This window comes from Amblyomma maculatum, chromosome 11 (assembly GCF_055883805.1).
Source record: "Amblyomma maculatum isolate TAMU_Amacu chromosome 11, ASM5588380v1, whole genome shotgun sequence".
In the NCBI taxonomy this organism is placed as follows: Eukaryota; Metazoa; Arthropoda; class Arachnida; order Ixodida; family Ixodidae; genus Amblyomma; species Amblyomma maculatum.
The window spans coordinates 30,817,148-30,928,910 of record NC_139354.1 but is presented as its reverse complement, the minus strand read 5'-3'; the positions used below and the strand labels follow the sequence as shown (position 1 = coordinate 30,928,910).

At 43.7% G+C, this 111,763-nt stretch overlaps 2 protein-coding genes across 3 annotated transcripts; both read left to right on the top strand.

The window, feature by feature from the left end:
• The first annotated feature begins 1,067 nt into the window (after positions 1 to 1,067).
• Positions 1,068 to 37,366, top strand: LOC146173359 (venom metalloproteinase antarease-like TserMP_B). 2 transcript variants are annotated; one of them, XM_084585633.1, is made up of 11 exons: positions 1,068 to 1,176; positions 1,795 to 1,845; positions 8,513 to 8,649; positions 10,060 to 10,131; positions 10,621 to 10,742; positions 18,865 to 18,911; positions 20,235 to 20,343; positions 23,036 to 23,203; positions 29,189 to 29,324; positions 33,527 to 33,652; positions 37,149 to 37,365. In XM_084585633.1, the coding sequence occupies exons 1-11, from the start codon at positions 1,071 to 1,073 to the stop codon at positions 37,188 to 37,190; spliced, it is 1,116 nt and encodes a 371-aa protein (XP_084441759.1). In that variant the 5' UTR covers positions 1,068 to 1,070; the 3' UTR covers positions 37,191 to 37,365. The 2 variants fall into 2 exon arrangements, with proteins under 2 accessions (XP_084441759.1, XP_084441760.1); XM_084585634.1 differs by lacking the exon at positions 10,060 to 10,131 and having other exon boundaries at positions 37,149 to 37,366.
• Positions 37,367 to 51,919: 14,553 nt separating this feature from the next.
• On the top strand, positions 51,920 to 61,480 carry LOC146173358 (uncharacterized). The gene is made up of 4 exons (XM_084585693.1): positions 51,920 to 52,074; positions 56,763 to 56,836; positions 60,020 to 60,100; positions 61,286 to 61,480. Exons 1-4 carry the CDS (start codon positions 51,947 to 51,949, stop codon positions 61,420 to 61,422), a joined length of 420 nt encoding a protein of 139 aa, XP_084441819.1. The 5' UTR covers positions 51,920 to 51,946; the 3' UTR covers positions 61,423 to 61,480.
• Positions 61,481 to 111,763: the final 50,283 nt, after the last annotated feature.

The following is a 111,763-nucleotide window of genomic DNA, read 5'->3' as shown; positions in this document are numbered from 1 at the left end:
AAATGTTGACCACCTGGGGTTCTGTAACGTGCACTGACATCGCACAACACGCGGGCGACTTGCTTTTCGCCTCCATCGAAAAGCGACCATTGCGGCCAAGATTCGATCCCGCATTCTTGTGCGCGGAACTCTAGCGCCCTAACCACTGCATCACCGCAGTGGTGTCGATGCATTATTATGCATATTTTGTATCGAATGCAAAAGAATCGAATCGATTATTAAGTAAACTTCACCCCTGTCAGAACAATAAAGGGCGATAAAGGTTATGAAATTTAACATTAATCTTTTAAATCAGAGCCTAGGTGCCATTAATTTAATTCTGTTAACTCGCTATATCGCTCTTATCCTGGGAAACGGGGACCGTGCTTTCAAGCAGCTGTAAGATAGTCAATATGTTTTAGGTTCTCTATTCCTAAACCTCCCTTACGTACGTTAGCAGGAAATTTCTTGTATCATCACGAAATGGTGTGATATATAGTACAGTTTTAATGATACCATTATAAACTGAAATATTAATACTATAGATAAAATATATGACAACAAAAATAATAGTAATATGCAATGCAACACAGGTGCAGAAATATTTCGGAGATTGTTATTGTACGAAGCGTTAGATTTCAATCAGATGAACCCCAAAATTAAAGCGCTGCGCTCCACAGCGACTGCCATAACCTTGAGTCTGGCCACCAATAAGCTATTATAGTTTTGGAATATACTATATATCGCGCGACCAGAGTAAGCAACATCGATCTCAAGTAACAAAAAAAAAATATTTCACTTTCCTGCGCTATAGAGAAAATATTTCACTTTTCTGCGCTATAGAGGCCCATGAGTCTAGAAATTCTCATGTCAAGAGAAAGGCCTGTCCATGTCACTAAGATATTTCCCTGTCATTTATTTTTTCACCAGAAAAAGCAAGCAAGGCAGCCGGTATGGCGGCAGGAGGCAGTACAGGTAGTGTTTTAACATGTCTCTTTTCTTCACTGATGACTCGTTTTCATTGGCAGCGGAAGTGTGCTTGAAATTATTAAGAAATTGCTGCTTGGAGAGCGGAAAATGAAGAAATTCTAATGGGAAGAGAAATGTCTTCGTATATCGATAAGCTGTTTCCTTCTTGTTTTGTATCAACGGGAACAGGAAGCCAGACAGGTGGCACGGCTGCTGGAAGCAGTACAGGTAATGATTCTACATGACTCTCTTTCACTTGCATGTTACCCTTTCTAAATGCTTGCGGAACTGTGCTTAAAATTATTAAGACATTACTATTTCATCATCATCATCATCATCATCATCATCATCATCATCACCACCACCACCACCATCGTAATCCCCATTTTCGTTGCGAGATACATGTACAGTCGCGAGCGAAAGTGGCATACTCCACGCGCTGCGAGAAAACTGCCCGCCAGATTTTTCCAACAGAGAGGCAGTTATTTCTGGGACATGCATAAGGTACCCTTCTTGATATATTGCCATCTTATCCAAACAGTCTTGTCTGGCTCATCTTGTTATACAGAAAAAATGCCATCGTTGTAGTTAGCATGGAGTAAAACACTTTTGCTCACGGGTGTACATGAAATTATCACTTAGTACAAAAGAAGGTTCCGAAATATGCACTGTCCGGATGCCCTCAAAAGACAAAATGAATAAAATTCGCGGGTAACTTACTAGCCAGTTATTAAGAGAACAATATACAGGCAAATCGGGTAAAATGGAGGACGATGGTAGAAAAAATTGTAATGTGAAGAGAAATACCTGCACATATTATTAAGCTGTTCCCTTCCTGTTTTGTAGCACCGGAAAAAGGAATCGAGGCAGCGGGCACGGCGGCCGTAAGCAGTACAGGTAGTACACGACTCTTTCCTCCATTTGCATGTTACTCGTTTTTATTGTCGGCTGAAGTGTGCTTGAAATATTAACTGTAGTGAACTCTGCGAAAATATTATGAAGACGAAGATGAACCAGGCGAGGATATCACGATCACAAGGAGAAGAACGACGAAGTGCCGCTGCGCTGCTCGAGCTCGCTTGTGGAGGCCTAGACTGGCTGTGCTCTTGTGTGGTTCTCTGTGAAACTTGGAGAGGGCTATTACCCCTTTTAAAGGACAGTAAACACCCCCTTTCACTTGGTGGAGGTCAGGATTTCCTGCCGCCCTGGAGCTTCGCAGCCGTACACTACCGACAACAGCCATGACCGATGCTACCACTCCTAGTCCAACCGCCTCCTCGTCCCCCGTCTTCTGCGCTGGAGCTTTGCGCCAACGGGACCCTCCAATCTTCAGTGGAACCGGCGACCACGACGTGGAAGATTGGCTATCATCATATGAGCGGGTCAGTACGCACAACAAATGGGACGACGGTCTCAAATTAAATAACGTGATATTCTACCTAACGGACGTTGCGAACCTGTGGTTCCGCAACCACGAGGCCGATATCTCCTCGTGGTCTGCTTTCAAGACCACTTTTTCCGATATCTTCGGCAGGCCTGCAGTGCGCAAGCTGCGCGCTGAGCAACGCTTGCGCCGCCGTGCACAGCTACCCGGCGAAAATTTTACGAGCTATATTGAAGATGTTGTAGACCTGTGCAAGCGCGTGGACGCTTCAATGACAGAACATGCCAAGACTGGTCATATTTTACAAGGAATCGACGATGACGCGTGCCAGATGATTCTAGCCAGAAACCCAGCAACCGTGGTCGACGTCATCAGTGCATGCCAAAACTTTGAGGAATTACGCAAGCGCCGTCAAATCACTCGTTCTTCGCTTTCACACCAGGAGCCTCTTGCAGCTTTAACAGCTGACGCAGAACAGTCCCCCTTGCTGCAACAAATCAAGCAGTTCGTTCGAGAAGAAGTTGCCCGTCAACTGTCCCTCGTTCCCCATCGTACTGACGCTTCCTCTCCTTTGGCGCCAAAGTTGCAGCAAGTCATCCGCGACCAAGTCGCAGAAGCACTTCCCACGTTCCCGGAAGCTCCTGCTGTTGCTCCCTTGACATACGTCGGAGCACCACTACAATATAGCCAACCATCTGTCCCAGCCCCTTTGACCTACGCGGCAGTGGCTGCGCGGCCTCCGCCTGAGCCGTTACCACCCGTGCAGCCTGTCCTACGCCATGCACCGCTTCCTCAAACGGCTCCGCTTCATCCTGCGACTCCGCGCTATTACAACCCGTGGCGCACTTCTGACAATCGCCCAATTTGTTACTACTGTGGTTGCCCTGGACACGTGGCCCGTCGGTGCCGTCACCGCATGGCTGCGCGTCCCGAGCCTGCGTCTTCGGAGTACTCCCCACAGCTGCTTCGTTCTGCACCGTCTTCGCCTGCATACGCCGCCGAACAGCGTTCGTACACGACCCAACGTTCTCCTTCTCCACGTCGCAGGTCACTGTCACCAATGCGCCGGCGACCACCCCCTGCTGATGAGGGAAACTAAGTTCCGCGGTTCATGAGGCGAGAACTGCGTGCTCTGCGAAAAGCTCAAGGCCTCATATTTTGCCCACGAACGTTATAGCAATCTCTATCGATGGTCTGTCTTTACATGCGCTGGTCGATACAGGTGCTGCAGTGTCTGTGATTCATGAGCGATTTTGCCGACGATTACGAAAAGTTACAACGCCATTTAACGGTTTGTCGCTCCGCACTGCCAGCGAAGAGAGGATTGCACCTTTAGCAGCATGTACAGCGCGTGTCGTCATTGAAGGTCTTTTGTACAGTGTAGAGTTCGTAGTTTTGTCGTCTTGTTCTCACGATGTGATCCTTGGATGGGACTTCTTGTCCAAAAATAACGCCGTGATCGATTGCGCCCGAGCTGAAGTGGAATTTTCTGCACTGTGCGACGTACTGCACGACGACAACCGTTCAGTGTGTCCTCAAAAGCTCGCCATCGCTGAAGATGTCGACGTAGCTCCAGAAGCTTGTGCCCTTGTGCCTCTTTCGTGTCCTGCCGTGTCAGCCGTTACTGTTCTATTTACGCCGTCTGCATCCTTCATCTACCGCAAGCACCTGCCGCTGCCGTCTGCTGTTCTCGATGTTCACCGTGGCTTCACGAAGCTACTCATCTACAATCCGTCTCCGCGCCCGATTACTTTACTACGTGGGGAATCTCCCGGTTCTATTGAACCAGCCCACCTTCTCTCTGACCTGGATGCCTCCGAGACCAACCGTGGTAACTACATCGATGCTCTGCAGTCCGATCCGACGCCTGATTCGTTGCCAGAAGACTTCTTCCGAACCGCCATCGATGACGCCCTTCCTTCCACCTACCGGACGCAGCTTGTGGCCCTTTTACAGACGTTTCGCTCCGCGTTCGACGCCGCCCACACTCCTCTCGGCCGCACTTCAACAGTCGCGCATCACATTCAGACCGGCTCTAACACGCCTTTTCGACAGCGCCCCTATCGTGTGTCAGCGGCAGAGCGTCGCGTGATCAATGAGCAAGTTGAGGACATGCTAAAACGTGGTGTGATCCGTCCATCTCAAAGCCCCTGGTCTTCACCAGTGGTACTAGTAAAGAAGAAAGATGGCGCAGTTCGCTTTTGTGTTGACTACCGGCGCCTGAACAAAATTACCCACAAGGACAATTACCCCCTGCCGCGTATAGACGACGCTCTTGATTGCCTCCAAGGTGCCGAGTACTTTTCCTCTCTTGATTTACGTTCCGGTTACTGGCAAGTACCAATGGCCGCCTGTGACAGAGAGAAGACCGCATTTGTGACCCCGGATGGCCTCTATGAATTTAATGTAATGCCCTTCGGTTTGTGCAACGCGCCCGCCACATTCGAGAGGATGATGGATAACATCTTGCGGAAGTTCAAGTGGCACATCTGCCTCTGCTACCTGGACGACATTGTTGTCTTTTCCACCGACTTCGCCACGCACCTAGAGCGCTTGCGGCAAGTTTTGGTTTGTCTTACTGACGCCGGCCTACAACTAAATCTTAAGAAGTGTCACTTCGGTGCCCGGGAGTTGACCATTTTGGGGCACATCGTCTCTAAGGAAGGTGTTCGCCCTGATCCGGCCAAGCTGCGCGCAGTGGCGGAGTTTCCTAAGCCGGTCTCGCTCAAGCAACTTCGAAGCTTCATTGGTCTATGCTCCTATTTTCGGCGCTTCGTGCGGAATTTCGCTTCTATAATTGCACCCCTTACGAAGCTACTCGGGGGAAACAGTGACTTAACTGCGTGGTCGGTCGAGTGCGACGAAGCGTTCACCACATTGCGCCGTCTTTTGACTTCGCCACCAATCCTTCGCCACTACGACCCCACAGCACCTACCGAGGTCCATACTGATGCGAGTGGCGTTGGCCTCGGAGCGGTATTGGCTCAACGGAAAAATGGCTTTCAAGAATACGTCGTCGCGTACGCGAGTCGCGTCCTCTCCAAAGCTGAATGCAACTACTCAGTTACGGAGAAGGAGTGTTTGGCCATTGTGTGGGCACTAACCAAATTCCGACCCTACCTGTATGGTCGCCAGTTTGACGTCGTCACGGACCACCACGCGTTATGTTGGCTGTCCTCTCTTAAAGACCCGTCCGGCCGCCTCGCACGATGGGCTCTCCGCCTTCAGGAATTTGACATCCGCGTTATATATCGATCTGGCCGTAAACACATGGACGCCGACGCTCTGTCTCGTTCTCCCCTAACCATCGCACCTATTTGCTCCTCGGCGGCTGATCCCGTCCTCTCGTCTCTAACACTCGCTGATATGCCTGCGGAGCAGCGAAAAGACCCGTGGCTCGCATCTCTTATCGACATCGTGTCCGCTTCTCCAAACGCTGCGCCTTCTCGGACTTTACGCCGTCAAGCACCACACTTTGCCCTACGAGACGGTCTTCTCTACCGCCGCAATTATATGCCTGATGGTCGACGGTGGCTTCTCGTCATTCCCCGCCATTTACGACAAGAAATTTGCGCCTCTTTCCATGCCGACCCTCAGTGTGCCCATCCTGGTGTAGTGAAGACGTTTCAAAGAATCTCTCAACGCTACTATTGGCGCGGCATGTACGGTTATATTCGCAAATACGTCCGCTCCTGCATCGCCTGTCAGCGCCGCAAGTCACCAACACCTCGTGCTTCTGGCCCCTTACAACCACTTCCATGCCCGGCCCGCCCTTTTGACCGCGTTGGCGTTGACCTTTACGGGCCACTTCCCTGCACGGTCTCTGGGAACCGGTGGATTATCGTCGGCATTGACCACCTCACCCGGTATGCCGAGACCGCCGCTTTACCCGCCGCTACTGCCCGTGAAGTTGCCCTATTCTTACTACATCATTTTGTTCTTCGCCACGGCGCGCCGCGAGAGCTGCTGAGTGACCGAGGACGCGTCTTCCTTTCCAACGTCGTTGAAGCTCTACTGGCCGAATGTCGCATCATACATCGGACCACAACAGCCTACCACCCTCAAACTAACGGGCTGACGGAGCGCTTCAATCGTACTCTTGGAGATATGCTCACAATGTACGTTGCCGCTGATCAGACCAACTGGGACGCTGTTCTTCCTTTCGTGACGTACGCATACAATACCGCCACGCAGTCAACCACTGGATTTAGCCCTTTCTTCCTGCTTTATGGGCATGAGGCATCGTCCACGATGGACACTATTTTACCATATCGTCCTGACTCCTCCGAGTGGACACTCCTTTCAGACGTTGCCAAACATGCGGAAGAATGCCGCCAGTTAGCCCGCAGTTTAACATCGGAATCGCAAGGCCGCCAAAAGTATCGTCACGACAAAGATCAGACGCCACACGTTTTCCCTACAGGATCCCTTGTTTGGCTCTGGGTTCCTGCCACCCCTCCGGGATTGTCATCAAAATTTCGAACCGAGTACCACGGCCCCTACCGCATTGTTCGCCAAACCTCCCCTGTGAATTACATCGTGGAGCCACTCACTCCCTCTTCAGACATGCGTCATCGCGGCCGCGAAACTGTGCACGTGAGCCGCCTCAAAACATACTACGATCCGCTCCTCTTGCCCTCACCCTAAGTCGCCAGGATGGCTCCTCTTCGCTCCGGGGGAAATTGTAGTGAACTCTGCGAAAATATTATGAAGACGAAGATGAACCAGGCGAGGATATCACGATCACAAGGAGAAGAACGACGAAGTGCCGCTGCGCTGCTCGAGCTCGCTTGTGGAGGCCTAGACTGGCTGTGCTCTTGTGTGGTTCTCTGTGAAACTTGGAGAGGGCTATTACCCCTTTTAAAGGACAGTAAACACCCCCTTTCATAACAAATTAATATTTGGAGGATGGAGCCAGAAAAAACCGTAATATGAAGAGAAAGGCATGTAAACGCTAGAGGTTAGGGCGGTGTTGTATATTAAGAGCACCTTGCGCACCAGCTCGTCGTCGCGCAATGCTGCGATGCCAGTTCCTACATCTTTTATGACTCGCCGCGGTGCGTCGATACTTAAGCAGCTTGACAGCTGGACCCAAGAACGCGGAACCGAATCCCGACCCTTGCGGCTGCTTTTCGATGGAGGCGGAAAGCAATGGTAAAACCGCAAAATATCTGTCAAAATCGGGGCGGCGTTTTCTTTCCAGCATCGCAGGCGGCTTGTCACGTGGAAATAGAGCAAGGCCGTCTGAATTCTTCAGCTAAAATCGTGTTGCCACCAGAAGCGAAACGAACGAAGACCGCGGAGAGCGCAGCTCGCTAGGAAGCCACGCGCACCATCATGCGTCAGAACAATTTGACTCAGTCGCATCTTCACATATGCTTCTCCTCCGTCACCTTTCCTGCATATAATTAATTAGTAACTCAAAAATAGAACGATTGACGGTATTACGGTATGCTAAGCAGTCACGTACTTCTCAAGCGTTGTCGAATATGTGCCGTCTTTGCCAAAAGTAACCAGGCTGCACGGTTTGCTCTTTAGCCCCGTAGTTGAGCGTTTATAGGACATGCCAAATTATTAATCACCTGTACGGAAATAAATGTCCTTATTAGTATATGTAAAGACCATTTTTTGCCTTTTGGAATAGATCAAGGGCTTCAAACACGGCTGAGAAGCGAACTCTGCAGCCTGGTTACTTTTGGCAAAGACGATACCTTTTTGTGAGGACCGCAAAATGACAAGATGATTAGGTTTGGTTTGGTTTGGTTTGTGGGGTTTAACGTCCCAAAGCGACTCAAGCTATGAGAGACGCCGTAGTGGAGGACTCCGGAAATTTCGACCACCTGGGGTTCTTTAACGTGCACTGACATCGCACAGCACACGGACGCCTTTCTTTTCGTCTCCATCGAAAAGCTGCCGCCGAAGCCGGGATTCGATCCCGCGTCCTTGGGAACAGTAGTCGAGCGCCGTAACCACTGCGCCACACCGGTGGGGTTACAAGATGATTAAAAAAATGATTAAAAAAATGTTTAGCTCAACTGTCTGCGCTGGTATAATGTGAAAGTTGGGAGGTGACCTGACATTGGTAGCTGTCTTGGAAGCTAGCGCAATATACGCCTAATTCAGGCTCATGTATTAGATGTATCGTTCTCTTTCTAAAGTCTACCTTTCTTTCTCTTTCAGACCAAACAGGGAATAAAAGTAATGACCAGCCCGAAACGTTCCGTGTCGAAATCTGCTTCCTTGTAACCGACGAGTACCGCGGAGCGTTCAACACGATAGAGGAGCTGATCATCTATGTTGCCATTTTGGTGAATGCGGTAAGAGAGATGTAATCTATTGTAGAGGCGTATTTGTTAGTTACAACTTAAGGCTTCAGCTTTCAGGAATAAGAAACAAAAATTGGCTCTCAGCGACAAGAAAAGAAAGGGAAAATGTAATTTCAATTGGTTTGGCAGTCATAAAATACACGCATTTTTGGCCGTTTCAGAACTGGGCTTTCAGGAAGCACAGGAAAAGCGGTTTGAGTTTAAAGTGTAACAAGAAAACACTTATGAAATCCATGCTAAGGCTCAGAAGGAAATCTGTCAAGATTTTTCAAATTTTGGCAACTGCGCACTAAATTTGTCCCGAGGCTCGACTCTGGACCACCGTGTTGCCGCAGTATTCATGTGTTAACCTAAATAACCTTAATATTTGACATTAAAAGAGAAATTGATAACAAATCTTATTGCCATTTGGAGCCAATTTTCATAATTTCTCGAATGATGAAGATGCGACGACGTACGGGCCTGTATAGCGTGCAACTAAGTTGAACAAGAACACACTTATAGCCCGTTCACACTTGCGATTCGCAGCGGTCGCGCGACCTTTTTGGTCGAAAAGCGACAGTTGCAAATGATCGCATCGGTCGAAAAGCGACTGCCGCGGGCCGTTCGGGCACTGCTCGATTTCCAGTCGCGCGACTACTAGTCGAAAACCATTTCACCAATCAGCGAGATCCCGGAGTACTCGAACAAGCACTTTCTCAATGCAATTAAAGAATACCCCTACCTTTTCAACAAACGGTACCCGGAATACAAAGGCAGGGAGATAGGATATGGCCTGGGAGGAGATTGGAAAGATATTCGAACTATCCGGTAAGTACCATGAACTTTTGAGAAATGGGTTTTTCACGCAGGTGCAACATTTTATATTGACACCACGGTGATTGACACCGTCTATTCATCGTCGGCGTTCTCCTGGTAACATGAGAGCGCGGCATGCGTACCGGCTCGCCTGAAAAAGCTGAAGTGTCTGGCAAGCGGCAGCTACCGACGTTCACTGTTATCGCCCAGCAGCTCTCCTACTCCCAACTCGTTCGGAAGGCGACTGTCGCAAGTGTGAACACGGTAGTGGCGAGCTCCTCTCCTCTGGTCGCAAGTGTGAATAAGGGCTTAGTGTTTCATATTTTGGCATTTTTCATTGAACTTTGTTACCACTCTTCGGCTTCTATGCTTCGAGATGCAAAATTATTAATTAGCGGTCTTCTTATCTCAGCTTCGCCGTAAGATAAGCCTATTTCACTTTGAAGAAACCTGAGCATGCACATTTGTGCGCCAGCATTTTAGGAACAGGACATGACATTTTGATTGCACTTTGGAATATGAAGTGGAGGTTGAAAATTTCTTCCATTGAAATAGATCGCCAAAAGAGAGGTGCTTATGCCCTCTTTTTTTTATCGTCACCAGGTCAAGCTTAGATATCTTGATACGAAGGATCCAAGGATAAGATTTCAATTCAATGGTATCGATATGCTTAAGGTAAGTATGTACGCTATTTACGTTCTCACTATTTACGGTGAACTGACATAAGCTATTTAGCATGGGTTCTAGAACGTATTTCTTGTTTATGGTGCCGCATCCGATATGCACCTCACACGTTATCTGATCTAAATTTCCTGGCTATACCAGGCTCTGCTTTCCCATGGATCGGTACTCGATATGTGAGATTAACTAGGAAGAAAAAAGATGTGTTTGTAACGTTGACGCTGCTAAGAAATATATTGTCTTTTGTTAAGCCCGCCGCTTATATTCCTAAACTTTATTTAAGCATGTTCAACTGGCGAATTTTTTTCTGATAGGCTAAGAAACATTTTTTTAAAAGTGAAATATCAGGCAGTTTTACGAAACTTTTTTTGACAGCACAACATTGTCTTATGTTTTATTTTTTCCCTGCTCATTTTGTGCCAGTCCTATTATCTCTTCTTGCCAACTTGTAGTGACTTCTGTGACGCATGCTGTTTATTTCAGGAGTCTGAATTCGTCGTCTACTACGGAAATGACGTCGACGCCACTGAAACTCTCATCAACCTTGTAAGAAAGATAAAAGCTGGTCAATACGGTAGCTGTGATGCAGTTTTTGTTCTCACAAGGTAACGAAACTTGAGACAGCGAGCGAAGCGTCTGAACGCATTTGTCGCATTCTCATCTCAATGTGCTGATGCTTACAGATGCCCCTGAAATATATTTCACCCTTTCGTGTTCTTCAATCAAGTCAAAATAGTGTTCGTGATCTGGAAAACACTTTTTAGTTTCAGTGTAATCCGGCTCATTTCCACGGTTCAATCAACACTTAATCCGATTGAGACTTGATCAAAGTCGTCAAATGGGAAGGTGACAAGGGAATTAAATCCGCGGTTTCTGGGTTAGATACGAGTCAGACGTGTATACTGTCGTGTCTTGCGAGGGGAAACGACACTGGAGCCGAGGTGCAACAAGAACTCGGGTTTATTGTCATCCGGCCGTCAGACCGCACGTCCCGCTGGTCGACGACTGCCCGTGCAAAACCAACACGCATGTGCTTATATCGAGATACAGACAGGCAAGGGGGCGGTGCCCAAATACCGGCACGTGGCCGTGAGTTGGCCGTTTGCTTATCGTGATACAAATACTACATTCCCCCTGCCCTAGACGATGCATGCTCTCATTACACATGGTTGACATTTATAACAAACGGTTAGTTTTTATACAGAAATAAGAGAAACAAGTGGACGGTTCAAACTCTAGTTCCAAAAGTTGGTTGACATAATCACGGCACTGATGTGTACCGATCCGGCGGACGTCCTTCCCTTGTCGGATACCGATGTCGTGTTGAGGCTTCGTAGCCCCTGTCGCCAGGAGAAGACCCCGAGTCGTGATCGTTGTCTTCGGAACCGAGGGCTTCCGTCGATACTCCGCCTCCTGCGGCAAACGCCCCTGGATCTTCCTCAACTGTGCCCGCTGCTTGTTTCGGCGGCTGCATAGCACTTTGTTCATCAGTGCCCGTCGATGACCCCGATGGTTGCCACGGCTGACAGGAGTCCTCACCATGGGCGCCACAACCGTGGTCTGCAGACGTTGCCTCCGGGTCTGCCTGCCTTGTGCGTATGTGGTCCTGATGCCTCTTCCACTCCATGACCCCACGTGGTGTTGTCACCTGTAGTACCTAAGACACTGGCCCCGAGCGTGACGTCACCGTTGCCTCTAACCATCTTGGACCTACTCTAGAATTCCTCACAAACACTTTGACCCCAGCGAAAAAACTTCTCGGAAGTTCTCTTCGACTGCCAGTTTGTCGAAATTGCTTTTGCTCGACCACTGAACGAGTACTAGGCTTAAGTAAATCGAGTCGTGTTCTGAGAGGTCGCCCGATCAAAAGCGAAGCCGGAGATTGCTGGGTGGTTGCGTGAGGTGTATTCCGGTACGCTAGAAGGAAACTGGCTAGTCGCTCATCAATGGGCCGGGCTCTGTTGTCCTTTCGCAGGGCTTCTTTAACTGTTCGTACAAATCTTTCAGCCAAACCGTTACTTGACGCGTGATATGGCGCGGACCGTACATGTTTTATTCCGTTCATCTTGAGGAATAACTGAAATTCTTCGCTGCAAAACTCGGCCCGTTGTCTGACACGATGACCTCGGGCAATCCAAAACGGCTGAAGAGGTCACGCAGCTTACCGATGGTAGCTTCTGCCGAGGTCGACGGCATCAGGAAAACCTCCGGCCACTTTGAATGAGCGTCTACCGCCACCAAAAAGTTGCGCTGAAGAAACGGGCCAGCAAAATCCAAGTGGAGTCGGGCCCATGGCCTCGTAGGCCAAGCCCACGGATGAAGGGGAGCTTGGGTAGGCAGTGCTCGTTGCTGCTGGCGGGCCGCACACGTTTTCACGGTGCTCTCCAAGTCGGCGTCAATTCCTGGCCACCAGACGTAGCTCCGGGCCACTTCCTTCATTCGCACTACTCCAGGATGCCCCTCGTGCAGCTCGTCCAGGACTGTCTTCTGTAAATAAGGGGGAACCACAATGCGCATTCCCCAAAATAAACATCCTTGGTTAACCGACAACTCCAGTCTTTTTGAAACGAATGGTTTCATCTCATCAGCCACTCGCTCGGGCCATTGACCCGTTACCGCGTGAAGAACCTGCCGTAAGGTAGGGTCACGTGATGTTTCCCGCGCAATGTCCGAGCTTGTTATCGGGAAAGTCTCCCACCGAAGTGCGTAGCAGGCGGTTACTTCGTCGTCCTCTTCCTTCTCGCCACTCCCGGGCAGCGGTAGACGTGACAGACAGTCTGCCTCTACGTTGCTTTCCCCTGAACGATATACTATATCGTAACGGTAGGCAGACAGCGTAATTGCCCACCTCTGCAAACGAGCCGCGGCAATGCTTGGTATTCCTGCTTTGGGACCGAGTATCGTCTGTAAAGGCTTGTGATCAGTTACCAAGCTGAACTCTCTACCGTAAATATAGTAATGGAACTTCTTAATTCCGAAGACTAAGGCGAGCGCTTCTCTCTCTAACTGGCTGTAGTTCCGTTCACTCGGCGATAATGTGCGTGATGCAAACACGATCGGCCGCCTGGAACCATCTTGTTCCACTTTCGATAATACTGCACCCAGTCCATAAGATGAGGCATCGCACACTACCTGAAGCTGAGCTTCCAGATCGTAATGTGTCAGCACCGGCGTTTTTATTAGCAGCCTTTTTATCTTTTTGAATGCTATGTCGCACTGTTCACTCCAGACCCACGGCACATTCTTGCGCATAAGCTGATTCAGTGGGAAGATGACTGTTGATAACTCTGGCAAAAATTTTCCGTAGTATGTCACCATGCCCGTAAACGTTCTCAGCTGTTTCTTATCGGCTGGGACGGGGGCTTCTAATACGGCCTTTACCTTCTCTGGTGATGCTGCAATTCCTTGTTTACTGACCACGTGACCCAGAAACTGCAATTCTGGTTTCAAAAATTCACACTTCTCGGCCTTAATCCGCACTCCTCTTTCGTGCAACCTGTTCAGTAACGCATCCAGGTTCACTAGGTGCTCCTTTTCGTTCCGGCCCGTGACGAGAATATCATCTAGGTAGCATATCACACCTTTCAATCCTTTTAACATGTTGTCCATTATCTTTTGAAAAATCGCAGGCGCGCACGCCACCCCGAAGGCTAAGCGATTTACTGCATACAGTCCTTCGTGCGTGTTGAGGGTGGTACTCGCGCGAAACCTTGTCCATTACCACTTGCTGATACGCTCTACTCAGGTAAATCTTCGAGAACACCTGCCCTCCGGAAAGTGTGGCCAAGATTTCTTCGATCTTGGGCAAGGGGTAGCTGTCAATGTTTAAGCAAGGGTTCAAAGAGGCCTTATAATCTCCGCAGATGCGTACGCTGCCATCTTTTTTTACCACAGGTACAATTGGTGAGGCGAAAGCACTGTTCGAAATGGGCTCGATCACGCCCAGACTAACTAGTTTTTCCAGTTCTTTCTCCACCGCTTCTTTCAGTGCGAACGGAATGCTTCTAGCTTTACAAAACTTTGGATGCTGTTCTGGCTTCAGGGAAAGTTGAGCTTGCTCACCTTGAATTTCGCCGAGTTCGTCATTGAACAACTGCTGATGTCGGTTTAAGACTTGTTTCAAGTCCCGGTGGTCTTGCGCACCCAAGTAATTAACGCTACTCCAATTGAGCCTGAGCTGATATAACCAGTCTCGTCCTATGAGAGCAGGACCCTCCTGGCAGAGAATGTGCAGAGGTAGCTGGAGAGACTGGTGCTGATGCTTCACGTTTACTGTTGCCACTCCTTTCGGGCGCACGCACTCCCCTGTGTACGTACGAAGCAACACCGATGCCGGGCGTAACTTCATCTGTGGGAAGCGTGAGCGAAATAAACTGTACGGCATCACTGACACTGCTGCTCCAGTGTCCAGCTCCATGTCAAACGGCATTCCCTGAATACACAGCGTAAAGCGTATCGGCTCTTGACGTGGTTTCTCGAGCGTTGTTTGCAACAGTGGCTCGATGTCTTCCTCGGTCTCGAACACGCCGAAGCTTTGCCTCCGGAAGTTTCCATTTCGTGCGTCTTGCCCGCTCGCTTTCGAAGGGTGCGAATCAGATTCAAGCTGGGAGCGGCAGACTTTTTGAATATGTCCTACTTGGTGGCATTTAAAGCAAGTCGCTGTTCGGAACCGGCAAGCCCGGTTGCGATGACGCAAGCCACATCGACTGCATGGTGAACCGTTGCGTGCAAGGGACTCTTCTGCAGAAAACTTCTGAAGGTCTTCCTGGGTTGCACTGCTAGATCGGCATTCTGTGACGTTCTTGGAAGCAGCCTCAACGGATAAGGCTATCTCAACCGCCTTTTTTAAAGTCAGAGATGCATCCTCAACAAAAAGCCTCTTCTGGATGCCAGCGCTAGCAATACCACATACAAATCTGTCTCTCAGAGTTTCTTCTAAGTTAGCTCCAAAGTTGCATGTGTCTGCAGATTGCTTGAGGCCTGCCACGAACTGCGCGATGCTCTCCGTTTGTTGTTGCGTTCTTCGGTGAAACCTTGCTCTTTCCGCAATAACCGATGGCTTGGGTGACAGATGCTCTCGTAATGCTTTCTGCAGTTCTGACAAAGACTGACTAGCAGGAGCGTTCGGGGCAATCAAACTCTTCAATAACTTGTACGTCTTCGGACCCACGATACTCAGGAAGGCATCTACTTTGTTCTCGTCTGGAATCTTATTCACTCTAAGGAATGCATTAATCCTTTCTTCGTAAGTTTCCCAATCCGACTGAGATTCATCGAAAGATTCCACTTGCCCAATCGTGACCATCCTGGCTGTTTCCGAGTCGCTCCGTCGTTGTCCTTCTTGTACGCTTGGCTGAATATCCGTCTTCACGGTCCCCGTGGGATCGGTCATCGTTCTGCTTCAGAATCCCATCCTCGTCGCCAAAAAGTTGTCGTGTCTTGCGAGGGGAAACGACACTGGAGCCGAGGTGCAACAAGAACTCGGGTTTATTGTCATCCGGCCGTCAGACCGCGCGTCCCGCTGGTCGACGACTGCCCGTGCAAAACCAACACGCATGTGCTTATATCGATATACAGACAGGCAAGGGGGCGGTGCCCAAATACCGGCACGTGGCCGTGAGTTGGCCGTTTGCTTATCGTGATACAAACACTACATATAGCTTAGGCCATGCAAAAACCTTTGGGCGGCTCGGTTCAAGCGGGGCGTTATATCTCGGTCGAGTGGTCATCTTCATATAATGGCAGCTTACAAGTGTATGTTATATGTTAATACTATAGTTTTGTAGAGCTGCTTTAATTTTTGTCATCATCATTTTGTCGATATTATGAATGCAATGCCCACCTGATATGGTCTCAACTAGAGACTGGCAGTATTGTAAATAAATAAAAAAATTACGGTTAAGTTATAACAGGGACAGAAATGAAGAGAGTAGTGAGTTAGCAAGTAGTAAAGTGCATGCAAGACGGGTATAAGTAAATTGAAAAAGGGGAGCCGTAGATGGGAGCTATTAACGTGGCCGCGTCGTGCCCTTAAAGGTGGAGCTGAAGGAATGTACAAAATATCTGCTGCGAAATACGCTTAACAGAAGAGGGACGCCTCCACGTCACCCGCTCATCTCTTGACGTTAAGTCGTTGAAAAAAGAATGGTGGTTCAGGCAGGTGTCAAGAAAACGGCTTTCTTCAAACAATAGGGAACTGGGAAATGACTGAGTGCCAGTTGAAAGATAGTATGGGGAGAGGCCGTTTAGAGTAGGCTCTAACTGCAGGTATAGACAAGCATGTCTCAAATTCTTTTCTTATGTACTGTGATAGTCAGCACTTCAGCCATCGACATGCACCAGTACGTTGTGCGACGAAGACAAAGAAGAAGTACGCTGGGCTCGCCGTTGCAAGGTCCTCTCCTCACAGCTCTCTATCTGAGCGTCAATAAACGCCCTATTACAATTGGTGGAGGTGCTGGGTATCGATCCCCGTACCTCTCGCATAATAAACGCCCTATTACACTTAGTATATTGCAAAACTAAAACCCATGGAGATAAGCGCTCAAATTTCCCATTACCGGATTTCGTGCTCCTTGGCTAATTGTTTTAATGTGTACAAAGTTGTAATTTGATAATTGTGAGCTGTTTTTTGATCGATCTGTATAAATGTCTGTTTATCGTTTTCTTTACCTAAGCTCAGTGCATGTAACCATTTTCATGTCCACATTTTTTTTAAACCGTATGCTGAGGTGCTGTGTGTATTGAGGGGCTAACATTCGTCAGGTTTCCGTGCCTTTTTGTCAGACTCTTAGACAGACCTGTGTTTGTATCTCGTCGGCTTGAAATAAGCTTTTATTCATGCATTTCATAACTACAAAATATACGCTTGGGCAGTCTGCATAGGTATACGCTTATTGTTAGACGGATATTGAGCGCGATACAAAACCTAATAATAAATGATAAAATAAATAAAATGAACCATATTGCTTTTATTTTGTAAGAGGCAATAATTATACTGCGAGACTGGTTGCCATCATTATCAAAGATGGGCCCAGTTTTAAAATTTTTCTTGAATTCACATTGTGGTTCGATATACTGAATTTTAAATATATGAAAAGTCGTTGCTCTGGTTTTCTCGCAACTGCAAGACTTTAAAGGACTTCGTCCCGTGCGGTAATGTCACCAAAACTGCAATAACTTCTACATTATAAAATGCGAAAATGACGTCTATGCACGGGGGCTTAAGAAATTTCACTGACATTATTTTCTGAATTTGAAATGGCGAAAAGCCAACTCAACAAGGTTAGACACGTGGTTTTTCATTACTGATATTTCGAACGAAACGGACGATAAGAATCTGAAGCTGGGCTCAGTGTTGATGTCGACAGCCTTCAATTTCGCACTATATACACGTTGTTCCTTAAAATAGAAAGTAAGCATGGTCATTAAAAATTTGTTTTGTAAGATGGGGGTTTATTGATCAGATCAGCAGGACTCGATCAGCAGGATTAGGCAGATCAGCGGCGAGCACAGGAACAGCGAACGCCGTCAGGTCCAACACGCGCAGCGATCACGATGCCACTGCCTAGAATGTTCCTCGTGTACTTCTTCCTCTTCACAGTTTATTTATTCCAATAATTAAGCTCTGTCGCATAGGCGATATGGATCCTGTTGTAAAATCTACCTGAGTAGACTGCACGAGCGAATCACTAGTAGCTTTTAAAGTGCAAGCTTTTTACGGTTAACAAAATTCAAGCAGTAAATAAAAACGCCTGCCTCTTTTCAGTTTTGAGTTCCATCACTTGCTTGAAGGCATTAGCTTGGAATTCAAGAAGAGGGCTTTGTCGGGCTGGTTGGTTCATGCTGAACTTAAGAAACTGCTCGAACGGACGGGACGTGTAGAAAGGCGCGACAGGCACATGAGCTTACTAACAACCAAATGGTTTACTGCGACACACGGAGCAATATATAGCAGAGAGCCATGTGTCTGTCTCGCCTTTCTACACGTCCCGTTCGTTTGAGCTGTTTCTTCATTCGGTTCAAATAGCTTGAATTGGTCCCCTAAGGAGGCCAATGAAATTACGACTCGACATATTTAGCTAGTTGAAATAGTTTATTAGAAAGGACGCAACAGGCTATTCTCACCTGCAGCCTGAACACAGTTCCATTGTTATTACGTGCTCAAAACGGCGCAAAATCGCTCCGTTGTTTCGCGTAAAACGATGTACGCATGCGTTGATAATTTTTTTAAAAATTGCATTATCGCTTTGCTACTGCAGTGCGAATTGAAAATGCCATATGCCTAATGACTACCCCTAAAACCTCGAACTTCGCTTTCCACGACCGCGTAGTGTATGCTTGATTTTTCACAAGTTCCACGATAAGCACGGCATCTTGAGGCCAGCGTGCCGTAGTGACCGGCGTAGACATATTTGTGCCAATACAATCTCCGCTCATGCGGAATTCTTAAAGTTACAATACAGCTAACTCTTCCTCTCAAGTAAGATCATAAAATTACATATCAATATTACAAAGAAAATTACGGCTAGCAAATATGGCACTGACTGTGTATGTGTATGATTCAGATAATTATGCTACAGCGGGTAGCTTTGAATACAACGTTATTAGCGAGAAGCACGCAGACATCCAGAAGTCTTAAAATGAAACAAAAAAAAGCATTTAAGGATGCACGGAAAATGAGCAACATCCGAATACTAATTACAGTCATTAATCATGATGTTTCAGCAAATCAATCAAAGTTAAGGAAGGAAGCAGTTACTCCGGTGCACAAGGTTAGTGTCGCATCTTTGTAGACATATACCTGAGTGTAGAGAGCAATATATATGAGATATAGTCAAGTGCAGCAATCATATCTGACATAAGCACTAATGCACATCTTGACTTTGTTGACCCTAATGTACTACATAGACGTAAAATTCGGCAGCTTCAAGCTCTTAAGTGGATGCACAAACCTCAGCGTCTTAAGCGGTCTGACGTAAACTGCACAAGATGAAACATAACTGCTCGCGCACTTTTCCCTTGAGTTAGGGAATACATCCGGCAAGCTCATGCTCATGAGGGATGATGACAATTTGAAGAAAAATAAACAAATAATATGAAGGGAAAGGACTTGAAGTATTTTAATGACGGCGGCGGCTGCCAATTAGTCTTCGAAGAAGTAAAATTTGTGGGAAATAATAAATAAAAACTTCACTTGTTCAACGAGAGACCCAGTACTGCTTCCGTTAATGTTCTTTATTGGAAATTACATAGCCCATGCTGTCTGCAGCCCACTTAACATCCATCTTCGTGTGTCAGGATTTCTTTGCATGAACGTTTTCCTTTAATGAACTTGGCATTTTATATATGCGCACTAACGTCACGATCAAAATGTCTTGTTAACGCCTTAGTTGTTTTGTTATATCTTTGCATATCAAAGGTTTCATTATTTAGTAGTTCTAATAGCATTAATATGGCTTTGTTTTCTTTGACAGTTACATTTTTATGCCGTATTTACTGTTATCAGTTTTCAGAAACGATACGTATTTTTTGCCGTACTTATTGTGCGTTTCTTCCTAGAAATTCTTCTCAGCGCGTGCACATATGTCTATCTCCAATGGTCCATCGATTCTTATTCTCATTTGCATAATTCGTCATTTCATCCCCCGTTAGAAATTTTTACGCTTCTTAGAAAGTTTAAAAAGTTGATATTTGGAGCCATGGCAACGATCGGCACTTGTGGACAAGGCTTTTACTATGTTAATCTTCCTTGTTTATGAAACCTTAATTTGCTTTCCCCTTGGCTTGCCAGGTCAAGCGTAGCAATATTCAGGATTCGTATTGCCTTTCTTTTTATTATCAGCTTAATCATATAGTTAAGAAAAATATGCGGCTACCTATCGGCTTCCAATTCTTTTACTTTTACTTGAACTGATTATCTTCAGAAATAAAATTGCCACTAATGAAATGAAGTGGTGCCTTAGCTCTGTTTGCAGAGAAATTATTTATAATTAATAGCTAGCCAAACACATTCATATAGCGGAGGGCGTTAACTTAAATTTGATTTCCTAGAGGAGCTTTTTGGTGATTGAATTTCCACTTTTTTTTTTCTCTAGGAGCTGCTGTGACAGGCGGCGTTTGCACCGAAAAGAAAGTAGGCATTGTAACAGACATACCGCACGCTTACACTGGTGCACGAACTTTATCTCACGAACTAGCTCACACGTAAGTATTTGATATAGTACTTTAAGGGAGGGCCATAGAATTGCACTCGGGCTACGATGTACTCTGTACTAAAGGGGGCTGTCGGTTGTCTACTACCTGTTGGTCTTGAGAGCATGCACTGTCATCATATCTGAGAATCACTGACATCGGTAAATCAAATGCAGATAAGCCGGCCACATTTGTTTTGCAACCGAGCCCTGTTGACATGAAGCTCCAGCGAGTGGTAGATAAAGAGCAAGTTTCTCCCTTTAAGCTAGTCCCTTGCTTTCTTGGAAAATGTTTGTAAAAGAGTTTTTTAACGTCGTCTCATTTTCTCTCCTCCCTCGATGAAAAATGTGCTTGTGAAGGACAGAAATCTGGTTCATACGGGAAATTACAGTGTGGAACCTGTAGTGCGATATTATTAAGGCACAGGTTCTGGAGAAATTCAGGTGTGCGTAGGCGGCGATTCTGCGGGTGAAAAAGTAATGACAATTCGTCTAGCAGGTTGCAGCTTAGCTTGCAAGTGACCTGGTCGGGTGCTGATCCTTCGGCGGATTGTGTGATGTCATGGGATCACATGCTACGGCAGGAAATTATAATTAGAGCAAACTGAGAAAATAAACTAGGAACCCCTGATACGCAATTGTATGACGCCCCAGGGATGATTAGGTGCGTGCGCACGGTTTGGTTAAAGCAGGGCTCTGTATCTATGTAAGGATGTCTTTTTCATATAGTGGTAGTTCAAGTCGATGTAGTAATCATCAATATGGTTGAGAATATAGAGGAAAAAAATGAAATGACTGGCGTTTGAGAAGTTAGCAAAGCGCATGTAGGGAACGCGGCTCCCCAATAGGAACCGCGGACGGGAGACTCTGAAGCTTTCGCGTCATACCAATGAAGGCGGAAGTTAGGGGTTTCCAAAATACTTTTATTTTCCTTATTAGAGTCCCCTCTTCTCGATGTGCGGAGCTCATCGCTGTATGCCACTGCACCAGCATTCCTGGAGGTGTTTCTTGTCATATACCTGTTGATCACATGACCATAATTAGCATATTCGATACCAGGTCAATGCATTTCTATTATCCTTCTTAAGGCATCCAAGATACGTTCCGCACTCAAATCCTGTACACACATAGGCACAGGTCCTTAATTCAGCTTAGTACATGAAACAGTCGCGCAAAATTATGCGTGCTGCTGTCAACGTCACGTCTCTAATGTATCTTTGCTGTGCGCATACGTGCGCTAAAATGCAGTTCGCGTCTGCAACTCTTGCTATACCTGCGTGTCATCGTTGTAGTCAACACCGAATGAGCGTAAAAATGGATGGAATAATGACAATATAATCTAAAGTGCGTTCAAGAATTCGTAGAACACCATTTTCAAAGCTGTAGGCTGCTTCACAGAACAAGAACTGGTTGCGATGTTTATTGGGTTATATGGGAACAAATACGTGGATTTCGTAGTGCAGGTCAGTTTCCCCATTGGTTCGAGACTGTAGCTTTTCAGAAATAAATGTCGATCACATATGACCCACATATGTTTATACAACGAAATGGACTTTATGCAGGAAATGTATTAAACATACGTTCGTAACATAAACAAGATACAATTGATAATTTCTCGTGGTATTTTTGTTAGAAACAAACGTAAAATATGCGTAGTGATGAATGTAATATCGATAGTTTAATAGCCTATGAAGACACGAGAAAGCGAAGCAGATGCAGAACAGCCTTTGCAATGCATGTCGCGCAAGAGACAAAACGCCCAAGATGCAGCTTCTCAAGCATCTCCTGTCAGAAGGCCACTCCATTAGCAACTCCGACTTTGTGTCGTTCTCTCCAGGTGCGGCTGTATTTATAAACTGGAAGGTCACGGGAATTTCTCCCTTCATTCTTTCTCTACACTATAGAGATAGTTATGAAAAACTCCCACATGCGTGTTCAATAACTTTAAGGTCTATTTTTTTTCAGAGATTCGCGGTCTTCGCGGATTCTGAATCATCATTTGTCCTTTCAGAATGATTGATTCGAGGCTGTTTCAAAGGTACTCTTCCATAGAGCATGATTATTTACTTCGGCGTATTACACATAGCGGAGCTCACAACGCTAAAAAGCATGTTAATAATTGCAGCAATTAAGGCAAGTTGGGGCTTGCTGCCTATATTTTTGTTGTTGTCATGGCATCCTGTGCCGTTAAGGCGGAAATCAGTAGAGACTTGCTTAAGTCACAGTCTTTGTAAAAGCAAGAAACGAGGATTTAAATGATGTAAATGTCTTAATGATGCCGCTGTGGAAATACACCAGTGGCAACACTGAACATGGAGCACGAGAAACTGAAGAGAGAGCAGCTTTAAAAAAACGATGGCACATAACAGTCACTGAAGATACATCATCGGATGCATAGTTTCTCTATGGTTCGAGAGTGTATACCGAGTAAGTATGTGAAAGAAGGAACCCCCAAATAATTCGTGTCTTTGAACTTCGCAAATGGAAACCTACTCGGAAGAAATCACATATATGGAAAAGAAATGGCCCTGTCTTCTAGGAGGGCAGAATTTTTTCGAAGCTGTAGATTTAGGTTTTTGTCTTCTTTGCGAAGTGTGCTATAATGAGTTTAATGTTCAATTGTATTGCAGCCTGACAGTTGTTGATAACTAATTTTTTTTTTTGCAGCGAATTGTACAACATTACGCTGTGGTGTTACTTTTCAGACTAGGAGCAGTTCACGATGGTGCCGGCCCCAACGCAAACATTCCAGGCCATCTCGGAGCAAAGACATGCCGTGCAGATAAGGGCTTCCTGATGGGCCGTGGTTACCTCGGCACGAACAAGTACAAGCTGTCCACGTGCTCTAAAAGACAGATCCAAGCTCTCGTAAAGTAGCGTAGTTTTTTTTCTCTATTTCACGAACCACACTGAAGTTAAATCTTAGCATTCACCGGCGAGACTGTGTATGCTCCCGTCATATTTGTTTGTGCAGAGTGGAATTTAGGCTTAAGGTGTTTCATATTTAAAAGTAAGGCATGACTGGTGTAAGAATAGCATGAGAGCAGCGCTACTTTCAGTATCAGCCTCCAGAGCACAAAGAAACCATTTTCAAGTGAGTCGGCAGCACACGCCGACGGTATTAAAACCACATGTTTCTTTTTGAAGTACGGTACAGTGCTGGTTTCTGAATTAAATATGCTCCTGATGTGTCATGCAAGATGCAGCGCTGTTTCTGCTGGCTTACTGCACAGACTTAATGAAGTGCCAGCTGGGTTCTCGCAGCAATGGCTGGGTCTATACTATTGTACTGCGGCAGAGAACAAATAAATATTACTCTTTTAAGAAGTATTTATATAGTGATTTTTATGTACCATTCATTACAAAAATAACACTGGGAATTAGAATACATTGATCTTAGACACTGTTATAATGAGGTAGCTCGATTTGAAACAAATCGGACTTGCCATCCGATCACTTCGAATTGGTTCCAGTTGGTCTCAGTGGCAACCAAAATGACATGGTTCCGTCCGAAAGAATCTGGGTTTTCTACCGCGGCAGCAGGGATGCACTTTGCCTTCTTTCAGGAGTTTTAGAAGGGTTTGAGATTGTGAGAACCTCATGTTTAGCGATGTGAAACCAAACAAACATGCTGCATTACGCAGACGGAACTGAATACATACGGTATATCACGTAACTTGAGCCACTGTTTTAAGTAAACGATTTAGCGCAGCTTTTTAAGCCAGCGACATATTGGTTCCCGTCATGCGCATTCAGAATTTTTTTCAGATGCCACCTAATTAAAAAAGCATCTAGGTATCATTATGGAAAACATTTATTGTTCCCTTTAGGGCCAATAGCGTTTAAAAAAATGAGAGAGGTTAAATTACAACCGATGCAATTTTGTTTGAAAGAACGTACCTTCCGCGTGGTCTATATTGTTTCCGGCATTTAAAAAAGTCCGCGAAGTATGAAAAACATTAGTTGTGGCTTAGCTTTAGTTAAGCCCTGTAGGTTCCGAAAGTAATAATAGCATCGCTATGCTATAGTTCCGTTGCCATTCTTCTGTTTCGTGAACGCGTCGTTGCCGCCTAGTTGCATTCCTACGTTCTTGACTGCTGACTGAACAGGTCGACAAAGAGTCTTTACTGTCCAAACCATCCATTACATTCCATTCGGAGTCGTCACCAGTTGAGGACGATTCAAGAGAAGCGCGACGCGCTCGTCTAGCTGCATCTTGAGCGCGCCGTCGAGCAAGACGCTGTTCCTGTTCTTCATGCGTCTCTGTAGCCCGCTGTCGTTTCCTGGCTTCATCGAGACGGCGTGACTTTTCTTTCTGTTTATCAGGTTGCATAGCGAGTGCCTCAGCTGAGCAAGCGCGAGCATTTATATACCCATCGTTTTCCTCCTCCTCCTCTCAACTGCGAGAGAAGAGGTGACAGCAGCGCCTCCACTCGGCAGCAGCGCGGCTCCAGCTGCAGCGTGCCGTGCCTACCGACCACCGCCACCCGACGACTCGACTTGGTAGTCCATCTCTCGCAACTGGTATGACGTCACAGTGACGTCATCATCTCATCCGCGGCGCGCCCTGCTTACCGACCGCCGCCCGACGACTCGACTTGGTAGCCTATCTCTCGCAACTGGTATGACGTCAGAGCCATCTGGTGTCATTAAAGGTCAAACGTGCCTACCGACCGTGACTACGCGAAGGGCAGAAAATGGGAGTAGTATTGCATTCGCAATAAGACTAAGCTCCACTTGATTGCGCCCATTTGCTACTGTGCTGCATCACTGCCAAATTTTAACGAGAGATGTAGATCGGCTTGTGTCTCTAAACGTGCACCTGAACCTTCTGATAGCACTATCGAAATTTCATTAGCGCATTCTGCCGCAACAATAAAAACACGTGCCATGATCTGCAGTGAATGAAAATGAGGTGAACGGCGTCCAAGTAAGCAGTACTTGCGAGCTGGCTAGTTGGTTAGATGAATCTGAAGACTTGCGCTCAGCAGGATGAATTGCTACCGTTTCGTTTGAACAGTAGGACAAGAAGATAGACGCGATTTGGCATTATTTTCGTTTTATTTTCCCTTCAGAATTTTTTTTCCGCATTTTTTCTTAATTTCTTCTTACTGTACCGTTATGTCTTCTTTGTCATGTTTTCTTCTTCTTCATACCACAAATAATAGCCAGTTGGAAGTGTGCGCATCATCGGTGGGAACGTCTTGCGGTGATTTCTTGCGTGTGCGTGTGTTTGCGAGTGACTATGCAGCGCCAGAAGTCTTCAGAGGCATCCAGTTCAAGCGGTTATTTCATTGAGCTGTCGTACAGGAAAAAACGAAATAAAGTAAGTAAAAAGAAAGAAAGAAAGTAGGAAAGGTAATGCAGTGAAATTTGTACCATTATGCAGCTCGTAGAACCGAAGGATGGCCTCACCACCTTCATCATGATCATCGTGCGCATTTCGCCGTTCATTGAAAATGCAGTTGGGAGCGGTGGTATAAAACGGTAGCGCTTGAGAGTAGACAAAGGGTTTAAAGCGAAAGTTTTACTACGCGCTTCCGTCGCATGGTCGGCGAGTCTTTCATATGGCCTTGAACGTGCCTACGGCTTTCGCGCCGCCCGCTTCTTCACACGGAGCCGTCGGCGCTGACTGTTTCTTCTACATCACTCACCTGGCAAACTTCAGTCGTAGCGGTATATATCTCCACAAATGTACAACATTGCTCGGCGCAATGCCACGCCGCCTCCAAATGTCCTGCCTACCCTTTCTCGCCACCGTTGTCATATGGCTCGCCTCCTGGAACATTGCCCTTCAAAATGCCCTCCACGCCTTCGCGTCGTGTATATTTATAAGGACAGTTTATTCAAGAGTAATTCCCGCTCTACAACATTATAAATTGCTATAAGTATCCGTAGTTACCGCCTGGAGTGCCAGTTCTGAACTTTGTTGCCGAAAGGTTAATAACTATATATACGCATAACCACCCCTTTAAAAAAGACCTGAACACCTTCTTGTCGTCTAGACCGGCTGTGGTGTTCTTGTGGTTCGCAGACATCCATGGAAGAGTTGCGGTTTCACTTTTTCTTCTTAGGTTTAGCCGTGGTAAATATTTCCTTTCTTTTGTATATATATCAGGTGTATTTTAAAGGGTTACTGTCACGAAGAAGACGCGTTTTTGCAAAAAAACTGAGTCGGTTACTTCTTATCCCTCTGAAACGCGCTTAGCACCAATGTCTAGTGGTAAAATTATAACATTCTTCAGAATATTTGAACAAATCATGAAAAAGAATATGAAAAGGTACTAAAGAGCGCCTCATCACAGGAAACATGTCGTTGGCGAAACTTGGCTAAGTTAGCTGCGGTTCCCCACTTTTTAAATCCTTGGCTGAAGCTACGTGGCGGTAACCTGTATCTCCTCCGAACACAAACCTGCTGCCATTTACATGCCCACTTAATCCTTGGGCCACTGCTAGTGCCATTTATTTATTGATTGTGGTTATTTTGTTGATTGTCGCCAACGTTGATAATCGAAATGACTAAAGCACATCAGCACATAAAGCAGCCAATATATTGTAATAAAACAAAATTAAGTTTCTGTTTTGTTCTAACAGATGGCATATACAGGCCAATAAAGGCAATCATTGGGTTTTATTTGGTCTAATTGAGAAATTTTCATTTGCTTATTAGGAATAACTGAAAGACGCGATATTACTTTTAACTTGGCTCACTGCGATTTCCGCTGGCGGTGGCCACTCTTAGCAAATATACAGTTGTGAATTGCATGATTTTGTTTGCTTATCAACAGATAATTGTGGGTCATCACTTTGAATGGCAGGAGCCAATGAGAAGCTAAATCTAATTATTATGAGCCATATGAAGTTACTCAATTGGCAGACTCAAATTAGTTCCTTAAATCCTTTTGCTGCAATCTCAGGGACTTCGATTGTACGAGTCGGAGACGTTACGGGAAATTGGAGTCTTAAAATCTAATAAAAGAGTTGAAATTTGCAATACCAGCTCATTTTGATCGGAAAAATGGATTGATATGTATAACTGCGGTTTCAAATTTTTGGCCAATGATACAGTTTTACTGAGCTATGCTAGGTATACATTGCAACTGAGAACCGTTGCGTCCTGGACGTATGCGAAGATACAACTGTAAGGTTTTGTTTGTCAAAGAAATCTGTATAACAGATGACTGACAATTGCGTAGCGGCACATCCAAAATTTTTAGTGGTGTCTTTGTATTATTCATCCAGCATGTGTTAATTTTCATGCATTTGTGGAACGGCTAAGACTGGAGATCTCACTAATGTCAAATACAGTGTGTCATATACGCTGCACTCTATTAGTAATGCGATTTTCCTCGTAGAATCTAGACATCATTATATGGTGTTGAGGCGAGGAAAATCGAAGGAAGGTCGAACAAACTTACAATTAGCGTCTCATTAGGAATTAATAACGAGGGTCATCCATTAGTTAAAGGAGCTCGTTGTACATAGAGAAATCAAAATAATGCAAAAAAATATGCGAATATGGAAAGATAAACACCAACAAGCATTAGGACATTCCAAAACACTTAGAAACATAACCCTTCTATGCACAAAAATGTATGGACAATCGTGAAAAACAATACAGTTTAGAAGCCATGATGAACAGTTCGATTTATTACCTGTTCTTAGTTGTGCTGAAATTTATGTTTACTCTTCGTGAGCGGGCGAAAACTATTTGCGAAAGAATTTTCAACTGGAAATTAAAATATTAAGGAGCATTAGAGGTTTCTGGGTAAGCGAATACCGTATTTAACACACTCTAAGTAGTTTTTCGCTTTTCTCAAGAGTGATTGCGACTGTTAAGCTTGAAGACTATGTTTGGCGAGCGGAAAGACAGACTGCAGCATGATTCTGCCTTCTGCAGTTTTCAAGGATTTTATGCAGAGCCCTCGGTACCAAGAAGACGAACAGAGGGGCCAAATAGTGGTCCCGATCTGCCGTGACTGGAATATGATCTTGGTTCTTTAAGACGTTTCTGCCATTAGACGAACGGTTGCATCTATATAGCTCGCTTTAGACAAGCAGCTGATGCTATAGGATTGATTGATAATGTACTACTGATTTTATTGTCAAAATTCAGCTTTCAGAAGAACTAGCGGATGTAGCAGGGCAGGGTTTCTCCCAAGGGGGCGACTCATTATTAAAAATGTTGAAAAAAAAATGCTTACAGTATACCTGACGATCGAACTGTGTACATTTATAGTTACCGCTTCAACCCACGTGAAAGAAATTCCCTTGTGTAACGGCCACTCTCTCATTCTTGACAACCCATAATTTGGTAGAATAGGTTGGCCGAGTGCAACCGCGCTTCGTGGGTGTATAATTTGATAGCGCAGCGCCATCCAAAAGAAGCCGTCTAACGTTGTCAATTGAACGCCAGACTGGGCGCGAAAAGCCGATGACGTATCATTGCGTTTACACTCCTCCAGAACCATTATTGCAAGAAGGCTTCGTCTCTGTAGTGCAATGGTTTCGACTGTTTGGCGACATTATTTACACTTTCAGTATATCATTGTAGTGAAGTGTTCGCCAAGCCCGCGCTAATTTGTCTGAAATGACGAGTTTTTGCACAAGTACGCATACTTGTACTTCTCCTCTAGCCAAAAACGTTAGTTTTGAAATTGGCGATTTTCTTCAAGGTCAACATTTCATGAGCGTATAGAGTGCTGCCCTCGCACTATAGGCACGCAGAAATGGAACTGCGTAATGATTTGTTCGGACACAAGCAGTCTATTTACGAGTGTATGTTATGCAGTATACTCATTTTGTGGGCGTACGCTGTGTTCACCGCGTCACCCTGTTTTCGGGGGTTCTGTCTGCAGGACACTTCCGAAAAATTGTATTGAATTCCAAGCCAATGCAAATTATTCAACCAGCAAGTATCCGGGACAAAGCGTTTCTCTCGCAGAGTTGTGCAAATTAAGACATGGAAACATTGATGGACTTATGCCATACAACGTAAGCGATAAAAAAAAATTGCAGAACCACTTTGCATTTCAGTATGCGCTGCTAAAATAATTTGCCTTTGCCTTTTATGAACATTTCGCTTCTAATTTCTCTGATCCAAGCAGTGACGTACAACTCATACAGTTTACGGCTGTAGCATGTCTTGCACTGCCAAGCAAAAGATTGTCACATCTCTCGTCTGTTCTTATTTTGGCAATAATATATTATATCGCTAACACTTTCATCTTGTATTGTAAAATATAAGGTGGTGTGCATCTTAGAAGCAATTAAAATATTTTAGAACGTTCTTATGGATGATTTCACAATAATGTCTTTCAAGCAGCGACGATCCGCTCCATTTTACTAACCCGGTAATGTGCTTCCCTTTATAGAGAAGAGAAATGTATACTCTTTTACACTGTTCTCTTTCTTCGAAACCGTATTAAAAAAGACAACTGAACCCAAAAGCCTGGGGATGGTCTATCGTCTCAGTGCTTCTTTCTTTTTTGTGAAGAGAGTGTCATAGAATTACAGGGTATCTTGAGGTATCTCTGGTAGTAGTAGTAGTCATTAGTAGTCATTTTAGTCATTACTACTCATTACTAAGTATTTTTAGTCATTTGTATTCAGTTATCGGTACAAGTCGTCGTTTTACATATATTGGGCATTTTAAGTCATTAGTAATCATTAAAAGTCATTAGTAGGCCATTTTAGTAATTACTACTAATTACTAAGCATCTTTAGTCATTTCTAATTAATTGCGTTCCGTTGAACGCATCAGAGTTCATCGGCGTTTTAAAATTGGTTTACAGGAAAGGAAAGACGCAGCATCTGTAATTCGCGAAATCTTGCTGAAACATCTTGCCGACAAATTTCGCCGACGAGAGATTTTCACTATCAGCCTAGAAAGGTTTCACCTTAAAAAGTAAGCCATGAGAAACGATTTATGCTGCGCAATTCATTCATCTTGTTCGAGCCCCAGAGACCATCCCTTCCATCGGCGTGCTTGTGTACGCCGGCGATATAACCGTATGGTGCAGTCACCCAGATACGTCTGTCTATCAGGCGGCCCTCCAGCATGCGCTAAATGTCTTGAAATTTCGCCTCCCTCCTTTGTGTCTAAATCTCTCGCATACTAAGTCATGTTTCATTCGCATTGGAAATAAAGCTGCCTTAGGGAAAGCTCCCACAGTATATTTTATGATAGGTAATTCCCCGATTCCTCAAGCACAAACTGTTCGCGTTCTTGGTCTCCTCAATTCTTCTGTGACTGGCACCCCGTGGCTGACAGCCACCCGTAAAACCGCTCACGCTGCTCTAGGTCTGATTCGTCGTATAGCTATGCGCTCTGGCGGCGCGCGTGCTCACACGGCCAGCCAGCTTGTTCGATCTGTCCTCCAGCCGCGAATAATCTGGCACAATTTCAACGTCTTACCTGCAGATAGTGGGACTCCCTTCAGGCTATCAATCATGAGGCTATGGGTTCCATAGCATGTCTCCCCCGTCTAACACCCATACTCGTGCTTCAGGAATATGCCCAACTAAATATGCTCAGTGAACTCACTGATCAGCGGATGGCAAACAGAGCTCGCAAACAGTGTTTACAATTTCATCATTTAAAGACACTACCTCCATGGTCGTACTGCCAGCTCAAGGACAATTGTCCCACTGCATCCCCGTCGGTATCATACACACATATGCCTGACGGGTACATATTGTATACTGATTGCATCACATACTGCAGAGCGAGGAGTTCCTTCTTTGTATAGTCCCTCTCATCCGCATCTGAACACTCATGTAACATATACCGCGGATACGTGCACCCCTCTGGCACTGGAACTTTGAGCCATTTACAATGCCATTTATTCCCTTCCTCCCGTTCCTACATTCAATGCAGTTCATCTTTACACAGACTCTCTCACTGCCCTTAAACAGCTTAATAACTCAGTTCATTCATCTGGTCTGTGCAAAATACCCATGTCCTGTGCGCATATACTGGATTCGCGGCCATGCTCGCTATTCACATAACATTCAAACGGATGGTATGACGCACATTAAGACATCAGACGACCCACCACCTTCCCCTGTTCCCCCAGATCCGTTCCTGTACCACGTTTTTGATTTACAAGTTTTGCGCCAGCGAACACGCCCGCTCATTCTTCAGTGTTCGCACCATCTCCCCCGTAGTCTTACTCGGCAGGAGGAGGTATTTGTGCAGGATTCGGATAGGGGCGGCTCTGACCCCATCTGCAAGTCATTGGTCGCGTGAAAAAGACCTGCCAGTGACTGACAGGTACCCTCACTGTAGCGCTGCACCTGAGATGTGTGATGTGCGTGTGATGTGTGATGGAACCGCGAATGTGATTATGAGAAGTGGACAATGGATAACCAGTACACCGCCAACCTCTGCGACTACTTCAGTGAAACTGGACATCACTCCTCCTTTTAACTTTCTATTTCCTGCGTTCCATTCCCCCTTTCTAAACTTATGCCTTATGGCAAACGTCTTCAATAAAAAACAAAACAAAAATTCTTGAAATATGGAAATGTAAAGTAAGAAGTATCGATTTTGGTTTTCGGACAGCCAATTACCTTGCCTACTTTGCTCTTCAGTAATCTTCTCGTCTGTCGAAATGTTCGTTGCCTTATCCTGCCCAGTATCTAAGAAATGCATATAAAACCATCGATCATGAGTACTCTGCTTGCTACATGCGTCACGCGGCCGATTGAAGGCCTCATGTATTTTTCTTGCTATCACTGTATTGTTTCTGACTATCTCTCGGGCACAAATTACGCGGGGTATCAAAAAAGGAAGCGAAAAGCCAACTTGTAGCTGTCGCCTGGCGTATTCTCAAACATAGGCACTAAAGAATGAATAGCGCGGACAGTGGCGGAGATTGAAAAGATAGAAACAGAGCGCTGCTTATTTCGTAATTTCATGCAACAACTAGCTGAAGTGTCTACCCCTGAGAATGGTACAGCCCCGCTTCTGGCGCGCACCTGAAGAGGCATCTTGTGTATTTGGCCGCTTCGATTGCCGTTCTTGTAGACAGTATTGACTCTCCTTGGCACTCAGCATCCTGCGGCTCACATCTTCCCACTCGTGAGAGAAAGTGTCAAATATTTTACATTAGCCTCATAGTCTGAGTGTCGCCGCATTCGAAACTAAAAATGCTGGGGTTTAACCTGGCTGAAGGTCAAATCTGCAGGCTGGTAAGCCTTCATAGTTGGGCATGGAAGGACTAGAGCTACCGTTCGTGACAACAAATTGATGAAATTATAAAGTTCGTGTGATTGAATGTTACCCACAAGAACACGGAATCTGTTGGCGCAAAAATGCGCGTAGTGTGCTCTGCTCGCATTCGGGTGTCGGTAGACCCAAATTACCCGAAAGAAGAGACGCGCCCCTCACGTGCTCAGAACAGGCGTGGCAAGCGGCTTCAGCTTAGTGTGTAGTTGGTCAGAGGATAAATGTCGATATGGTGATTTTCGATGTTTCATTAAATACAGTAAACGGCACCGGCTCGGTGCGTGGCTTCTTTTCTGTGCCTGATCGATAGGCTGTAATTTTGCTGTTATGTTACTTGATACGACTGTGACGTGATGTGATGTGACGTGATTTGGCTGTGTTGTGACTATACTGACTTCACCCATCCCTCTCTTATCCACCAGTTTTATATCCACTCACCACCTTGCCACAGTGCAGGGTACCAAACCGGCTCCTTTTACCGGTTAACCTCCCTGCATTTTCTTATCCTCCTTTTCCTTCTTTCCTTCCTTGAAACGAGGTAGTGGTTCGAGAAGTTTGCGCTCATGTTGATATATGTGGCTTTATCTCAGTATATTACTTTAAACTGTTTGCGCTTTTTCACAATTACTGATTGTCGTCGGCTAAGCTCGGGTAAAATTAAGTCAGGCGAGCGCAGAACACGAGGCATCCGACATAGTGCCCCCGTTTGAATGCTGCGGGAGGTCATTCTCAGCGATTGCAAGTATTGGAAGAAGTATATGATGCTTCAAAAATACTGACTGCAAAGGGCTTTTTGGCAGCTTTACTCTCCGGTGGACCATCTCTCTCTCTCTCTTCTTGGAAGTAGTCTGCACGGGGTACTTATTAATAGGGCTCACCTATATTAAAGTAGCCAAATATATTTCGAAGTCTTGTTACTTGTTCTATAAAGTTTGTTTCTTAACTGTGCTTTATTTTTAACCAGGACAGAAATGCACCCTCGCTTCAGTGCCTGTTTAAGTGCTGCTGGCTACGATCTCCAATTGTAGACCGCAAATATAACTGTGCAATATACAACATGCTTGACAAGATGGAGTGTGCCACTGGAAAGGTAAGAAATTTGTGCCTGCAGGGAGTGCTCTGATTTGTTTCTCAACGTTGGGGGCTTTGAAGTTTAGTTTGAGAGCGTTATGGCTGAATTATCACTTATTCTGCTCAGCCGCTTTCAATTCAAATGAACCTTGCTGCAGTACCTCAGTGGTTAGGGTGCTCTTCCACTGAGCCAAAAGACATGGATTAAATAGTGGCCGTCGTGGCCACTTTTAGACAGGGGTGGTACGCAAGGCGAAACTGTACGACGCAATACAAGTGCAGGTTAAAGGCCCCAGTTTGCTGAAGGTAATCGGAGCCTTGCACAGGGTTCCTCATAGCCTGGTTCGTTTTTGGACGTTAAATTACATCAAGCAAACCAATTGCATTAGAATAACAACAATTGAGACGGCACTATGCGCTTAATACTATTGACTGGAATTGTTATCATTGTTAGGGCACATATCACAAACAATACAACCAACATAGTTTATATGTTCTGCTTACTCACGCTGACCCACAGCACCATAGGCGGATACTTATGTCACACTAAAGAAAAATCTGCTTCCAAATTATTTTGTATTCCTGATCGCTTATAAGCACTGATGACGACAGAATGCTCGCGTTTTGACAGGGCGGCGTATGTCACTGCAAGGGCTATCACTAGCAGCACGGCGCGACGCCGATTCGGTCTGACAAAGCCATATATTCATGATACATGCGCCTATATCACACTGCGCCGACGTGAATCCCCGGTGCACCGTTGGCGCCGCTTTGCTCGCAAGATGGTCGTCAGCCAATTGTCCGCCAACTCTAATCTCACACTAGTGAGACTACTTGCGAAACGTCACGTGGCCTCGGTTCTCTCCCGCTCCCGCTTTTGTTATAAGACATTACAGTATCTACGACACACCGAAAGAGAACCGTAATGTGTCGTTTGAGAATATAGTTTTATCTGATATGTTCTTGTTAGTGTGATGTTTGAGAAAGGCAGTAGACGTTTGCCGCTGACTGTAGTCTGAGACCTCGCCTCCCCGTTCTTGGAGATATATTGCTTGACTTGTAGTGCAATAGCTCGTAAAACCTTCGGCTGATATTATAGCGTCAGCCGCGCGACCGGCTATTCTTTCTGCTTTCTTCACTCATTTAATTTGTGATAAATATTAAGGTATGCAACAAATATTCTTTATTTTAGTCACTAAGCTTCGGAAGTGGCGTCCAAAGTAGAGATGTACATATTTTTAAAGACACTAAATATTTTAGAACTCTAAACAACTATCTGAACAGAGGGAAGGCTCATGAGCTTTACGATGCTTTTGCTACAAAACAGCGATCTATATAGTGCGTTTTTTCGTTATACAGTAAAAAATCACTTGCTTGTCAGTTATTCAACACTTGCTTCGTTCATTTGACGTTGTTATTCGCACTTCGAAAATGCGGCAATACTGCGCTCGTTTTTAATTAAACAGTGCACACTTTCTGTTAAAACTTTCGACTTTCCAGTACTTGCGATTATCTTTCTGAAGGGAACTTGTTTCAAATATCGCTGATGTGGATTTAGTGTTTCACTTCCTGACAATTAAATATAGTGGCATATCGCACACTGACTGAAATAGTCTGCCTTGGGCGTTCACCACAGATCCAATGGCCCCGTACCCTTTTCAGCATGTGTTACGTGAACACTCGCTTGAAGACGACAAATATCCGATTCTCTTCAGCAGATATATATATATTTTTTGTTTATAAAGTTGCTGAGCACCATTCTTCGTCGACATGGAGGTGGAATTATCTTTGCGTTTGACGGAGGTCTCTCTCAAAAAAAAAAAAAGAAGAAAAGAAGTCGACAGGACGACGCTGGAATATCCTAGGTCGTCCTATGCACTTTTTCTCCTGGTGAACTCGTCGTTTGTGCAGGTTTTCTCAAGTATCATGCACCAACTTGTCCGACAAGCTACACTACGTCAATACTATGGAGGTTTTAGCTTGGCATTCGATTTCGCGAAAACCACGCGGAGGGCAGACTGATTTGGTCGGTATCCCGGGGCACAAACATATCACACTTCGAAGACATCTGGACGTCTGTCGAGTTGGTGCCGTGGTCAACCTAGTGTGTGAACTTGATTTTCCACATAAACGTGGTCAGCCAACAGTGTTGACCGATCGTAGGTGTCGCACTAGGGTATTTGTTGTCGCGTCTTGCTATTGCCACACCCTCTTAAGCGAGCTAAAAGGCATCCTGTTCACACCTAAGCTTCAATTGGCACTCAGGATCACAGAACCTCATCTAAAAGATAGCAACATGCCACAGCATATCCGTCAAATTTTTGAAGCAGAACCCAAAATCGCAGTAGTTGAAAACGCCGATCATTCCGTTCCTTTTATTTCAAATGTTCGTTTGAAACTCACAAATGGGTGCTGCTTTTGTGAGCAGTATTATTTTCTGTGTACAGTGGCTTTAACGTTATAGCGTAAAGAGTCCCGTTCTGCAGAATACCAGGAGTTGGCGTACACGTCTGTGTTGTGGTTTTCATGGCCTCTGACGGCGTTGTACGCGAAAAATCACAAGCATAGCTCTGGAAGGGGGTAGTTGGAAGGTTATCACATACAGACAATGATTGACTGTCGGGTTGGGAGACATCGCAGAGTCTCATGGCACGGCTCAACTCACAGGAGCAGCCAACTCGGAAGCTCTTTTGAGACGGGGAGGTTGAGGTGGTAATCGAACCTGGAAACCTTGGAACCCGTTTATTGTTGGTCATATGAAATGGTGAGCAAAAGCACGTAGCGAACCAAAGTTTATCGCTGGCTTGGACCAATAAAAAATTAAAGAAGAGGTGTAAAGCCCTCCGCAACAATATATTTCGAATGGTAGCAACTGGAAAAGTAATAGAGGGCACAAAAAGGCAAAAAAGCAGAGGCATGAGAACGCGTGAAAATATAGGGCGAGAAAGCCACCACAAGGGGGTTGATAAGTAAGGACGATGGTCATGTATTATGGAAAGCGACAATGGTGCAAGCAGGTAGCCAGCAGCTCAAACTCACAAAGAGGATTGAACAAAGCAGGAAAAGGAAGACAAAGAAAATGGAGAGATAAAAAATGTCAAAGATAATATATGCCAGTGTGAGTGGGCGGGGTTGAAGGAAAGGAAAGACTTAAAAAAAAGGTAAGAATGCTGTGTAATAGTGAGAGGTGCACAAAAAATTGCGGACACTTAAACTCTGCCTTTAAGAGTATGACGCCATAGAGCAAATGGCCCCAGTCTTTAGCTCTTGTATAGACCAGAATACGATACTCTCGAACCGAGACCGGTTCGCCCGTACTCTCAAACGCAGACGCCCTGCACCAACTCAGTAATCTTTTAATTTCACAAATAAAACATCGTATGCGATCAAAGAAAGGCATGTTATAGATGACTATAGTCCTGTGAAATTTTTAGCTGTGCATAAGGTCATCTTCCCTTCAGAAGCTTTTTTTTTAAATGTGACTTTACTCGTATTTTTTCCCCCGTTGTTTACAGACGTGCAGGAGAGGTATTTGCGCCGCACACCAATGGGCATAAGTGCGACAGTGCTGCAGGATACAGCTTCAATGCATTATAGTCTTTGTCAATGAAAAGCACTTGAACCTTCCACTCACAACTGATGGAGCAAACATCAAGTCCGAGAAGATCCAATTCGTTTTGATATAAAATAAAATGTATAAGACTGAACTATATGTGCTACATAACGGCTTCCCAGCAGCAACATAACCGTGACTTTCATTTACGACTTCCGCCTAACTAGCACGTTAGACATTACAAGATCGCAGTTACGGAAATGGACAGTAATTATAACTATATTCTGTGTGTTTAGTTGCTCATATGGAAGCACGTTTCCCTCTTTGCCCCTTTGTTCGCATTAGGTAGTGATTATGCATAAAAGGAAGCTGGAGTATTTAATATTCAAAGTTGAAATTGTCAGTCTAAAGACTGCGCTTCTCCTTCTCAATGTGTTCTTCTCGAATTTCATGTTTGTTTAATCTCTCGCAGTCTAGCGTCGCGAATACGCGACGAACTGCTGTGGATACTTGCATTGAGCTTGAACTCATGTCTAGCGTCGCGAATACGCGACGAACTGCTGTGGATATTTGCATTGAGTTTGAACTCGTGTCTAGCGTCGCGAATACGCGACGAACTGCTGTGGATATTTGCATTGAGTTTGAACTTGTGTCTAGCGTCGCGAATACGCGACGAACTGCTGTGGATATTTGCATTGGGTTTGAACTTGTGTCTAGCGTCGCGAATACGCGACGAACTGCTGTGGATTCTTGCATTGAGTTTGAACTCGTGTCTAGCGTCGCGAATACGCGACGAACTGCTGTGGATTATTGCATTGAGTGTGAACTCGTGTCTAGCGTCGCGAATACGCGACGAACTGCTGTGGATTATTGCATTGAGTGTGAACTCGTGTCTAGCGTCGCGAATACGCGACGAACTGCTGTGGATTCTTGCATTGAGTTTGAACTCGTGTCTAGCGTCGCGAATACGCGACGAACTGCTGTGGATTATTGCATTGAGTGTGAACTCGTGTCTAGCGTCGCGAATACGCGACGAACTGCTGTGGATTATTGCATTGAGTTTGAACTCGTGTCTAGCGTCGCGAATACGCGACGAACTGCTGTGGATACTTGCATTCAGTTTGAATTCGTCAACCGTTGCCGGCTTCATACATTATTTAAAGCAATCCGGCGATGACATAACAACTAGCTCCATCTAAGGCCTAATAAAAGATGTTCAAAGCATGACTGTGTCCGTGTAATAAATGCTGCGGGATTTTTCTGCTGGCTTTTACCATCTTTCACCACACAGGAGAAATGTGGTAAGCAGGTAAGCTGTAAAATACCCATTTCTGTTTATTTTCTTCCACAGAACAGCTTATCAAATAGAATGACAGATATTTAACTAGGCTAATAATGGGAATATATTGAGAAAACTCAGATATTGATGCCTTTAGGAACGGTGGATTCCTTCCGCAGGCAGCCTGGACGGTTCTTGAGCGCTCTATATGTTTTTTGAGAGCAACGTACACACATCGAATACATTGGAGCCACTGAGGAGTGAAGCACGCATGCGTGGATTTTATCTGCGAGGGATAATCACGTGATTGCTTCCCAAAATTACGTAGTCATTTCGAAGATCGAAGTGAAGTGTCGACTTCGTAGTCGTCAAAGGTTAGATAAGTTAAAGGCGGATAAGAATGAACTACATGTCCACCCTGGAATAAAATGCGGTATACTTCAGTCTGTTATACCTCAGCGTAAATCTAGAGCATCACTTCGTATACATAAACAAAAAGAAATAAGGCTCCTAAGCCAATGTTCCTAAGTTATTCAAAGGGGTAATACTTCGTTGCTTATTCTCCATATTACCACACCTATCAGAAATTTTTATCCGGATAGCTAAAAATATATCAAAAATTTTCAAAGCTTAATCTATTGGTTGAAATTTATATTTCATCTCTTTAACGAGCGGACAGATAACCCTTAGGTCTTCACCATGCTACACGGGAACGAAAATGGCCGTCTTAGACCTTTACAACGGTACGTACACAGCGACAAGTAGTATAGGAAAATAAGCTACGCAGAGATTGTTAAACAGTCTTTTAAACTTCGTTCTGGGCAGGTCTAAACTATGCCAATGTCTGTGCAGTAAACTGTCAGAGGCAAGATTTTCTTTAATCAGTTGGTTGGGTGGACACCGAGATGACGGGCACATAGATGGCCGACCGGAGAGAGTTCAGTACGATTCCTGACTGTGAGCGGAATTGGCTTGCTCGGGACAACATTATGTCAGCAAGTTTTGTCGCCGACCGTAGATCTTGCAGAGTTGAAGAAGGTGCCGATATGGCGAAAACCGGATGACATGATGGAGTTCAACCACAGCTCTTCGTAGCGTCACACAAGTTCCATGTGTACACTTTTCCCCACGTAATAACAGGGCGAAAGCCATGGATGTTCCTTCCACACTAGTTCTCCGGTTTCGAATTTCCGGCGCATTCCTGTTCGAGATATCAGTGGACGACTTTGCGTACTGCTTCTGGAAAGGAAAGTGCGCAACCACGTTGCCTTACATTAACACTAGTGATTAAGTTTCCCTGCTATCTTAAAATTTGGGTGATAGTAAGTACTGATGTCCACAGTATAATAAAAGAAAGTTGAAGTCTAAAAAATTCACGATGACATTGGCGTGATGTAAATGTATTGAGATGGTCAAATTGTGCACAAGACTTCATCACTTGGGGGCGAACAACTTACTCCTTTGAAAAGAAAGTGCTTATAAGTGCACTGTTTCGAAAAAACTGAAGCGTACTTCAAAAGATAAAAATCATAATCCATCTTCGCTGGACACATCTTTGGTTAATGCGCTCTTCCCTAGGAATACCTTTCTGCATGAACAAAAAAAAAATAAAAATAAGAAGAGTTCAACGCTGCTGAACCGAATATGGAGAGAAAGCATTAGCACCGGGAGACCGAGCGTTCTTCTTGTTCTTGTTTTTGTTCTTCATCGTCTTCATCTTCGTGTTCTTCGCGGCCGTTCAAGGTCATTCATGACTGCGGCCACGCACTACGCGACGGGACGAAACCTGGCGTAGTATTACCTTCGCAATAAAAATCAAATATGTTTGGTTTAGCTATTCGCATCTCTACATTGGCTATGAGAGACGCCCTAATGAAGGGTTGTGGTGGTAAATAATTTATTTAGACGGGCAAAATTTTAGATGCACGAGAGTGAGTCAGAACACTGCTTCCGAGCCACGCGTGCAAGCTGATGCTCCGGATTAATTTAAACCCCCTGGTGTTGTTAGAAATCAGTTGATGTTGCAATGGTAAGCTGGTGTCGATTGGGTACCGCTTTTAAAGCGATAACGTAAGAGGGCACGTTACGCAGAAACTCTGACTTCGGCGTACTTTTCGACGTCGGCACTGTGGGCGAAAAATCACACGCATGGAGCTGGCATGGTGGTAGCTTAGTAAGTTGGGTAGATAGCAGCTGACAAGGCCGAACACTGATTCTTCTATAGTTCGTGCGACATAACGAGGCCACATGATATGGGAAAGTTTAGAATAGCTGTCAACACGGGTTCCTCATTTGAAGTGGAAGGTGGAATAATAAGAATCAACCTTCCAGTGCTCTTGGATGCTGAGCCAAGACTACCACTCCTAGGCTGAGGCTCGTTCATACTGCTCGGTTAAAGCAGGCCTTTATATATCAGGTGGTAGCGTACTGTATCACGTCACAACATTAAAGTCGGAGCCTAAGTGTCGCTCACAACTTAACGGAAATATGTGCTAGCGGCTGAAATTCAATCCCGCGACATTCAGCGTGCTAAAATGCAATCCCCAATTAGTCATTGCAATGTGTCAAAGAAGAAGAAAATGCTGACAATACACTCAATGCTACGTGCGATATCAGCATCAAATATCCCTGCTATTTCCCTTTCCTTATGATAGAATCTGCTTTATGTTTGCACTTTAAAACGGTGTCCGTTCGCTCCGTCTTAATTTCCCTATACCGCTTACACTTTCCCCAAAAGGAGGGATGGAGGTGTTGACTTAATTACCACCATTAGAATATTGTTTCTCGAAGACGAAGATGATGCGAAACCAGAGAGCGCCATCAGTCGCAGCAGAGTCAAAATATGGGCACCATGTCAAAATAGAAAAACCACGCATTATTTCATATGCCTCTAAATGGAAGCCACACTAAGACACTTAAAAATCGTGACTGTGTTTTCTTTTTTCTGTGATTTCTTTTTACTACGCTATCCTTAATGGTAGCTACAAAATATGAATCATAATCCACCGTTTCTCACCGCAGCCGTGGCCCCGGGGTAGAGTACCCGCCTCGGTTACGGGAGGTAGTGGGTTCGACTCCCATTGCCGGCCGGACACCCACCGGTTTTCTCAAATGGGTACAAGCCACGGCCCGGCCTGGTGCTCGGCTTACCAGGGCTCGTGGCTTGGAAAAGGAGCCCGCGCCTTCTAAGCCCAACTGTGTGAGCAGTAAGAGACCGTTTTTCGAAATCGTTCATCGTCGTCGTTACGTCGTCCGTCGTTTAAGTCGTCAGTAACGGGGTTCGGTGATTGGTGGGTGCTCACAGCCAATCCCTCCCCACTGCGCGCTTGGCTGATGTGTCCAGTTGGGTGGCACATCGTGGGGCTCCTTTTTTTTCCTTTTTACAAAAAACTGATCACTTCTTTCATGCACAATTATTAAATGATAATCTTTACATCAAGTTCTGCCTATTGCCACAAGCCAGTGCATAAAATGTAAGCGCACGTCAGCTCAGTAGTGTCAATTCTGGCCATTGAGGAAGGAGATACAGCGGCCCGCAAAGGTCATCAACTTCACACATACATTCAGACTTGATTCACAAAGTCTGATGCGCCAAATCTTGCTAAAACATTGGCTTCAGATGAAAACTATCAGCTCTGAAGCTTGGCGACACATCAAGTACCACTTTTTTTGTATCCGTCAACCTGAATCTGAGATCATGACTCCCTCCCAGCCTTCCCAGCCATCTGGAAACACTTTATTACTGACTTCGCCTGAACTGTCGATTTACAAAACAGCTTGCGATAGTGTTTCGTTCAAATGAACAGTCTGCATGACTTCAACTGCGGGTGGATCGAAACTGTGGAACATATCCTGGTTAAGTTCCCTGTGCATGCTGACGAGCGTAGATACTATGAACGTCATGGAGAAACTCTCCTTTAGTGCCGCTACCAATGCATTGTGTTTTAGGCCCTATAGCCCGCCCTAGGCAACAGGGGTATGCAAGGAACGTTTTATTTGTGTTTTTAAGTGACATTGTAGATCTCCACAATCTTCGATTTCACCTTGAATGATAACCTCAGGCGTTTTTGACGCTGCAAACTTTGTCAGCCCACATGTGAGACTACGCATTTCATCATCGCATGTCATAACTTCATGTAGTTAACATAAACGTATAAACAGGGATGCAAAGAGAATGTGTATTTATACTAACTCGCCGAGATATCTACGCCATAACTTTATCCGGGGATGCAGCACAGCATGCATTTAATGGCCGCTGTTTTTCCCTGTGCTTTATTTACTTAATTTTCCACAAATCTCCCGTTTCGTATTTCGCCCCCCAATTCTTTTGCCTACGCAGTGTAGCAGGCCAGCGTATTTTAAACGTCGGCTAAATTCTTAGTTTTTCATTAAACAGTTTCTCTGTATCTCTATCATGTTTTCAAAGCACATGTTGCGATACGTGCCATGGAGAGCGAAACGGCTGAAACGTGGGGGCAAAAGCAGGTTCTCGGCATAGCACCGTAGAGCAAGCGTAGAACCATGATTATTACCAGAATGATTAGTGTGAAATCTTTATTTACCTATCATGAAAAATTAAGTTTAGCTCTTAGGGGCGTAAAGGAGCAGCCACTTACTCGTTTCTCTGCCATCTCAATCAGGCAAAGGGAATATTTCAGAAATAAGTGAAAGAATAAGGAAAGAAAAAGATGCCGTACAGGAAGGTGTCATGTTTGTTGTCGGAGAGACTAACGACAGGGATCAGCTGAAGAGAAGATATGCTGAGGTTTATTTAAGCCAGATCATTGGTTGATGTTTTGATGGTGAGGCTAGCTGCGAAGGCTTGCTGCAGAGGTGGCTACGGACAGATGGCGGGACAGAAAGAGGAGCGGAGTCCACGTAGTGCATATAAATAACACACAATTTTTAACTACATTTGAGGAGGTTGCACAAGGAGTGTGTCAGACTTGAACGGCATGCCTGTTAAGTCGTTTTAGCATTACAGGCATGACCTTTTATATCTAGGATGAATTAATCGAACGCGCTTCACACTTACAAAAGAAAGTGGGATTGCTTACACTATTTCATTTCGTATTTATTTCCGTCATTATTTCCCTCCTTCAGTGAATGTGCGTTATCTTTAGGTTGCATTGAGAGACACTTATGCGCCGCTATTGCCGTTTCACTCGCAAACTACACCAATGAGGAGAAAGAAGTTGCGGGGCCCTACCCTTCAGAGATCGGAATTACGCTGCTGCAGCCCCCATCAAGTTCAGTGGTTGCGCCACCTAGTGGCAAGAAGTCAAAGCACGTGAGCACTGGCACGGCCGCACTTCCCCTCTAGGCGTCATGTCATCCTCATGAATAAAGGTTTATGCATGAATGAATGAATGGCCGCACTGAAAGCAGCATGATTTTCTATAGTAAGCCTGATGGTAAGTTTGGGGAGAAAAGGAAAGCCGTGACGAGCTCTTTTCTCACGACCTGCGCAAGGGGGGTAGCTCCCGAGCGTGGTCATGTGCTCCACGCCAAGACCGTCGCCCCAGGCTGGCTGCTTTCGAAGTACTATATAACTATAGTGACAGTTGCGAAGACGCCTGAAGCACCCCCAACCCCATACACTCCTGCCACGCATTGTACTCAGGTGAAATAATGGACACAGCTTTAAATGATTGTTCAGTTTTTTTAAGGGGGAATGTGATTATCCCCTTCCTTATATTTCCCTTAAAAGGGGGTCAGTTTTCAAGTCCTCACTTATTTGCTTCCGCCATCGTACACCAGAGCACGCAAGGGCAGCAGAGCCGGGTTCACCACTTCCGACCTCCTCGCCATGAACCCAGCCTCCTCATTGCGCTTCTGCTCTGGCAGCGCTGACCGGCGCCCACAGGTGCTCGCGGTCAACTTGGGCTAACACATACGCACTGTCCGACCGGTAGCGATGCTTGCGCATCGTAACTACCAATTTCTGACTGAGAGGTATAGAACGCTCGACCAGACAGCTGGTAAGTCTTCACTTCTATACAGTAAATATTTCTGCCCGAGGTTTTGATCAAAAGTTGTTGCGTCAGTCGCGAAACTACATGCTGTTTCAGCGGAGTGATATGCTGTGAATGTAATGCATATGCAAATTAAAGACTGCGTCTAAAATTGAGGCTGTCCAATGCACTGCCAGTATACCATGGTAGCTCATGCGACCATCATGCAGTTACACTGAGAGGAGCACCCGCGTGCGGAATTGATCGGAATTTTATACCTCATAGATAGAATATATTGCACGTTGATGACGCGGTATTTGTTGAAACCATAAGGACTGAAAAGCGATGACATGGAGGTTGAAATTTATGCGGGTGGAGTGGGGAGCGAGCGCGCGCATTCCATGCGCCGGAACGGCGATAGCAGGCGCGGAGCAGTGAGGAGGTGGCGACCACACCGAGGTGCGGTGGAAGGTGAAATCAGACCCCATTTCGAAGGCCGTAAGAAGGAGCATGCTCTCGCTCGAGACCGGCCGTGGCACTGGGTTGAAAGAGCCTGGCAGAGACCATGCACCGACATTGCCTGCTACTGAATATACAAGATCAGCGCACTGGTTTCTGCATTTATACCACCACCGTCCTATACCATGACGACCACATTGGTATCACATTTTCGACCACTGCCTGCTACCCGGAAGTTTCGCAACTACAATTATTTAGCCACAGTGGTCGCAGTTTCTGATCCGCAACAAAACTTAACAGCCATTGATGAGGCCCCTAAAATCTGCAGCATAAAAATCAACTATAGCACCCCCATCTGCACCGACAGTCAAGATACTATAGAAGCTCTGAAAGCCCATTCTTACAACACCTCAGTGCAACACCGCATCAAAAACCTGGGTGCTACCTGCAGCAGCCTTCCAAAGAACCGTACGAATTCACACTGGGCACCCGGACGTCATGCACAAGGGACTGGGACTATGGACTGTCACGAGACTGCTGGCGCGCAGCTAGAAGAAGGCCGCCGTCATTGCATTGTTGTTAGCTCGTCCAACTCCAAACATCCTTACCGTTCTCCCATGCCCTCATATCGTCTGACTCTGTCATCAAACGCCTCAGCCATGAGTGGAAGTGTTTGTTGGGATACCTTGTCCTCGACAGCACTTCTATTCCTTGTCGCCTCCCGCCCGACCCACCTCTCTCTCGCAAGGTGCGAGCCGGTGCAGTGTACGCACCGCACATCCTGAGTCGACGGCGCCGAATTAGAATCGGCTACCCCAACTGCCCTACTCACTATGTTGATTTGTACCATCTCATCTTGTTATGCCCTAGTAAGGTTAGCCTCCGCGTTCGTTACATCCGTGCCTTCCACTTCCCTAAATACGAAGAGCGGACTGCCCTCTGTACCGACGCCATGCCCAAGCTTTGTTCCTTGGTGGACTTCATTTTGGAGTCCGGCGCCCTCACCCTCACCTAGCTCACCCCAGTCCCCTTTAGTCCTATGGTCATCCTTGGGAATAAAGATTTTTGAATGAGTGATGAACTTTCACATGTAAAGTAGTTTTTTCCGATCCTGTCAGGCTTCAAAACTTCCATAATGACAAAGTGCCTGTCACAAGAATAATTGCAAAAGGAAGCCCGGAGACAAGTTCGTCGAAAATGTGGAATCAGTCCTGCGTATCATACCAATTTCCTGCGGAAAGTCGTGTATTTTTCAATGCGAGTGGGGTGTAAATGACCGCCTATGTCTTCCCATAAGACGAGCCGCGCGGGAGCAGCACTTCCGTGGCGTTGAGCAAGCGTGAGATAAGACATTTGGAGCGAGACGAATGTCTGTAGGCGCGTGAGCATAATCAAATGCTTTTCAGTTAGTTGCTTTTTTCTAGGATAACTTAAGGTTTTTCCGCGGCTGTCGGATATTTAATATAGTTTTCAATCTTTTTTTTTTATTTTTTATTTATGCGATTTTGTGTGTTTATTATCTTTTGTTGTAGAAATACATGTTATTATTTTTTGTGATGTTTGCCTTCCATCCTGGAATAAAGAAGAAGTTGAAGTAAGCGGTATTGGCTTCTCTTTCCTTGGGCCTTTGTTTTACGTCGCGCTGTTACGCCCTGCCACTGTGACTCAGTGTTTAGGGCACGCAACTGTTAAACCCAAAGACCCGTGATCGAATCCCGGCCGCAGCCATCGCGTTTCGGTGGCGGTGAAACGAAACTCCCTTTGTTTGAAAGCACAGCATTGGTCTATAAAAGACTACTTTTATTTGTCTGATGCAAAGGGTGAAAGTCGAATGCAATCAAAGATTACAAGTAAATGTCAAAGGTCAGAGAATAATCGCTGCCAAAGGTCAAATGTGAGAGGTCATTGGTCGAGAATTACAGTTAGCTTGTGATAACCAGTGCGTAATCACGGTAAGTCCCAGGGGGCTCATAGCATAACATGACGTGTTGTTTTTATATTTAAATTCGCTGTTGCTATAATTAGCACCAAGCTCTGTTCAAGGACAAAGCGCATAAAAAAGTAAGTTTAGAATAACCGCTCCATAAAGTACTCTCTTCTCACTAATATTTGCTTGGAAAGTGCGAGTTAAGTTTTTTTATCATACCAGTTGAGAAACTCCTCATCCAGAAGTAACTAGTTTTAGTACTCACTTTTTGAGTGCTTGTGAACAGTGGTTACGTTAGAAGCGGCCAATAAAAGGTCTTTTTGTTTGTTGTCATAGCCATATGAAACTCTTAATTAGCGCTACTGTTGTTACGTCCAAGAATTTTCGGTGCTGTCTCTCTTGAAATGATTTTGCTGTTAACCATTTATCAACAGTCTCTGTGTTTGCCACTTGGACACAGTTTATCGATCGCGGGCAGCGCCGCTACCCGAAACACCCAAATTTAGACCGATCCGAATCACTGTTCTGGATATGAACCCCATAGAAGTTTTCGCAACTGGTGATGTTTAACAGCTATTACTACGAAAAAATGTCGGGTGTTGCTCGCCTGAGCTGTGCATGTTGTTTTAAATGAGTTATTTTTGGAGGCGACAGAGTATCTTGACAAGTGGAATGCTTGTGATGCTTGTGGAGGTGCTGTAAACGTGTAAAAAGCGTATGTTATGAGCTGGCACACCTTAGAAAAAAAAATAAAGGGTTGCACTATAAATTGGTTTTAAAGCTCTATTGAACCTGTTAGGATGGTCACTTAGCTTCACTTGCATTGAGTTGCCTTATAGAGGTAAATAAATAAGTGTTCGATGTGGTTCTGGTTCTGGTTCGACGCTGTCGGCAAAGGACGCATTCTTCTGGGAAAAAAGGCGGTATTCACGTGGGCATAAGTCAAAACACGTTTAAAACTGCCATTCACTTCCTATCCGACTGCTTGTGCAAGGGAAGATGTGTGCCTAATTTGAGGGGATATCCGGCCACTTTAATGTCTCAGTAACGTTCTGTTTACCCTCCAGGAAACAAGGTTAGGGCTAAACATCATGTTCGCAGTGATCTTTAATTCCCCTTAAATCGCAGGATGCGATTCCTGCCGTCGCGACTCACTCAACAAATAGCACCTGTAGTATTTTTGACAAGAATGGAGGTTTAGAATAAATCAGCGACGCTGGTTCTCTCACTGAGGTGCCACTTTCCATTGTGTGATGATTCAGCCGAGCAGAATGGTTTGGTCATGGGCACTTGTATTTTCTGCAAACATTGTGCCGGCATTGTTGTCGTATTCTGCTTATCCCGAACAGCGAAATGACCTTCAACAGTTCCAAGACGCGAGCAAGGTGGGATGTCCAGCATACCGTTAAACTCCGATTTGTAAGAAAGTAGAAAATGGTGTGGGCTGTTTTTTCACTTGCAAAAATATCTTCATTAAAATGCTTGGATTTACTACTGGATCGATTTCCCTTCAAGATAGTTATAAGCTTCCACTAGTGACATATAACTTTATTCCTCTACGTGAGCCTGCAATCATACCTGAGCGATGTTGAGAATTGGTTGTGTGCATTTCGACTCACGTTAAACGTAAACAGGTGCACTCTCCTTATTGTTCGAATAAAGGATGTGTAAGTTTGTTTCTATCCTATCAGCCACAAATGACTCATCAAGTTAGGTTTTTAAAATATTTTGGTCTCTTTTACGACAATAATCGCACAAGGCAGTCTCATACTGACCCTGTCACCAAGAAAGGGGCTGGTACCGAGGGCCTTTTATAGAGGTTAAGCAATCGCCTGTTTGGAATGTGAAGAGATGGGGTTTTAATGGTTCATGCTATCTATGTTCGTCCAAATTTAGAATTCAGATCTGTGATGAGTTTTGGTTCGCGTGCTAACAAAATTGTCTCAATGGTTCTTTTGGAGTGGCAGGCACTTCGGTTGTGCCTTGGGCTTCCGGAATATGTGACCAACCACGTGCTTCACCTTGAAGCCCAAATGCCACCTTTCATTATCTAAATTTGGATATGCAACAGGTCAGACCTACGTAAGGTTACATGACTCACATTTGCACCGCTCTGTTTTTGTTGCGAGCCAAATTCCTTTCTTGGTGTTTATTGGCGTAGATTTTATATCCTCCCAAGTATGCTTGAAAATTTCAATATACTCCTTCATAGCATCCCTTAAGGTCAAAACAGTGGGTGCTCCGTAGAAACTATCTTTGACGGCATTTTCCTGAGAAACGCTAAACATTTATATCCCTGCAATCTAAATGGATAATGAGACGATCATATAAGATGCCTTCCCATTAGCATAACGATAGTAACCGATACCTCTCAATGTGGCAAAATGGCATGTGTCAGAATATATTGTACGCTTCTAGATTTGTGTTTTTCCGTGCGGGTTCTGGATTTCACCTCAAATTTTCGACCGGAGTTTTTGGTGATTGTGCTTAATTGCTCCATGAAAAAGGGGGCCCTTATTTTTCTGCAGTGGCTGTCATTCAGACTATATTAAGCTCGTCTCTTGCTTCGACTGTAAATTTTCTAACCTTAAACACCTTCCTCTCACTGTCCCCTAAACATAGCCTCGTGGACAAGATGTCGGTAACAGGACAGAGCAGCGTGATATTAAATTAAGTTGCTGATTGCTTAGCAAAGCGTCCCTCAGTGGCTTATTGTTACCTTTCCTGTCACCTACAGCGTACATCACTGGAATGAGGATTCGGAGACACACCCTATAAAACATCCAAACTTGATTTCTTATAAAATTTGGTGATTACGTTCATTCTTGGAGCAGGACAGTATTACAGTCAGGAAGGTTTAGGTCTCCTTCTCTAACAAGACTGCGTTACCGTATCCCACTCCTAAATTTCTTTCTGTACAGGTCAAGCTTAGCGCCTTCCCTCGCTTCAGCATTTTACGGTGAACAGACACTATTAGATCCTGTCTTATTGTTTTGTTACCACTTCACCACGTCGAGAAGACGGTTGTTGAAAACGTCATAAGAACAGCTTGATCTCAGCTTAAGTAACCCGATATTATTGTCATTTTGCACCACCATAAATGGACACAGCCACAGGTCTATTCTCACCGCCAACATGCATTTCTTATTGAAAACTGATCACCTGCATTGTTTAATTTTCTAATATTATTTGGTCAGAAATTCTACCGTGTAAGCAGCAGTGTTCATTATGATTTTCCCTTTTTGTTTCAGTGCTTCACTCCTTGATTTCGTTTTTTTGTCTCCTTTCAATGACGTTCTTTTTTTACATGTAAATATACATCTAAACCTCTCTCTGCACTGAAATTCTTGGCCGAAATCTCTATGTTGATATGGACCACCTGTTATTAGGTCAACAATAACAAAAATTTGGAGGACGCTTAAGCTTCGCCTTCAAGAGTGGAACGCGATAGCGTTATTGCACCTCGTCGAGAAAACTTACTAAACGCAAGGGTATTGGGGCATCCTCGCACCGGTACCCGCGCGCCCCGAAGGGGAGAAGCGGGTGAGCGAAGATAGTGATCTAAAGAAAGGAAAGACGCTTGATTCTACAACTTGTGAGGGTGCACGGCGAAACGTCAGGGGCGAGTGGCGCGCCACGTGTCGGGGCAGCGCCGCACATTGCGAGGAGGGGTTCTTCTGTGTTTGCCGCAAGATGGCTCTGCATGTGCGCAGAGCGCAGAAGAAATGTAGCGGAAACGTACTTCGCTACTCGTGTAACTGCGACTTCTGTAAGTAACATGCTCATAATTACCGATATACACTGCAGTATAACGTTCTACGGCATGTTTCTAAGGCAACACCGCATTCACTAGAAGCGCTTTTGTACCGCTTTCAAGCATCGAACTCGTGGCTGAGCTAGAACCAAAGCCAGGAAATAAAGAAAAAAAAAAAGAACTCGTGGCTGAGTGGTAGCGTCTCTATCTCACACTCCGGAGACCCTGGTTCGATTCCCACCCAGCCCATCTTGGAACTTGCTTTTTATTTATGAAGTGCATGCTTATTTAGAAGTGCATGCCGGGATTTATCGCTCACTGGACGCCGACGACACAGGCTTTTCTGCGACACGAGCTCCTTAACGCTACCGCGTTAAAACGAAACACGCAATAGCTGGCGACCTAAAATGTCCAGTTGCTGGACATTACACAAGGACACCACCCTTACAAAAATGCTCGTCAACAGTCTTTGGAATTTGTATTAGCACCTTATTGACTCTATCAATATTGTACGTACTTTTAATCTGTATGAACATGTGTAAATATGAAGTTCATACACGGTTACTTTTGTGTATTTAGATCAGTTCATATAAAGTTAGTACATAGCAAGTTGTTAGGTGAATATACTTCTCTGTATATACGCCTGTCAATATACAGCAGGGGCGTAGCCAGGGCTCTGTTTCGAGGTCAAAACACCTTCCGAAAGTTTTTGAACTCCCTTTTTCGGCCTTTTTTGCCTTAAATAAAGGAGTGGTGATAACCAGGCAGCGCATGGTAAGGCCTAGCCAGGAAGGAATAATGCGTGACTGCAAATTGTACATCTTTGCCGATAACGACAAAAAATATCACTTGCTACCCTTTCGTGCCATACACCTCACTTTTCGCTTGGTAATTCCTCGAAATGAGCATCAGGAAAACTTACATACGCTGTCGGCTTAGGTACAAATGCTGTACAAATGCCATCGAAAGGGGGGCCCTCACGGAATATCTTACGGGACCAAAATGAAGAAAGGTAATGGCAAAAGCAAAACTTAGCGTGGCAAAGGCGTTCCTTGGATCCTTTCTGCTGAGCTCGCATTCTAGAATAAGAATTCCGTATAGACACATAGCGGAGGAAGGACAGGAACAGCTCCAGATTCCTGGCCAGAATGCGGGCTCAATGCGAAGGACTGAGCAACAACCCCGCGATCTCGCGAGGTATTTCCACGGCGTTGAATCGTGTACCAGGTCAATGGTCTTGAACTTGCTCCGGAACGCAAGGGTTGTAAACTGAGATCTCACAAGCACTGTTATATTTTATACCTACCACCTAGATGAGGTCTGGTTAATCATTGTATTTTTACCTTTTTGTCCGCAGTGCTTTCCTGATGTTGGAAAGTGGTATTTGATGTACAGAAACTACTACTCGGACCAGATTTTTGGTGGGGCGGCAAAATGTGTGACTTTCGAGCGATACGGTGTTTACAACAACTTCAGCACACCTGTCACATTTTCTTGGGAGAAGCAAGGATCAACGTGAGTTGCTTTTAAGTTTCAGTATGGTAATGAGGGAGTAATTACAGGACGAATTACGGATTAGGACCAATTTTTCTTTAACTACGACGTTTCTGAGAAAGCTGTACAGCTTTCATTTTTAGGCGTATATGACTGCACTTAGGTGATTGTCAATCAGTAATTACTCCCTCATTACAAATCTACTAAGTAGTATTGAATACATTTTGAGGTTAAATCAATTTAGTTCGATAGAACGAACTGTGTTTGAAGATTAGGTTCGTATATCGGTTTCAAAACTTGCCCGATGTTGCAGAGAATGTTTTAAGGATGCGATGCTGCCATGGATATAATGTATGTGGACGGCAATTTTTGATCTGAAATTTGTAAGGTTTACACAGCGTTTAAAACGTTACTAAAGAGTAAAACACTTCGCCATCATATTACAAAAGATTGTAAGCTCGTGAGAAAGCTTTGGCGTTTTTTTGATGATTGGCACATAACATTTTGAAAGCTTCGTATGGAATGTAAACCCAATGTGTTTGACTCTCCTAAATAGATAGATTTTAAAGCACCTTGAACATTTCGAAAACAGAAGTGTTTAATGTGAAACATGAATCAAAATGGCGATTTTCGGCGGTAAAATTGATTAGCCTTATACTGCTATGACAGGTTTTAATTAAGTGTTTGCATACTTCGTTCTGAAAATTGGATTCTTATAACAATAAATAACAATTTTTAGGACGTCACTGAGTATTCGTCAATTAGCATTTAATAAAACTACATAATAAAGTCCGGATGATGCTCTGAGTGTTCTGATCAAATGTAAACATATAGCAGCAAAAGCTGTAACTGTCGATCTTTGTCGACTGGGATAGTCACAGATTTGAACGCGAGCTCGTCCGCCATGTGCGCTGCACTTCTCTTTAGCCGCGTTACAGCGACGCACCGGGGCAGCACCAGGGAACAGAGCTTGCAGCGCTTGCCACAGTCTTTGCTGTGAGTCCGTTCACCTTGCTAGGTACGGAACTCATGCATGAATTTTTTTTAGCAAAGAACTTTAATGCAATAACCAAATATGTACAAACATTGTTTGGACCGATAGCTCAGAAGGTTAGTGGCCGGTCCAAATACAAATATTACTCTCAGGTTCGGCCACAGAGAATCAAGGTTTGAAAGGAACAATAATGATATAAACACAACATTACTCTTACAGTTGCATACATCTGCAAAACTACAAAACAAAGTGCAAGTAAAATTATACCCGTGTCACGCGGGCACTGTAGAGGCATTTGAATAAAAAGACACCTTCCCAAAAAGAGTTTCATCCGCAGACACACGACAGTGTTCAATCGCCTTTCCAGAAGCGGTCTTTTCCGTAAGTGGAGATCGTCGATCTCTTTTACGGCTGAAAAGGAGTAGCCTTCAGCTTAGTGGACACCAGTGATTATCTTTTAATAAATAAAGGAAGCAAAATTGAATTTTCGTGTCACGTTTATACATTACAGAGTTTTACGCTTCACAGAAGGTTAACTAGGCACAATAACGTAGTTTTTCAACAGCACTCTCGTAACCAGTTCGAAGATATCACGTGGTGACGCTAACCGCCGATACCTATGCGCACCACCTTCCTTAGTTTAACGTTTGCGAACATACTGTAGCTAAATTTACTCTAAACAACGTGTAATAACACACGTGTTTGATTTATATATTTCGATACGTCGGTTTGTTCTGAGTGGTTTTGTGTCAAGATCTAGTGCAACGCTTTCGATAGCGTCCTCGGCAGGAAACGCTAAAAAGAGATCGCCAGCGTCGTGTGTCTGCTACGCAACTCCTTTTGAATAAAAGTCTTTCAACTCGCTAAAAGACCGCTTAGATGAAGTGGTTGTTGCTTGCTCGTGTGACACGGGTATAAAATGCCCACATAATTAGGGGTCAGATAAAATCGATAAGCATGAAGTACTACAACGAGAAAAACAAGAGAGTAAGAAAGAATATGGTTACAAAATACAATAAAGTGCTTGTGAAGTATAGGACACTCACAAAAATTATTGCGCACATGTAATGGCATAAGCGCAATAATAAATACCAGTGTAAATTATGTTTCCAAAAACTACGTAACAAATGTGAATTTCACTAGGCAAGAAATTCAGGCAGAATTTGATTCGACTGGTAAACAGTTTGCAGGTCAATTTAAAATTTCTGCCGGCTTTTATATCGATCGGCAATTCCTTTCATATTTTAACACCATTGAACTCCGTAAGTCTCTCCCCATATACATTTCTACGTTTGGGGAGGTTAAAATATACAGTTAGATGATTGCCTAGTATTACGCAATGGCTGGACAAATAGGCTTAATGGAAGGGAGGAGTTAGTGCTGATTATATTGTTCATAACAAGCGAAACTTTGTAGTTGCGCAAGGTTAGGTACGATAGTACATTGTTGGCAACAAAGATGTTGCTTCTGGATTGATCAAAATTACTAGTAGTTATTGCATTCAATGCCCGCTTTTGAAGACGATGCAACGGTGACAAATATGTTCTATATGTCTGACCCCAAGATTCACAGCAGTAACTGATATGCGAATGGAAAAACGAGAAGTAGAGGGAACGTAGTATATTGTAGGGAAAATAATATCTCGCCATAATGAGCGTGTGGCACGCAAAGGCTAATTTTTTGCATATATTCTGAATTTGTTCTTTCCGGTGTAAATGGCAATCAAATATAACCCCTAAATATATAAAAGAAGAAACTGGTTCTATTTAACGAGTTACCTAGAGTAAGTGTAAATGTATTGTTAATAGTGTTGTGTTTGGAGTGAAAAATGACGTACTTAGTTTTGGCAATGTTCAGCGTTAAGCGATTGTTGAGGATCCAAGAGGACAGCAATGTCAGTTCATTCATTATGGTTATTTTAACTACAAGAGCGGTGTCGTCTGCGTACAATACTACTTTACAAAAGGGAAGCACTTGCGGGAGATCATTTACATAAAGTGAGAATAACACGGGACCCCAAACAGAACCCTGTGGCACGCCACAAGTTACATCGTTGACATCTGATATAAAATCATTAATAAGTACCCTTTGCTTCCAGTTAGATAAATAGCAGTGAAAATTTTTAGCGAGTTATCGACAAAACCGTAACTTTCCAATTTCTGCGTCAATATAGGATGACATACTGTGTCAAATGCCTTTTGAATATGTAAAAAACAGCAACGGCTATTTTGTCCTGATGCAGGGCGGAATTAATAGCTTGTGATACAGTTAATACTGCTGTAAAAGTCGACCTATTCTCGACAAATCAAATTTTAAATAATATTTAGCATAACTGTTTATTTCTACCCGTTGTTCACTAGTTTATTCTTTTCCGGAACTAGGGTGCAAATTTGGGCGTTATGTTGAAGCTCAAAATTGCTTAAGAGCTTAAGTTTCTGACAGTGCTCAAAATTCTGATTTGCCCGATTTGAAGTGTTTGGGCAAACAGAATGAGTGTGAAATAGTAGGTCTTGATTAATGCAGCAGCTACAAATTGCAAAGAAGGCAAAAATTGCCCGGCGTTGGTTGCGGCTTTGTTTAGGCCTATAACAAAACACCAGCAAGGATTAGAAACTGGCTAGAATGGAGTACTGCCCGAAGCAACATCTGCAATAATAAACAGTAGTTACTATAAAACACCGGCTATAATGACACATTGCTTAGAACAAATTGATTATGGTATGTCATTGACAAGTGATGATGATTCGACAATATTGATGACACTGGCTTAGTGAAGTTACAAGTACTGGTAGTGGTCGTTATCATCTGGCGCGGGCTCTAGGTCACAAAACTATGAAACAAAGGCGCACATAGCAAAGAATACTACTGAGCTTTCTAAGAGTCAGGCAAATCGATCACCCATTAATATCTTTGTAGTGTGCAATAAATACTTAGTTTTTACCGCTAATATATACAAACGACCTCGAAATTAATGGTTAAGCAAAGAAACTGTTTATTAATTAATTTGTTTTCTTTCTTCTCACCTACACCAATAGTTGTTACGGTAACTATGTTCAATACCTCTGTGTTAGTGATACTGTTGCCTACTTAGGATTTTACTCCGCAAAATCATTATGTCACGATTAGAACGGCCTTTGAAATTGCTCAGCAACTTTTGTGAGCCTTGTGGCGCGTACCTTTTTCCTTTTTTAAGTAAATCTCCGGAGCCGGTGGTCTTTAACCTGAGTAAACTTTTCATATTGTAATGCTATGGAACCCTCAAACAGTGTTGTTTGAGTGTTCCTGCGTTGGTACATCTCTTTTAAATATTTTTTTCGTCGGGATTTATATGTGAATGAAATTTTAACAAAATATTTGGTGTTAAGAATACACATTGAAATAAGCACAAGACATTCACTATTTCCTGTGGGATTCGCACGTTTGTACGCCGATTGATGTAGTCTCCTTCAGCGTGCTTTTTCGGGTAAAAAAATAGATAAAACTAGTGTTTATTATCTTTCTGGGGTGTGAGATTTCAGTGGAACTTGGCATTATGCAAAAAATGATTGGCTGTTATTGAAAACATTTTCATGAAAAGGACAAACATATATTACTTTCCTTGAGGCATCAGTCGAGTTATATTTAGTTCCAGTACAACCTATATCCAAACAATTCATAAGGCAGTGAACTGAGACTAGAATTGACCTTCTAACTTTGTGTTTCTGACCTCTTTAAGGAGTGGCCAGTTTACTATGTCATCTTCACCATGCTACACGGGCAGAAACGTGGCTGCCTTCGAACCATACAACTGTAAGTATGCTAAAGTCTGCGTGCAGTCCAATAAAAACAATTAAATAAAGCCAATTCTGAACGACTTGCAGGAATAACGAATGACTTTAAAGACATAAATTGCTTTCGGAAGCCGGGATAAAAAAAACATCTCTGAGATATTCTTTTTTGGGGCATGGTTGCCGTAAAACTTGGAACCAAATGCCGGAATGGGCATTTTTATGGTGTTGAAATATGTTAAAAGTTAGGTGGAAAGAACACGCATAATACGGGAAGATCGACAAGGGCAAATTTACAAACGTACTATCAGTGGAATGTGCATTCCAGATCTTTCATGAAAAATATGTTAGTTTTCTCGCCCTAGTGATACATCAAGGACACTTACTGCAATCTCGCAACTTGGTTAGCACCAGTTGACCGGCCAAAATGTGCACCACATATCTGCAATAATTTTTATACTGCTAAGTTTCCTCATAGAGAATGCCGATTGTTGCACAATAAAGGCTAAACATCGAATTTTATAATTAAGGAATGCATTTTCATCTCACTTATTTGCAACTGCAATCAGAATACGTAAATTGGACTTCTTATTCAGGCACAAAATTTCACTGATCCTTTTGAGCCTAGCTGATAATGTATTAACCCCCAGTTATGATTGTTAAATCTCGGACACTGAATGTGAACTTGAGTGCCTCTTCATGTCTCCATGTTCACATCCTGATTGGCGCATTTTCTGGTTGAGTATTTCCACGACATGATGTCACTTCAACACATAAGTTACCGATGCTTAATTATTAACCACGGTAGTGAAAAAGGTAGATGGATGGCACTAGGAAGTTTAGGGGCGGTCTTTGCTGGAACTGTACGAGGTTGTTAAATGGAGGTTCACAAGAAGGCATCTACTCTGCAGTCAATGGGGTTAGGCTCACGCTGATGATAACCCCAGTTCAGAAAGATTCTTTGCATAGGACAATGCGACACGCGGTTTCACATTTCAAGTTACTAAACCTGATGTGGTGAAGTTTGTCAGTGCAAATATGTCCTACGAACACTTGTTTTCTTGAAAGGTAAGAAACCTTGCCAACTGGTAAAAAATTTGTATTCTAATTTAGTCGGGTAGGCCTAACGTGAGATATGGTGCGAAACGAATGGTAACTCAGGTCAGAATAAGCATACCGGGCGAATCTCGTAAACACACACACACACACACACACACACACACACACACACACACACACACACACACACACACACACACACACACACACACACACACACACACACACACACACACACACACACACACACACACACACACACACACACACACACACACACACACACACACACACACACACACACACACACACACACACACACACACACACACACACACACACACACACACACACACACACACACACACACACACACACACACACACACACACACACACACACACACACACACACACACACACACACACACACACACACACGCACACACACACACACACACACACACGCGCACACGCACACGCGCACACGCGCACACGCGCACACGCACACACGCACACACGCACACACACACACACACACACACACACACACACACACACACACACACACACACACACACACACACACACACACACACACACACACACACACACACACACACACACACACACACACACACACACACACACACACACACACACACACACACACACACACACACACACACACACACATTTTTACTAGCATGTATTTTGCACCTGTAACCAGAATTTCTCTTACTTGCGAAAAAGGAGGTGGAGCACTAAGATCCTCCACCCCCGAGGCATTCTGATTTGTGGACTTCATGAAGTGCCCATTTGAGGGTAGTCTAAACATACGGGCAGTCACAACATGCTTGGGCATGATATGGATAGTCGCTGCCGAATTAGCGGTGGTAGACGGGTCGCCTATGTATTATCTATTACTGATCGCACAGAAGAAATTGAATATGTACGCCCTCTCTTGGCCGTCGTGTGTGGCCTACCATGCAGATGAATACGTTAGTAAAGGAGGCCATTTCGGCATGAAAAAACCGCGCGGCGGTGATGGCCTTGGCACCGCTGATGTTAATTTGTTGCAGCATTTTCGTTGTTGAAACAAAAGATCTCTTGAAGGAGTTTTGATCTCATTTGCAGTAATCAACGTGAGGTACACGTTCAAACTGATATTTAGGCTTAAAGAATTGAACCTTAAAGCTGACTTTGCGTGCTCAGAGCGACGTTGTTCGATCCAAACGGCGGATTGAACTTGAATAGTATCACAGGGCTGGCTTTCCGGCATCACTTCGTTCCCTGGTGCCCTCTGCCGGCGTTCATGGAATATTCCAGCAATCACCCGCCTCACCAAAATGTAATCATAACGCCGTTCAGCCCTCGCAATAAAACAGCCACTCTTTGATTGTGCAATCTTACCAGCATTAAGGGTGCACATACGCAGTTTGTATGATCGCGACCTTACAACAGGTTCTTCGTAGCCGTACCCCGGTTCTTGTTTCGTGAGGACAATCGGCCTTCGTTGTAACGCTCTTTAGCGGTAGTAGTCTAGAAGTCTTAATAGTTTGTATATGGGCAGCTACAATGGCTCTACAAATACAGACAATCTTTTATATATAAGATTTTATGAACTTGATATAGGGAATGTTGTAAATTCTTCCCTGTGATGTTTTCATAAACTCTAGCTGATTTGATAGTCGCAGTGCATATGTCCTTAAAAAGGACCCTGAAGGCTACTCGAGATGGGGAAAAACAAAATTTGAACAACCTTTCAACCATTGCAGTGTACACAAACTGCAGAGTACGTACAGGTGAAAATGTTACTTCGGAAAGCGATTGATAGATGTTCCTAAATTGTGATTTGCAACTGGATAATTACGCTCACGAGCACTGGCCCATTTAGCAGAGTGAGGAGAGCAAAGTTCGCGATGATTTCTGCGCGATTTGACCTGATTGTGGGTTTAGCGTTCACAGCTGTGTTTCGTCGCTCCAAGTTTTTCTTGGAAATTGAAATTTTTGAATCACCGGTTCTTTTTGAGTAATAAAGATGATTCCTTGTTTTTAAGTGAAATTTTTTAAATATTTATTAGCGTTTCGTTATTCGTACTGGAAGAACACTGCCGAACGTTTACTTTTTTGTTTCTCTTTTTTAGCTAGTTACCCGGAAGAAAGTATCCACATAATTTACACTGACTGTGAATGCTACATTGCCCGACATGATTATGCTGACAACGGTGAGTGAATGCCGCCTACGCTTTGTATCTGTGCACGCATACCCCCCAAACGTTCAAATGTTATGCTATGGCTGGTTGCGAGTTTGCGAGTTTTGGATGATACTATAGAGACCAAATACATGCAGCATTTGAATGTTTATTTCGTCCCACCAAGCGACTGGAGCAGGGGAGGAACTGCGTCAAATAATATCAGTTGGTAATCACCGCAAATCATTGTTTGCCTTTCATCAACGTTTTCGTGCCATCTGCAGCTAGTTCTATCAAATATAAACCGACTCATCCAAATAACATTATTCTCCTCTTTGATGTACTAATTTTTGCATAAAAAAAAAAAGACTTACAAGGCACCTTTAGTCAGCTACAACTCAAGCCTTCGGTGACCGTCACACAGAATGCGTTCGTCACAAGTAGCATTTGGTGAAAGCATTTCCTGTTGTTCAATCAAAAAGCTAAACGCTGGTTGAAATTGAGAGGTCATCAAGTTTTATGCCTGTTGTTTGCTTGCTTGTAGCAGTCAAACATTTATTTGGTGTAATGATTTTCCAGCTCAGTAAGGCTGGAATAGCCTATTGTTACGAAATGTACTTTTTTAAAATTGTTTATGACAATAGCAAAAATTATACCAGCAGAGGTGATAACACCAATCAGTTTTCATGCGGTGGCTAGCGTGAAGTCGGGGGTGCTGTGCATTCAGTAGATCAACAGTAATGTAGGGAACAAATCGGGGCTGAATATGTTTATATAATGAGGGCAATAAGGGGACCCGCCAGAGTTCTCTATCTGATGTTCACCTAAATCGTCCAACTATCCCTACTTTCACACTTTAAACAGGGCGAAATGCTTTTGAAGACAAAGGGTAATACTTCTCGCCGATCCGCCTTTCCCTGAACTGCACAGCCTTTAAACATCATACCCTATCCCCTTTATCAAGCTCGGCGAGCCATATAATATATGCTAAGTATTAAATGGAAAGAAATTTATCATTTTTTATATGAAAAGGCTGCTTTTTTATTGTTGCAATGAAATTAGGATCGGGGATAAAAGCAATAGAAGTAATTTTGAACGTACGTGTGCAGGTGTTTAAGACGGATGCTGTTCTCTCATAGGTACTAATGTGCTTACTGAGGATAAGGGATGAGATGAATGTGTTCTAATGCGTTTTTTCTTGCCCTTGCTGATGCACAGGTAATGGATGCACCTTCTGGCTTCGCGAGGACAGACTTAACGAACCCGCTGATTGCTGCGAATTCATTTATGCCGAGAACTGCGGAACTTCTCCCAAGTATCAGATCTATGATTCTTCGTGCCAGTCACAAACTTAGGCCGACTTGCACTAAAGCGATTTTGAGAAAGCGAAATAAAGGCGGCCCTTTGTGATGTCGTCCAACAGCTGATCAATGCCTGAGATTTGTGTTATCTGGAAATCTTTTCGCATTTTTACACCAAGTCTAATTCTGTTACGATCAGTGTGGTTTCCTCTGCTATAATTTTGCATTTCGCACTAAAGTGCTCAATCTTCCTGGCTCATTGAAATTGGGACAGCATAAAGTAAACTTGGAATTTAGGGCAGCTAGTAACATGAGATCCTGCCACATGCTATAGTTTTACCTTCCTGAATACTGTACATGGTCGTAGAGGCTTTTCTCAGTCAGGACCGTGAGTAGGTAGGAACTAAAAAAAATTGTTGGTGCATTAACTCTACTAGGCAAAGTTAGGTCTAGCTGGGTTAAACCACATGTGACTTGATGATTAGAATAATATAGAAATTTCTAAATTTCCTTAAGTCACTAATTATGCAAAAAATGTAGAATTTCAAGGAATATTTCAGTAACGTTTCATTAGAAGCAGTGTTGATGCCTTTATAGATTGCTATACTGAACGTTAAGAATATTTTAATCTTGTTCAACGAATCGGATTATGGAACAATATGTTCTAATTTCAGCGAAAAAGTGGCTTTTTCTGGATACTTTTGCATGTAAAAAAATCAAAAATCCCGCAGGTATAAAAACAACGAGGGGCCTTAAAATTGACATCAATGTCTTATCTTTTATTCGCGATATTGTGAGTGTAAATTTTGTTTGACGACAGAATATATTTATATCCATTATCAGCCTCAGAGGCGCGTTACTGATGCATGACTTTATTGCAGTCCAATGAGATGTCACCACCTATAAATATTGTTCTTATTCCCTGTGGAGCCAGTTCCTGTAAGGGATGAGTAGGAAGATAAAGGCTGCTGAGAAGGCTCCTTTTGCACAGCTTTAAACCAATTTGTGCGTTTAGTACGTTTAAGAGAGCAATACAGTCTTAGAAAGGGATGAAGACTTGCTGACGTAAAAAAAACAATATTGTTTTCCACCGGGCATATCATGGAAATAAAGGAAGAAATATTACTTCTTGAGTATATGCTATCACGAAGAGAACCATAATTTATTGGCAAAATAATAATTCCCCAGTAGTTAAAACACGAAGTGCATTGAACACCATTTTAGGCGCACTGGAAGGTGTGGAAGCAAGATCAAGGTTGTAGAGGTAACATATTTAGGGAGTAAATCACAAGAATGTGTAATTATCGGAGCCAGAAATAAGACAAAGGCAATTAAAATAATTTGGCTGCCATGTTTCGCTATAGAAGTACAAAAGAAAACGACCCTCGAAACTGTACCTGTGGTAACCAGTCATTTTTCATCACATGTACTTCACTGACTTCAGACCTTATGCAATTTCAATATTTCTTCTTGAAATCGTATATTACTTGGGCAATAAATGAAGTCAAGGAATGTACAGTCGTGAGCAAAAATGGTATATAACACTCAGCCGGTGGCAGAGATCGAGAAATCTCCATTTCAACTTTATCTAGCAACAGCTATGTTTTTTTTTTCGTTTTTTTTTCGAAGCATGCCTAAAGGCTTATTATAGAAACAGCTATCTAAGATCCTGGCAATGGTGAAAGTCTCCCATTTCATGCACATGCGCGTGTCAATGTCGCTGTCCCTTACGCTGTCTCTAGATGGCATTTCGATGCAGTTTTGCCGAGCTCTGTCACTGGCTGAGTGCTGTATACGTCTTTTGCTCACGACTGTACATGAGTACATAGGGGGCCTCATTTAGTAAGGCACTTTGCAAGCGTTGAAAACTTTAACATGAGTGGATGAGAACACGGAAAGCTAAGGAGGTAAAAAGGGAACAAAACAGTGTTTGTAGGCAAAAATCGCCTGTTATGCGGCACAGTAAAGCTTTTGGTGCGCTATACTATTTCTTCTGTGAAACGAGAGGTAAGCTGCCCAGCTTTAGTGTCAGATAAAAAAAAAATGGAAATGTGGCAAACAAATGAGCGACACTGCAATACTAACACCGCTGCTATGCTGACTTGGCTGAGCACCCCGAACCCTCAAATTTGGATGTAGCAAACTTACCAAAAATATATTGCTTGGGATACATTTGGAATCATTATAAAGCGACACAGCTGGCTTGGTAACAAGCATTACTGCATACGCGAAAACATGACATTTGATGGTGAAACGTGTGTGCTCTGAAACGAGTCACAGTTCGGCACCGCCTATCACTGTGCCTGTTTAAGGAAAATAAAAAAAAATACTTTTCCTATCAAACAGAGCTTACTGGCATAAAGCTTTCCAAAATAAAAGTTCCAGTCGGAAAAAAACTACAGAAATGTCTCTGTTGTTACGACAGACTTCCTGTGTGGTTTTTGACAGGAAACCTGTTGTAACAACAGAACGTTCTGTAGTAACATCAGAAATTTCGGTAGTTACAACAGAAAAGTGGTACAGAACTACAGACAACAGAAATATACTATAGAAAAACTACAGAACTACAGAAAAGTACTACTGAACTACAGAAAAACGTGACGTTTACGGCAGAACTACAGAATATTTTATCGTATTTTTGACAAGATCGATCTGTAGTTCTTTTTGACTGGGACAGGACACAGAAAAGAGGCTACGCTCATCCTGTCTTCCTCTGTTCGTCTTGTCTGCCCCGTATACCCCGTGTGAAAAACCTACGTCCCTGCGCTCCTCACTGTCATTTCGCTTCCACGGGTTGCTGCAGTCTCTTGAGTTCGAGCGCTCTCATAAATGGTTTCTTGCTCGGGATCCGGAGTGGCCGCTGGATTGCAGTGAAACATTAGGCCCGGTGAGAATGACTCATCGAAACCCTCTACACCTTTCTTATTCAGGTTTACAAATTTTACCCTTTTTGGGTTTACACTTCACCTTCTGTTATGATTTATTTGTTGTTCGCTCGACAGCCCTTTTACCCCTTTTCACAGCTGCTTCATTCACATACACGTTTTACTCATTAACGTTACCATTGTCTGACTACCGGTTGTCGAGCATTACTGTTATCGAGTTACGACCCCCTTGTTTTATAATCTCTGTTTTTCGAAATAAACTTCAGTTGATAGTCAGCGCCTCTGTGTGTGTTCTTCCTTGTGTTCTTGCGCCCCGTCCTTTGGGCTGTTCCATCACCATGGTGGTCCTTCAGTGGTCTTTCCAATCCGCAGCCGCGGCCCTTGGTGTCGCTTGGATCGGGCACATGTCCTCTCGTTTCCCGAGACGGCCACAGGTGACACTTCGTATACTTCTTGAAGTACATCTGGTATACTGATACGGCGCACCATTGAGATATAGCCATCTTGGTATTCCTGTCTCCTTGAATAGAATGAAGATCGACTTCGAAATAAATTTTGTATCGACTAGACATAAGAGCCAACACCGAGATATGGGGAGTGAGAAGACTTAGGTCTGCGAGCTACGCAAGTGACAACATATCTGGAAAGCGAAAGGACACGTCTTCCACCCCTTCATCAGCGCTTGGTGTCGATTTTAAATTAGGTTGATACCCTTGAAAAAGAAAATGGCAGCCTATTTGGGTATTGCCCGCAGAGGCGGCGCAGTGGTAAAGGCACCGGACTACTGCACTAGCGTAGCCGAGTTTGAAACCGACCGCCGTTGGCTGTGTTTCGATGGAGCGAAACAGACCGTGTGGAGTGCGATGTCAGTTTAGTTCAGTTCAGTTCAGTCGTTCAGTCATGTCTGACTCTTCGTGACCCTATGGACCACATTACGCCACGCTTTCCGGTCTCTCACTATCTTCCTAACATCACATAACTTCATCTGCAGCGCCTCGAGGATGCCATCTAACCATCGCGTTCGCTGCCTACCCCTTCTCCGGCGACCCTCAACCTTTCCCAACATCAAATCTCTTTCCAGCGATGTCAGTGTACGTTAAAGACCCCCAGGTGGTCGAACTTATCCTAAGGCATCCACTATGGCACCTCTTCCTTCACTCACGCTTCCCTCCTTTCCCTTCCAGTGAGGGTGAGGCGTCCGCAGAAAAAGTGGCACAGATACTGTGCATTCGGTTCCATAAAAACTGTAAAGAATTTACGATTATGCGGAGAGATGGCTGAGAGAGAGAGAAAGAAATGTTTTTGACGGCCTAGCGCCTACCGCTCCGGTCCTGCCCCCTACCAGTGCCTGAACCCCCGCTTAACAAAACTAATTCAATTTAATTTGCACGAAGGGACGATGCCATGGTCATCCAATATATTGCATTTTTGTGATCTCGCAGATTTATTGTTTGACTTCTGATATTTGAGCTCCCTTGGCGCATTCTCTTATTGAAATTAGTGGTTCAAGTTGAGACAGTGAAGATCCTCAGACCGACCGCGATCGCAATGTTGAAATTCTTGATGACGTCACAAACCGACACTGACCATCACGTCGTTTGCTGCTGTGCCGACTTTTTTAAGCTGCGAATACACTGTACTGTGCTCGCGCTTGCTCAAAGACCAGCATGATTTCTAATGACCGCACTAAGCATGTTTCTGAAAGCAGAACACAGACTGTAGTGAAGCGTGATTTAGATCTTGCCCACAGTACGACCTTCGGAGTGACCGCCGCCGCAGCCCGATAGCAGCACTGCCCCCACCCCGCCGCCGTAAACACCGCAGAGACGGCCGCATCGGCCGTGCCTCCCAAGACGTCCGTGTCAGCGATACGGCGTATTCCTTGCGCCACTGTCAGAAAAACATGCTATAACTTTTGTTTTTCATAGTAATAATAGGTCCAGGAAAAAGTAATTTCCAGGATGGGTGCTTCTTGAGAAATACTGATACATTCGGTGGGAGGTTTTACTCATAGCCGCATATCATGCCCGGGTTCTTGTTCGCTAGCTCCGCTGTTTAGAGCGCATCCAAAAATAAATATTTCTTTTACTACGAAAGATTGGAGTTGAAAGTAAGGAAGGAAGGAAGGAAAAATTTTATTTAGCCCTATATTATTTCGCCCGTTTTGTCGCGTCTTGAGAGATGTCTCCTTGTAGACACCTCTCAGAACAGAATAGACACGTCATTTTAGTATCTCGAGTCGTATTTTTGTTAGAACAATTTGATGCTGCTGTCGACCAGCGCACCGTGTGTACGAAATATTACAACGGCGAAGAAGAGCAGCGCTAGCTTGCAGAGAGTATTTAGTTTGAATTACTGCCTTGATTCAATTAGCAAATTTAATTTACCTGCCTTATTTTCTTTGTTACTATCCTATACCATACCAAAATATTTTTTTTTTCACAACCATGCTTCGTTGATAGTAACTCCTAACTAACAATATAGATACGGAGTAGGACATGTTAGGCTGAATAAATTATTACTCATTTCTGCACCAAACCCTGGCCAATCTCCTTGCGACTACGAATTTTAACCATTTAAATTTTCATTGGAATGTCCGATGTTGTACTTCTAGGCAATGTGAGGTCTCCATGACGCTCATGCGTTGTAGAATTCCTTCCCTCAATCTTTATTTATGTCGCTCTGTATTCACGCCGTCTAATCTTAGTGCGTCATGTGATGACGTGGAAACAATTGAACATTACATCCTTTTCTGCCGCAGGTATGTTACTCAGAGAAGAAATTATTTAGAAATACCTCTTACTCGCCTAGGATTGCCATTTACAGTTCCTGTCCTCCTCTCCTTTGGTGCAACCGTCAAAGGGTATGCCCTAAAACCGGTGTGTGAGTTTCTTCACAATTATAATATTGCTACTGGAAGATCTGTGTGTTAGGGCTGATCTGTCCGAATTGTACTCTTTTTGTTATCTTTTTATTGTTATTTTTATTAATTTACGATTTAAATCCTTTTTTTAATGTTTTCTATTACTATCGCCTCAAAATTTCAAAATATTTCAGCAACACTAACTTCTAATTATTAGGTTATCTATCATTCAGTCAAATCGACATTACCAATTGTATTATGTCACATACAACGAATTTTGGCCCATCCCCCCTGTGGGTATGAGTCATTATAACGAGGGAGAAGAAGAAGAAGAAGTCCGCTGACCACAGTTCCCCTGAAAGGCTGAAATACACCTGCAGGTTGTCCTCGGCCTCATTTCACGCTTGCTGACGGAAATTCTGTGAGTACGGAATTGGGCTCTGTTGTGCGCTTCTTGTTGACGTTAACATCATTTCAAGTTCTTTGTTTTCTGGTTGGCGTGTCGGTACCGACTTTCCCTCACTGGGCCCGGACAGCGCGAATTGCAAAAGATCTCTCTCAATGCTCGCCCTGGAATCTTTTAGCACGATCGGAAATCGCACAAACTCAATCGTGTCAGTACATGAAAAACAAAAAAGAGGAAGACAACAGGCTCATGTCTTTGACTGAAGGTGAGGGCTATGATTTACTGCCATGTAAAAAAAGAAAACCAGTTTTGCGTGGAAGCAGGGTGTTGCGTATAAGATAATTCATGCTCTTGACTCTGTGTATTCCTGCAACAGGACGTGTATGCTATATTGCACGTGATATGAAGGCTCGTATGGAGTTCTACATTTCTGAGAAGGTAGTTTAACTGAGGGTATGTTTCAATAAGTGGGTTTATTACCCTCTCCTCACCGTATAATTGATGCTCGCAATTGCGCATGGAGTGTCGTTTTGCTTCTGTTGTTGTTCTTGTGGCAGAAGGAAGAAGGAAAAGAAAATACACGGGCCTGCTTCTGGCTTTCTAGTTGAGCCATCTCCGCTGCCTCGTGCAGACAGAAGAGAAAATAGAGAAGAAAGGAAAAAGAAGAGGGAGCAACAACAGCCGTCGTCATACAACGGCTACAACAGATAAAATTCGGTGGCTGGCTAGCCCCCACCGCAAGCGGCGTTGACCTACCGTCCCAGCCCCGTAGGGCCAGGAACAGCCACCCTTCACCACCTCTGCAGAACAGAGGCCGTCATATTCCTTTCACATCAGTCCATGAGGAATTTGCTCATGATGGACACTGTTTTGCGATTTTATTAAGTTTTCCTGATTGTAATTTTGTGCTCAATTCCTCGTGGGATCGTGGAAATTCGTACAAAGCGCCATATCTATAACATTTTGGACAATATACCCGAACAGAACGAAAGTTTCCGTAGCTCATATTTACCGAAACGTTTCCCTGGTTTGACCCATCTCCTCAAAAAAAAGAAAAAAAGAAGCCGAAACTAGTGTGCCTACAAAGAGGTGGTGAAGGCTGAGCCCAAAATCTGGTCAGCGCGTTTGCAGCGTCGCCACTGGTCGGGGGTCCGAACACTAAACAATTAAAGAGCACTGCAGAATCTACATTGGAGTAATTCAAAAGCACGGATGCTGCTGTTGGTTGCTTCTGGTTGCTTCTAGTAGCTTAATTCACTTCTTGTTTGCCCATTTTATCATTGGTACTTTCAAATTGCGCGCCAATACCTTCATATGCTTTTTGGAACAACAGCGCGAAGGACGAGGACGAAGATCAGAAGGACACAAACACAGCGCTGTGTTTGTGTCCTTCTGATCTTCGTCCTCGTCCTTCGTGCTGTTATTCCAAAGTGTATTGCCAACTAGCCGGCACTTCAACGCTTGTTACCTTCATATGCCCTTTTCGGCTCTACTTCCGGTTGCGTGATGTCACATCATCTACCTCACATCAATTCACTTCATATTTACTCCTTTTAGTCTTTGGTACTTTCAAATTGTGCGCTAATCTCTTCCTATGCTCTTTTTTTTCGGCTCTACTTCCGGTTGCGTGACGTCACATCCTTGACATCATATCCACTACCGCACCCGTTTCACTCTTTCCGCTTTCACTCTCACCTTCCTCCCTTGCCTTACGGCGCGGTTCAGGTGTCCACAGAACAATGTGGAAGATACTGCGCCTTTCCTTTCCTGTTAATTACCTAACTTAATAGCCTAAATATTTTTTCTGCAGCAACGTTACGCCAGCCTCTATCGATTGACCCCACTCACTAACCTCTACTATTTGTCAATTACCCGTGACTGCTGCGGACACGATTTTGCGGACGCGGTCTGCGGACACGATAGCAAGACAAGGTCTGCGGACAGAAATCTGTGAACATAGCGAAGTAACGCTTTCGTGTTAAAAAAACTTTATTCCTTCTAGTTTTAGGTAACAGCCGATGAATGGTCATCCCCTCTACTGTCGAACGCATTTGTAGACTTCTGTATTCCGCAGTCATATACATTATGTTGGCGCCTAAAGCAAAACACCGTTCTCCAATATTGTGCCACTTAGATCAATTTAGAATTTTATCCTAGGGTGGCCATAGAAAGTGTTTTAAAAAAATTGGCTTTTAATTTGTATTTGCAGCTAAGAGTGCAGATGAATGATGCCAGAAAAACCGATTTTCGATTAAAATACGACAGTTCAGGAAAGCGACATATCACATGGATATTTCCTGGCATACTGCTGTACTTGGGCTATCATGCGACGTCACGTCTTATGGACCCGTCGTGTTACAGAAGCTGGCTTATTGAACGTATGCTGCACTAACTTGCAAACAAAACTCTTACAGGACTGCCAGCAATCGCATGCAGTCGGGTCCTTGAGCGCAAGTTCGGCCAATATTCCAGCGCTATTCATTTGGAAGGGCAATGAAGCAAACGAAGTGCTTGTTCGTTTACCGAAAAACACTCAAATGCATTAGTATGCGTACACAACACTGCCTACAGTTACAATCAGAGACTGCATGCCAAGTGATTACATCTAGAGGTTCGATTTTTGTACACCTTTAAAGACACATTTTGTGTCGCTTTCAAAGCTGAAGAAGCGCATTCAGCTCGTCTTCTTACATTCGTTATTACATTCCAGCACGGAACTGGACTGCATTAATAACGGAAAAGTGCCCCCAAACGAGACCTACTCTCTACACTGCACCTCCAGCACCCGAAGCTTTACCTGCCGGACCGAACAACACCCATCACAAGTGCAGCTAACAGACCACATGTGACTTTGGCTGAGGAGAGGTCTGTTTACATTTTGTCCACTACCGTCTTCCTTCCTTCCTTCCTTCCTTCCTTCCTTCCTTCCTTCCTTCCTTCCTTCCTTCCTTCCTTCCTTCCTTCCTTCCTTCCTTCCTTCCTTCCTTCCTTCCTTCCTTCCTTCCTTCCTTCCTTCCTTCCTTCCTTCCTTCCTTCCTTCCTTCCTTCCTTCCTTCCTTCCTTCCTTCCTTCCTTCCTTCTTTCCTTCCTTCCTTCCTTCCTTCCTTCCTTCCTTCCTTCCTTCCTTCCTTCCTTCCTTCCTTCCTTCCTTCCTTCCTTCCTTCCTTCCTTCCTTCCTTCCTTCCTTCCTTCCTTCCTTCCTTCCTTCCTTCCTTGCCGCCTTCCTTTCTTTCTTTTTCTCTAAGCAGTGAGTTTGACTGAAAGGTTTTAATCTTCTAGACAGTGTTGAAAAACATTTGTCTTTACACTATTCTAAGTGTTTGACTTCCTTTCAAAATTATTTTAAATTTTTCATTATTGTTAAATTAAATCATCGCAGTTATTTGTGGAATGAGCAAGTTTTAAGAATCGGCAAAAGACAAATGCAGTCAATGATTTACAATATTCTTAATATATGTCTTACAGGCGGCGGCAGCCGATATGAGCACTGGTAAGCAAAAATATTGGGCCGAGTGCCAGGTATTTTTTTTTTAGTTTCCCGCAAGAAAGAGGTATTGTGACTTTCTAGACTTTTCTGGTTTACATATACTGTACGCAGAAGTATTTTGTGCAGTAGGTGAATGCTGGGAATGACATTTTGAACAGAGAACAAGGATATTTGGGCAAATAGGATTTTTTGACACGCAGATGTCTGATGTCTTTCAAGTTCAATGCTCAACGGGTTTAATAGAGCATCTTCCAGACGGTACCAAGTCTAGACTTTGGAACCAATCCCTATGTTTCCAATTTCTTTTTAATAATATATGAAAACATATCCTCACCTCTGTTCAATAAGAAATTGTTCATTCATGAGAGTTCTTTCAATCTTGAAATAAAGAATATGACAACACTCACATATGAACAGTTTTGTCCAGATGTCTTTTCCAAAATTCAAATTCATTTGAATTTCGGAAAATACATTTTGACAAAACTGTACCCACCACAGACAGTGTCGACGCCGAGAAGCGGACGAACATCATTACCACCCAGAAAGTTTCTGTTGGCCGTAAATGCTTATGGTTAGTTATAAGGTATGAACATACATATTTTGTGAGATGTTGAGCACCAAGCTTTCTGCGCATTTCTCGAGCTAAACTTATTTTTTGTACGGAAAAATGGCGTCCATTTTGCTTGCGCGGGGAATCTTTAGAAAACTGATTCTTTTTTTTTGTTTGAAAAACTTATACGGCATCGTCTAGTTCATGGCTTCTAACTCTCCACTGAGACTAACCACCCTACTGCGGTAAATAGAATATATATCAGCAGTTTGTGTTAATTAACAGTATATTATTATGAAGTTTGCAGAATATATTGTGTCCACCGCATCAATGTTTGTTCCTTTAATTTTCTCCCAATTTCTACTTTGAACCAGCTATTTTTATAGTTACCTAGTCTTCCTTGAAACACTCTGTACATGTAGAGCAATGCATAGATTGTGAGCAGCTTCTCATAACTTTAAAAGCGTGGATCAGTCAATCAGGTACCTGTAGACCATTTTAGAGTGAGAACGTACAGCAAATGTGGTGGTTTGTGGGTTGTGGGGTTTAACGTCCCAAAGCGACTCAGGCTATGAGAGACACCGTAGTGGAGGACTCCGGAAATGTCGACCACCTGGGGCTCTCTAACGTGCTTTGTCTTACAGCAAATGTTTCATTTTAGTTGGCGGTTTTAACTATTTGCATTTGCTCACGACAATGAGCGATTATAGTGCCATTTTTTTAAATCTACACCAGCTACACCAGCGCAGCGAAAATCCATTGTAGGTCTAGGAGGTTTTCTACACTGGTGTAGCCGGTGTAGGTTAAACAAATGGCCCTAATATTTCACGATATCTACTACACTCCAAAGGAAAGAGATTATAATTGCCAAGTGGTTCATAAGCGGCTACTAATGATTATATTTGCTTTACAGAGGAGACATTATACGTCTCGAGTGCTGGCGGTAAGACATAAATGTACTTCTCTTTCTGCTTCGCAAATGCATTGCGTATTTTAGGTCCCAGACACAAGCACTATATGCGGTATCTTTTTGTTCCCCAGTTGACCCACCTAGAAGGTAAGAATTATCGCTTGTGATGAATTTTTACTACTGGAAAATGTATAGCAACACCTGAGGCCAGCCAGCTTTATTGTTGGCACAGATGCATACGCTGCAAAGGATGAGTGGCTTTGTAGCAAAAAGCCATTTGTTGCACAAATGGTGTAGTGAGTCGCTGCAACTCCTGAAACACTGACAAAATATTCTAGAATAGCTCACAAGCTTTGGGATGAAACAAAAATTGTGGGCTTGTGCGATTTATTCTCGCTATATCCTTACTCTAAAGTGACTTTCCACAACTTAAGCCTGTCAAAGCGGTTATTGCGGAGCAAGCTCAATCAAGACCGAATTTATTCTCGTGAAATGTAGTGTTAAACGAAATTTACAAGGTTAGGAAGAAAAACTACATATTGATATATCACATTGCTGTAATTGTATCTGTGTATATCCTTTATATATGTACACATCAGCTCTCAGGCACGTTTTTAGTCAAAACATATTTCTTTAAGTTTTTGCCTAATCTAACCTACATCAGCACTGAGCTTTTACAACATACCGATTCGATGCCAAGCTGCTCCAACATCCTCGTGACTGCAGTTCAAATCACGCATTTCAGCAAATTCGGTGAGTTCTCGATGCGGTAACATATAGCTGAGACCTTCTGTTTACACGTCACGAGACTGATACGAGAGTAAAATCGGGGTACAAGCTTATCTCCCGATTGTCTGAAAGCTTCAGGAAGCTTTCACGGCTATCACAGCTCTAACGGAAATGTCTTTTCCACTTCTTTCGCTAGGTGTCGGAAATACTTCTATGGGTTTAAGAAACAGTGATCACGAGGTTGGAATTCTACGTAGTTTTTTTCTTTGCATAACGAACGAGAGCCAGCTTTATTTCACCACTTTCAGGAGCGAACTTTGATATAATAAAATAATATAAACTACATCAAGACACCAGCTAAGACATAAGGTATTCGTAATATCGTAGTTGGCAGCAAAGCTTCAAACTGCTAGCCTAAGACACTCGCAGCAGCAGTCTTCACTTCGCATCTAAACAAAGGGCATATATATTGAAGCTATGTTTACTATGCTATAAGATTATTGGCATCAGTTTTCGTGTCAAACGCCATACTAAACGTTGCTAGGAGTTAGGACCAGATCTCTAGCTTACTTATTGTACCTCCTGACGCATAAAAATAAACATCTCTGCATAGTCCACCAAATTTTGTAGTCGACGAAAAAAGGCAGTAGGATAGTGATGCCTAAGTCGTAGGATTCGACATGGTGAAGAGTCATTTGTCTAGGAGTGCAGCGATAAGCATTTAATGGTAGACTCAGTGCTGTAGAGTCTTGCAGAGTCGGAAGGGGAAATAACGCGATGGATAGGGCTACAAGACTGTTAACCGACGGTTTTAAAAGCACCATTTGCTGGTAAACCAGCGTCTAGTTCGAAGCAAGAATTTACAGGCAGGCTCTGGCAGATGGTTGGTACAGGTGACGTTGCCGGGCTTTGATTATAGGTGTGTTGGGCGATATGGCCCCTGTTCGTGTCAGCGACCATCGCTCAGTCTGGAACACCCAGATGATGCTTCTTGGTAAAATTGGCGCATCATAACATACCACCAAATGAATCCTGACTGCGTTCTTTAGAAGCCGCGGCACGAGCAACTAGGCCAGTCTGTTTTCGTCGCTATTCAATGCCGAAATTTTGCACAAACGTATGTTTTTCACCCTTTACCTCATATACAACCATTATTTCAAACATAAATTTATTTCTCGATAATGACGGTGTGATACCCTCCGCGAAGCTCTACTCCAGTCCACGCTCATGAGCCTGTGAAGGCTTTTGCCTTAATATTAAGGAAGATATCCGCGTAACACTCTGAATACGACATTTATTCTGGGAGGCGGCTACACTGCTGGACTAGGCGCAGTAGCACCCCTAACATAATCCTCACCTCTCATCTCATTTTAAGGCGAAATCATTTAATGGCTCATACTGCCGTGGACAAAATGTGTCCCACTTTTGCGGCGGCTCTGATTGGCCGAGGTGGGATGACGTCATAGAGGTCTCGACCAATCACAGAGCATCACCACAGTATGCGCGAATGCGTGCCTTATATGTCCATATACCAATCAATTATTTATTACTTAATAATGAATAATTAGGAATTCAATAATTCACTAATTATGACTAATCACTTAGGTCTTTTATAAGTTACCTACTAATTACTAATAATTATTAAAATAATTACTAATTAGTGCCATTTGCGTAGCAAAATGCGGCAGTCAGGCTTTCGCCTTTCACTACTTTAGTCGCTAAAGTCCCTCGTAATTTTCAGTTGCACGTCTCCCGATCGTCACTCACTGCTGACGAGTTTTACCAGAAGTGTGCGACACAAAAAGGGCCGACCTAGTTCCACGCCGTTCAATAAAAATAATTTGATGCCGGATTACTCACGTCAACACATCACTGCTTATTAACATTCAAGACTTTGACGCAAGTCTAACATGCCAAGAGGATACAGTTTTCATTTTTGATGAATTACCAAATACTAATATTCCTTGTGCAGTGACGATCGACAGCAAGAGTTCTGCGCCATCGTCTGCTGTTTCGCCCTTGCTTTTGGATTCCTCCTCTCTACGATCGTCGCATTCTCCTTGTTCGCAAAAGGTAGGACGGATACGATCTCATTTTAAAAGATAAACCCAGTCGAAAAACACTACACAACCGTGTCAAAAATACGACAAAATATTCTGTAGTTTGTCGCAAACGTCACATTTTTTTGTAGTTCTGTAGTATTTTTCTGTAGTTCCTTAGTTTTTCTGTAGTATATTTCTGTTGTCTGTAGTTCTGTAGCACTTTTTTGTTGTAACTACAAAAATTTCTGACGTTACTACCAAACGTTCTGTTGTCACAACAAGTTTCCCGTCAAAAATTTCACAGAAATTCTGTCGTAACAACCGAAAATTTTCTGTAATTTTTTCCGACTGGGCAGTTTTACGTATTTGACTCTCAGTGCGGATCATGCAGTGTGATATTATGGCAGCTTGGCCAAGTCGGCAGTTTATGGCAGAGCAGTGTGACGTAAAGCAAACGAAGACGGGATAACAGCCTCAATAATGGCTGCGTTTTGGCGAGTTGGTTAGACATGTTAAACCTGGAAAGCGCATAAAAAACACATGGACAACAGCAAGAGACAGACACACGAGCGTGTCTGTCTCTTGCTGCTGTCCATGTGTTTTTTATGCGCTTTCCAGGTTTAACATAACAGCCTCACAGCAGAAGCCCTAACTGTGCGCATTCTTGTGTTCTGTGTGTCTGTGATTAATCGTTTACTTCGCCATACAACTTAGGGGCAATTTGCAGACACTTTCGATAATTTTCAGATCTTCTATAAATTTCAAGGGCAGTTAGCCATTATTCCAAGGTACACCGCAAAACAGTACAATTATTGGAGACAATATTGTCACGTAGTGGTGACGAGGTCGACGACACAATTGAAGGGTCAATGATTGCACTAAAGAAACCTTTTATTTGGGCTGACTTGCGCCCGCAAAAGAACTAAAACTCGGCGGCGGCGATAGCAACAAACGTGCTCGTCGATCGTCGAACAAAGAATGCTCGTCACACTCGTCAACACTCAATTTAAAGGCTGCTCAGAACAATCTAGATAACGTCGCAAACTGCTACTAGCACAACCTGGAGCATTGTAGAAACATATGCGAGTGATCGGAATCTTCGAGACAGATCTCGGCGCATCGTTCGCGACAAAGAAAATGATAACACGTCGTATCGCGACAACGAGCATGAACAAACACGGGATACAGAATTGATACGCGTGCCACGATCACAGTGATAAGCCCGCATGCCGGCGGCTGCCAAAAAACAACAAATACAGTTTTGAAGGTTTCGTGGCAATATTGCGACTTAAATTTCTAAGCCTCTATGGCTGGATATACTGCGAGTTAACATATTGTCTGTGCTCATTGTTTCGACATTCTGGAAAGTGTTAACCTGGGCGGAGTTAATATAGGTGCAGAATTTGTCGTGTAATATTGCGCGGCTAAGATGAAAAATATTAGTTCGATCTCTAGTTTTCTTGTGGGCAGTAGAGACTAATATATAAGCGCTAGCAAATGAGTTCGCCTGGAGCATTCTGTATCGATAGTAACCTACCGCCGTTTTTTTTGCTAGTTTGACAACAAACACCTTTATACTGGAGAAAACATGTTTTACCATTCTTTCTGATGGGGCAGTAGTTCGAACGCACTGACAATAAAAATACCGCGTACCCTTGCACACCTGACGGTCGCTATGAGTATCTGCAAGATAGAGCAGGATGAAGATGAAGCAGCATGTTCACCAGTGGGAAAGATGAAGCGCCATACAGTGCTCACACTATGAACACTGGTAGCAAACGTGCAGACATGGCACAGCCTTTAAAATTTTACCAAGCTGAAATACATGTCTACATGAATCTCGGCCATAATGATAAAAATGGTAGAAAATATTCACAGGCACTATCTAGTTAAGAACTGTCTTACAAGGGCAAGCTATAGCCGCTGAAAAACCAGGACGCTTCATCTTTCCACCAGGAGATGCAGGATATGCTGACAAGGTGACGAACTTCAAAACCAGCTAGTATTGGCTGAAACTGATAGTCATACGGCTTCATATGGGAGATTACTCCATGGTACATATGGTGATTTGCTGAAAAGCATGAACTGCTTCATTCTGTTTTGTGGCAGGTGGGCCAGAAGGTGACAAGGAGAGCACACTCTTGAGTACGAGAATTAATGAGCCTGATAGCGAACTTTCAGCTGATCCAGTTCAACTGACCGTGCTCACAGCTCCTCACGTGACATTTCTTCCGGAAACTATGACAATGACTCCTGTGATCAGAAGTCCGAAAACAAGCAAAGCGTTCACAGCAAGCAGCGCTATAGCGGTGACAACGACCCCTCTGACTACGTACCAGAGACCAAATACCACGTCCACAACAAGCAGTACTACTAAGGAACCTTCTACAACCCTGCGTACAACGATGGATGTGATAACGAATACCGAGGAACCTTATACAACCCCGAGTACAACGATGGAGGTGATAACGATTACCGAGGAACATTCTACAATCCCGAGTACAACAATGGATGTGATAACGACTACCGAGGAACTTTCTACAACCCCGAGTACAACGACTACTACAGAGCTTCCAAAACGTAAGCAGCGTAGCTGTTGCGCAAGACGTCATGGATGCACAAGACGTTCAAGAACATTGGTTATTAACATCACCTTCACGTTTAATTTTGAACAACCACCCGAAGTGGTAGCGAAGGCGCGGACAAGCCCAAAGAGCGAGATGATTGATAAGAGAGACCTAAATACGCACCCAAAGCAGGGCCTCAAGCCCGTTAAAATTATCTCTATACAGCTCTGACATACATTGACTCACGCTCAAGGACTTCACAACACCCAGATAGGACAGCACCATAGCGAATGAAGAGAATGGCGGGTAATCACTTATCTGGAGATGGAATGAAAAACTGTAACCCACAAATTCGAGCGCAATAGAGCAAGTGTAGTAAACCATGGCCTCCAATGAGGTATGTGAAGTTGGCTGGCAGATCTGTGCAAAGTAAGGCGTCCCTCTTGAGTCCTTCTAAGAGAATATTAATTGACCACTCTATAATGGTCCCAAGAGGTTAAATATTCATGACATTGAATAAAACACGCCTATATTTAGGCAGGAAAGGCCAGGCTGTTGTCCATTCACATCTTTGAGAACGCTGTGATGAGAGCTCGGTTACATCAGGGAGAACAAGAAATCTTTATGCTCCGCGCAACTAGAAAACAGAGCAACAATGAACCGTGGAATCATTCCGCGACCGGACGCAGCAACGTCTCTCCTCCTACTTTACCCTCCGCATTTTCTTTCTCCTCGACGCTCACGTACCTAGGGCCCTTAGGAACGCTGTTGCTAGTGGCCCGAGTTTTCGTAGCAACAGCGTCGCCGTTGCTAATGGCCCGACTTGGCTAACCCTAAATTTTGACGTCACTTCCGCCACACTTCCTCTAATGCAATGGGAATGGCAAGGGCCTCTCCTAAGTTGTTTCCTTCCGCCATGGGTTTTATGTGTTTTATGTGTTTTATGAGAGACACAAACTTGATTGAGAAACTGTGACTGTGCTCCTCGCCGCCTTACCTTTCCTATCATTCTCTTCTATCTTTCTCCTTTAAACTCCTCATTCCCCTTCCCCAGTGCAGGATAGCAAACCGGAAGCTTTCCTGGTTAACCTCTCTGCCTTCTCTCTCTTTCTCTCTCTCTCTCCGCCATGGGTAGCGCTAAACTAAGTCTCTAATGCTTCTCAGCGCCGCAGACTGGTTTTACATCTGCGAAGTCATGGGATTCTCGAATAAATAGCCTTTTTTTTTGCGGTTTTCGTTACGTGCAAGTAATTAATATAACACATTTCTTATGCAAATATTTTTTTTTCTGTTTTGACGAACAATATAACTATTTTTGTCACCTGTGGTACATGTCACATAGCCGAGACGAAAGCTTCAACGCAGTAAAAGATAAATTATCATTGCTTTTCCGTGGACTACAGTAAGTTTGCACTGCAAGGAACTGAGTGCCGCCCTCTCATCTTCACCGACTCGCAGGCTCAGATGAAATGCGCACTCTTCCACTGTTGTGCACAGTTAGCAGCAAGTTCAATGCTCACAGTGTGATTCCGGAGGACGGCCTGTGCGACCTCCTATTCTTCGAGTCTCTCTACGACGAAGAGCAGATCGGCGTGATGGAACCTTACACAAAGGGGTTCGAGCACTTCCTGACCGAGGGCGCAAAGCTGTGGACGACAACTCTGGGTATTTCGTTCTCGCCTCTGTAAGTGAAATATAGTCCCAATAAACCCACAGTAAAGCCGAGATTAAGTGCACAAATATGGAAAATTCAGGGCTTTTTATATTGGACTTTGGATAGAGATGAAATGCCGTTTTAAATACGATACACGAGTATTATTCCATGAATGGCTGCAAGAGACGGAGTGTCTGAAGGCCCATTTTTGTTCACAAGTTCACAGCCTAGACAAAAAGTGGGCAAAAAATTGTGCGAAATTTTAGGCTGCATAAAGAACGTTATTTCTAAACTGAATACTCAGCATACTTCTCCTGGTTTGGTTTTAAACCCCGTCTTCAAGAAATATTGTATAAGCGGCCGGATAGAGACTGAGAAGAGATGTTGATAATTTTTGATGATAGCATGTTCAAAACAATAAGCTTGAAGTACAGCTACGAGGTATGGCAATACCGGAACGCTGTGTATTTTGTGTGGTTTTCAGGCAGGCTATCAATCAGATAAGCTAGAGAGGGCCGCTGCACCCGGCAATGATAGCACTTCGTCTCCTGCCCATTCATCCAAACACCTAATAACCGACAGACTAATTAACAAATCCAGTCCCATGCCATATCAGCCCTTTCATCTTATTCCATACAATTGTTTTTAGAAGGAACAATCTGAATAAAAGTTAGACATATTAAGGGACCTCATATTAAGGTCTGCGATACAACCGCTTCAATTCCTTTACACTGAGGATTGTTGCCCTTGAGCCAGAAATTTTAGGTGGCTGGAAAGCAGCTTTAATTGAGAGATAATTGCGATCTTGCGCTGTTCTTTATTTTTATTTTATCAAATGATTTTCACAGTTTGTAGTGTCGAAAGTCGGAAAAGCAAAATTTAAAAAGCGCATATAATCTAGACATGATTTTAGCAGACATCGGGTTGTGAGAATGCAGGTCTTTGCACATTCGGCCTGGCCTCAGTTCATTTTTTTGAGAATGTTCACTTTGCCCACAAGGCAGCAGTTCTGGGACATACGATCAGAAGAAGGATGATTTATACGAACCTTATGCGGGTTGTGTCCAGGCACGGGGAGGGCGATAGGGGCCATGCTACATTGGAAAGTAGTTTCAGCTGAAAAGAAAGGGAAGCAGTAGACCTGTACAGCCAAATACTAAAAGGAAATGTGAATAAGTCTAACTGAGAACTGAGAAGCCAGATAATAACACCTAAGAGCAGGGAAGAAGGGTTATATAATGGCCTGCTGCACGTTTAGTAATCTGAGATAAAAAGATGGTTAAAAAAAAGAGGGGCAGAAAAATTTCGGATTCGGAACTTCGGGAGAAATAATGCAGGTGGTAGCGAAGAGCAGAAACGCGAAATTAGTCTAAAAGAAAAAAAAAGTAAGCAGGGAAAGAATGAACCAAAGCAGGCATGTGTAGTGTACTTTTCTCTTATGGTATTGTTTTGTTCTGTGTGCGATGTTTGGGATTGCGAATCCAGGTCTCAGCGGAGTCGTCTGGGCATATACAGGCGCATGGAATAATAAAGAAAAGACAACGCGTGCCTTGAATAAACTACGACAATAATTACATAATTGTAATTTTTTCATACCTTGTAAAATTGTACACACAAACTGTCAATACACATTTTTCTTAACGCTTCTAGATTGTGAAATAAATCACGTTATTTTGCACTCTCAACAAAATGCTGGTCTTTACCTCGTCGTCGGTATAAGCATTGTTAGTTAGAGAAAATGTCCTCCGTAGGCGCTTGTTTACTTCAGAAAGTTGTGTTTTATGCTTACCCCACTTACAGTCTAGACGAGATGAATTTCAGCAAACTTTAATCTTTTAAATGGGACAGGTGCAACTTTTGTGCCCCCGAAAGAACTACAGAAAGCTTTATAAAAGCATTCGTCATATGGAATGCCAAAGTGCATTATATGAGGGTTTTGACTGCCCTCATGGGAGCAATGAAAGTGACGGTGATAATGTTAATGCTGCAACACCTGTTTACACCGCCGGGGATCAATAAATCTCTTTTCTCATTTTAGCGTTCGCTGTGTCTGTTCGCGTCCAGATTACACCCAAGAGAAGTGCAATACCAACATGTTAGAAGGCCGTCTGTAATGTAAGACGAAGCTGTCAAGTATGATAACGAACTACAAATTTTCGGTGATATGCACAGATAGCCAGAAAGACGACTGCAATTATTATAAAACAAGAAGGTAATGCTACTTCTAACTGAAAGCAGCAATGTTTCATCTCCCATTAAAATGCACAAAAGGGCTCCTATTCAACTGATTGACCATTGCCTTACAAATCAGTTTGTCAGACCCATGGAGTGCAGAAAATACCCTCAACGAAACAACCTAGCTGTGATTGCGACAGGGAAGGGATCTAGTGCAAAATCCTTTCGTACACATGTAGCTAACAAGGAGGCGTGTAACTGACAAAATCTAGAATGTATTACGATGGGAATATATATTTTGTTAGTGTAGGCATCAAAAATATCACAGATAGCAAGACATCATCTTCGGAATGTAACGAGTCGGCTTTATATGCTAACATGCGTTGTTGTTGTTTTTTTTTTTTTCAATAAAAGAACAACGTGCTCGAAGGAATGTGCCACGTATTTGTGGCGTTTCATTGCATTAAAGTTCTAAACACCTCATTTTTCTGAATCCCTTTGATTTCACAGAAACAATAGAGTCTTCGCTGAGTTCGGGACACCTGACTTTTTAGGTGCCATCGACCACCTGTGGAATCGTAAAATATCACATTTCGGAGTACTCGACCTCCAAGGAGCCCATGCTTCTCCCCGAATTCAAGAAGAAGTTTTGAAGCTTCTTAAGGTAGGCAATAAGTGCTACGTCAACTAACCCAATTCATTGTGACAGATTTTGTGCGAAACAACCATAAATAGCGGTCGTGGAAAATGAAAAAAAGAGCTTCAAAAGCAGGTCGTATTACGCTGCGCAGCTCACCCTAAAAGTTGTATAAAGTTCTTTTAGAAGTCATCGAAACGGATTAAAGACAGGTGCCTGATTTGATAAGACCTGCGATATATACAACAATAAACAAGTTAGCAACGAAAGACAAGCTCGGAAAGAAAGGATAGGATAGTGAGAACATGAATGCAGAAACATGACAACTTCTTACTCATAATTACGGCAACAATCAACGTTTGAAGGAACAGAGTTACAGATCGAAAAAGTACGTATCAAAGGTTTCAGCGGTGGTATGTATATTTCATAGCTGCCTTGATGCCACCGTTGACACTGTTTGAGCTGTCATCGCCCATACAAACCTTTGACATGTTTGTTCCTTGCACCTTCTTAAACAGTGTCAGCGCCCATACAAACTTTTGGCATGTTTATTCCTTCCACCTTCTTAAACACAGTGTTTTTCTTTGTTCTGTCTCCATACGCCATGCAGGAGCCAAGGTATATGTGGTATCTAACTAGTGCATCTAAGACTGTCAACTATACCTTGTGCTGAACCAGCTCCCCACTAACGCCAAATAATATGCACTCGTTCACTTATCTGCTTTGCCAACAAACACTAGATTCCGCATCTTTAGCACTAGATGAGGTTTTAATAACTCTGTAATGCTGAATACCTTCAATGTACTAATAACTGTTACTCCGCTTTCGAATAAAAATTTACTGTTTTGCTATATATCTGCTTCATGAAGAAGATATATTTTTGTAATTAGGCTATGAAAGAAATCATCTGCCAAGTACAGCGGCTGTTTAGAGCTAAGCTAGGCGCCTAATGCGAAATAAACAGGCATTGGCTTTGGAATATTTTCAAGTAAAAGAAAGCCTAATAAAGCTTAAGCTTGGTGGAAAATGTATCTCATAAAAGATAAAAGTCAAATACTTTTATTTGATATTGCATTCCATTTCAAAAACAATTAGGGGCAGTGTATATGTTGTGTTTATAACAAATTTCGAATAATGACCTGGTTAATGTTTCTGCCTTACACGGGTTGTTTAATCAGGAAAGTATTTTGAAGCTTTGCAGTTTCCAATACAAACAACATCTCGCTCGTTTTATCGCTAACAGAGTCGCAATACAAAGTCGCATTTATTTGAAACGCTAAAGTATACTTATCTGCAAAGCAATTTTGAAACCTTAAAGAAACGAAGTATATTCTTCAATATTCAGCAAACAGTTTCCCGTATCTAAATAGAAAAAGGCTTCAAAGGTACCGCCGCATACATACCAAATTGAAGAGAGATGATAATCATGTGCACACAAACTATTGTGAACCCCCGTAAACGTACCGAGAGCTTTATCTGGCACCCGGTGACAATCACTTCACGGCCCTGGCGGCAGTCCAAGCTACGCTTTCCGTCATTCGTGTTAAGTCTTTGGACGGCTGTACTTACCTCTTCGGTTAAAATCGCTGTCTAGACAAAGCCTTCAAATCTCCTAGCAGATGCATGCAAAATGTGAAGTCAAATGATGTTACACCCTTCTCATGGCAGCAACAAGAAAATTAGCGTCACAATTTCGATAAGACACCTGTTTACGATATCGAGTCCCAGCCGTGGCTGCCGCCTTTTGATTGAGCCGAAAAGCAAGGTGTCCATGTGCTGTGCGATGTCAGTGCAGGCTAAAGGACCCCACGTGGTCAAAAGTTCCAGAGTCCTCCACACTATGGCGTCCCTCATAGTCCGTGTCGCTTTGGAACGCTAATGTCCAAAAACAATAAAAAAGCTAGAACAAATTCTAGTTCATTGCGACGCCGTTTCAATCGAACGAGCTGTATAGGCTTGCTATAAACTAATTGCAGCAATGAGAGTCTTGCACCGCTGCTTTGGCTAAGTTTATAAGCCGCTCGAAAACAGAATCGCAGTACTCGGGTTCGAACCCGACCGTCAGCGGCGACGTTTAGAAGGAGGCGCAATGGAGAGGCGTTTGTGTGCTGCGAGATGTCAGTGCATGTTAAAGATCCGCAGGTGGTCACAATTACTCCCTAACTCTCCACTACGGCTCTTATTTCTCTCTTTTCACTTGCACTCACACTTGCCTCTCGTTGCGGTTCAGGTGTCCACGGGGACAGTGTGAAAGTTGATGCTGCTTATATTTCCTATAAAAATATACGTTTACATTTCAGCGAGCCCAAACCCGGTAGAGATGTATGTATCACTAGTCATTTGAAAACTCTTGGCCTCCAGCTGTATATAAAAAAAGGTGCAAAAATATAGTGAACAGCCCAGACCTCATGACTTAATCGTTAGGGCTGGTTGGAAGAGATGGTTTCCGGTCTGACCGCTGTGACACGGCGCCCGTGTACTGCGCGATGTGAGTGCAAGTTAAATAACCTTAGTTGATTAAAATTACCGCAGTCCTCTACTGCGTCGTCCCTCATAGGCGATTTCACTCGGAGAGGCTTTACTTTGTGTACCATAACACAATGAGCAATAAATATACCATATTGAAGCACTGCAATATGTCCTATATCCACCATCAAAAAAGTCTGTAAAGCAAACAATAAGAGGTATTCGATATAAAACGTTTCTAGATGAGCAATAAAGTTTTGGTTGCCCGAGTAGCAGCTTGGACGCAGTTTGTTTTTGCGCTTCGGTTCGGAGTAGTATATCTCGTTCCTGGAGAAAAGTACACTTCATAGCTTTGCATAGCCATGACAATTCTCTTGTTTTTCGGCACAAGAAAAACCATCGCTTCAATCCGTGACCTGTAGAGAGTGGAGGTTAGTGTCAGAGAACCAAAATATTCAATGCTATTGTTTTCTCGATTTTGTTTTTAGTTTTTCTTCCAAATAATAAATTTTCAGTTCTCGTTTTATTGTAATAAAGCTCTACCTTCCTAAGCCAGAAGTACGTTCGCAGAAGTTTTTTTGCAAGATATTCTCGTCACGCCGTACATGCAGTGATTTCTGCGTTGTCTTTGCCCAGACGCTGTACCACCATGTATTCCGGAGAGTGACTGCTCGGCGTCCCTGCTACACGGTCATCGCTTCCTATTGTAACCGGTACACGCCCCCCTGTCCGAACCTTTTGAAAGACGCCAGGCAAGCAACGTTTTTCTCTGGTTGGGGACAATCAAAGATGAATATCAATGACAATGTTTCAAAGCTCTGTTTCTCATATTTCCTGCCCGCCTTAACACTCAGCCATGATTTACTGGAGATATTTAGCGCGAGAAAGACGAGGACAAGAGAGGGACACGGGATGAGCGCTAACTTTCAACTCATATTCGAAGCGAAAAAATGTCGAGCTCAAGAAAATGTATGCACACATGCTCAGCTATCGACTTAGTTTTCATGACGGACATAGGTAAACCAAACTGAACCAAGATAACCTCGCGCTACACGAAGACATAAAACATGGAAAGATACCGGAAGCAAAAGAAAGAAATTACATAGCAATTTAAAGATACCGGAAGCAAAGAAAGAAATTACATAGCATTCAGACACAAAGCTTCCTTTTGCAACAGCACAAACGACGTTTCACTCATGCACTTATCGGTTTCAAACCTATGAATAAATGAAGCCTTAAGTAGCTTCTTTGCTAGTTGTCCTATTGAACAGCCAATAACTTTACCTTTTCCTTCTCGTGTCTTTGTATGCGTCGCGCTAAGTCTCCCCAATAAATCATGATCTACCAACTAGAACTCCACTTGGCTTAACACCCAGTGCTTGAGGTCGAGCACGCCGATAAGCGAGATGTCGTACTTAAATAAAATGACACTGAAATTAAGCCTACCATAAACATGCCAATGACAGAAAAAAACCCATAAACATAGTGCATTCCCGCCAGATCAAACCAAAATTTAAGAAAGTCGCAATACAGAGATGATTTAGTTCTGTTGTAATACTATTTATTCACAATGTTTTGTGCAGCAGGACATGCATGCACCAACGCTACAGAAGTAAAGCGTATTTGCGTATGCGGAAAACAGCGTCCGGGTAAGAAGCACATCACGATTCTAGAGTATGGTAGTGCATATAATTGTGCCTGCTTTATATAGGAATGTTGATGTGTCACAAAATAGCTAACAAAATTAGAGAGCATACAAGAAAGGCTGCAGCCGACTTGGCCAGCCATGGGTGCTCAGCCGAATGATGGCTTATGGTTGGCCATGTACCAGGTTGGCCTTATTTCGGCCATCGCCCAAGGCCCAAGCTCGGGAGCCTGGCTGAATGCAAACCAGTTCGGCCATGGTTTCTAGGCCATTTGGCGGCCCATGGTCGGCCACTTACTAGGTTGGACAGAAGTCGGTCAGCGCCCACGGCCCGAGCTCGTAACCCCGACTGAATGTCGAATGATTGACAATGGTTGCTCGGACATTTGGCGGCCAACTGTCGACAAAGTACCAGGTTGACCAGCAGCCGGCCAGCATCTAGGATCAAAGCATATGCTTGTTCTGGATGACGACTGCATCTCTAAGGCAACGCAGAAAACTTTAAGCACGACTTAGCCCGACCATTCAGAAAAGGGTTGTTTATAGAATTAACTAAATTGAAGCGCAGAACCCCCTAACACGAGACTTAGCACCAAATTACTTTAGAGAATTATTTGTAGCCATTCCTAAAACTCGCTCTCCAAGCTGCACCATCATAATTTGGACACTTAATTTTAACAATTTGAAATCATTGTTCATTATTCAACCTACTTGCACCCAATGTCAGCGCAATTAACCCGTTTTGTTTTTTTTTATAGAATACACCTGCCGCAATAAAAATGAATTCTTTCTCATCTTTCACAACCACAAATTACATGAAGCTCGCCTTTTTCATGTCCGATCTTGTAGTGAAGGCTGCACGCGCCATTTATCAGCAGAAGTCAACTTGCAAGTCTCTTGAGCTTCATCGAGGCGATGGTCACTCACAATGTAGCTACAGAGCTTAACTATGGTACCCCGCATGTTGTACCGCCGATCGACCATTGAGCTTTGACATCTAAAGGGGGGAGATATAGCACCAAGCGTTCCCTCTTGTAGTTGATGATGTCCTCGACTCCATATGATCGGTGATTTAATCGCTTGAAATCTATCTGTTCCTGTCATAAGCCCAACCAGAAATAAACCTACCAAAATGACGCGTTAACTTTGCTTATATAGGTTTAGCAGGTTAAAAGTAACCTCATCCATTCTGCTGAGTGCATCATTAACGTTTCGAAAACTTAATATTAGTTTTGCTCATAGATCGCTGGGTTTTACCGTCACTCAGCAATCCACATAATTGTTCCTCATTGAAGACATATTTTGTGGCTCATTTCATGTTGTTCTCGGTTTTAGCATGCCATTCACCATATAGCCACACATTTTGGCCCATAACGTGCCTTTCCACCTTTTATTGTATTTTATATATTGAACTTGCAGGGGCATCTTCCTGCCGTCTCTATACATAGCCATGTCTCACCTGACTCTCGAGGGCGCAAAGGACACGGACAGCCGCATCTGGCCCTTAACAACGTTCGACCGTCCCCATAACAATACGATTTCTACTCTGGACGCAGCGCCGAATCTCGTAAGCTTAATTTTTGTATGGTATGAACGTATACACGAATATCGATCATATACGGTTGTGCGAAGCTTCCGTCTTCGCTACTAGGCTTACATACTGTTACGCTTAGGTCCGGAATGTCAAGGCTCCTTTAGCTGACCGCGACGGCCAGGGAGACTGCACCACGTGCGGTCCAGGTCAGTAGCGCTGCACGCGACGACCATCACGACGGCCGAGCGCCTTCCTTTATGGGCCAGAAAGCCACTGGCATTTGAATTATCCCATCCGGACGCAGTAGTTGGCGGCGGGCCAAGAGGCCCTAATAATGAGTGCGCTGGGTTCCCGCCACGCATATTCTGCGTTGCGTGGAGAAGAGGAAAGCCGGCATCTACGATGTCTGAGAGGTTATTGAGACGTCAAGTACTCTGACGCATGTTGCATCACGCTCGCCGGCGAGGCTTCTTCTCAGTGCACCAAAGCCATGGGACCCAGCATCTTGACTTCTAAAGGGGCATCAGGTGCTCGCCAGCATCCACTTTTCTAGTCGTCGACCGCTGCAGGAGCCGCGCGAACAGCGGCTAGAAGCCCTATCATAACAGCTCGTCTGCCGCCTCAAGAGGTCTCGAAAGGGGTCACATCTCGTTGGTATCCCCTGAAGAGGCCGTATCAGCTGGGCATTAGTGATGAGGTCTGCACAACACACCCATTCCGGCACGGCAAGAGCACCACACCTCCGGGGTTATGCCAGGCTTAAATTAGGCATAGCATAACCTCAAACGAATGTGTGAATCAAATACGAAAATGAAAAGGAAATTATAGAACAAAGAAAGTATATCCCTTTGAGGCATGAATGGTAGACTCGGAGGAGCGCCTGGAATAGATCACTTTGCCTAGCAGACAAAGCCGCCGCTAAGGCCGTCAACATTCCCATTTTTCTTTCCCTTGCGGTAGCACACTTCAAAATTATGTTCCTGTAGGGCGAGACTCCAGTGCAGGAGACGACCATTTTTCGGAGACATGTCAGTGGACCGTGGTCATACTCAATTAAGAATTGTGAGTTGGCCAAATAGCATTGAAGTGTTTGGATCGCCCGCACTAAACAAGCGCATTCCCCCGAGTCGCTGTACACCTCTTCACGCGTATTGAGCTTCCTATCTACGAATAACACGGGGTGCTCCTCTCCAGCTTCATCGTTCTGGTTCAAAACCATACCCATACCTCTCTCACTCTCGGCGCATTGAACAATGAAAGTGCGGTCATATATAAAGGAGCTTTCAGTACTGGCCAGCTGGTCAGCGCTTCAAGGCGGGGAGAGCTTGTTCTGTGCTGGCGCCTTAGTTCACCTTAATGAGGTTTAATGGCCTTAGTAGCCTATGTGCCATTAAATCCCGCTAAACACTAAACTTATGTAATACGCCACTTGTGGCATTTAAGGGATAATAAATGATGATGATGATGATGATGATGATGATGATGATAATGATGATGATGATGATGATGGAGGGAAGCGGTCATCCAGCTTGCCCTGAACACACCCGCAGAGGTGCAGACAAATTTTGTATTTGCCGGCAGTGATACAACCCCATTCATTGGAATTCATTAAATGGTGTTCTGTCATTTGTTATAAATACGATAATTGTTACCAAAGTCGACCCTGAGCGATTCAGCGCAGCACTTTCTATTCGGGTATATAAAAAGAATGCTAAAAACAGCGTTGACTACATCGAGATATCGACTGCTGCTCTTAGAAAAACATAGTTACACTTTAAAGTATAGCTTCCATAAGATCAACGACATTTTTTCTAACGGTCACTTCAGCTTATTAGAGGAAGAAGATATCAGGTTGCTTCAAATGAAGCTTCACATGAAACTCGAAAATAGTGAATTGCAAGCTCTTTATTTTTAGATGTCTCCGAAACATGTGACAATAGTAATCATTGTATATTACGCCAGATGGTTTACAACTGCAATATTCGTGACTCATTCCTGCCTATTTTATCGAAATATCTCATGTCATACACTGATTTAATGATTAAGAGAAACTGGGGCGAGCCGATAGTTATTACAGGAGGAGTTGCGCAGGGTTCTATTATAACAGCGCTGTTATTTATTCATAATGAAAAAAAATATTAATAGTACCACATACCACAGTATAGTTTTCTATTTATGCAGATAATGCCCTCCTAAATACTCACCATCATAACCATGACCAGGTCATCACGAATCTACACCTGTCATCTCTTTTGGCACCTACAGCCTTGTCGCCACCCCGTGATAATATACAGCACGTCGGCAGATGGTTCTCAATTAATGTTAGAAGCGGGAAAACTAAGCTTGTGTTTTTTCATAATGTCCTTATAAGCAAATTCCTGTTGTTACACCTGTTTTTGTGCATTTTCCTGTTCGTGATAATTACACTTGTCCCCCTATAGAGTGTGTATCATCAAATAAATACCTGGGAATTCATCTCTACGCTAAGATTGCACTTTAAAACAGCTATATCCTCTATTTGATCATTTGAGTCTCTCTGTTAGTATGGTGCGAAAAGAGTCAGCGCATATACTGGAAGAAAAAATAGTCTATTTCAAAAAATCAAACTGTAGTAACACAAAACTGTACCGCTAATTTGGCAGCGACCATGTAGTAAATAAGATTTCATGAGTTACCCCTTTTCGTTTTGTCAGGCTACATCCGGAGAGAGGATTATGTCTCTACTACGTGAGTTCAACATCAGCACTGCTGCATCCCTCACTATGAAGGCCCGTGCTTACAAACCTAAGTATGGGACGACAGCCGACGAAGACTTTTCATTTTACAACCAATGCCAACTATATAGTGGCGCTTTTGACGTCCCACCGGCATTGGTGAGTAAATACGGTTTATGTAAAATCTATAAAAGGTTTATGTAAAAATCTCTCCTTTCTCTCTCTCTCTCTCTCTTTATATATATATATAATCTGTAAAAATATTATCTTTTCTTTATCTTTTGCGTATATTTGCGAAGGCTGTGCATATGACATTTTTCACTATCTGCGCCCAGCAGCTAGCATTATCCGTTTCGTTCAGCATTTCTAATTACACGCGTATATCCGAAGTAGCGCAATGTGGGTTCAGAAGTGAGATCCCCGGTTGGTCGCATGCGGGATTCCCATGAGAGCCCCGGAGGGACCAGTGTGGGGTTTGCAACGCGGGTCCCCCTCGGCCCCCAGTGGGATGCTCGCATTTATCCTAATCAGAACAGCTCAGGTTCCACATTCAGCCTGCGATCCTTGACATCTGAAGTCAACCCAGTTCCCCGGAGGGATCAATATGGGGTTTGCAGAGCAGGCCTCTGTCCGCCCCCATTGAGCTGTTCACATATACTCAAATTTTTCTCATTAAGGACTGATGCAGGTAGCCTACAGGAAGCTGCCCCCATTCATCCTGCATGCTTTGATGTGCCTAGACTACTCAGTCCTTTGTTGGTCCTACTATAGACATATCTGGGCAGCCGCTGAAGACGAGCACATTTTTCACGTTAGCCCTTCCGATAACGATGTGCGACCGAGGTCGGCTCTTCTGTCGAGCATATGTTGCCATTACATGTTTGTTCATGCCCGTTTGATTTCTTTAAATAAATAAGTCTCAATAACTCCTTATCGTACTGTGCAATCTGCGCATTAACGTGACTTGACGTATTTCCCTTTCGAAACCGAATTTTTCTTCCGTCTGTTCCATTGAATGTAAATTTGATTGCGATAAATTTCATCAGAAACCTGAATAAATCCACTACAACAAAATTGGCGGTGCCGCATTTATGTTATTAGCCACATGCTCTGCCGACTGTGGCTACTTATAGGGTAGTCGCGCACATTTTCTTCAGATCCTCCCATGCTAGAAACCAAGCACCCTCCGCTAAGCTTGCCTTCAACGTAATTCAATCTGTCACTCTTAACGACAATTATTGAGTGTCTTTTGCATTACGTGGCCAGAATATTGATAATGCTTGCCAAATAATCCGGTTGCTTTCTTTGCTGTGAGGTAATTCAAGCAGGAATTTATCGGGTGAGAAGGCGAATTAGGGAAAGAACGTGAAGCTATAATGTAGTGCTCAAGGAAACCGACTTTTGTGGCACAGTAACCTGATTCTTCATGGTTGACCAACCGGAAGCAAACGATTTGCTTTCAACATGCTCATCTGGCATTAGATCGAAAAGGAGAGCTTTATGACTATGACACCACAGCAGCTACAAAACGAACTGGGCCCCACAACTTGTCGGAAGGTTTACCCGAAAGCCTCACTGACAGGGGCTGCTTGGTCCATCACATCCATAGCTGTTAGCCTCCCGCAAGTCAAAGGCATAAGTGAATTCATGGCACGCTTCTTTGTGAATGAAGGAATACAATTATTTGGCGAGCCATCGTCAGCACTCGAGCTCTACGGGCCTTTCCAAAAAGACCACAGAAATCAGCATCCCGCATTGTAAATGTAATCGGTTGGGTTGACTGCATGTGCCACCAGGTATATAATTGAAGTTAAGTATTTTGGACAATGGTATTCATATTATAGGTATAATGTCCACAACTACGACCGAACGTTCAGTGCAATCGCGGAACATTCCGGCCTCTTAGATCCCACTGCATTAATGTCGAGAACGCCAGTGTAATTTACACAGAACTTCTTGGGTGCTCAAACGACAATTATACGTTTTTGCAGATACAAAAAGTACTCTAAAACTTTTAACTATCCAAAAGCAGGTTATATTAAGCGTGCATGAGTGCTCTCAGTGGTCCGCATAATTCGTCAGGTACATATGCGTGGTTGGCGCCTCAATTCGTATGCAAAATATGATGCTGACCATATTTCCTTTAAAAGTAAGTCTAAAACGAGCAGGTCACAGCAGGCCTGTATAGAAGAGGGTGAGCTGGCCCCGGAGCCTTGGTTCCCGTTACAATTTGGTCAGCGTGTCATGTTCTATTGTTTCTTCTTCCCAGAGTGTAGAGAACACGACATGCAAGGTAAGAGTATGCATTCCAAAATTTGACTCCCTGCGTGTTGTGATTCTAACCTTCACTTCCCCAACTTTAAAAACCTTTGGCACTGCATTTACAGCGGTGTGGTAGTACCCACGCGGCATGTCTATTCAGTTTCACATCCATGCTTTTCCTACTTATGCTCATTGCTTAGTACTTGAGATGGAAGAAGAAGGCAATACTATTAGCTTGATGTTTGAGATAAACATGGATTGAACCGTGGGGTGGGGCAACCCTGTATTAGATGCAAGGCCTCTATGCCATGAAATCCGCACAAATATCTAACACAGAATAGGGACATAAAAATAGTAGACCTCTTTGAATGGTTCCAAATGCAGCGTCTTGTTGCACCGAAAGAAAATGCGAGTTGCAGAGGCTTTGTCTTTCGTTATTTATTAGAAGTTCTTTCAAAATGTCCTCTCGATACTGCTAGCTTTAAAATCAGACTCACCACTCTAAGCACTGGAAGATCTATCGTAGTTCGATTTCTGAATAGGGATTTCTTCGAATTTAGAGAAGAATGTTTTTGAAATGGATGTGTATATTGAGTTTCAGAATTTTCCCGCGTTTGGATCGTTGCCTGCAGAGAGGGCTGTTACTGTGCTAAGCACGAACAGCTCAGTGAGATGTTTACGTGGCGTGCATAAAAAGTGGGTGTAAAGTTTAGGCAAGCATTTCGTAGCAAGTGCTACTACGCCTCATTTGTCCCATTTATTGAAGCACATTCGTCGTTCTCAAGGAGACATTGTGTCAACTAGAATACAACTGTGCGGAATTTCGACACTAGGAATCTTTCTATAGAGACAAAATCACGGTGCTTAGTGCCTTTTCTTCAGAGGGCTTAAATTAGATGCTGAAGGTATTTTTAGCAACAAGCGATTTTCCCTCTGCTTTTTCACAGCTCTGCGAGAGTGGATTTGTCCCGACCATCTACAAGGAAGAATTTGCCTCCGCCTACACGTACAACCGTGAAGTGAACCTCACAGTGACATTCGAATCTGTTCTCACAATAACAGAAAAGGTGAGTTTTTTTTTTCCATTTGGCTTAATTTTCGTGTACATTGCAGCCAGCCACAGCGTGTGGATTTGATATCGAGTTTCTTCTGTGAATGCAATGCTTACCGCAACATTTAGAACGTGACTCTAATTATTAGGGTAATTTTATGCGCGCTGTAGTTACACATCACTTATGATTATCGGACATGAGAAACAGCCCCTCTGACATAATATATGGTCGGAAATATTTATGGTGTATTCTCCAAGATTAGAGAGTGGATTTTCAGGCACCTAATTCACGTTCATTTGTAGAAATGGTGTGCTGAAAGAATTCAGCACACCATTTCTACAAATGAGCGTGAAGTAAGTGTTTAGAAGATGTTTAATACGAAAAATACAGTGCCTATATGATGCCAATTTCAGGCTTCAGAGCCTATAAATGCCTATTTCCGACGATCGTGCCTAAAAATGACCTACTTCACTGGCGCAGACAGAGTTTCTGAATTGCAAAGTAGTCCAGTTCGCACACTGCAGTTTCCACGGGAATACATGACTGGAACAGAAAGTATATATAAACAAAATATTCCAATATACAGCAAAGTGTATGTGCTTAAAAGGGCAATACACACATTCTAGGAAGTTAAAACCGAATACAACACACATGGCTCAGTATTAACGCAGATTATACAGGTCATTACTATATGTACAGCTTCGATCATTGCCTACATTTGACGGACTAATTACAGTAAGCAAAAGGCAGCCCATCAGATCATGCTTGTGTGCAAGGAATATTTAGGCGCAACTTAAACAAGAAAAAGGGATTTCATGCCCAAACATAACATTTAATAAGCGGGCTTCCTTTCGCTCGTGGCATGGTTACACAACATCTGATTATTATGGCATCTCTCATTGTTTAAGTATAATTATATCTTCCTTGATTTGTGCGAACAAGTTACTTAAAGACGAGTTTAGTTGAAGACGTCAAATGTGCTTCATATTCTTGCCGTATTCTATCTTGCATTCTTCTCCACACAATAGGCTGTTATGTATACTTGTGTATAATGGACACCAGTTAGTCCTTTGGTGTACCCTTTTTGTATTGTATGACTTTAATTCAGTCTTGCATTCTTAACACAATCATATTCCCATTTTAAGCCAAAACCCACACTAATTTCGTCTTCCATTTATGCCGTGTTATGAGCGTTTCTGAAGGCTTCTTAGCGCTATTCTCTCTACTCTATGTATGTAATACATCATTTGTACTGTATTACATCACTGCTGCTGTGCCCCGCGGGATCAGGACCAAGTCAGATCTTTTCTCTCTTTCAGTCCTGCCTTGCAGGCAATACCTATGCATTGCTAAATAAATAATAAAGAAAGAACGTGAGAAGTGTTAGGGAAGATACAGTACTTTGAAAACGTGAAGGGTATACTGCCAAATTTATAAGGCTAACTTGGTTGTGGTTGCATGGCACATCTCGATGCTCCTGAAGTGATTTTATAAGTGTGTGCTTGTGATGAAGGTAGAATGTACCAGTATTTTTTATACTGTACTGCCTCTCTCGTTAGACTTGCGGTTTCTTTTTATTCCTCTTTCGTGAACCGTTTTCCAGCCTATAGACTGAGACTGGAATATGATTAATCCATCAAAACCTAAAGCTATTATCTTACGTGCGAAAATAAAAGAGTTGCATCAAGTCAGTCTGAGATTTGCAAATGCGTATTTAGAAACAGTGAATACAGTCATAGCTAGTACACTGTGAGAAGCTTTCAGTAGAATGATGAAAATTTGCCGCATTTGACTTCACTCATAGCTGTAAACTTTAGATATACTATGGCCTGTTCCTTCCACACCTTAAATAATATTGCTAGTCTGAGCCACGACAACCAAACTTGAAATAAACAAACTTCTATTTGTGCCGAAAAACGAAATCCAGCGCACAGAAAACACACAGCTAGTGCACACAACTTTATATACTGTTATAGTTTATAACATCATGCCTGTTGATCATATCTGTGAATTTCTTCTTATACACATGGCGAATTTTTGTACATCTGGTGCTAAAGGTTTTCTAGAAAACGTTGCATCTTTGGATCGTAAAAAAACAACGGTCAAAACAAGGAGCACGGTTGTATGAGAAATATCGCACTTCAGAGGCGTGAAGACCAACTATTTGATCATAACCTTAATTTATACTTAATAAATATAGCACACTCTGACTTGATGCCAAAAAAGCTGAGGATCATTTCTTGGTAATGCAACCTGCGTTTATTGTATAAATATATTGTAAACATTTGTATGTACCACATTGACGCATTTCGCTTCATGCCTTCATTGAAGTTCCATCAGTGTTGATGTCTTTTAACGTATTTGCTCAGTACACGTAGAAACAGTCTGTATCTTTTTTATATTTGCATTTTTTTTTGTTCACCGGAAACATATTGTCTACTTTGTTTTCCTTCATTTGCTAAAAGGAAAACATTTTTTACCTCTGAGCAAGGAATGTAATACCTTTAACATTGCTTTAACTCCTATCTACTGGTCCCATCGGCCTTTGTTTACGCAGGTTTTGCCCAGACTGACAATGCTGATTGTTCTTTTAAACAAATTTCGATTGATCGATTGATTGATTGATTGGCTGATTGATCGGTATACTTTAGTATCGCCGGAGTCATAGTCCATGTTTTTGCCTCTTTTATGCTGGTGCAGCTCTGCGATACCAAGCTCTTTCATACGGGCGTAATGTACGGAATGGCCGTCTACGATGTCGAATACGACGCTGAGTCCGCTGCGTGTCTCCTCTTCAACCTGCCTGGCGGCGCCTTCAGCCGCCTTAAGCTCATCAAGAATATCAACGATTATTATCGGCGCCTCGGGACGACCAACAAAAAAAATCGTATTGAGTGTTTAAAGGCAGCAATAATAGAAGGTACACTGCGGTGATATGGACCATGTTTGAAGCCTGCGGCAGCACGAATATTTGACAAATTTTAAAAATAAAACAACATTCCTACGCATATCTTCTCCAAAATATTTATGTTCGGGTTCCGAAATATCTATGTCTTTGTTTATTCTTCTACTGGTCTGCTAAAATATTTACCGGTGAGCAGAGCATCAAAGCTAGGTAGGTCAGCCAAAACGATTCCTGGTGAAAAATTCTAAAACTCTTCCTTGTATCTATTCTGCATCTAACAGAGCATGTCCACGTGCTCACCTACACATGAAAGTACCCATCGAGGCCTCTAAAAAGTCTTTCCTTGAGCGCTTGTATAGTTTTGAGGTAACAATCAGCGTAAAATATGCAAAATTCAAATGCAAACAATCAAATACTCCCGCGTTCAGCTATGCTAGTCTAATCTGTTATGTGACCTAGGCGAGTAAATTGTATACATGTTTTTTTAAACGTCTTTATGCATAACGAATTATTGCCATGATGTAGTGGTAGTTTCATAAATGTCGTTTCACAGTTGAATAGGGCAAATTTTTATCCGGTGAAACCAGCTCGAGTGAGAAAAATTTTATTGAACAACTTAAAATTTGAACATTATTGCCGCAGTCCGTGTTGAACGTTACAAAAAAAAAATGCGATATAATGTTTTGTTCGAAACGACCTCACAACTGCAAACGACCTCATATACATGAAATTAGGAAATAAAATGATCTATAAGCGAATAATGATGTTTCCAAATAATTTAATTAGGAGCAGTGTAGCTAGAGACGAAATCAAATACGAGTCGAATAATCATCAAATCGAATTCACTGGAAATCAAGAGTGCTAATATTTGCAACATAGACAAAAATTTGAAAAGAACAAGAAGTCGCGCAGAGCATTTAAGCTTCTGCGGTCACACATGTGGTACTGTTGTATTTCTGAGTGAACGTCAGAGCTGCACAAGGCACACTCCTAATACTCATAAATCATCAAAACAACTATGCGTGTCAAAATCTTAACTGGTAACTCATAGGTTAAGCCAATAACGTGTTGTATTGATAAAGCAAAAATTCTGCACACAAATGTATGAATACTGAGGAGTGGAAATGCGACAGCATTACTGCGCCACTGTCACGGCCTACACTTTTTCTTCAAAAATTGTCACGTGGTAGTGACAAGGCGACACAAAAAGGAGCCGGGGTAAATAACAGGAAATGAATGGTTAACAAGTGAAATGAATGGACTTGTGCCCGCAAAAGAACTAAGCAATCGCCGGTTTTGGTAGCAGCAAGTGTGCTCGGCGGTCGTCGATTTAAAAATGGCCACATAATTTGGCAGCGCTCAAATTAACGTCGGCAAAAAACCATCTAGATAACCGGCCAAAGGAACCTGGAAAAGTTTAGGCCTATACGGAAACAGCTGTGCTTCGCTGCGGTCACTCGGGAAATATCTCGGCTCATCTTGCGCTACAAAGAAAGTGATAAAGCTGCTTCTTCAGAAAGCGAGCATGAACAAGATCGTTCCGGGCATTATATTCATAGTGATAAAGCAGCTTTCCAGTGGCTGCAAAAAACAACACAAAATAGATTGAATCAAATGTTTCGCGGCTTTCAGTTCAGTCCAGTTCAGTCGTTCAGTCGTTCAGTCGTGTCCGACTCTTCGTGAGCCTATGGACCATATCACGTCACGCTTTACGGTCTCTCACTACCTTCCTAACATCACATAACTTCATCTGCAGCGCCTCGAGGACGCCATCTAACCATCGCGTTCGCTGCCTACCCCTTCTCCGGCGACCCTTAACCTTTCCCAACATCAAATCTTTCTCCAGCGACTCCCCTCTTCTTATCAGATGACCAAAGTAGCTGAGCTTTAACTTTAGAATTTGACCCTCCAATGAGCAGTCAGGGTTTATGGTCGACAATATCGACTGATTTGATCTTCTGGCAGTCCAAGGAACTCTTAAGAGTCTTCGCCAGCACCACAATTCAAACGCGTTAATTCTTCGGCGGTCAGCCTTTTTCACAGTCCAACTCTCGCATCCATACATCACAACTGGAAAGACCATAGCACGGGTTATACGGATCTTGGTTGGCAGACTAATGTCTCTGCTCTTTACTAGGCGGTCAAGGCTAACCATTGCTCTCTTTCCAAGAAGCAGGCGTCTCCTAATTTCATGGCTGCAGTCTCCTTCCGAGGTAGTCTTGGAGACCAAGAAGAGAAAATCTGTCACAGCTTCCACTTCTTGTCCCTTGATGCTCCAGGACTTGATAGGGCAAGACGCCATGATCTTTGTTGATTAATGTTCAGTTTAAGCCCAAACTTCTCACTCTCTTCTTGTACGCGCATCAGTAGTTTCTTGAGTTCCACTATACTTTCTGCAATTAAAGTGGTATAATACGCATATCTAAGGATGCTGATACGTTTTCCAGCTTTTCGCGGCTTTACTCCCCCTTCAAAAAACGTCGCCTCTATGTTCTGAAACAAAGAAACCAAAATGAAGGCGTAGAGCACGCAGAACTTTTGGATGCACGTGGTGCCGCTGTGATGCTGTGGTGCGTCAGGAATAACGTCGTAGTCCTATTGCCGGACTCGCCGAACGCCTTTGTATGGGCCGAAGTATCGGGGTGAAACTTTTCTCTCGGTACTCGGCGGCCAATAGGTGTCCAAACTCAGATTTGGTCTTATACTCAGTATCCCGTTGTCGTAAGTTGTAGCTTCGTGCGCCGGTTCGTTGCTGACCTTTAATGTGCAGGCGAGCGGGTGGTCGGGCTTCCTCGGCGCGAAGATAAAGTGCCCTTTCACTCCCACCTTCCTTCCTTCCATTACGGCATGATTCAGGTGTCCACAGAAACAAGGGTGACAGGTAGTGCGTCTTCTTTCCATTGTAACCAGTTCCACTTTCACTCCCATCTTTCTTCCTTGGCCAGGTGTCCAGAGGAGCCCCAGGTGGTCGAAATTACTCCATAGCCCTCCACTACGGCTCCTCTATCTCTCTTTCCCCTTTCACTCCCACCTCCCTCCCTTCTCTTACGGCGCGGTTGAGGTTTTCACAGAAAACAAGTGAGACAGTTACCGCGTCTTTCCCTTCCTATAACAATCGACACTAACAGAGGAGCAAGTGTGACAGATACTGCGCCTTTACATTCCTGTGAACCCGTTATAAAAGGCACGCTTCAGAGCTGAAGTGGAAGACGTGACCACGCATGGTGCACACTGCGAAGATAATTCATCAATGCGAGCGCACACACCAAACTGCAGGGTAACATGTGGAGTAACCCACCACTTGGGTGGCGCAGTGGTTACTGCGCTCGACTGGCCGCTTTTCGATGGAGGCGAAAAGCAAGGCGCCTGTGTGCTGTGCGATGTCACTGCATGTTAAAGAACCCCAGGTGGTCGAAATTTCCGGATTCCGCCACTATGGCGTCTCTCACAGCCTGAGTCACTTTGGGACGTCAAACCCCGCAAACCAAACCAAACATGTGCAGTAATCGAGCATTCACACACTCACAGAGAAAAGCATCATATTTTGACGTAGCTTGTGTATATAAAGCTAGTTTGATAGTCCGGATCTCTAGCCGATTGAGGATGACCTGGCCCGGATCTAGCCCACTCTCATTTTCCTAAAACATACTGCTACAAACTCGATGAGACGCTTGCTAGCTTTGGCTACAGCGTTTTCAAGTCAGTTTAAGGTATTTGCGAAGGTTCTTTCTTGTCGTCTGCAGCATGTGATCGTCTCTTCGCCGCGCAACGTTTCTATGGGCCCACGCTCTGCCTCCGGCAACCTGCCGATAACTTAATTGCTCTCTTTCTTTCTACGACCACGAAGCTTCCTTCATGACAGTCAAGAACTGTTAGTGGAGTGTTTCTTGAAGGAATATGTGGGAAAAATAAAATAGTTGTCTGTAAATGTACATGTCTTGCTCAAAATCTTTGCCTCAATCTATTAACGAAGGTGAAATAACTGATGAGCTGCACTCAAATTTCGCTTTAGGAAGTAACGTAATAGCCGAAGATTTTTTTTTTCGTTGGCTCTGAATTCTTGTATCGCAAAGGAAAAGTCGGAACCGTGCCATGTTTTTCGGAAATAAATGGAATTCTGTTTTAGAAGGTGCTCTTCAACTTTGCGAATCCATCCATTTTCTAAAGGCATTAGTAAATTAAAACAATTGTTTTAGTTACCAATAGATCATTGTAAAATACAAAATTCTTTGTGGTGCGCCAGATGACTTGCAGCTGTACGCAAGTCGTGTCTCTGGCCTACCTCAAATGTTTCATTTTTTTAGCCCATGTATAAAGTTAGCTTGGACACCCTGCATACCGAAGCGGTGCTAAGCAGTGACTCATACAAATATTCACAAAGCAGGAGCTGTTCTTATCTAGTGGTTGCGTGTTGTTTGAAGACAGATTTTTTGTTTTATAAATGGTGCCAGCTATGTTTTGGTACCAATTATGGCACCGAAATTTATGTAGTAGTGTGGACGCTAATAGGGCCCTTATATAATGTTGAAAAAACTTTGTGGTCAACCTTTATTTTTTAGGGCATAGGCGGTTTTATTCCCTCGGCTACATCGCCTAGTTACAATGGCAATGAGGAGGAATGAGAGTTTAACGCAATCTATAAGAGCTTTAAAAGTATTTCCTTTTTCGCCCTTTGGGCTGAGGAACCACCCCTTCTTGTTAGTCCATGAAAGCGTAGTAGATCTTAATGTTGGATACCGTAGCAGCAAAGGACCGTTATTGTCTGGCCAAGAAGCAGCAAAAAACGTCGCCTTCTTAATTAAAAGCAAAACGTTTTTTATCCAACCGGAGGCACCTCTATGGGGATAGAAATATGCACTCCTACGGTGAGTTTAGTGCTATTCTAAAGATTGCTTTACAAGAGAGCGATTCTTTTTCCACTTTAGAACTGTTCGCGCCCGCTTAACTTACCCACTACGCCCTAACCTCTGTGGCGGCATTCACCTTTAAGAAATATCATACCTGTGATCTACGTCTACACCGAACAAAAACGTGGTTTTGTGGAAACTACACAAGTGATGTCAGGCTGATAAACTTTCACTGTCGTTGCTTGAGGTACGTCATCGCCTGTGTATATCCATCCGCCGGATGTTTTGGCAGGATGTGGATTTTTCTAAAGGCTGATAGGTCGCTTTTTTATCAAGGTCATCAACCATTTAATATGGCTTTAAAAGTTAATTCATAAGGTGTACAGTTTTTAAAATAATAGTGTAATTCCATGCGTATTTTTGTATCTTTAACATTGCGATGGAACTAGCAATTGGTCATTATTCGCTGCAAACCATTGTGAACACATGGGGACGATAGCTCGCCGGCAAAAGATTTTTACCGACAACTAAAATAGATGTCTCCATATGTACATTTATAGGACAGTTCTAGTATGCTGTAGAGTCGAGTTCAGTTTAAACCCCCAAATGTCTGGTGGGGTACGTGCGCTTCCCGACTAGAGTTCTAGTGGCCTTAGCTAGAACTTCATTATAGGAATGCCAAACACTGCGGCGCCGTCTAATTTAGAAAGCGCGGTATTGTTTTGAGACTGCTGAGCGATTCATAATCGAATTTCTTTCTTTACCGGTTTCGGTCTCCGTGTTTCAAATGCTTAGCGATGGCTTCGGCGTCAAAGTTGGGCTTATATCGCCCGACTGGCTAGAAGCTATATACATTAAAATCTCTGCTCCTTAATTCGTGTCTATTCGGTTCTTCTACCAGATTGCATTAATGAGAAGAAGCATTCTTTCGGAACCTGTTAAAAGGGACATGAAATAGGTGCACAGACGAGGGACCCAAAGTCACGACTATCACGGGACATTGCAAGAGAGCGTTGTACGAAATGAAGACTACGAAGGAGCGATTATGTTTGAGCATGTTCATTCCTCACGAGATTGTAACGAAACATTGAAGGCACTGCCATCGATTTAGACAAAATTAATCACAAGATTGAGCAATAAACTATTCAGCCTTAAATTAGAATGCCACGCATTTGTCCTGTAGTCCGTTTAATGTCTCACATATCATTAATATGTGAGACATTAAGACACATGTGAGACATATGTGAAACAGGAAATTGAATTTTGGTGTCTGTCCTCTTTTAAACACTCTCGGAATATCAGGGCAGTATATAGCTACTGACGGGAGGAAGTTTCACACCGCGTTTGAACAGCAGCTGCAGTGAGATTTTATAGCGCGAACTTAAGCATCGAGTCGCAAGGCGCTTTACTTCTATTCTTAATGAGATGTTGTAATGCCTTGTTGTAATGTTGTAATGCACGCTTGTATGTGCATTAGAAAACATGTTTGGAGAAAGGCACGGTTCTTTCGGTCATTTTCGAACTGCCCGCTAATCAGTTAACAGACACTAATGTTCATTCCTCCGTTCTTATTACTCGTGCTGTGAATAAGGACTTCTGCCGGCGAAAGCGGGGTCGTTAAAAACGCCAGGTCTGCTGCAGCAAGGATGACCTCGTATTCCTATGGACTAGGAAGATGAAGGAGCGGGCAGTGACGTGGACAGGAGCACTCGTGCTTTAGGCCCGTTCCCATTATTAGAAACAGTATCATAGCAACCGGAGGCGTGTTTTCATTGGCTTGTCGTTCAATAAGAACATTATTGCTGACAAGCGCAAGAGAAGGAAGAAATGCCGCGGAACACGAGGTATACCCACCACTGGTGTTGGCGGTTCTCTTTCATCTCTGCGTATATCGCGTCTGCTCCCCTAACTTTGAATCGCGCTCCCTTATCGTCTGCCGCTGCGCTCTGGTCCAGCGTAACTCGTATAATTATGCAGACGTAGCAATTATTGACAAGTTCATTCTCTTAAAGGCCGATGGGAAGAACACCTCATGTTTTTCTTATTTGGCTTACCGAATATTTCCATGAGGTATTGTAATGACAGCACCGTTTCCAGCCACTTCTTTATTTTTGCAGCAATAATCCGCCTGTATACAGTATCAAATGGGGAAGGTCAAATGAGTTTGACATCCATAAAAGGGGCAATGACAATCGTAAAGGCAGCCAATATATGGGCGGACATCACCGCCACAACAAATAAAGTTTGATAAACGGCGACCATAAAATAGCAGAGGTAGGAGATTTTGTTTTCGCTACCCTTAACATTACAGGGAAGCGAAAGTGCGGTCGCAGTACCAGACAAAGCGCTCGTTTGAAATTGTGTAGCATGAATGTATCTCGACGATCTCACATCTTAAATCCCCCCCCCCCCCCCCCCCACACACACACATTCGATGTTTTTAAAGGAATGTCGCCTATTGCGTTACAACTCCGAACATTATCCCGTGCAGCTTGTCTTTTGGAGAAAACGATTTTCGAGCCGTTACCACCATCCTAAATTTGCAGATGGTAAAAAACATGGTGACACGCAAACTTCTATGAAAATAAATTATTAAGTAATCTTAAGCTCCTCCTCAAGGTTATAATGACGCGATAGCATAGGCTTCTACCCAACATTCAAAGCCTTTACTCAAGCCGTCTGAATGTGCTTGCGTGGCCTTAAGGGTACTTTGAATGCAAAAGTTCTGGTAGTTTTCCTCTGATATCCTTCTTAAATAGGAAATAATGGCCCAAGTTGGCAGCTCCTGCAAACGTGACGACAGGGAACCCTACGTCCTGTCAGCGCGCGGCGATGTCAGCTTCCAGCTCTGTTCTAGTGTTTTTATTGCGAAAGCATATGTCTAACCGCGCATCGTTATGTGTCCGTGTCCGTGTCCGTGGTCCCTCATGACGGTTGAATTCAGGTTACCCCTATCAGAAGCTGCCAACTCGGGTCGCTCCTTTCATATAGGAGGGTGATAATCAGAGTCAGCCTGTCAGAACCGTTTGCATTCTCGTTACCCCTACGACACACTTTTTTTCTTTATTGCCGACTTGGACATTCAAAACAAGACGATGAACAATAAAACGTGCCAGCACACTTTCGCGTGACACGGCGGGTTAAAACTTTTTCAGTTTTACCAAACTGTCAAGCTCATGAATCCATTGTGGCTGCTCGGGGAGTGTCATATGCACTTCCCTGAACAGCACAACACTGTGTATGAAATGTTCTCGTACAGGATTGACTTGTATATCTGCATTGTTAAACTGCATTCTGGTTTTTCACAAGCTGTGGAGGCCCAGGAGCATTATTGTATCAAAGGGAAACTCCTCTGTATTAGGAAAAGGTAAAAATCGTATGCCATATGCATCTAGAGGTAGCTCTTTTTTTAAAGTTCTCTGAAGCACATCCCAGAAAAAAATGGCATCCCAACAGTCCAAAAACAGGTGTTCTATCGTCTCTGGTCTTTTACACAAGAAACAGTTTGTTGACCAACGGACGAACAGGCCTTTAGCGTGAATCCATGTTTTGACTGATAATGTGCTAGTGTGGAGTTTAGAGAAAAATGATTTGACTGGTGGTGATATTGGCATCTTCTTAACTCTCTTGAGTACATCATCTCCTGGGACTGGACAGTGCGACAAACGGTATATCGGTACAGGAAGCATTGTGTCCACTAGGTCCGCATACAATTTTTTCCGCTTAACATTGCACAAATACTCCCTACGACACACAGGCACGTGCCCCGCCGGGGTGGTGCAGTGGTAAGACGCCCGACTACTGTGCCGGAGTTCCCGGGTTCGAACCCGACCACGGCGGCTGCGTTTCGATGGAGGCGAAACGAAGTGGCGTCCGTGTGCTGTGCGATGTCAGCGCACGTTAAAGATCCCCAGGTGGTCGAAATTACTCCGTAGCCCTCCACTACGGCTCCTCTTTCTCTCTACCCCCTTTCACTCCCACCCTCACCCCTTCCCTTACGGCGCGGTTCAGGTGTCCACAGAGCAAGTGTGACAGATACTGCGCCTTTCCCTTCCTATGAACCAACCAACACACAGGCACGTAGGGGAATAATGTAGCAGGCAAAAGAAGCTTCCGCCGTTGCTTTCGCAACTCAACTAGGGTAAGCCAGAGCTAAACCACTACTTTTATTGCGAAAACAATACTACTATAGGTTTCGAGCCTTCCGCGTGGCGCGGCGGTAGCCACGTACCTCTTACACACGTGACGCTGAGACGTCACACCCCACGTGACACTAGGATGAGGGCTGGGCTACCAACCAAAGTGGTCGGCGTAGCGTGGCGGTAGCCACATGTTACTCACGTGACGCTGTGAGGACGCACCCCACGTGACACAAAAAGCGAGATATGGGTTTCCAACTCAAGCGGCCGGCGTGACGCGGTCGGAGCCGCGGCTCAGTTTACAGGAGCTGCCCACTTGGGTCTCTCGTTTCACATGGGACGGTTATGCCTTAATCAGCCTGCTAGGACCCTGGCATTCACGCTACCCCTATAGGCTACTAAGGCACGTTCATGTGGGTTGGTTAAAGCGGGGCTTTATATGCGGGCTGAGGAGGAAGAAAAAGAGAAGAAGAACGCTCGGTCACCTGCAGCTAATGCTTTCGCTCAATATTTGGTTCAGCAGCGTTGAACTCTTGTAATTTTTTTTTTTCAACACAACGGTGACGCTGGTGCTTTTTTTCTGCAAAGGTGGCCTTGGCGCCATCGCATTAGGGAACTTTAGATGCACTCGGTGGCGGCGATGGCATCAGACGTGCTCAGCAGTTCTCAAACAACTTAGTTCTTTTGCGGGTGCATGTCAGCCCACTAAAGGGTTCGTTTTAGTGCACTCCCAGATTCTTCTGTTCTTGTCATCGGTCTGGCCACCATCACGTGACATCTGGTGGGGGCGCTGTGTGCAAGTAAAGTGACAAATCTTCAGGCAGGCACTTAACAGCAGTAACAAAAAGTACGAAGCTCTGCGGGAATATCGCTCAATTAAATAGAATTTGTTGTATTTTTGTTTAAATATACAGCCAAGGTGCAGAAAGTTGAAATTGAGCGAATACTAGGTTACTAAAATTGTCAATTTAGCTATTTCTCTAAGTGAATCTAAATGCAAATTGGCCCCCAGGTTTGCTTTTCAGGCATATTCTGCAGTGATTTGCGTAGTGAGGAGGTTCCAGTGAGATATTGAACACGGCAAGTTGCACGGTAGCATTCAGTGGTAATCATTTCTGAAGTCAATGCAGCCGGTCCGATTTGCCATGCGTGTAATCGCACATGATCGAATGCAATAAGGTACACACAGGCACTGTGGGAAATCCCTAACCACTATTGCGAAGCAAGCGCGTAGAGGAGGTCCATGGCGTGAGCTTCGAACAATGACCTGAAAGTCCCGCCGCTACTCCTCCTGTTTGCATGGTTCTCTTCTTTTCCACATGCACCCACGGGCTTCGTTCTGCTGCCGAAAGCAGCTGCGTTTCGGTACTGTCTGAGTAGCTTCATCGCCGAAGGCTTTTATGATCATAAGGCCCGTAAAGCTCCTTTTTAAATCAAAATGAAGCAGCAACTTGGCAGGGTGATCAGAACACCCGGCATGGCGAATGGAGATGCGGGTCAACACTGCTCCAGCGATGGTCCTTATCCCTAACCTGCGAGAAGGGCTGTGAAATGCAGGCGCCGTTTTTTGCGAGCTCCAGCAGCTCCAGCGTTTTTTGCGAAGAACGCAGGCCTCTCTGCGTTCTTCGAAGTAAACTGAAAAGAAGATTTGGTATGGCATCCGAACATGCCACACCAAATCTTCTTTTCAGTCATATCTTCCCCGCACATCTATGCCCCGCCGGGGTGGTGCAGTGGTAAGACGCCCTACTACTGTGCCGGAGTTCCCGGGATCGAATCCCGGCCTCGGCGGCTGCGTTTCGATGGAGGCGAAACGAAGTGGCGTCCGTGTGCTGTGCGATGTCAGCGCACGTTAAAGATCCCCAGGTGGTCGAAATTACTCCGTAGCCCTCCACTACGGCCCCCCTTTCTCTCTATCCACTTTCACTCCCACCTTCATCCCTTCCCTTACGGCGCGGTTCAGGTGTCCACAGAGCAAGTGTGACAGATACTGCGCCTTTCCCTTCCTGTGAACCAACCAACCAACCCCGCACATCTGTGGAATGGAACCGCCTTCCCCCCGATATTGCAGCCATTTCAGATAACAAAACCTTTCACGATTGTTATTCTGAAGGAATTTGATCATATGTTATATCTGTTTCCACTAAGTTGTATACATTGATTTTATGTTATTTACGCTTTGTGAATTGTTTGTTTTATTCTGGAGGAATTTTATTTTGTACTACTTGTTTTCACTGTATTAAATGCATTGTTCTGTATCCTAATTAACCCACTCCCCTCTGTAATGCCTTTGGCCCTGAGGGTACAATAAATAAATAAATAAATAAATAAATAAATAAATAAATAAATAAATAAATAAATAAATAAATAAATAAATAAATAAATAAATAAATAAATAAATAAATAAATAAATAATCACCGAGCTGCCCTTTGGTCGGCAATTATTTGTTATTAAAACCTGAAATTTTTGTTACAGCTTAGCGCCATATTTATTAGATAGCTTATATCGATACGACCATACTATGCAATTTGCATGTCGCAATTAAAAACTTTTCCTTAGTAAATTCTCAATAAAAATTGATATTTATCCTAAAGCATTCTGATATTTTGGGGAAAAAAGCACCGCCATGGTGGTTCAGTGTTTAGAGGTTTGGGCTAGTGTGCCCAGGGATGGGACATCGACCCCCCATCGCAGCGGCAGTCTTTCGATGGAGGCTAAAAGCATGGTGCCCGTGTACAATTTTAATGAACGTTGAAGAACACCAGATTGTTGATGTTTTCGGAGCCCTCCAATACCTGCGCCTCTCACAACGTGACTCGCTTTGGGACGAACTTAAACCCAATCGATCAAGACCTAGAAAAAACAGCTAAGGAAAGTAAAACAATGCAAAACAGAGCTACCGCTCGCAGAACTCCGTCCAACCACGATTGAACTGTTGCCATACTTTTTTTTTTCTTTCACGCGGTCACATAACTGACAGAGAAAACTGGGAGGTAGTTCTTAGTCATGTGTACGCCTGGCGCCACATAACCATCATAATGAACTTTGAGAAACGATGATAGGCGATTAAGCATAGACTAGTTTAATTCTCACTTTTCTCACCATCGATGGACAATCGTCAAGTGCACATGACTACTATGTTATGAAGTGTTCACTGGAAGGCTGTTTTGAGCAAAGTATAGCGAACATATCTCCCTGAAAACACCTGTGATTTACAGGGGTGTCTGCGGTCACCTTTATTGCTTGCTTTATATCATAGACCTTATGTGATAGTGTGATCAAAAGCTCAGGACGTTTTGCTTCACGTATGTAGGAAGGGAAAATAATGTAAGGTCAATATTAGAAATTCACGTTCCAGTAGAAATCAAGTGAAATAAATCGGCATGGGCAGAACATGTATTGCGCAGGAAGGGGAACCAATGATTGATAATTGTAACAAATTCCATCCAAAAGGAAGAAAAGCGTATCTGGGGGTGGCAGAAGGTTGGGTGGTCGGATGAAAATACGAATATTGCAGGGGTCAACTGGATGCTGCGAGCACAGAATCGGTTTAATTGGAGGAGCATAGGAAAGGCCTTCGACTTGCACTGGGTGTAGTCCGGATAATTATGATGGTGATGATGGCCTTCTCAAAGCATTAGCTCGGGTTGGTTTTAGTATTGTCAATATATGTTCGTTTGGTTGGGGCTCTGAATAGCTGTAAATCAAAGTGGCTATGGCTTGGTCTTAAAAGTAAAATGTGTTTACGCGGCAATCAATGAAACTCAGAAGCCTTACAACCTTTGGGGGTTCCTATGCATCAGTTTCGCATATGTGATCTTAAATGAAATATTGAAATCTTGCCCGTTAGGCTAGCCACCATAGTTAGGCATCATAGTCAATTCTTTTATGAGCACAGGGTTGTAACATGTTTGGGTGCGAAGACTACTTATGTACTGCTGCATTGAAAAACGTGTAGGAGATTAATGCAATTCTTGCAATCATCGTGTCGCAATTTCACTAGATCCTATGAGCTAAAAGAGTTCATTTGCCGATCTAAAGTTTGCTGCAGGCAGCCTTAAGCAAATATTTGACTGAAAAAATATTTTACAGTTTTTTTTATTTATAATCAACAATGTATCCATTTTTTAATTGGAACTTCACTAAATGCTCATTTGCCTATTTTACTGTGCCGGAGTTCCCGGGTTCGAACCCGACCTTGGCGGCTGCGTTTCGATGGAGGCGAAACGAAGTGGCGTCTGTGTGCTGTTCGATCTCAGCGCACGTTAAAGATCCCCAGGTGGTCGAAATTACTCCGTAGCCCTCCACTACGGCTCCCTTTCTCTCTTTCCATTTTCACTCCCACCTTCCTCCTTTCCCTTATGCGCGGTTCAGGTGTCCACAGAGCAAGTGTGACGGATACTGCGCCTTTCCCTTTCTGTGAACCAATTATTATTATTATTATTATTAATATTACTATTTTACCGCCCCTTACTGTACACAAGAAAGGCCTTTGTGGGATTTCCTAAGGAAGTTATGGTCACATTTCATTTCATCATTGTTTTTTTTTTCCGCTGGAATACGTAATCTCTTCTGGATAATATGAATAACAACGTTTCTAATTGGGACATTGTATTTGCTACTGATTCATGGGTAGCCTCACATCGCCCATCTTTACTACATGCAGTGTATCAAAACGAATGCAACTGAAATGATTCAATCGGCCACCATGATTATCATTCCGAACTCCATGTGTCGACATTACCTGCCACAACAGGGCTTGGGTGGTAAGTGAACGTTTAGATATTAATCAACACTCCTCTGTGTGATGAGCAGAAAACTAGTAACATTTACTTTTTGTTTTATCGTGCTGCTACTTTTTCTGGGGACATCACACATCAGACGTTCAAAAAGGAGTGCGACATCTTGCTTGACACTATAAGATGTTTGTCTAGAGCAGATGGCTTTACGGCTCTATGCGATGTTTTTGTGCTCATTTCCTGGCAAAGAACGGCATGATAAATTGCAGCAGTGAGCCGCCACATTCAACGAAATCTGTATTCACAGAGCATTGCACTTTGATGCCAAGGGCATATGGCTTGCTAGATCGACCTCCGGTATGTAAGTCTTTACTTGATACATGGGTGTCTACCAATATTTTGATGCGCGAAAAGAGTTATAGCCGGATGCTGGTGTGACTGCGTTCGGCGGATGTGGCCTGGTTAACTAATGCCAGGAGCCTGTCAGCGTTGCTATATTTCTATATTCAAAACTTCCTTCATTGTCCTAGTAACAGCGTGTGTGACTCTAGATTCTAAGGTCACGGGTTTTATTCTCGGCTGCCTACCGCGCTCGATAAGTCCTTAAGACGCTCGGCTACCGAGCAGTAAGAACGAAGTCCGACTCCAGAGAGCGTGGGCAGCGCGTTTCAACGTACGCGACGGGAACAACGCTATCTTGTACATTGTAATGTCAGAGCTTGTTACAGAATTGAGGCGGTTGAAAGTACCTGGAACAATGACTGCAGTGTCCCTCATAACATTTGTTCATTTATGGCGTTAAACTCCATAAGACATAAAACAAACCATTCATATGTAATTGTAGCTATATTCTGATCAGCGAGTATATTTAAATTCATGCACATTATATCTGCATATCAATTATATTAAAACCATACAATCGCAATTTACATGGTGTTTTAATCGCTTCGAATTTTATGCGATGTGAATTGACACTGTAAAACCAATCCTAAGTTTCTTAGCACGCAGACCTACTGCGCCGACTATTCCACCAACCGGATCCTTAGCGCTGTCACAATAATGTCAGAACATAGACTTTCTACGTGGCCAGAAAAGTCTCTCAAGACTCCGCCTCTTCGCCAGAATAAACGGTCTCGCTGAAATGTAAAAAAAAAAAGCAATCTGAATGCGGATGCATTATTAGTCC

Excerpts from the sequence above, each read along its gene's own strand:
- LOC146173358 (XM_084585693.1), top strand. The coding sequence starts at position 51,947 with ATGTACAGAAACTACTACTCGGACCAGATTTTTGGTGGGGCGGCAAAA. Across the intron at positions 52,075-56,762 it reads TGGGAGAAGCAAGGATCAAC|GAGTGGCCAGTTTACTATGT; the intron begins GTGAGTTGCTTT and ends GACCTCTTTAAG. Across the intron at positions 56,837-60,019 it reads TGCCTTCGAACCATACAACT|CTAGTTACCCGGAAGAAAGT; the intron begins GTAAGTATGCTA and ends TCTCTTTTTTAG.
- LOC146173359 (XM_084585633.1), top strand. The coding sequence starts at position 1,071 with ATGGGAAGAGAAATGTCTTCGTATATCGATAAGCTGTTTCCTTCTTGT. Across the intron at positions 18,912-20,234 it reads CAGTTACTCCGGTGCACAAG|GAGCTGCTGTGACAGGCGGC; the intron begins GTTAGTGTCGCA and ends TTTTTTCTCTAG. Across the intron at positions 20,344-23,035 it reads TCTCACGAACTAGCTCACAC|ACTAGGAGCAGTTCACGATG; the intron begins GTAAGTATTTGA and ends GTTACTTTTCAG.